The sequence below is a fragment of the Pollachius pollachius genome (assembly GCF_949987615.1).
Source record: "Pollachius pollachius genome assembly, chromosome: 3".
Taxonomy (NCBI): domain Eukaryota; kingdom Metazoa; phylum Chordata; class Actinopteri; order Gadiformes; family Gadidae; genus Pollachius; species Pollachius pollachius.
The window spans coordinates 32282128-32404627 of record NC_136936.1 but is presented as its reverse complement, the minus strand read 5'-3'; the positions used below and the strand labels follow the sequence as shown (position 1 = coordinate 32404627).

At 44.1% G+C, this 122500-nt stretch overlaps 7 protein-coding genes across 11 annotated transcripts in view; 3 read left to right on the top strand and 4 right to left on the bottom strand.

Annotated features, from left to right (window-relative positions):
- pde9aa (phosphodiesterase 9aa) overlaps window positions 1–3302 on the bottom strand; it is a gene marked incomplete at its 5' end in the record, with an annotated part of 26932 nt that extends 23630 nt beyond the window's left edge. The window contains one exon of the mRNA XM_079731736.1: window positions 3240–3302. Coding sequence (XP_079587862.1) covers window positions 3240–3302 — 63 coding nt within the window. The remainder of the gene's footprint in view (window positions 1–3239) is intronic.
- Window positions 3303–4769: 1467 nt separating this feature from the next.
- Window positions 4770–19676, bottom strand: slc37a1 (solute carrier family 37 member 1). Of its 4 annotated transcripts, none has more exons than XM_079731265.1 (21): window positions 19558–19676; window positions 18607–18762; window positions 16002–16083; window positions 15378–15501; window positions 14915–14993; window positions 14290–14425; window positions 13721–13797; window positions 13434–13600; window positions 13051–13103; window positions 11582–11659; window positions 11402–11440; window positions 10374–10505; window positions 10088–10178; window positions 9881–9943; window positions 9652–9737; window positions 9257–9305; window positions 8697–8770; window positions 8486–8564; window positions 7309–7406; window positions 6715–6779; window positions 4770–5924 (listed from the first exon to the last, which is right to left on the bottom strand). In XM_079731265.1, exons 2-21 carry the CDS (start codon window positions 18660–18662, stop codon window positions 5909–5911), a joined length of 1644 nt encoding a protein of 547 aa, XP_079587391.1. In that variant the 5' UTR covers window positions 18663–18762; window positions 19558–19676; the 3' UTR covers window positions 4770–5908. The 4 variants fall into 4 exon arrangements, with proteins under 4 accessions (XP_079587391.1, XP_079587392.1, XP_079587393.1 ...); XM_079731266.1 differs by having other exon boundaries at window positions 11582–11656; XM_079731267.1 differs by lacking the exon at window positions 11402–11440.
- An 808-nt stretch (window positions 19677–20484) lies between these two features.
- LOC307073535 (uncharacterized protein) lies at window positions 20485–25650 on the top strand (the record flags this gene model as incomplete). The annotated part of the gene is made up of 7 exons (XM_079733413.1): window positions 20485–20664; window positions 20785–20890; window positions 21098–21188; window positions 22824–22959; window positions 23385–23456; window positions 24647–24758; window positions 25610–25650. The coding sequence occupies 7 exons, from the start codon at window positions 20485–20487 to the stop codon at window positions 25648–25650; spliced, it is 738 nt and encodes a 245-aa protein (XP_079589539.1).
- A 5657-nt stretch (window positions 25651–31307) lies between these two features.
- Window positions 31308–48414, top strand: rrp1 (ribosomal RNA processing 1). 2 transcript variants are annotated; one of them, XM_079733887.1, is made up of 16 exons: window positions 31308–31470; window positions 32108–32190; window positions 32545–32602; window positions 33347–33432; window positions 33694–33755; window positions 34052–34181; window positions 38056–38120; window positions 38606–38835; window positions 39617–39726; window positions 44522–44619; window positions 44802–44821; window positions 45047–45208; window positions 45703–47057; window positions 47322–47483; window positions 47800–47866; window positions 48106–48414. In XM_079733887.1, exons 1-16 carry the CDS (start codon window positions 31344–31346, stop codon window positions 48300–48302), a joined length of 3012 nt encoding a protein of 1003 aa, XP_079590013.1. In that variant the 5' UTR covers window positions 31308–31343; the 3' UTR covers window positions 48303–48414. The 2 variants fall into 2 exon arrangements, with proteins under 2 accessions (XP_079590013.1, XP_079590012.1); XM_079733886.1 differs by having other exon boundaries at window positions 47797–47866.
- Window positions 48415–72189: 23775 nt separating this feature from the next.
- LOC307073325 (CD209 antigen-like protein C) lies at window positions 72190–77818 on the bottom strand. Its single transcript, XM_079733073.1, has 7 exons — window positions 77384–77818; window positions 75948–76095; window positions 75693–75809; window positions 75284–75442; window positions 74377–74519; window positions 74067–74167; window positions 72190–73887 (listed from the first exon to the last, which is right to left on the bottom strand). The coding sequence occupies exons 2-7, from the start codon at window positions 76009–76011 to the stop codon at window positions 73719–73721; spliced, it is 753 nt and encodes a 250-aa protein (XP_079589199.1). The 5' UTR covers window positions 76012–76095; window positions 77384–77818; the 3' UTR covers window positions 72190–73718.
- Window positions 77819–78548: 730 nt separating this feature from the next.
- On the bottom strand, window positions 78549–84261 carry LOC307073324 (CD209 antigen-like protein C). Its single transcript, XM_079733072.1, has 7 exons — window positions 83827–84261; window positions 82423–82570; window positions 82168–82284; window positions 81759–81917; window positions 80852–80994; window positions 80542–80642; window positions 78549–80362 (listed from the first exon to the last, which is right to left on the bottom strand). Exons 2-7 carry the CDS (start codon window positions 82484–82486, stop codon window positions 80194–80196), a joined length of 753 nt encoding a protein of 250 aa, XP_079589198.1. The 5' UTR covers window positions 82487–82570; window positions 83827–84261; the 3' UTR covers window positions 78549–80193.
- A 13241-nt stretch (window positions 84262–97502) lies between these two features.
- The window catches only part of cfap65 (cilia and flagella associated protein 65), a gene marked incomplete at both ends in the record, with an annotated part of 31022 nt that continues 6024 nt past the window's right edge, over window positions 97503–122500 (top strand). The window contains 26 exons of the mRNA XM_079733043.1: window positions 97503–97517; window positions 98109–98305; window positions 98691–98793; window positions 99140–99306; window positions 99748–99956; window positions 100493–100626; window positions 102583–102808; window positions 103472–103740; window positions 103951–104151; window positions 104586–104809; window positions 106388–106544; window positions 107905–108042; window positions 112301–112552; window positions 112838–112977; window positions 113746–113830; window positions 114074–114220; window positions 114605–114773; window positions 115224–115352; window positions 117653–117866; window positions 118079–118207; window positions 118436–118526; window positions 118818–118903; window positions 119088–119154; window positions 119254–119388; window positions 119685–119876; window positions 122190–122336. Of these exons, the coding sequence (XP_079589169.1) occupies window positions 97503–97517; window positions 98109–98305; window positions 98691–98793; window positions 99140–99306; window positions 99748–99956; window positions 100493–100626; window positions 102583–102808; window positions 103472–103740; window positions 103951–104151; window positions 104586–104809; window positions 106388–106544; window positions 107905–108042; window positions 112301–112552; window positions 112838–112977; window positions 113746–113830; window positions 114074–114220; window positions 114605–114773; window positions 115224–115352; window positions 117653–117866; window positions 118079–118207; window positions 118436–118526; window positions 118818–118903; window positions 119088–119154; window positions 119254–119388; window positions 119685–119876; window positions 122190–122336 (4023 nt within the window). The remainder of the gene's footprint in view (window positions 97518–98108; window positions 98306–98690; window positions 98794–99139; window positions 99307–99747; window positions 99957–100492; window positions 100627–102582; window positions 102809–103471; window positions 103741–103950; window positions 104152–104585; window positions 104810–106387; window positions 106545–107904; window positions 108043–112300; window positions 112553–112837; window positions 112978–113745; window positions 113831–114073; window positions 114221–114604; window positions 114774–115223; window positions 115353–117652; window positions 117867–118078; window positions 118208–118435; window positions 118527–118817; window positions 118904–119087; window positions 119155–119253; window positions 119389–119684; window positions 119877–122189; window positions 122337–122500) is intronic.

The window sequence follows — 122500 nt, the reverse complement described above, 5'->3', positions numbered from 1 at the left end:
TTAACACAGAGATTAAATTAGTTGTAACATTAGAAATGTAACATTAGACATGCACTATTAACATGAGTTAACCCCCCTCAAATTCAAATAAACTGGTAGACTGTGCTTGGTGGCAAGGGAGCTGTAATGTTCTCTTAACATATATATATTTAGAAGAAGAAAAATATTGATATAATCCAGTCTACTTTTGCAACTATATATCTATAACTGTAGCTACAACCCAAGCCACTAGAGGCTGCTCAAAGGAAATCTTTTTAGTGCAAGTTTTTTAACTTTTGCAGTTATTATAATAAGAATAATCATTATTTGCTATTACTACTCATCTATTTGCAATATAGAACGGCCTTGTGTTCTGTGTTCGATGTTCTGAAGAGGCCTTGTGTTCTGTGTTCTATGTTCTGCAGAGGCCTTGTGTTCGGTGTTCTATGTTCTGAAGAGGCCTTGTGTTCTGTGTTCTATGTTCTGAAGAGGCCTTGTGTTCTGTGCTCTTTGTTCTGAAGAGGCCTTGGGAGAAAACTGTTCTGAAGTGGTTCTGAAATGTGGGCATGTGGGTTAGTACCTACCAGTCACCATGACCAATACCAGTCACCATGAACACCTGCACATGATGCATGCTTCTGTGTGCTGGATTGTGTGACTCTTTCACTAATTGTAGCTCTCTATGACAACAAATATATGGATACTGTGTTTTAACTAATTAACTTGTTAAACTAAATAAATGTAATCCAATAAAATAAAACATTTCCATGAGTAATGACACATTCCATATAAATTCATCACAACTTTAGCTAGAATAAATAAATAACATAACTAGCTCTCTCATTCATATTCACAAAAATCACCTTAGCATCACAAGCACAAGTTAGGGGCATGGTTGACTCTAAAGTAAGGGGCCGTGTCCATGTAATTGGTTGAGCTGAATGAATGAATCATGCTTTCAGATGACATCAGAACTTTTAATACATAGGCTGTATCATATTCCTGCCCAAGACGATAACTAGTTCCTCCAAACTAGCCCTCACGTGACCAAGATATATCTCTCCATAGTAATGTTAATACTTATCGTAATAAGAAGGAATAATAGAATCATAATAATTTGTCATATAATAATAAAAACTATCCACCACAAACAAGCTTTTGTAGCCAGAGAGCTCAGATTTGTTGCTGGTAGAGCGCTGCATGCAATACGCATTACTTCCGATAAGAGACCATCGCTTCTGATGAGAGACCATCGCTTCTGATGAGAGACCAGAGTGGACGCATGACTCATATGAGAACACAGAGCAGTGTTGGGCTCCCTCCTCCTCCACACTCAGAACACATCAGGATAGGATATTAATGTGAGGTTGAATACATAAAAACGGCTCATCATTGAAGCTTGATTATGCATCAACGCATTCATGCACACACACACACACACACACACACACACACACAAACAGGATGACACACATACACATTGCACATACGTGGGAACAAATAAAAACAAACACACATTTACACACAACAAAGACCCTTAAATTAGACTCAACACAAAGCACTCTGCCCCCTAATATAGGTCCGTTGTCCACTACAGCTGCTGCTACTAGAGGGCATGAAGAAGAGACCTTTGGTTGGTTTGAATGTACTGTAGATATAACACTAAAGACAGAGAGAGAGAGAGAGAGAGAGAGAGAGAGAGAGAGAGAGAGAGAGAGAGAGAGAGAGAGAGAGAGAGACAGAGACAGAGACAGAGAGAGAGAGAGAGAGAGAGAGAGAGGGAGAGAGAGAAAGAGAGAGAGAGACACACACACAAACACACACACACACACACACACACATGCTAGGGGTGAGAGAAAGATAGAAAGACTCAGTGGAAAAGAGAAAGAGGTATAGTGCAAGAGAGCTAAAAGAGAGACAGGGAGAGAGGTGGAGAGAGACACTAAATACATACTGAGTGTTTTTTTGAGGGAGTGTGACAGAGAGCGAGAGTGAGAGAGAGAGAGGGTGTGTGAGAGAGAGAGAGAGAGAGAGAGAGAGAGAGAGAGAGGGAGAGAGAGAGAGAAAGGCAGACAGAGAGAGATAGGCATCAGAGAGAGAGAGAGAGAGAGAGAGAGAGAGAGATACAGATAAAATGATGAGAGAGATGACATGATGACATGTTTCCCTGGACTAGTGCATTCATAACGGCTGCCTAACGTCTTTTCAGACCAAACACACCAGAGGTTAACCTTTAAAGTCACTGAACGCTGCTGCTATATAATATTCTAGTGGTGAGGGGGAGAGACAGAGAGAGATAGAGTGAGAAACTATCAGCGCTTCCCGAAGTCTCAGAATAAAACACAGAATAAGGATATTGTATCTTTAACCACACCATCACCTACACAATTTATATCTAGATTTAATGAATATTTCCGACTAAACACTTGAAAACCCTTGAGCCTGTTGACTGAGAAAAGTTTATGTCGAACAATATCACACACTAAATCGCAAACGACAAACCAAATCATCCATTAAAATGATGGGGTAAGCTGTAAGTGACATAGAAAGAGTAGAAAGAAGAGTGTTAAATGTTTCCATAAAGCAAAGCTTCATAGCCAAATACCATCAAAAGATGTCTTTAACTATTAAATTATACATACAAAATAAATCGTATTTTCTCAATCAATAAAATAAAACAAACCAGAGATAGATGAATTAACAAAAGGACGATAAAGAAGTATATTGCATCAGCACCATCTATGATGGTGCTGATGGGAGGCGTGGTGGGAAAACCAACTCTGCGCACACACTCCTCATAGGACCTCGTGTCACAGGGATGGTTAGGGCTATGAGGAGTTCATCTTCATAACAGGGCTGGAGCCTGGGCCTGATGTAGCCTACATACACTAACCCACAGTGTGCTGGTTCCTCTTTCTATCCTCCCTCCCTCAATCTCTCCGTTCATTCCCTGAAAACAAGAAGGCACTGCCGTTTACTTTGAGGACGTAAACATGTTTAGCGAAAGGCTTCATTGGGTTAGTGATGATGTATCAGACAACACAGTCAACAAAGAAAACTCATGAATGAGATGATAATGAGATATTCGCTGGTGAGATGGGTCCAATAAATTCTAAATATAAAAAATAACGTTTAGTCCCTGGGCTGAACGGTCCACTAAGGGTCGAGCGAGAACACTGTCCACTGAGGAAACACAACATCGACGACAAATCATCACAAATAAAGAGGAGAAAGACCACTGAGCTGCACTGGTTGACTACCTTCTGGATCCTGCCGTCCACGTCCAGGTAGATGACCCGGTAGGAGGACGACGCGGAGCCCATGTCTCCTGCTCTCTGTCCTCTGCTCCGGGGTCCCCGTGTCGAGCTCAACCACCGCGCCGACACGGTTTTGTTCCAAAGGAGCGGTGGGTTGAAGTCAACGATCTGTCGACATCTCTCTCTCTCTCTCTCTCTCTCTCTCTCTCTCTCTCTCTCTCTCTCTCTCTCTCTCTCTCTCTCTCTCTCTCTCTCTCGCAACCTCTTTGACACTCTCACTCTGTCTCCCTCTCTATCTCTGAAAGTCTTTCTCTCTCTCCCCCTCCTCTCTCTCTTTCTCTCTCTCTCTCTCTCTCTCTCTCTCTCTCTCTCTCTCTCACTCACACACACACACACACACACACACACACACACACACACACACACACACACACACACACACACACACACACACACACACACACACACACACACACATCTCATAACCCTCGTGCGCTGCTTGGCGCGCCCCCTCCCTTCTCTCACACACGCTGCCCAAGCGCATGCAAACCATCCACCCCCACACACACACTGCATGGGGGTAGGTGGGGGGGGTCCTCAGGATGAGGATCAGGAGTTTCTCCTGTGGTGGTCTCTCGAGGCACCGTCGCCGTTCTTTAGTGACGAGGCGGACGCAGCGACCAGGACGTCGGTGTGAATAATTCACCAGAGCGGACAACCGAGGGAGGAGAGGGGAGACGAGGAAACGGGGACACAGAGCGGATCTGAACAGTAATGTAACAGAACTGAATTCCCAGTGGGCGAGAGACATGCTGCTGGATGGGTGACGTCACTTCAGATGACTCACCGACAACACCAAGAGAAATTTGGAGATGGGCAGGTGTACATATATGACTGGTGTACATACAGTACAGGTGTACATATATTACAGGTGTACATATATGACAGGTATACATATATTGCAGATGTACAATATATAAGAGGTGTACATATATTATAGGTGTTACTCCAGGTGGACAGGTTCGCCTCTGGCCCCTCACCTTGTCTCAATGTGTGCATGTGCCCCTTAAAAACCCAATTAATATAGATAAGTTACCAAGAGCAAAAAGATTATCTATCATTTATTGGTCCATCATATTAAACATGTTTGTTTAGTTAGAAGAGGAATGAGATGTAGGCCAGCTATTAAAGTGGTTTTAATATGATAAATAGTTGTATCGTTTGACAGTATCTAAGTATACATTTGTGTTTTGAGCAGTACAGAAAAAATTAAATGACTTCTTGCAACATCAATAAGATGATAACATACAGGGGATGGTTGATCCTGTTTGATAGTAAATGGGCTATTCCTGGACATAAGACTCCTTAAGTTCCATAAGTTCCTTGTGTCTGCCGGTGTCACTGAGTGGGGTTTGGTCTGTCACCAGATCACCAGTGAGCTGACAGCTGTCATCTCCAGCTGCGACACAAGGCCCCTCCACACCCCAAATTAGCACAATTCACCCACACACCCAAAGAGCTTCAAGTCAAACCAAGAGAGAAAATTGTTATTTATTTTACAGAGGCTGCGGTTTTAATTGGACATTATAACAGAACACTAATTTAACAACAATTAATAACACCCACAGGAATAGACAAACGATTAAAAAAGGCAGACATTTTTCAAGTACAGGGTCTCTACTACTGACACACACATGTCTACATATTAAATACACGACCACCAAAATTTGCTGTTTGCTGAAGGTATGGAATTGGTCATGTGCACCATGGGAGTCCACTAGAGCACAACTTTTATCAAGAGATCAATCAATGTGTACTGATTCTAGATCACAAAGTCAAAGAGCAAATTTGTCGGTATCCGTCAGTCTGTATGAACCATAAATCAATCTTCTGCCACCCTTCAAATGGTAGCAAATGTTTAAATATATATATATATTTTCAATCATCTGCTTCAACATTTGCTGCAACTAGGCATTTTGTATTTAAATATAAATATATATAATTATATAACATCACAGCATACCTTCTCATCCATTGCACTTGCACATTATAAAAACTTAACATTCAATACATCCGGGATAAACCGCCATCCACCACGGGCACAGGAACATGCTCAACATTCTCCAGAGTTGATATATAAAGATACATCGGCCCATTGTGACAAATATCATTGAGAAAACGTACACTAGAGAGCTGAGAGCAATCATTAAAGAGTCCACTTTCAAAAATGAAAACAAGTTCCTGATTGGGTGACATTGCAAGTGACATTGCAATTTGTATTATCTCTTTGGTTTAGTTCAGTAAGGCAACGATGGCGATTAAACTGCATTCATATAACTCAGAGCAGGTATATATATATATATATATATATATATATATATATATATATATATAAAAATAAATAAAGAGCGAGAGAGAGAGAGAGAGAGACTCAAACAACTTTATGAGAGGAAAAAGATTAACATGACGACGAAGGGAAAATGAATAGAAACAGTAAGAAACAAAGCTAAGATAGCTTACAAAAGGCACGAGATCTCATAAAATTGTGTGTGTACACGTGTGCACGTAGGCTATACATCCCATAATGCCGTAGATATGGAGGCGGGTCCATGGTCCCCAACAGGGATCGGCTCAGAGTGGTATCAATGCTCACACTGCGTGTGCCAAAGTGCTTAGTGCTCCTTCAACCTGCAAGAAAAGACATGTTGGACATCAGTTTACATCAGTACACAGCTGTCCCTGTCCCTGCTGCTCCTCCTTCTCCTGTGAACATGTCTGGTGATTCTTGTAACTCCACCACCACCACATAAGGAGTAGGAGTGGGATAGCGATTGACTTAGGCCGACCACTTGTCGTCAAGGAATGAAAAGAGCAGTGATCTTTCAGCTCTTCATGCTGGCTAGGCTGTTGGAATTGTTGGGAAGTTTGTTTGCTTTGCCACTCCAATAATGTTATAATTGTCCTAATTTTTGTCCTAATTATGTCTTTATTCTCAGAGTGGAGGCCTTCTGAATGTCGTTGTGAGTCTTGCGATGTGACTTATAGGAACCAAGAAGATCCTAGACTGCCATGTTGATTGTGTTTTGTACTCCTCAACCTCACAGGACTCGGAGTGGGTGTCCGTGTGTGTGGGAGGAGAGCAGTGCCCATCACTGTCTGATGTGGAAACATGTCCAAATGATTATGCAGAAGTACTACCAGAGAGAAGGTGTGTGGGTCGTGAGAGCATGGAGGTGTTTGCTCCATTTACATAATCATTGGTCAAAAGTAGAGATGTCATTTTCACCAAGTAATTTTGTACAATTCCTTCATTTCAAAGGATCAAAAAAAAAAAAAGGTATTGTACTAGTATAACAATGCTAATATGTTTCCCATGAGTTTGAATATTTAACAGACTTTGTTTTGGTTTGTGAACAATGGATAAAAAGAAATGCATCAATAGAATCAGATTGTGTGTACTGTTGTTAGCAGAACTTACTCTACAGTAGAAATCGGGCGAGACTTGCTCGAAGTCAGCTCCTTTTTGACCAATCGAAGCAAAAACTACACAGCAAACAGGAAGAGAGACAGACAGACCAAGTAATATATTAGATAATGTCATTCACTTTGTTGCAAATTATAGAATTGTTTATGACTTGATAAAGTAGTGAACCGTATCGATTCTCATGGCGCACGCGCACACACACACACACACACACACACACACACACACACACACACACACACACACACACACACACACACACACACACACACACACACACACACACACACACACACACACACACAGCATTCTAATAGCTTAATATGGACTTCAGAGGGAATTTCGACATTCTAAGTACAGAGAGCCTGGCAGGGAGTCCACATGATGAGCTAGAGTGCAGCACAGGTGCAGGCTCATGTTTGAGGACAGTGCGGGGGGGCATTCTAAATGAAGTACTGACTGCTGTGAGTCAACTGTGAGTCAAGTTCCCTTTAACTGACATCACATATGAGCCTTCATGTCATGACCATCTTGGTTGCCACAAGCCCATAAGGGATGGGACATGCAGGAGCAGGGGTTGTGGCTTACAAGCAGAGCCAGGAAGTCAGCGGTCATCAGCATGTAGAACACCTGATCCCAGCCGCCCGCAGACAACACTCCGGCCAGCAGGGGGCCCACCGCAGCGCCTGAGGACAGACAGACCACCATGAGAACTACAAGGGCTGCCACTCACAGCTGCAGCGGGAAGATACAAGAGAAGTATGAAGCATTTTATCTCTAAAGTAATATTAACAACAGTAATTAGTTAATAAAAGCAGATTTATTCATCCCAGGCAGTACATTCATGAGGAAAAAATAAATAATACAAAAGTACGAATAGTGCATTTTAGTAATAGTGATCTGTCGTTATAATAGTGATTTCTTCATCATAGTAATCTCTAATTAATCAAAGTCATCTCAGGTGTGTGTGTGTGTCTGTCTTGGTCTGTGTTTCTCTCTGAATGCCTGTGTGTAAATGTAATACAATTCTGAAACTTGGTGTACATGCCCTATTTTGCATGCTGAACATTTTTGCTTCTTGGATCCATAAGGTCTGTCTAGATAGATTTTTGCAGTACACAGATTTTTTTTTTTACAATGAAGTCAATGGGAGGATGGCAAAGTCTTCCGCCCATTGTCAGATACGTCAATTACTTCAGACTTCGTAACTTGCTCAATTTTTATTTAATTTCATGCTTTATTCGCTTTAACAGATCAGCTATACTATATTTTATCTCAAATGCATTCAAACTTTATCACTTCAGCAATTTTTTTAACAATGTTTACTCCATTTAGACCCTTCAAATCCTTCGACTTTATTTAAGCCATTTAACATTTCTTTATGTCTTAAACTCTGTGGCTTTTCTAAAACATTTTTTCAACCTCACTTTGCACTACAGCGCTCGCATTTTCTGCAGGAAATGCATTTTTCTAGTTTAAGTTCAATTCCATCATAGTGAACCAAGTGAGCACAATGCTCGTCATATCTCGATTATAAAAACACATCTTCATACCAACAGCCATGTGTGAATATGAGAGGCTGGATAACAGTGAACAGCCTGTGGCACAGCGTATCTCTGGTCTGAACACTGACCTACAGAGCCTGTGGCAGAGCGTATCTCTGGTCTGAACACCGACCTACGGAGCCTGTGGCAGAGCGTATCTCTGGTCTGAACACCGACCTACGGAGCCTGTGGCAGAGCGTATCTCTGGTCTGAACACTTACCTACGGAGCCGGTCCCGTCGATGATGGCCGTGACGGTGGACAGGGCCCGGGCGTTCCCCTTCAGGCTCTTGTGGGTCCCCTGGTGGTGGAAGGTCATCGGAGAGAAAGAGTTGGAGTGAGAATGAGCAGTGGAGGATCATGGAGTGCCAGTTGTCCACATAAACACGAACACACAAACCTCCATACACAAATGTCCATGACGAGCACATACCAGGTCAGCTGACACGGCCGTGGTGATAAGGGCATAGGGTCCGTTCACCAGCCCGCCGCACACCAACAACATGGCTAGAGAGAAAAATAGAAAACATGATTAATATCAGAGCAATTCAATAGAACCATATTCACCACAGGAACTTTAAGGGCATCAAGCTTTTTAGAGTAGGGCTTGGGGCCTCCGTTTCTCTCTACTCTACTATATTCATATTAGTTATAAGCTGTCAGATAGTTTAATGACTGGAGCTTTACGCCTCGTGCCCACTGCACTGTCCGTCAACGGACGTCGGAAGGCGTGGCTGACGGATTGGGGAGCTTTCCAGGGTCGTCAGAGCCTGAGTAGTGTCACAGTGCTTAAATTTGCATACGCGATCTGATTGGATGCCGGATCCGTCGCTGCCGAAAAAGTTGAACATTTTTCCACTTTTTGACGGCGCCAACGGATCCATCGGAACGGACGGATCCACAATGCGTTGTGCGTCCGTCCCCATTCAAAGTCAATGGGGATCCGTCAACGGACGGTGCAGTGGGCACGAGGCGTTAGAGTGTGGATCTTACCCACGGTGGGTCCCAGACCAAACTGGCTGATCATGGAGAAGCCGTAGAGCTGGAAGCACAAACAACGCCATTCATTATCTGTCACATACGTCATGTCTTTATCATTGAAACATCAAGTGAGTCATACATTTTTTAACAATCTCATGTGTTAAATTGAGTTAAGCAGTTATTAGCCAATGTCTATTGTCTCTGTATAAAATTTGGTACTAGCTATAGGAAACCAAAAAACTGTTCTCTTCATAAATCTTAACAACAAAAGTTAGGTAGAGATAAATGTACCCAATAGCCAACATGAGTTAAACGGAGTGTCATTAAGTTGTATCGTGATAGTATACAGTATGTATGGAAAATAACATAAAACAGTTAAATCATGAGTTGAAGTGGGTTTGGCTTACTGTCGGAGCAGCCAATAGAAGCATTACTGCACAGGTGGTGGCTCTCTTCCCCAACTTGTCAGAGATGACTCCTGCCAAGATACCACCTACACACAAACATGTGTATGTGAATGATGAAAACCTGCAGTACATGCACATGCGCATACACATACACAAACACACACACACACACACACACACACACGGAGGAAGAGGTAGGTATCCCTCTGGAGGAGGGGCAGACACCTACCTACGATTCCTCCCACATCAAACAGGGTGGAGAGATCCCCGGCTTTTTTAGCATCCAGGTGAGCTGAAAAGAGAGACACACATGCACACATTAACCTAGGTACTGCTGGTGAAGTTGACATGGTAACCTAGTGAACACCAGTGAATACTAGCGACACAGAGTGGTGTCCTAACCTAGGTAACAGCAGTGTTTATATAAGATGGATACCTGCTTTGGTGATGTAGAGGGGCAGCCAAAAGAGAAAGGTATAGCTGACCAGCTTAGCGAACAGCAGACTAAGTGAGAACTCAATCACTCCCTGAGGGGAGAAGGTAGAGAGAGACATAGACGACACAGAGGTCAATACACAGATTCAGATTTACTTACTACACATTCTGGCATTAGCAGTTTGTCATATCATTCTCTGTGCGTAGGTAGGTTTCAGATATGTGTGTTTTTCTCTGTATGGTCCCCTCCATGTGTGTGTGTGTATCTGTCTGTCTGTCTGTCTGACCGGTATGCGCAGGGCTCCCATGAAGCTGATGGCGGAGGGCTCTGATTCGCTCTTCACCACAACAACTTGCTGCAGAGGGACATGCCCAATGGCAGCGGTCTCTCTGCCCAGCAGGGGCTCCTCGTCGCCGCCCTGAGAGAGGAACAATCATCAGTGACTGGGACACAGGAGGTGGAGACAGAGGGCAGAGGTGTGATGTGGCTCTGAAGCGGGCAGCATACTTATTGAGGGAAATAACTTTGGCAACATCGCAAGAACACAACGAAGAGGAGAAACAAACACCTCACCAAACTGATTTTCCCGCGCTTCTTCTGGTGAGATGTATTTTGATTTATTTCCAGTTTCACTATCAAATTCATGATCCTGTTCCCTTAACTAACAGAATGTTAAGCGATCAAACCAAAACCGCCTTGAGTTTGAAACAAGTTTGTCCGCATTAGAAGAACTTTTTTGGTCTAGGTTAAAAAAAGAAGACTAATTTTAAAGTATGCTTCCCACTAAAACACAGCCACTAGACACATAGAGTAACATTTAGAATATTTCCAACGTTCCAGAATCCACTAGAAGCCCCCAAACCTTCCAAATCAGAAGAGGGTTGATTATTCAGAAACGTTGCAGTTCATCTGATCACCAATATCAATAGCGTTCATTGAATGAGAGAGCCTTGACAAGCCTCTCATTCAATGATCATATTTGACTTGAATCAACCCATTGCACATATCATCACCAGATCAGGTCTAGCTCAGGACAGGCTGGCCAGACACACAGTAGGTATGCAGTAGGAAGGAATTAGGTGTGGGAGAGTGTTGTATGTCAGACAACACTTTTGACAATACTTTTCTAGCTATAAATGTATGAAAAGACTCCATATTGTTTTTGCATGGCGCGTCCAGGGCCCACTATTGATTGGACTTGGAATACCATGGAAACCATTTGCAGATTGCTCTGAAGGACAACATGGAAACGGGTCAGGTCAAAGTACTGGAGGGGGTCTTTCCAGAGACCCTCCTGGGACCCAATAGACTCACCTTCCTGTACAGAATGCTATTCTGGTAATGGTCGTACGTCTAGATGAGTTACAATGACAGTAGAATGCAACTTAATATTCTGTTGTACTTTCAAAATAAGTACACCAAAATAAAAATATACATGCTGCACGAGCCCAAAGAGGAAAACACACACACACACACACACACACACACACACACCTTTGTACTGCCCTGTGTGTACTGAAGATACATATCCTTGTGTCCATTCACACCGCTCCATCCAGTGCATGCCGTCTGCTAGGGGGAAACAAGAGACAGACTTTACTTTTTTTTCAGACTCTACTTCTTTATCTGGTCTTTTCAAGTCAACAAGCAGACAAGCGCTTGACCGTTTCGGCCTGAAGTAATACAACACAATAAATGAGTCAGTGTGGGAGTTAAACTAGAGGTGAAATTCAACTAGATCTCAGCTTAAAAAGTTAAACACAGGCATTTAGTTAGGGAAGGCTATATGTTAAGGGTTATTATTAAATTGTTTGAATAAGGATGGTTAAGAGATGGTTTGGTTGTTTAATGGATCTGGGGGAAAGCAATGCATCATGGGAATATCCACTGGAGAGGTCGTTATGGTTACACACCCAGCATTTATTTCTGATTCCATTAATACCTCCCTAATCACCCCTTAAAATTTACATTACAGGAATGAGCAGTTAATCAATTGTTTTAATTGATAACATAATTCAAACTTCGTATCACACAAAAACGCTTGGGGATTGGGAGCAATTACTGGTGTTCTACAGAGACAATAACCATCTAGGGGTTGTAAACGCTACGGTCTGGCACTTATCCACATCTGTCACATCCTCATATGTCTACACCAGAGGGAAGTATCCAGTACACGACCCCCTGATGGCTAGCAGGCTTTAGGGTCTAGACCCTGTCCCTCCTTCGTCTTCTGTGGGATCCAATGTTAAGGGAAGGTGAAAGGGCAAAGGGTTTCAAGTGGGATTGGAAATCTTGGAGTTATCTGGGTGTGTGTGTGTGTGTGTGTGTGTGTGTGTGTGTGTGTGTGTGTGTGTGTGTGTGTGTGTGTGTGTGTTTGTGTGTGTGTGAGTGATCATTCAAGTGATTGTTGTTTCTAAGTCGTGACTTGGGAGGTGTGAGAGGATATAAACACACACACACAAACTTAAGATGTTGTCTGCTCTTGACAGCCACTTAGGGTCCTTAGGGGGTGCCTTGAGTGGGCCACGGTTGCCATAGTGACTAGTGTCAGGGTCCCTAGTAGTCATGGTGACCAGAGTAAAGCACCAGGAGGGTCCATTCTCTTCAAATGTCACACAAACACACACACACACACACACACACTACGATCTAAGGCACAGAAGTTCATTAGAACCAACACAGACAGGCGAGACATAAAAGATATTGAAGGTAGAGCAGTTGTCTTGTAACCGAAAGGTTGCTAGTTCGATCCCCAGCTCCTCCTAGCTGAGTGTTGATGTGTCCCTGAGCAAGACACTTAACCCTAACTGCTCCTGACGAGCTGGCTGTCGCCTTGCATGGTTGAGTCTGCAGTCGGTGTGTCAATGTGTGTATTAACCGATGTAAGTTGCTGTGGAAAAAAGCGTCTGCTAAATGCCCTTATTGTAATTGTAATATTGAGATGTTAACAGGTCTGTACTCACCCTGCTGACGGGCGAGGAACTCTGGGCATGCATAGTCTTCAAGTCGTTAGGATCTGCAGACACAAGATGTACAGGGTGAGATCTGCCCGTACACTCCCTCAGAACACACCTGCTGAAATAGCTTACCAACAACTTAGCATTTCCTGAGCCTCTGGATTCTTTCGCATCGAAAACATGTGGGTACTTGGATATGTGTGCAGTAATATCAGGAAACGTTAAGGCGTCATAGCATTACTACGACTCGCCTAATAATGCACTCTACTCTGCTGCCTTTGACTCTTCATTAACCACTTCCAAGAGGCTCCACAACACTCATCCACCACAGCAAGCCCCTCTCCTTGCTCGTCCCCCAACTCCAGGCAATAAGGCGTGGCGGTACGTACGCTCGATGAGGAAGAGGAAGCAGACCAAGCCCATTGCGGCGATGATGATGCCGGGCACGATGAAGGACATGCCCCAGTTGGAGGACACATAGGAGCCGGCGATCAGGGAGCCCAAGATGTTCCCCACCGAGGTGTGGGAGTTCCACACACCCATGATGAGCCCACGCCTAGGGGCAGGGCCAGAGAGAGATGGACAGAGAGAGACACCGTTGTACTAGCAGTACTGCTCCCATTATCTAAGGTTTGGGGATACTGAGGCTGCTGTCAGTGATAGCTTGCTAGCCTACCTTCCCTTGCCGAACCAGTTGCTGATGCACGTGACCACACTGGGCCAGCCAGTGGTCTGCACCAAGCCGTTAGCCACCTGACACACACACACACACACACACACACACACACACACACACAAACACACAAACACACGTTGATTCTGTTTCACATTCTTCAAGATTTGAATAGCCATTAACAGCGGTTAAATATACAGACATTTTCTTAAAAAATCGAAATATATTGAGGCATACCAAACACAATTTTAAATGCGCGTGTGTGAGTGTATGTGTGTGTCATCTGCTATATGTGTTGGTTAATTTCATAATGTACAGTGTTTCCTGGTTCTCTGACTGTTCCTTAGTGTGTGATATAATCATTGTGTTTCTGTTCCAATATGTTGTCAGAGACTACAACCACAAAGAATACAGAGCTAGAGCCATGTTTGAATGAGTGCAGTTATTTCGTAATTAAATAATATAAAGTATGGGATCCCTACCCCCATTCCTCTGCCTGATAATATAATAAATATATGTTTGAATACGATTTTTTACATTCACATCTCACGGAAGATGAGTTTGTGCTTCACCTGGACAGAGACGTAAAAGGCCAGGCTGTGGATGTTGTAGACGTAGCCCAGACCGAACAGGCAGGTGAACAGCCCGCTGCACAGCATGCCCACCGTCAGGTACAGCCGGATGGGCAGGCGCTCCCCGATGATGCCGCTGCAAGGGCAGCAGCATAGGCATTAGCAATAGCATGTTTCGAATCAACAGCCTCTCTTGGAGAGGTGCTGCAAGATGGTGCTGCACTTATGGTGGTCAGCATAAGGTTTATGACCAGCTGGTATCCCTGAGGTACAGGTCTACCTGCTGATCAGCCTACCTGAGGTACAGGTCTAGCTGGTGATCAGTCTACCTGAGGTACAGGTCTAGCTGGTGATCAGTCTACCTGAGGTACAGGTCTAGCTGGTGATCAGTCTACCTGAGGTACAGGTCTAGCTGGTGATCAGTCTACCTGAGGTACAGGTCTACCTGGTGATCAGCCTACCTGAGGTACAGGTCTACCTGGTGATCAGCCTGCCTGAGGTACAGGTCTAGCTGGTGATCAGTCTACCTGAGGTACAGGTCTACCTGAGGTTCAGGTCTACCTTGTATTGAGCCTACCTGAGGTACAGGTCTACCTGAGGTACAGGTCTACTGGTATGAGCATACCTTAGGTACATGCCGATGGCGTAGGCGAACAGAAAGGAGTAGTCCATGGCTCCCAGGAGCTGTTTGTAGTTATTTTTATCTGTAGAAGGGGAACAGACTTTCAATGAGTGGGAATGCACACACTTTATGTCATCCTCGTTTAGGGTTTACAGAACTACAAGATACTTGGAGACCAAACATGAATTTCTATTTAATTCATATTTATATCAGTAAAATGTGGCACACACTTATCCATTTGTCAAATGGCCATTGAGAGTTTTCCATGTCTTCTATTCTGTTTAGCCCTTTTATGGCAAGTAGTGCAGTCTATATGTGTAAATATGCATGGATAAATATTTGCATAGATTAAAAAAAGTGTGTTGCATATTTATGGATGTATTTATGAATTAAATAACAAAAACAAGCATGCGTACACACAACTAGGAAAAGAAACACACACACACACACACAAACACACACTAACCGAAGGGCTTCCAGCTGCAGTCGATGTCCGTGTGCAGAGAGATGAGTGCGGGCAGCTGGCTAGCGCCGCCACCACTAGCTGTGGCTAACTCACTTGCTATCGAGCAGTTCTTGTGCAGCTCGCTCTGTTATACACAAACAAACACTAAGGTTACTGCGGCTGAGATAACACGTGTGACCGGCACAACCTGGAAGAACAGCCGCTGTGTTACGCTACAAACGCAGAGGAGGAGAAGTGTGTGTGTGTGTGTGTGTGTGTGTGTGTGTGTGTGTGTGTGTGTGTGTGTGTGTGTGTGTGTGTGTGTGTGTGTGTGTGTGTGTGTGTGTGTGTGTGTGTGTGTGTGTGTGTGTGTGTGTGTGTGTGTGTGTGGACTTCCCTTCTGGGAATGATGGCCAGCATTGTTTTCATTTGTTTGCTTAAGCTTTATTGATTCAGGAAATGGCATATAGAGAGACAAAGAGTTATAGCCAAGAGGCTAACGAGCTAAAGGAATGTTAGTCAGAGATGGTACAATAGGAAATGTAATGTGAAACAATACAACTTTATATTAAAGAAAAGAAGATCAAACACAAATCATTTAAACAGGATGCATTGAAATATACATTCTTTGAGTGAGGGGGTTACCTTGACGATGCTGATTGGCTTCCTGGAGAGGTGGAAGCTGGTGTAGAGCAGGAAGGTGAGGATGAATGTGAAGGCTCTGTACCTGCACACAGGGGACCCCAGGGGGCGGAAGTGAGAACATAATCTCATTTACATTTACATTTAGGGCATTTAGCAGACGCTTTTATCCAAAGCGACTTACAATAAGTGCATTTGTTACAATAAGTACATTTGTCATAAGAAGTGAAACAATATATCGCTGTCGGTACAGTAAAGACGTTCATAGAACCAAGCGCAAGTATTACAATCGCTAAGCTAACCCATTCCCCGTGTAAAGCAGCGATAGCAGCTACTGTAGATGCTACACAATTAAGTACCTTGTACAAGTGCCAGGACCTACAACATTCAATGGTGGCTGTGCATTGGTTTCTATGCAGAGTCGAGATGAACTCTGAACAAGTGAGTTTTGAGTCTTTTGCGGAAGCTGGTGAGCGACTCTGCGGTCCTGACATCGGTAGGGAGCTCGTTCCACCACTGAGGTCCCAAAACAGAGAAAAGTTGTGACTTTGCTGATCGACCTTTGCTTGCTCTTAGCGATGGCGGTACCAGACGTCCAGCTGAGGTAGTTGAGCGGGGGGATCGAGCTGGGGTGTGTGGCTTTACTAATGCTTGGAGGTAGGCAGGGGCAGTTCCATCGACTGCCTTGTATGCCAGTACCATCATCTTGAATCTGATGCGAGCTATTACAGGGAGCCAGTGGAGGTCTCGGAAGAGGGGGGTTACATGTGAGAACTTTGGTAGGTTGAACACGAGGCGCGCTGCCGCATTTTGGATGCGCTGCAAGGGTTTAATCGCAGAGGCAGGGAGTCCAGCCAGGAGCGAGTTGCAGTAATCTCCTGAGGAAATGAGAGAGCTGGCAACACAGGGACAGGACAGGAGTGATGTAGGAGGTGTGAAGGATGGAGAAGTGAGGGAAGATGATGGTGAAGATGACCATGCAGACGTTTTAGACAGATTGGGACAGTGGGTACAATGGCCGGCAAAAACAACATCTAGAGCTTTCCCAAGCTTGGGCGAGTGGAATCTCTAATCTCTCTGTAGCCTGAAGCAGTACACGCATCCAACCAAAGAGCTTGTAAACATAGCAGTTAGCTTAGCTGCCTTTAAATTTCTGGTCAGCTGGACCAACAAAGAATAATGACATGGGGTGTGTGAGTATGTGTGCGTGTGTGTGATGTAGTCAGTTTAGGCTAGGGTTTAACCAGGGCTCTCTGAAAGCCAACATTTGTGCTTTTGCCATTTCCCATAAATAGTTTAAATAATTTGTCAACATGAGAATATTGGTCTCTCAGGGGAAAAACCTGTATGGCAGGCTAGTTAAGTGTTCAAACAAGAAAACAGAAAATTGCTGTGTGGTATAAAGTTGTTTTCAAAAGATCTTAATACGGCAAAATGTTAATAATGACAATAAAAGCACATTATGTTTTGCCTTGATGCATACATAACCATACTGAAGCCCCAGCAACTGCATGCACCCTGGGTTGGATTAAAAATGCTCTTTGATCTTTGTCTACAGAGCTGTAAAAGCCTGTTAGCCAATACTGGGAGGCCTGAAGTCTGCTGCCTGCTGTGAAACCCAAGGCTGATTCAGTGAAACAGCCTTGGGTGTCAGGCCCTGATATCCGTGGTGACCAACACTTGGTTATTATCCTGGCTGTGATAATGCAAGCCCCAAACCTCCAGCCCACTAGTTTAGAATGAGACAGGGGATCAATTCCTTGTCGCTTAAGTCACATTAGCAAGATAAGATAAGATCAAATGAGGACAAGGAAAAAAGAATAGCCATTGCATCCAATGAAAGCAAGGCAAAGGGATTGTAGCCCATGGCATAATACATTTAATACAACTAAAGTCCCTCCTTAACTAAAGGTATAATAGTGCATTAAGGCACATTGTTTTATCTCAGGTATAAGGAAATCAACTAAGCCTAGGCTGCATAACTGGGATGGGTTGGACGAAACTTACACCAATAAGGTATAATAAGAGTACACAACTGGTTTGGGGACTGTCTTAAGAATTTGAAAGCTTTGCCACTGGAGCAAAAGCGACAGCTTGCTTGTGGGGAACTGTATGTGTTTCATTAGCATGTGAGTGTTGAACCCGGGCCACGTCGATAAGCAGGACACAGAAAACCACTCCTTTAATACACAGGATCACAACTCACTAACAGACAGGAACAGATCCATACAGGTACTACGAATGGGCCGACTAAGTTCATACATTACATTTACGCACTTAGCAGACGCTTTTATCCAAAGCGACTTACTGCTGAATACAAGTCAGAAGAAGGAGAAAAATATATTGCTGTCGGAAGAACAGTAAGGATGTTCATAGAACCAAGTGGCAAGCACCAATAATTGCTTGGTCAACCCATTCCCTGTATACAACAAAGATAGCTAGGATGAGATGCTACACAACTAAGTACTATAATTTTGTTCCAGGACGTACAACATATAAGTGCGTAGGAGGGGTGGGAGGGGGTGGCTATGAAGAGTCTAGGTGAACTCTGAACACCCATGTATGAAACACACACACACACAAACACACACACACACACACGACTAACCATTGGTCCTTGTTGAAGGAGAACAGGAAGCGGACTCCTGGTGGAACGGGTGCCATTGTGAGGGAGTCAGGGTCAGAGGTCAGATGTGACCAGCCAGTGTAGAACGACGAAGCAGTGTCCCACTGCAGTGGCTCATCTCTGGAGGCGGGCCAGACACTGAGGGACAGAGAGAACCCAATAACATTTACAATTATTTATGCCGAACATATAAATCTCTCTGTCTGTCTGTCTGTCTGTGTGCGCAGGTGCAACATGTTGACTCTATGCGTTACTTTGTAGGTGGCTATCGTTTGCTCTGCATGTGTTGGAGTCCAGCATCGATTCAGAATGGTTCTGGTAGACATTAGGCTGTTAGGTGAAGTGGACAAACCCACACAACTGGATGAATGCTCTTCTGTGTGACGGAACCAAGGAGCATCGCATCCTCAAACCACAGACTCCCGTGAAAGACTGCTTTGAGATTAGTGTCACACTGTCTTGTTTATATGACTTGTCTTGCAGGTATACGAATTTACAAAAAAGCTTTTTAAAGTCACCGATGTGTATCCAAGCAAAGTTGCACACATGATGGATGTAACCTACGTAGAAGTGCCCCCCTATAACGTGCACAATTTGTTTCCTACACAGGCAATTTAACACGGAGAACTGGGGAAAGCGCATCTCTATATCATAAGTGGATTATTTTGTTTGAACGTAATGTGAACACAGCGAGGCATTTCAATGAAAGCATTGGATTTGCGAAATAGGACGTCACACACACACACACACACACACACACACACACACACACACACACACACACACACACACACACACACACACACACACACACACACACACACACACACACACACACACAAAGCTACGCTATCACGCGTTTCCAGATCGCCGACCGTGCTCATGCTACAGCTGCGGTAATGTTTCTGAGTAAACCACGACGACAGAACTTACCTTGTATAAAAGAGTCGTCCGATCGACTGAATCGTGGCGGAATCCCTCCTGAAATCAGCCCATATTCGGTCCACTTCCTTGTTCTCGCAGCGATCCACTGTCACCACACCAGGGGACGGACTGGCAGCACTGGTGTGACGTCGGCTCGGAGCTGACGTCACACCGACGCTCACTCTCGTCTCGCTTCTCTGATCTTGGTTGTTCAAAGGGTCCCCCCGACAGTAGGATACAGGGGGATACATCAGCGACAGGCTGAAGAATATGATCTCTTTAGTGATATTAAAACGTGTTGATTGAATTGTCAAATTTAATAATAATTTTAATTACACAATTAAATTAATTGTGAAAAATAAATGTAATTAATTTTATTTAATTTTACAAATAAATTAACATAATTTAATTGTTATATTAAATTATTATTATATTTAATTGTAAAATTAAATTATTGTCCGTTCAATTGAACTTACGGAAGGCGACGTAACCAGGGACAACGCCGTTACCATAGTAACTGAACACACAACGCGCTGGAGTACTTGCGGTGAACCAGATCCGTCACCGTTGTCATAGTTACTGTATACAACGCGCCTGAGCATCTCCCGTTGAACCAGATCCTTCTCCAACGTCCAAAGTACGACTTCACACCCCATTACCAGTATCAGTATGTCCGATGTGGGGTCTGAGGATCCGGAGGAGGATCAGAACTACCTCGGGGTGAGTCAATGAACACACACTCTTGTCTAAAACTGGTTAATCTTGTTCGTTAGTGGGATACATCGACATGTGTGTGTGTGTGTGTGTGTGTGTGTGTGTGTGTGTGTGTGTGTGTGTGTGTGTGTGTGTGTGTGTGTGCGTGTGTGTGTGTGTGGGGGGTGGTCAAAATAATCTTCTAGGAATATTCTGGAGACAGAAACGAAGTAGGAGAGAGGCATGGGTCGGGCAGAGCGGTGCTTCCTTGTGGAGACACGTACCAGGGACAGTATGACAGCGGCCGCAGATGCGGACAGGTGTACTGCAACCTTTCCCTTTAATTCTTTCAAAGTTTTTCTTTATCTCAAACAACAGAATGCAGTTGTTTTTTTAATCCAAGGTCGTCTTCTAAACATACACGCTTGCCATTATTTAGTCAAATGTTAAAAAAAAACTTCAACTTGGGCTCAAAGTTACATGTATTGTCAGAAGTATAGCTTCATAAATCGATTTACTTCATGACTGTTTTTCATCTGACAGGGAACATATCGCTTTAAGAGTGGCGCCTGCTTCATAGGAGATTACTACAATAACATCAAACAAGGACAAGGCACCTTCTACTACCCAGACGGATCCAAATATGAAGGTATCTTCAGACCCTTAAACATATTTTGTATGTGTGTGTATCAGTGTGTGCATGTTAGTGTGCGTGTGTGTGTGAGTGTGTGTGTGTGTGAGTGTGAGTGTGAGTGTGTGTGTGTGTGTGTGTGTGTGTGCAAGACTGTGTTTGATGAAAAGGAAAATACACTTCAGAGAATTCCCCCTCACTGTTCCCGCCCTATTCCCCGGCTAGGGTCCTGGGTGGAGGACTTGCGTCAGGGCCATGGCATCTACACCTACCCTAACGGAGACAAGTACGATGGAGCGTGGCTGCGCGACGTCAGGTAGGCCTGTGATCTGTGCCTCATCCTTAAAGCGCTCCCATACCAACAACATCACCTGGCCAACCAAGTTCACCTTTAAGCAGATTATTACTTTAATTGTGAGCAATTTACAGTTCATTGAGGTAGGGGTAATGCATCTTGTTACTAACAGGTTAGTTTGCGTTCATAGGGGAATCGAACCCAGAACCCTTTGGCTGGGAGTATAACACCTTGCAGCACTGACACTATCCTATCCTGTTCCGCACTCTTTCCCTCTACTCGGCACCACTGTCTCCTTTCATTTAGATAGTGGTTTAGCATTGCAGAATAAACAGACGCCTATGTTAGGGATATTGAGGTATGATGTATTTATCAGTTAGAGTTGGCGTCCGCTAGCAGAGATATTAGAGAAGAATCCACAGTTTATTCTTACTAGGAGTTTCTTTCACATACTGTTGATTAGAGGCAATAATAACATTGGCTTAAGTCCGTCCGGTCTTTAGGATATCCACTTCTCAGCTAGTTGCAAAAGGCAAAAAATTTCGGGTACATTTAAAGGTCCCATGGCATGAAAATCACTATATGAGGTTTTCTAACATTAATATGAGTTCCCCTAGCCTGCCTATGGTCCCCCAGTAGCTAGAAATGGCTTTAGGTGTAAACCGAGCATTAGGTATCCTGCTCCGCCTTTGAAAAATGAAAGCTCAGATGCTCCATTTTCGAATTTGGCCCCATATGTCGTCATAAGGGGCCAAGTTACCTCCCCTTTCTCTGCCTTGCCCGCCCAGAGAATTTGGCCTGCCAATGAGACGAGCTACGTCCGTGCGAGCGCCACATGTGTGTGTGTGTATGTGTGAATACACACACTGTTATGCAAGTGTTGTACACTTCTTCGTTATTTGGATAACCGTTCTGCTGTTAGTGTTATGGCGCATAACACGTTGGGTTCTCTGACGTCTCTGGTATTTTCACAACAAGACTCGTAGTGGGGGTTATCTCAGCCGTGGTTGAGAAGGAATTGGGGGAAAGGAACTTCGTCTTTGACTCCCTGAAGTACATGAACTGCGACATGGAAGAGAAAGGGATAGTTGCCCGCGAATGTCTCCCACCGGAGCCCCTCTGCCCACTGTCTCCGGCGGGAGACAATCGCGGGCAACCATCCCTTTCTCCTCCATGTCGCGGTTCAGTCTACTTCAGATTGATGTGGAAGTGGAAGAACCAGAGACGTCGGAAAACCCGACGCAGTCGTTTGATATTTATAATATCGTCTGGAGGCCCACATAGCTTTTGGCTGTGATAATATAAATTATATGATATAGATATCTATGTATAATATGATATTATTTAGATATAGAGCTCTAGGACTCCCGCCGGAGCACCCAGAGTGTCCTAGAATATTTGCATAACACGGCCAAAAGCTGTGTGCGCCCCGCCATTGCGATCCACTGTAAACACAAGCCCATGGAACCGTGGCCGCAAGCTGCTCAGGGCCACACCCCCACCCTCCACCTTGACCCGCCTCTAAAAAAAGTATTTTGTTTCACCGGCACATACATTGTATTTATTGATTGTTGAGTAGAATGCCTTTGGTTTCTAAGAAGAAGCCTCCTGTGATGGGAGTCAGTGATAACATCTCTGTTGTTGGGTCGCTCCAAGGCACGGCCAGGGGACGTATTGGTACAACGACACCGGCTCTTCGTACAGGGGCGCCTGGAACAACGGCAAGATAGACGCAGTCGGAGAGATTCTCCATTCCAACCACCACTACAAGGGGAGCTTCCTGAACAACAATGTAAGTCTATAAAAGTGAACCTGAAACACACCCGCGCCTTGGCAGTGTGGATCAATTACATTCCTGCCAGAAGAGCTTTCGTTCTTTTAAACATCTCATTTGACACCTATGTATTCGCCATCACTAGGGGTAAGCCTGTAACTAATAACTAAAAGGGCTTTCGTTATCAAATGTGCATTAAGACTGGTCATTCTGTAAAGGGAAATTAATATGATAAAGCAAGCATAAAGTGGGACGGTAAAATCCTTTGTCATAGGAACAATGAAGTGACTGGACTTTCAAAGCAGTGATGTACTGAAAAACTGTTATTGTGTTTTGGTTTGAAGGCTCACAGTGGTATTATTTTAGTAGGCTTACTAAATGTCTCAAGCTAGTTTTACCTGAGAGTGCTCACAGAACTGCCTCATCTGCATTTTTTGGTTCAGCCAACGGGACCGGGGAAGTACGTGTTTGACATCGGATGTGAGCAGCATGGCGATTACATTCTAACAGAACAGGTAAGCAAGATGTGACCAACGCGCGCGCACACACACACACACACACACACACACACACACACACACACACACAAACATTACTGATGACCAGCCATTCGAACAGTATAGGGTCAACAGCTATGGCAAACTGTCTGATCTGAATTGAGCATTGAGGCACGTAATGTTAATACAGTCTCTTGGCCTCTGGAGTCAGAGTAGAACAAGTTGCAAGACAGCATGCTCGCTCTTCATGGGTTTGACATGTCGTTGTGCTCGCTCTGCTCCTTAACCTGAGCCCTGGAGCTCAAGCTACTAGAGAGGCAATAGGAGGAGGCCCTGCTACAGTCATGAGAGCAGCATTCAAGAATATAAGAGCCACACAAACCGTCTTAGTTTCACTTGCACACCATAAATATGTATTTTTGATTAAGGCTCTTGTTCACAGTTTACTAGATGGGATTGGAATCACAAAACAATTGACCTTAGAACGCAGATGAGCCAATTGACATTCCAGCCTCAACTTTACTCGGACATCAGCTCGGACAACTCCATTGAAAACCACAGGGAGGAGGCATAATATAACAATTTAATGGTGGATTTATGTTGTTTGTGTAAAAAATGAATAAACATGTTCAAACGATGTGCTCAGGGTACATGTTAGACAGATAGTCGGTATCCCGAGAGACTGCAGAATGGGGTATATATTTCAATGTATGGCAACTGAATTTAAGCTTGTCCCCTTCTGTATGTATTTTAAAGTTTTGAATAAATCCCTCAGCGTAATGTAGTCCCTTTCGATTGCTTCTGGAAGAAATTAAATAATTTTTCGCCCAAAACTTCTCCCAAACCTGCTTTGATATACTGTCAGCTGACATTTTTCCATATGTTTTTGTTATCCAGTCTGGTTTTTTGTCTGAGTTTGTCATGGTAACGACGGGGGGCGTGACTTAGCGACAGGTCAATTATGGATGATATTGATATGACTGTATACTTTTAAAGTCATCATTGAAAGATAACATTTGATACATTTACACAATAGTTATAGTTGGGTATAGTTTGTGATAAAGACATGAGTAACAACATTGCTAAATATGAGCTTTGTTCGGCTCTCTATGCTCTGCTATTTAAACCAGGTCTGGTAATCCCTCCTGTGTTGATGGGAGGTTTATGTTTGTCCAGTCACTGTCATCTTGTTGTTTCTCATTCCTCAGACAGGGCCCCCTGAGGATGACGAAGGTGACTCTTCCTCTGCCCTCAAGTGGGTCCCGAGAGACATCACCGGTCCAACCACGGGGACCTCCGAGTCCACCAAGCCATCACCAGGTGGACCCTAGCTCAAATGTGATCAGTCAATATATATTCCCCCTACAGACAGGTAGACAGACACATGCCCTTTAACCTACAAAGACATATCTGCCCCATATAACTCCCAGAGGACATCCGTCGTTGCCCTTATTGACTCCTCTTGCACCCAGAGCAAGGGCGTAGGAACCGGGGGGGAACGAAGGGGACGTGTCCCCTCCAATATTGGAGACAGGCGCATTTGTCCCACCTAAAAATTATACCGGGGGGAGAGAAATATTTTATTTTATTTTGAAAGCGCAACACAGCGTCTTGTCACCGCTTCTTATTCTAAAAAACTGGATGATTGAGCGTGCAATTAAAGAATTGATTTGATATTTATCAGTTCATTACTGCCATTCAAAATGTGTTTTCCTTTACATTTACAAATGTATCTTTTTAGTAGAATAAAATATATTTGTGAATTTTTTCAGTGTAGTTAATTTATGACATATTTCTGTTCAAACCATTAACGGATCTGTCAGGTTTCCGATATGTGTCCGCCCCAATGTTAAACTCATTCCTACGCCCCTGACCCAGAGTGTAAAAAAGCCAATGCACTGTTTCTAGACAGTGAATCACATCATCAAACTTTTCCGCGCAACAGTTGGCCACTGCTTGGAATTCATGGACCTTAACGACTTCTATTCATTACACAAAAACTGAAACTGTGTTATGTCTATTTTATAAATAGCGATAGTCTGGGCACATGTATTTTATTATTACAATTGTTGATCAAAGTGTAAAAATAGTCATTCCAAAATACAAAAACAAAGCCATAACAAAAATGTAGTGTGTTTGTGTGCGTGTGTGTGTTTGTGTGTGCCTGACAGATTTGGAAAAGCAAGCAGCCTCTACAGAAGATGGGAACTGACTTTGGATCTTGATTTTTGTGCAATTGTTACATCATCATAACCACATAATTAGCTTATTTGTTTACCGTTTTACAGTTTTGTTCTTTATGCATTTTCATCACTTTTTGACTGAACGTTATACAATAAAAAAATCAATAAAAAAGGGTCAAAGTCTTCCACTGTCTTGATGTTGTTTGCAACATAGATATATATAGAACACTAGATGTCTCGTCCGCGCTGCAGGCCAATGGAGTCAAACGTCCGCACTGGTGGCCATCTAGCCACAGTCAGCTGCTCACCCATAACATTGTGTTGGTAGTGGTACATATACTTTTTAAATAACCATAACTTGCTCAATTTTCAACCGATTTTCAAACGGTTTGGTTTGTTATAAACATCAGCATCAGTTTTGACAGTGAATACTTATGAATAATTATGTTAGGTTCTAGAAAAAATAGGATAATGTTCTAAAATAGATACAAGATTATAACCATGTTAAAAACGTTTGTAAGAAACCAAACCGCTTGTAAACCGGTTGAAAATTGAGCAAGTTATAACAATAATAATAATAATTGATCCGTTTTTTATAGCGCTTTTCTAAATACTCAAAGACGCTTTACAAATAAGAAAGGAATACATACAGACAGTACAGACAATTAAACAAAAGGGAAAAAATAAACAACACCACAACAATAGGCAACACATTAAGAGAGCGGGAGAGAGTGGAAGATGGCGGAGGATGATCTGTGGTCCTGAAGAGATAGGTTTTAAGTTGACTTTTGAATGAACCGAGTTTGTCCGAGTTTCGGATGGCCAGAGGGAGGGCGAAGGCTCTGTCCCCCAGGGTGCGATACTTGGTCTTGGTGATGGAGGTAAGAAGGTTGGCATCAGCGGAGCGTAGAGAGCGGAGCGGAGAGTGGGGCAGTGGCGATGGAAGAGATCTGTTATGTACGAGGGTGCAAAGTTGTTTAGCGCTTTGTTGGTGGTGAGGATGATCTTGAAATTGATGCGTTGTTTTATTGGAAGCAAATGAAGTTGACGGAGCTAGGGAGTAATGTGTTCTCTGGAGGGGGAGTTAGTAAGAAGTCGGGCAGCAGAGTTTTGTACATATTGCAATTTTTGAAGAATAGTGGAGGGGAGGCAATACAGAATGCTATTGCAATAGTCGAGTCTGCAAGTGATGAAGGCGTGAATTAGTGTTTCGGCAGCTGAGGATGAAAGAGTGGGTCAAAGGCGTGCAATGTTGCGGAGGTGGAAGAAGGATGTTTTTCTGACGCTGTTTATGTATGACTTGAAGGAGAGCGTGGGGTCCATGATGATGCCGAAGTTTCTGACCAGGCGGGAGGGAGTGACAGAGTGACCATCGATGCAAAGTGAGAAGTTCTGGACGGTGGGGATGATGGTTTTTGGGCCGAAGATGATCATTTCAGTTTTATTGTCGTTGAGTTTGAGGAAGTTGTGGTCCATCCAGGTTTTGATGTCAGTGAGACAGTTGGTGAGAGTGGATAAGATGGCAGGAGTAATGGCTGTGGTGGTGATGGTTAGTTGGGTATCGTCGGCGTAACAGTGAAATTGAAGACCATGGCGGCGGATGATGTGACCTAGTGGGAGCATGTAGAGGATGAAGAGGATGGGGCCAAGCACTGAGCCTTGGTGGACTCCGTGTGAGACAGGGATGGTGTGGGATTTGTGGTTGTTGATGGAGATGTATTGGAATCTTTCAGACAGGTAGGAGGTGAACCAGGAGAGGGCGGAGTGAGTGATGCCAATGGATTGCAGACGGCTGAGGAGGATGGAGTGATTGACGGTGTCGAAGGCAACACTGAGGTTGAGGAGGAGGAGGAGAATGGTGAGGGAGCCGGAGTCAGGGGAGAGTAGGAGGTCGTTGGTGACTTTAAGTAGGGCTGTTTCAGTACTGTGGTGAGTTCGGAAGCCGGATTGGAATGTTTCGTACAGGTTATTAGAGAGGAGGCGTTGCTTGAGTTGTGTTGCGACGGCTCTTTCAAGTAGTTTTGAGAGGAATGTGAGGTTGGAGATGGGTCTGAAGTTGTTGGGGTCATCGGAGTCAAGGCCAGGTTATTTAAGGAGGGGGGTGATGGCAGCAAGCTTAAGAGGTGGGGGAACGGTGCCAGAGTTTAGGGAGGAGTTGATGGTGTCTGTGATGAGTGGGGCGAGAGTTGAAACAGGCTTTGACGAGTTCAGAAGGCATGGGGTCCAGGGGGGAGGTGGAAGATTTCATGGTGGAGAGTATTTTGGAGAGGTGTGCTGTGGTTATGGGTGAGAAGATGGAAAGCCAGTGGTCAGGGGTTGAAGGAAGTGGAGGTTCTGAGTCAAGGCTTGTGGCAGAGGAGGTGGCAAGCTGGTTGTGGATGATTTCTATCTTGGAGTGGAAAAATGATAGGAAGTTATTGCATTTCTCCGGGGTGAATGAGGATGAGATGTTATCCTGGGGTTTGAGGAGTTTATTTATGGTGGAGAAAAGAGTGCGTGGGTTGGAGGATGCAGAATGAATTATGCCAGAGTAGAAGACAGAACGGGCTTTGTTGAATGCTGATTTGTAGAGGTGCATGTGCTCTTTGTAGGCGAGGGCGTGTACTGTGAGACCGGTTTTCTTGTGTAGTCGTTCTCGTTGTCTAAGTTGTTTTTCTAAGTTATGGTTATTTAAAAAGTACATGTGTGTATGGGTGAGCAGCTGACTGTGGCAAGATGGCCGCCAGTGCGGCCGTTCTAGACGCCGCCGTAAGACATCTAGGGTGCATCTGAATACTAAGTATATACTATTTCTGTTCAGTGTCTACTTCTTGACCGTTAATGTAGTACGTTCTACAGCTATGCGTAGAACGCCTCCGAACACCACCGGATGTTTGGAGATCATGTATTTCCCCTCTGTGCGCTGCACATCAGATGCCGGCAAAATTAAAGCCACCTGCGATAATTTACAGATTTTCTATTTTTTTTTTCACCGCAGCGTTCTTCTTCTTCGGTTACCAGACTCCGGCTGAATTGTGGGATAGCGTAGTGACCTGCCATTGTATACTTTGGCGGTAGCACATTCTTAAACTTTTTGCCTACTACACAATGCGTACTGAGCATTCGGATGCGCTATATTTGTGACGTACTACAAAATGACTACTATATAGCAGTCAAGTATGAGTATTCGGATGCAGCCTACTGGTTTTCTATATATATAAATGATTTGCAACAGCAACTAAAGGTACGGCCACACTGAACTCATTACGCACGTAAGATTACGCGCATATCGCGCCTAACCTGACGCTTGATCATTGTGTCACAAAAATGGTTCAACGCGCCTAACGTGCCTACACAGCTAGATGAGCCCGCCCAAAACGTATTTTCCCCGCTAGTTTTCTTTTGCTCCACAAACATGACTGAGATCACGACCATTGCTGCGCTGTATATGTTGTGGGAGTGCGACGAGAGTAGAAAACCCAAACGCCGCCGTGTTTGGGTGCATGATAAGAGCTTAGATCTGGCCCGCGCACGTTCTGTCCGAGCCCGGCCCGACACATCAACTTTAATTATGAGCCCGAGGCCGATTTTAACCCAACATTTTTTTCAATACATGTGTAATTTTGTACACATTTGTTACTTAGGCCTACTCTGCTAAATATATATGTAAGGGATAATGTATAGAACGCCGGTCATTATCGGGAAAATAAGCCCAGACAGGGCGAACAGGACACCGATGCGCAGCGGAGGTGTCTTGCTTCGCCCTGAAGGGGCTTATTTTCGATAATGACTGGTGTGGGTACCAGATTGACTCGGCTGCCAGATCGACTCGGGGTCCTGCTCTTACAGATGACGTATCGACACTTGACGTATCGACACAAGCTAACGGACAAAACCCGGAAGGGTTGTTTATAAACGGGGCTCAATCATGGACATAAAAAGAAGGCTCAATCCATTTTGGTTTTGATTTCATTGAACGCAGCCCGTTCTTTCGCACAAACAAAGCCATTGGAAACACGTCTGAAAGCACTGATGAATGCATATGTAACCCAGTTCCTGTTAGGGACTCTTATTCTGAAGGAGGAGAACGGAAGTGTCTGCGTGTGGGTCGCTGCCGTTTTGACTCTGTGTTGGGAGCGCTGGAAATAAAGTGGATTGCTCCGTTCAGTGAATGGAGTTAACTGATTCTTCTTTTATATATTACCCAAGTATAGGCAACAATAAAACGCTCGGTTACACATATATTTTTGTTTTTTAAAAGTAATTATCGCCTACAAAACTAATCCTATATTGATGAACCCCCCCCCCCCCCAACGTTTGTTAGCTCACGTTAGCCATCAATCTAAAGCCACAAATATTATCTGATCAATCTTTGTACATTAGATTATTATTCATAGATTAGAAAACAAAAGGACATGTTAATACTTCCGAATAACATGGGAATGAATGAAACGCGCATTACAGGAAGTGCGTCATTATTGCGCATCTAGGACCCCGAGTCAATCTGGTACTCACATACCCATGCAAGTGAACGGAGCGTTCCACCACGGCATTGAGAAGACCCGTGTAATAAAGGCTTATAATATTTCTGTTTATGGCATAGATTTCTCCTCAGATTAGGCCAATAAACCAATGATTTAAAAAAAAAAAACACAAACGCTCGATCAAAGGCCCGGCCCGAGGATAGTGGTGGGAAATATCTGCCCGACCCGGCCCGCGGGTTTTGTCAGGCGAATTTGTCGCGCCACATCTTTTGCCCGGCTACGGTGCTTCATGCCAATTTATTCTCAACCATGGCCGAGATAACCACCATTGCATGTCTTTACCTTTTGTGGAAGAGGGAGAGACGTTGGAGAACCCTACGCAGTCTATTCATAATATTGTAATGACCACGGAAGAGGCAGTAAATGAAGTATTGATTAGACTGCGATTTATTAGATAGGCCTACCTAATAAACCGTTGGAACAAACAAGACCGTAACCATAGCAACGCCGGTAAACAAACCCCGCGAAGCCCAATCCCTACGAGAGCTCCTCGCGCAACGGCCATCCGGAGGCGCACAGAGCTTTTGGCCGTGATATTATCCATACAATTATATTATATAATATTATATATAGAGCTCCAGGAGTCGCAAACGGCAACAATCACTTTCTCCTCCATGCTGCGGTTCACCCCGGACTGCACTGCACGGAACGGTTCGCCGGTTGAACGCTGATTGGCTGTTACGTTACATATGTCACTCAGTGGCCACGCTGTTGAATGCTGATTGGCTGTCACCACGCGAATGTCGCAGCAAAGTTGAAATATTTCAACTCGAGCGTATTTGTCGCGCTACAAACCCTCGTGAACGCGCTCGCCTGTGCAGGGCGAAAGTGTGGCGCGACAAATCAAAACTTGTTGCAGGTTTTCTCTAGCGAATAATTCGCCCGATTCGCTTTGAATGAGATCTTGTCGCCCCTTCGCGTTTGGTGTGAACGAACCTTTGCGCACCGTGAGCGCATCTACGCGCCTAAACCAATGGTTCCCTTTGCAAAAATGCCGATTTTCTACGCGTTCAGTGTGGCCTTACCTTATCTATGGCCAATGTTGCCAGATTGGGACATATTTCCCGCCCAATCTGGCAACACTGTCTAAAAAACACGTGTATGTTTCGTCATCAATCTGCGCCGGGTGGAAAACGTGTGCGGTGGAGTAAAAAAAAAAAGAAAGCCTGGAGAGTGCTTCCACGGCAAGAAGTGGAGACATGGCGGCGCTACAAGAACCAGAAATCCAGTTCGCTCAAAGATTGGCTTCCAACGAGAAGCCGATTCGATCCAAGGCCATAAAGAAGCTGAGGAAATACATCATCGTCAGGTCCCATAAGAGTAAAGGTAGGTCACCTGCGTGGATCATAGTTAGCTCTGCCAAGCTAACCAGCGCTCACGCACGTCATAGACAATGTGTAACTGTATGGAACTAGGTTTTTTTTATGAAGGCTAATAGACAATAATAACGTAACTGACACGTAGCTAATATAGGCGAAGCACAACGCATGGTGGTGATTTATTGTGTGATTGTCAGATGCTAAGGTAGCAGCAACGTTGCTCGTCCACATGGGATTAAACGCATGTGGCGGCCTTGGCATTCTGAAAAAAAATGATTATATGAATAGTATGGTTCACTTCTCTGGACGTTCGTCATCTTCTGTATCCTATAAGGTACGACGCGCATCCGGATTGCGTTATGATGCTGTTAGCTCTGAACCGTTACCGTACCGTACCACGAAGTAATGTGTAGAGTCCTACTGTATAGAGATGTCATGCCATCTGTGCAAGTTGCTTGTATAGCTGTTTGATGTTGTCGTAATGCATTCAGATGCGCATACCTTCAAAAGCGCCTAGATCGTGATCACCAGGTGTTGTGATCACAGGGGATCAACAGTTTAACTGGTTGTTCTTTTAGTGCAGCAAGTCACTTGATACTAAGATGGATCCCAATGTTATGTCCTGTCGAATGTCCTGTCTGCAGGTGGGTTTAGCAGTGAGGAGCTACTGAAGCTATGGAAGGGGCTGTTCTACTGCCTGTGGATGCAGGACAAACCACTCCTACAGGTACAAGCGGAGCTATTACTGTCTGAACTAAGGAGCAGTGACAATTCAGATTTGTCCAAGTTAATCACCCCCTTTAAGATAATTTATAATTTGTGTCTTATAATGCATATTTTACAACGCCCACATTTATTTTTATATGGGACATGTATTGAGGCACTCTTGGGGTCACTGCTGTAGTACATGTAAAGTAAAATGAAATAAATAGGAACACAGAAAAATAAGTACTTGGAATGTCACTCAAGAGTTGGACATAATGAAAAGGGTCAGTTTCGTACTTCCACAAGTCCCACCTCATCTTTTAGAAACTTCTAAACTTAAATATTACTAATCTTTGCTTATTTGGTTGAACCCTAGGAGGAGCTTTCAAATCAGATCTCAAGTCTGTTTCACTGCTTCCAAAGCGCAGATGGACGTAAGTTGCATTCATTTCAATTCATAAGCCATTAAATGTCTGTTAAATCTGTAAAATAATTTAGGATATGTTGTAATAGTTTTGTGGTTGTATGATTGGACTGTCAGAGAAAGTCTTAAACGTTGTGAAAACGGGTTATAAGATGTTTTAAACCAGCCCCAGGCAAAACTTTCCCAGCATAGTAATGTGGCTTATTGTCATTACATGAACCAGTGCTGTGTTCCAATATCCATACTTCCATGAGTACACTTAAATGTAGTACACTATCCGCACTCACTAAGTGCGTTAATTTTCAAATGTCAGCGTTGTTCCGCCCTCTTCCGCTACGTAGCTAAGATGGCTGCCGTTGAGTGCGAAAAGTGTACATCGATCCACACTTCGCGATTTGACCATTTTGAGTGCACCATCCGGGTCCTTTCAGTACACTTATTTTCGCCCAATCTGAATTGGAACGCCCTACGTAGTCAAACTAAGGCTAGTAAGTACGGATAGTATGGAAATTGGAACACAGCACAGGTGTATTTAGGTTCTCAGTGGTGTAGCACCACATTATCATCCACTTTAGGTGTTAGCTTACCCTCTGTTACATCATGAATAAGTCTGTTTTTGGTCTGTTCGTGGACCTTATGTTAGGCATATTTAAGTGCCATTCATGCCTTGGAAAGTATTTACTTTATTGTTGTCAACATCTTCTGTAGTGGACAAGTTACTGAAATGGTTTAACTCCTCTTTAATTGTATGCAGAGTTTTTGTACCTGGAAGCCTTCCTGCAGACTGTCAAAAGAGAATGGACTGGCATCGACAGGTTACGAATGGACAAGTTCTACCAAGTAAGTATGGGCTCAATGCAACTGTTTCACTCCATTCCTTTTTGGATAATCTAAGCCGTCAAGGCCAAACATTGTTCAGGCGTGCTTTGAAATGTTCAGTTTCGAGTTGTGTTAAGTTAGGTTGATTGTGATGAATAGCTTGACATTCTCAAAATCATCTAACAATATCTACTCTTAAAAATACTGAGCAAAGGACATTGTTTACCAGGTGAAGTGAGTCGCTTGTTATTCTAACACCATCCTTCGTTTTGTCTTTGGCAGCTGGTGCGTTTTGTATTCAGGCAGACGTTTGAGATGCTGAAGAAGAGGGAGTGGGAGGCCAGGTATGTTTTTTATTTTTGTTATTTTTTTAAAGTCCCATCATTGGATGCACAATGAACAACTTTAAACCAAAATGTTAGGGCAGTCACGGCTAGATGTTCCATAGGATCATCCCGGCTCTGATAAATGCATGCAGCTCTGCGAGGATTAGTGTTGTAGACTGCATTTTGTTGTGGATGTTGGCAGATGTGCTTGGTGTTGAAGTGTAAATCCAGCTGATGGTTGAGAACTGTTATTTAAAGAACATGCACCACTGGTAGCCTGGCTAGTGACGGTGGTCTCCGCTACGGTTTCTCAGCTTGGTCAACAGATTCTTGGAGATGCTGACCTCCCAGGTGCTTCAGGGCAATGGCACAGCACCTTCTGGCCTGCAGTACCACATCCTCGATCTCTACCTGACGGAGCTGGCACGGGTTGGCTCAGACGAGGTAAACGCGCAAACACAATGAGAAAAGAAAGAGTAGCAACTAGGGTGTTGGATTCCAAAGCAAAGTATGCTACTTGCTGGGCATGTAACAGCATCAAATTTTGACACCAGTATAACTGCCTTTAAACACTGGTATTACTTGTATTCACCGCTTGGGGCTCATAAAACAAGGTAGGGATAATTGTGTAGGATAAAGCTTTGTGTGGATGTATGGAGATTGTGAAGTTGATGCCGCCTTTGAATTTCTTGTCTTATTTTCATTTCATTGCTGCCTTGAAAAGTAACTCAACCAAATCATTGATTAAGCAAGCTTGTTCAGAAGACGGGATTGGTTTAGTTATTTCAAAATAGAACAGGCATTGACGTTGGCCAACTGGTAACCAATCGTACGCCTGCCACAACACATCTCTGTCCACAAGCTCTGCAGGCTGTCATAGTTTTCATTTGCTTCAACTTTATGTGACTTAAAGGGGTCCTATTATGCTTTACCGTTTTTTCCTTCTCCTATTGCGCTTTACATATGTTTTTGGGTATATAAATGGTTGGCAAAGTTACAATACCACAAAATTTCCACAAGGGAGAGTAAATGACCGCAAATCACTTTTATCGAGCTGCCTAGAAACGGCTCGTTGGGATTCTCTCTGCGGCTTTCTTTTACTTTCGGTACATGGTGACGTAAGCATGTACTTTTGCTGGGAGTCAATGGGAGAGCATCATCAATCACCCTTTGCTGTGTTCTTGGGCACGCTGGGGTCGGGGGGAATGGATCAGATTGCAAAACAGAGTTTGAGTAGAGAAGTAGATGGACAGAAAGACATATACTATTTATATATTATCTGTATAAATTATTTAAAAAAAAATAGTTGGCTTCGTTGTGAGGTGGGGGTGCACGGTAAGGCCCCGTAGCTCGCAGTCTAATAGTTTTATTTTGTTTTTCTTATAATGGTAAATTGATTCAAATCGCATAATAATATAAATAGTATAATATTGCTTTGGTTTTGTTTAGTAGGAGCTTACAGCCAAAATTACTTACTATTCATCTGTTGTGTGCCTCACAGGTCCATAATCATACTTGTAAATATTGTAGATATTTTGTAGACTGTATGTGTTTAGACACACAGGCTCTAGGCCATGATGTTGTGTCATGCAGGTTATTGATTCTGGCACTTGGCTCATTCGTCTTACCTAATAAATACAATAAGACTCAATAAGTACTGTGTAAAGTGACCTTGACATCAGAGTACAACATGACTATATAGGACAATTCAGATTCAGGAAGCAACATCTGTTTTCCAGTCATACTTTTATTGACCATTTTTTTAAATCACTGATTAGTTCTACATAACAATGATTGTTATACAGTAAATAAATGGCTGAGACATCAGTGAACAGGTGAGATTTCTCGTAGCTGGTATTGCTGAAGCAACATCTATTCGAGTAGGATTGTTATTTACAAAAAATGGCATCACTAATGACTTCACATAACAAACATGGTACAGTTGGCTTGTACTACAGCAAATAGGTGAGGAGAAAGGTGAGATTACTCGTTTTCCATCACAAGTGGACTGGTATTACTGTTGCTATATGGTAGAGATGATCTAAACATGCAACACAGTTTACTAGAAGTTACTTATAAGGTTTTGTGGTGTCTGGTAGGCTACTCATCTTCTGTGGATGAGTGTGTGTGTGTATATATATATATCTCATCCTCCGAAGATGATTGATATATGACATGAGATCATTCTCAACAAACGGTGTAGCTTAGCCTAAAGCTCATCAGTTTTACCTTTGGGATATCTCTACAGCAGACGTTCTCCACTTCGTTGGGCATAGTGACACAATTCCCACAGGTGCACCTAGGTAGTAGAGATGTTATAAGTTATAACGGTGTATTTTGACGGACAAAAGTAGTCAGCAATATGCGATGTCGGGACATAAAAAGCTTGTTACGGACGCTTGAATAGTACGAGTAGTCTACTAGCCGCAAGCTAAGTCAGAAAAGCTGGGCTAAATACGTGATAAATCGCGTGTGTGTATAATAGCATTAACCAAAACTTACTACTGTGAAATGTCCTCGTCCATTCTACGACTAACATCGCGCTCGTCATTAGCGTCGTCCGCTCCATTATCGTTTTCGGGGTCCGACTCAGGCTCAAATTGGTACGGTAGCACTGAAGCCATAGTAGACAGAGTGACAGTGCCTGAAGAGACGTCAGCACCCTGTCAGCACCAAGATTCTAAATGCCTCAAAATTCTAAGCAACAGGGAGAAACCCCTATGAGATGTTTCTCATAGGGGTTGTAATACTCATAAAAGTAGGAGAAAAAATTATGTGCTAGACAACCCTTTATTGTTGTAAATCAATTCTATGAGGTCAAACAAATTAAATAAACAGTGAAAAGGGGCATAATAGGCCCCTTTAAGTGAAATGGCTATATTTAAAGTAAACAATATAGCTTATTTGATCCTACAGTGTGGTTACACTGCACTTGCGCTTTGATCATGACAAATAGTGCAAAATTATCATCTTAAAATAGAAAATATACTGTCTAGCATTGTACTTTATTATTATTTCTGTCTCGGTCCTGAACGTCCATTCGATTTTGTCTTGACTCAAACTTCTTTGGTCTCAAAAACAAATATACCCATTCTGACAGTGATGGCGATAAATTGTTTATTAGTAGTGTTTTACAGTCGCGCATGTTGCAGAAAATATGCAACAGCGAGCCCTGGTGTCACACTTTATGATGGTAACAGAATACAGTGTCACACCGGTCCGCCAAATATTGTCTGACATAGTACCGGTCCGTGGTGTAAAAAAGGTTTGGAACCGCTGACATATCATGCTGACACCAGATACCGGGACACACCGTGTGCTGGTTTCAATCCACCGATGGCGCAGCGTCCTTGAGCAAGATGTCTAACGCTCATAAATTATTTCCTTCTGTATTCGCAAAGTTACTTTGGATAAAATCATCTCCTTATATCTATATGGAGAGTCCAGTTCTCTCTGCTAATTAAATCCCTTATGGTGGAATTACTTGCCTTCATTTTCTTATCTCGTCTTCCCTCCCCAACCACTGCTCTCTTGTAAGTTGTCAAAGGAGAATCAAAAGAAGAGGTTGATTCGACCCAAACTGTGACCACAGCTCTCACCTACCTGCCGACTAACAGCCCCCCTCTAACGGCCCTCTTCTGTTTGCTCGCATGTCCTCGCTTCCCTCGGTGCCCTTCAGACCGGACACTCATTTCCCAAATAGATTTCATCCCCTTTCCTCTAGTCGTTGTACCTGTGAGTTGTACCCACGTTGCTGATAAACCGAAGTCAGTGTGGATGTGTGATATACCTAGATTACTGTACACAGAATCCATTTCCTTTGTCAAATAGCTCATTTGGTTTGGTATGTGGTCGGGCACCAAAGGACATTATATTTCAAAGATGTCTTTTTAATCCTTTATTATTTCCTTACTTTAATAATATTATTTATTTTTCACATATAAAATTACAAAACTTGGTACTTGGAATTGAATAAAGACAAGTAATTCCCAAATTATAATTATTCTTTGATCCAAATTCTGCACAAATGTTTATGATCTGTGATAGGGTAACTGACTAGTTCCATGTAACCATTGTCCCCTTGTATGGAGCTAATTGCACTGCTTTGATTCAAATGTTAGCCTTCATCGGCCACCGCCTACATATATCCACTACACTACGACCTTCATGTAGCACATCATCTTGTAAACTCGGCTTACTATTACTGTGGTGTAATAATTACTTTAACCGTAATAATGACTGGCTCAGGAGGGAATTCAACTTGAACTCAGGCGGAAATTAATAGCGTGGACCTCCTCCTGTTCTCTCCTCTCTGCAGCTCAATGCCGAGCAAAATCTCACCCTCATCATTCCCTACTGCAAAATTGTGGCCAAAACCAAGGAGTAAGTTTTTACCATTTATAAAATGTGCTAGAGTTACTGTTAACATCAAAATGTCTTATTCTTGTTTCTTCTTTCACTCTACTATTCTTTGATAATTGTAACTTCTGGTCAGTCATTGCTGGCTTTTCTTTAGAATAATTGGTTGCAAATTTCGTTTGACATGGCAAAAAAATTCAGGATTTTATGATCCTGAAATTAAAGGTGCGGTCGTATGAATGTAATCAATTGTTCTGGGGCTACCTTTCTTTCTTTTTTCTGTTGACCTTCTCAGTCTCTTTAGGTTTGCTAGTTGTACACTCAGTATCTGCCTTGTTCAATAAATATATAAATAGAATAGTAATAATTTTATTTTGAGTTGGTTTTATCAGTGCATCAAATAAGACTTACTGAAAACCATTGCATATTTGTATGGGTACTGAGCACTAAGGCCAGAGCTGTGAATGGAGACCAAGTTCTCTGTTGTAACGCCTGTGTTCCCTTCTCAGCAACACCCTGTTCAAGGCCATCTGCAACAGCATCTTCAGCACCATCATTGACCAGGCTCCCTTCGCCATCGAGGACCTGTTCAGGGAGATGAAGTCCGCTGAGCACTCAGACTCCGACTCTGGTCATGCCGAGCAAGATGATGATGATGATGATGAGGAGGAAGAGAAGATCAAGGGCCAACCTGTTGGAAAGAAATCCAAAGAGAAACCAAAGGGGAAACAGTTCAATGGTAAGCCCGGGAGATCAAGGGTTTCTCACCATTGTCGCAGATCTGTGGTAGTAGCAACTATTCAAACTGATCTCACCCTTCTCGCCTCGGCCTACCTGCATGTGAAATGCTTTTCTCACGTCAAGCCTGATGAATAATAAAGTCTACACGCCCATCAGCCGCGATGTGAATATGCATTATATTCATACTTTATTCATACCCAACCTATATTTCCCAGTCAAGACGAGCTTATGCACCATCCAATGTATTTAGAGGATTAAATTATACTGGAGTTTTACTTTTTAATGTAAGTGATGAATACAGTAGCGAATGGCTGTTCGCGGATGAGGGGGATTATAAGTGGGTGTGTTTTAGAGAAATAAGTTTCCCTGGTCAATGACATAAAATACGCTATCACCCTTTTCATAGAAAGTTGGTATCCAAAACTAAACTGTACAGCTGCACACCTTCATGTTATCAAAAGCAACCTATGTTCACGTACAGTAGTGCAATGCTTATCTTGAGTCAGTGCTCTCCATCAGCATGGAGGACGCAGCTTATGATATTAACGTCATCGAGAAGCGGCGTTAATATAATATCCCTTTGTGCCTGTTTACTTTGCAATAAAGAACTGTTGCTCGTGCCCAGTCTAGCAGGGGGGTGAGTTGTTTTTTTTATTCAGTTCAGCTGTTCGCTGGGTGGAACTGAAGGAAATAGTATACCGTTAGACAGTATATGTTAGACCCTTACGTGCATCAAGTTCTGACTTCCTGTGAGTTGATAACTGGTTTCTCCTCTGTAGGAACTAAATCAAAGGTAGACGAAGAGGAGGAGGAGGAGGATGATGGTCAGTCGTCGGAGGTCTCGGACACAGAGCTTCCCGACGATGAAGGATCAGAACCTGTGCTGCAGGTAAGGATGCTGACGCACGAATACACGCTCACCAACGTGAAGCACTCGGCACACTCACACCACCACCCTAAGCGCAAACACACCCTAGTGTACAAGTGCGCACTTGCACCCTATGGTCGACTGCCAAAACGTAAATCGAATAACATGAAATCCCATCATGAGAATAAATTCAAGTGCACATGTCCCAATAATGGCACTGACCAGGGAGGGTCAGAGTAGGACTAGGCGATATACTGGTAGTAAAATTTATACCGGTATATTTTTGAAGGAGATATGTAGTTGAGACAATATCGCCATACCGGTATATTACATATTATTTTGATGTTGCCTTGCGAGCGCTATTTTATAAGGCCGACCGCTGGTCTCTGAGCCTACCAGCCATGTTCAGCTGCTCAATCCCACCCCTTACATGTACGCAGTGTTCTCCCACCCACGTTACACATCACAACAAACTTTGAACAAAAACATGGTGGTAGAGAGTATGGGACCTGTAAAGGGACATGGGTTAAAAAAAATATTTTTAACGTTTCTCGTGAGCACGAGAAAGTATCGTACGCATATCACTGGCTGTGTGTGTGTGTGTGTGTGTGTGTGTGTGTGTGTGTGTGTGTGTGTGTGTGTGTGTGTGTGTGTGTGTGTGTGTGTGTGTGTGTGTGTGTGTGTGTGTGTGTGTGTGTGAAATCAGCAAGTGAGTGAACGAGCGAGGAGAGCGAGCGGTAGCGTGCGGGTCAGTTTAGTGAAGTAATGAACGAGTCCAGTCAAGAATCGGTTCATTCCGGCCATATTCCGACCTATTAGCAGAGCCACTGCCGGTCAAAGTGAAGGGTGTTGCCCCCGAGAGCATCGGCCCTGGAGGAAACGTCTCCCCCGGGTTCCCTAGGTTTCAAACAGGCAGGACTATTTCTCTGCTGATCAACACTGAATCATGGTTACAAATAAATTGTAAAAAAAAAAATAAGCCCCTTCAGGGCGAAGCAAGACACCTCCACTGCGCGTCGGTGTCCTGTTCGCCCTGTCGGGGCTTATTTTCCCGATAATGACCGGCGTTCTATACATTATCCCTTACATATCTGTTGTTAAAGCACAGCTGTGCTTCGTTGAGCAAAAAATCCTGACGAATAATCGCGTCATCACACAAGCTGTGTGTGCACTTAGTTTAGTAGAATATAGAGGTAGATGGATCTATCTCTCTATATAGAGATTTCTATCGAGAGAGATGGATATCCTTGCTGAACAATTCATCCACGGGTATCGTGATCGTTGATGGAGATTTGTTTTCTAAACCATTTTTAGCTCTTGTGTGGGTCTTCCCGGTCACTTTAACCTTTCATTAAAAGTTGACCTACAAAACGGCTTAAATAATAAATCAACTATATGTCCTCCTCACTAGCAGTTCTGTTACAGGCGGCGGCTGGCATCGTGAAGTAAACCAAATCACGCTCATAAGCTTATATCCAGTTTATTGGATTTGTTTCCCTCACAGCGGGCAGAACTTGTGATAAAGTTAGCGATGGCAAATCCCACCTATTTAGATTGGTAAACTTTAATGTCATTTGAAATTTCTCTCATTGAGAGAATTACCTCCTGTGAAATTATAGCGGCGCCACCAATAACAGGGCTCATGGCATTTTCCTTCCCAACAACTGCAGCAGTCTGATAGGCTGACAAAGGGCCTTCTTTCATTCAACCATTCACATTCCAACACTAAGGGTGCATCCGAGTACTAAGTATATACTATTTCTGTTCAGTGTCTACTACTTGACCGTTAATGTAGTACGTTCTACAGCTATGCGTAGAACGCCTCCGAACGCCACCGGATGTTTGGAGATCACGTATTTTCCCCTCTGTGCGCTGCACATCAGATGCCGGCAAAATTAAAGTCACCTGCGATAATTTACAGATTTTTCTTTTTTAAATTTATTTTTCACCGCGTCGTTCTTCTTCTTCGGTTACCAGCCTCCGGCTGAATTGTGGGATAGAGTAGTGACCTACCGTTGTATACTGTGGCGGTAGTACGCATTCGGAAACTTTTTGCCTACTACACAATGCGTACTGAGCATTCGGACGCGCTATATTTGTGACATACTACAAAATGCCTACTATATAGCAGTCAAGTATGAGTATTCGGATGCAGGCCGTTTTGAAGGGTTTATTTCCTCAGAAACCTTTTTTTTAAGATGTTGATTGTAAAATAATGAATTAATCCCTCTGGATTTAAGGTGTAAATGACCACCTTGGCATGCTTCACTGTATCATACATTGCTAAGCGTTACATTAAACTGAGTCAATACTGCCCATCGTGACGCTCGTTGGCTCGTCTGGTGTGACCAACATTACATTGATCGCTGCAATTTCTGAATCCGACTCGGATCATGAGCAGATCTGAAACCCTCTGACTTCCTCAAAACAGCACTCGGGTTTATTTAGGCTACCGGGTAGAGTGGGGTGCACTGTTGCCGATTATTTATATTATAATTGCCTTAAAGGTCCTATGGCATGTAAAACTCACTTTATGAGGTTTTCTAACATAAACATGAGTTCCCCTAGCCTGCCTATGGCCCCCCAGTGGCTAAAACTTGCGTTCGGTGTAAAACAAGCACTATGTGTTCTGCTCGCCTTCGGAAAAAACGGAGGCTCAAGCGCGCTGATTTGGAATGTGGTCCCATATGTCGTCATAAAGGATTGTGTGTGTGTGTGTGTGTGTGTGTGTGTGTGTTTACACACACTGTAACGCAAGTGTTTGCTGTTGGTGTTATGGCGCATAACACGTCGGTTCTTTGACATCTCTTGTATTTCCACAACAAGATTATCTGTTATCTCAGCCATGGTAGGAATTGGGGGAAAGGAACATTGGCGTTCGACTCCCTGAAGTACATGAACTGCGACATGCTGCCTGCCGCCGGTTGCCGCGTGGCACCACTGCCAGGCAGCAGGCACCGTGCGGTTCAGTCTACTACTTCAGATTGATGTGGATGAACCAGAGAACCCGAAGAAGTCGTTTGTGATTCATACACTTCCTTGTTATTTGGATAACCGTTCTGCTGTTGGTGTTATGGTTATGGCGCGTAACACGTCGGACTCTCGTCTCTGCTATTTCCACAACGAGACTTGTAGTGGGGATTATCTCAGCCATGGTTGAGAATGAATTGGGGGGAAAGGAACTTTTGCTTTGACTCCCTGAAGTACATGAACCACGACATGGAGGAGAAAGGGATTGTTGGCGCGAATGTCTCCCGCTTGAGCCACGCTTCCCGCTGCCGAGGGACCACCGCCTCGGCGCTGCAGGAGGCGGTGGTGCCTAAGCGCTGACCGCTGCCAAGGCGGTGGTCCCTCGGCAGCGAGGCTCCGGCGGGAGACAACCGCGGTCAACAATCGCGGGCAACAATCCCTTTCTCCTCCATGTCGTGGTTCAGTCTACTTCAGATTGATGTGGACGTGGAAGAACCAAAGACGTCGGAGGACCCGACGTGGTCGTTTGAGATTCAAAATATCATCTGGAGGCTCACACAGCTTTTGGCCGAGATAATATGTATATGATATAGATATCTATGTATAATATATTATTTAGATATAGAGCTCCAGGACTCCCGTGTGTTCTAGAATATTTACAGAACACGGCTAAAGGCTGTGTTCGCCTCGCCCTTGCGATACCTCCACTGTAAACAGAGCGCATGGTACCGTGGCTGCAAGCTGCTCAGGGCCACACCCCCACCCTCCTCCTTGACCCGCCTCTCTCCTCTTCATTTGCATTAAAGCTACATGTGCGACTGGCCCGTAGTGGCTGTAATTCTGCACCACGGCTGAATTTCGGAACGTCTTCAAATACTGTTTGGGGCCCACTAATATCTATATTAAAGTAGCATGCCATGGGACCTTTAAGTTGGAAAAAATCCTTTGTCGCCATCTGGTGGTCGACTGGTGCACGTGCGATGGTTTGGTTTGACGTCATTCAGTTCTATTGAGCTTCACCTAACGGAAGTAAATGTCATAATTCAACAATACTTTGTTGAGATATCAATCTGTTTGTGTCTCATCATGTTTGTTATTTTTGCAATGGATTTATTGTACTGAGTTTGAGAATCTGTGTAAACCTACATCTACTAAAATCTCTCTTTGCTCTATTTTACTTTATATGCGTCAAATAGGACTAGCACTATGTGGTATTCACTCTAAAACAAGAAATGTACTTCAGGAGGAAGGTTTTATTCACTCAGACTTGGTAGTATCCAAAGTGTTATCTTTCTTCTGGTACCAAGATTATATATTCTAGCCATTGTAGTTGGGGAGATAAACTATTTATGTTCAGAAAGAGGCCTTGTGTGAAGAGGTTCAATGCAAAGAAACCATTTAGTTGTATAATACGTTTTCTAAATCATGAGGTTTGAAACATCAGAGAGTTTTATCATACCTTTACTTAAACATGAGGTTTGAAACATCAGAAAGTTGTACTATAACTTTACTTAAACATCAGGTTTGAAACAACAGAAAGTTTCAATCCAAGGCCATATATTACATTTCCATATACTTGTCGTGATCCTGTTACTTGTGCCATTCTGAATTCATAAGCATGTCGTGATCTTAATCGATACGTTTAAGATTCTCCATAATTATTGTGATACTTTTTCCCTGTCGCCCAGATCCTACCGTCCATTATTCACTCATCGTGAGGACCTGCTCGAGAGCAGTTTCTCAGTGATGATTCTTGATCCAGGCTGATGTCTTTCGGGGGGATGTCTATCATCCTCGGTGTAGACAGATTTTTGTGCCTTATGCAATGTGTCTCTCTCTGTTTTAGTTTGACTACGCTGCCCTGGCAGACAAGCTGTTTGAGTTTGCCAGTCGAGGAAACTCCCCGAGCCACAACAGGCAAAGACTTTACAAAATTATCAAAATGTAAGTAGAAGAGCAAACTGCTTCCCATAACACACCAAGTGGTCAAATAAGACCAAACATCTATTTTAAAATGTAGATTCAAGTCAACGCCCGCAATTAACTTTGGAGTTGACCAATGTTCCACATAATCATTGATGACCTTATTATCCATTAATTCATCTCTTGTTTTTTGTTGATGCCAGACTGCGGGACCTGAGTGAAGGTGAGTTTCCCTGAGACTGGTGTGTGTGTGTGTGTGTGTGTGTGTGTGTGTGTGTGTGTGTGCAATTCATTCGTTTTTTTTGGTCCACTGACCCTCTGCTGCTGTCTTTTCCCCTCTTTCATCCCCTGGCACTCTCCCACCCCTCTCACATTCCCTCCCCCCTCCAATGTGTTAATCTCTCTTATACTGTTCTATCGCTCTCTTGCTGTCTCTCCCTCCCTCCAGGGGTCTTTCCTCAGGACGATTACCCGGAGGAGGTCTCCACAGATGAAGACGATGAAATGTTCGGCAGTAGGAAGAGGTTGAAGAGGAAGAGTCGTAGGCAGGCGGATGAAGAAGAGGAAGAGGAGAAGGAGGTCCCCGCAGCGAAAAAGAAAAAAAAGAGCGGTAATTATGTACTTGCATTTGGAACATCATTGAAAATAGCAAGGGGTTTGGTAAGCCCTGCACCCCAGAACACTTAAGGCTGGGTGGACAGGTGGCCTTCAGCTAGGACGGCCAGCAGCTGCTATGCTGGTGAAGGCATGAGAATACGGAGGATCCATATGCTCAGATGATTTATAACGAGCTTAGCCCTCTGGGGACGATCACAAGGTCTGTATAAATTGTAACTCCTATCCTATTGCCAGTAGGGAATTGAATATTGGTCTGAAATTGGGGTTGGGGAAGCCACCATTTTAGCTCTTGAACATGAGGCGGTATTTAACTTTACACTGTGATAACAGTATTTTTTAAATCTGTGAACGAAGCAGATGCAATGTTGTAGTAGAATAGTATAGCCATGTAAAGTGTCATATTGGCAGGAAATAACATTAGTAAAAATAAATGGGGTCAATGTTAGTTTCGCAGTTGCTATAAACTGACCACAGCTTTTATTCCAGGGAAGAAAACGGAGTCCATCAACGGAGAGAACAATCAGAACTCTGTGAAGGACGATGAGGAACCCACAAGGAAGAAGAAGAGGAAGAAGAGGAAAAAGAAGGCGGGCGGCGATGCAGCTGAGGCGGCCGGGGTTGAGGCGGAGGTGGCCACCGGGGTTGAGGCAGAGGTAGCCCAGGTGGAAACACAAGCCGTCAAAGAAGACCCATTAGAACAGTCCCAAGCTCCGGTAGAAGCAACTGACCAATTAGAGCCCCCGGCTACAGGGGACGGCGACAGCGAGTCGGTAAAAACCTCCTCCAAAAGAGGGAAGAAGAGGAAAAAGTCTATCACTACTGTGATATCGCTATCGCTACCACCAGCAGCAGCAGCTCCCCAGGAGGGAGAGGGCGGTGTGGGGACAGCCGAGCCAGGGTGCGCCCCTGCTGTTGAACCAGCCACCATGACCCACCAGAACGAGAAGGGTCTTGTTGTCGAGGCTGTTGCTGAGGAAACTGAGGCCACACCCACCCCGCTCGACGAGACGGCGGTAGACTTGACAGCCGACACAGTTGAAACTAAGCCGATGAAAAAGGTGAATAAACGCCGATCACGCAAATCCCTGACGACGCGAGCCCCGGCGGAGGAAGCCCAGACAGAAACCGCTGAAACCCTGATCCTGGAGGCTCCACCAGAGACGGGCACACCGGCCAAGAAGGCCGCGGAGACACCGGCCACACCGGCCAAGAAGGCCGCGGAGACACCGGCCACACCGGCCAAGAAGGCCGCGGAGACACCGGCCAAGAAGGCCGCGGAGACACCGGCCACACCGGCCAAGAAGGCCGCGGAGACACCGGCCAAGAAGGCTGCGGAGACACCGGCCACACCGGCCAAGAAGAAGCAGAAGGTATCAGCAGTAGTGGTCGATGGTCAGGGGGAGAGTGAGGCAGTCGGTGACCCAAATCAACCCACAAACGACTTGGTGACTCCAAAAAAGATCAAGAAAAACGCCAGCAAACAGGAAGCAGAATCTCCCTCCGATGACATCATTGATGTCATCACGCCAGTACCACAGAGGAAGAAGAAGGTTAAGGCCTCCGTGACGAAGGAGGCCTCTGAACCGACGGCAGCCGAACCAAGCCTGGACCAAATGGCACCACTGGTCGCAGCAGAAACGAAGGCCTCAAAGAAGAAACTGAAGAAGGAGAGTGCACCAGCCAAGGAAGTCGTAGAGGTCCAGGAGACTCCTGCGACCCCTCTGTCCCAGAAGAAGAAGAAGAGGAAGATCCCGGTGACATTTGAGTTTGAGGCGGACGAGGTGGAGGCGGCCGCGAGCCTCAACGGCCTTGCCAGCAAGAAGAAGAGCAAGCTGCAGAACGTAATTATAACTCGGTCGATATTGCTTTGGCCATAGTCACTAGAATATGAAGCATTGATTGTTTTGTTGTAATTATACTCTTTCTAATGGTCAAATGTGATGTAAGTTTACATTTGAAGGCCAGCAATCAAATGCGGTGTCCAACAAAAATGCTCTCTGCTGTCTGTAAGACAGTTTAATTGCAGTTTCGCACATCAAGGTTTTTCTAATGCATTTATATAGACAAGGATGAACTATGTGTTTATTGATGGTTGTTGTCTCCAGGGTGCTGTGGAGACTTCCTCAACTCCTCTGAGTTCCACCAAGTCCCCCGGGAAGAAGCCCAAGAGCCCGGGCAAGGCGCTCATCAGCTTTCAGAAGAAGACCATCATCCCCGTGCCCCTCTTCTTTAAGACCAAGGGGACCCCCGGCACGCCGCGCTCCAAGGTACGGCCTGCAGGAGACACAAAGGAAAGCTGCACACTTTAGGCTGCACACTCATTTCACACACTGATCATTGATCGCCCAGCGTTCCATGTGTGAAGACGGTCTAGTGTTAACACTTATTGCCTCTTAAAATCACCTACACCTTTTTGTAAACATTAGGATTTTTGGAATTGAAAAAGCTTTTTTTTCCAAAATTGATACTGCTTTTACACCAGCTACACGAGCATGCAAAGCTTCTAATGGGAATGTAGAATGCACCGATAATGTTTGGTCTTTTTTTTATAAATAACTATATCTCGTGCTTTCAATTCAGCAGAAGCCCCAGACTCCAAAATCAGAGGCCAAGAAGGTGACCTTTGGCCTCAAGAACAACAAGACAGCAGGTAGAACAGGAGGACCTGATGGAGGATTCTTGACACATTAGACTCAATAACGTTGGTTTCTTTAATGGGTTTTTAGACTTGGCTCAGTCATTTTGAGGCTGGATTAACTTCACACGCGCACGTCAACTATTCACATAGTGCTCACGTATGTAGGCAGGGAATGTGAAACGTATGTCACTGCTGGCATCCATGCCAATGTCACTGCTGATGTCAAGACCCCTCTTCTCTCCCCGCCGCAGAGTTCAGGAAGTCAGACCGCAGCCTGCTGCTGAGCCCGGAGGGGCCGTCGCGAGTGCCTTTCGACCCCACACAGAAACCCAAGTTTGGGGTGTTGAAGAGTACACCTCCAACGGTCTTCAGGAAGACCCCAAAACCCAGCGAGAAATCCCCTAACGGTACCCCCAAACGGAGACCCACGGCCGACGACTTTTTCTAGGGTGTCGTACGGATGTTTTGTTTTTCAATAGAAACCTATTGATCTGTTTCCGGTGTATACATCCTAAACGATAGAAAAATAATGTATTAAGAAGACCTTTTTGACGTTTATAATGTTCTATGCCTACATTTTAATAAAGCATTTATGTTCTGTTTTATTGAACCTTGTTCTGTGTCTGTCCTTTTTATTTTGTCATATAGAACTAAGTTAGCCATTAAAAAAAAAAGGGAACAAACACTGGATTAACTTTTCTCTCTGCAATCCCGTTTTTATTCCGGTTTTGCTGTTCTAGCCTGGGAGCTATATGAATCTGCTAACCCATTTTTATTGGCGCTGGCCCCCTATCCCATTCCGACAAATTCCAAGATAACAGGAATGTCACAGCTGTGGTTACTGCTCTGTTGCCCCCTTGATGCCCTTCTGAAAATCGTCTGCCCATCGGCCACTGTGGCCCTGGTGCTCTACACTCCGCCTGTTCCATTGTTTTCTCTCCCCCACCCTAACTCAGCTAAGGATAGGTACTGAACCCCGGCATTTATCTCAGGGTGTCCGCGCGGTAGTAAAAGGTAGTAAAAAATAAAATTTAAGGCCCTTGAAAGGTAGTAAAAGGTAACAAACGCAATTTGACTTGGTAGTAAATTCTTCATCACCACCTCAATATATAATGAGTTTCCATTTTTTTTCTTAATATTTGTGTTTACATGTTCTAACTTTGCTGGCGTTGCTGGTTGCTTAGTGACGCCGCCAACATTTTCCGCCTTTTCCCCTCCGAGTTCTGTACGGATGAGTTTCTAGCTCTGAGAAAATGGGTAAATGCAAAATTTCACATACGTGGGTTGACGACCCGACATTTAAAGACTGGCTGAAACCCTTGATGGGAAATGAACGAGCAAAAATGCCGAGCTTTTTGCTAGTTTTTTTTTTAGCGATTAAATCACCCAACGCTTCGAGCATTCACCAGCAGCGGCTTCGTGCGAGGGGGGAGCAGCTCTCTATGCCGTTGTTTTGCGGTGCTAGCAGCAGCAGCACTAGGACTACAGGGATCGCGGCAAAACAAGCAAATGCCACTAGCCCTGCTGGCACCTCGGCAGCGATTGACGGACAGACCTTACTACCATCACTATTTCAAATGTCTTCCCTCAGGGCTGAGGTTCTCTGGTGCCTGAACACTGCAGCCAAACACAACTCGTACAATTCGAACGAAGGTATAGGGGCAGTGTTCGCGAGCATGTTCACGGACTCCCAAATAGCCACAAGTTTTGCGTGTGGCAAAGATAAAACAGCCTATATGATCGGTTTTGGAATTGCTCCTCATTTTAAGAAACTTCTCACAGATAGCGTCAATGATTCTGGGCCATTTGTGCTGATGTTCGACGAGTCTCTTAACCAGTCGCTTAAGAGGAAACATCGATATTCACGTTCGGTGCTGGAAAGATGACCGCGTGGCGTCTTCATATTTTGGATCACAGTTCCTTGGGCATGCAAGGGCTGAAGACTTGCTGGAAAGCATTAAAGTAAGTAGATAATTTATTGTATGTTTAAGCAATCACACGAGAGGGAGTGCTGTTGTACTGAATATCAGCACGGCTGTGAATAATAATAATCGTTCTTATTGTCGTTATATCCCTATTTATACAACAGTTAGTTCCGACCAAGTAATTTGATTGGACAAGAGGCATTCCATGATTGCTGATATAGAGTATAACAGCGCCAGGACTTTTAACTACACATGTATCACTATACATGTACCGTTAATGTTATTAGCTAGCTAGTGTGTGTGCTTGGCAACAGTTCAGTCCCAGTCTTGCTGTGATTATCTTCGGCACTCGGCCTACGGCCTCGTACCTATGACCGAATCACAGCCGTGCTGATATTCAGTACAACAGCACTCCCTCTCGTGTGATATTGCTTAATTGAACATTTTATGTAGTGGTGCAACGGATCAACCCTCACGGTTCGGGACGCAAGTGATCCGCGGACACATGCAATTTTTCTAAGTATTTACTATGCTTAAATGAAGCAGGATTATTACCTAATATTTCACTTTATTTTGTTTTTACACATTTGAAGATTTTATTTAAAGTCACATTGGTCTTATCTTTTTTTGTTGTTGTTGATCCGAAAATGATCTGACCCGTGACTAAAAAACCGTGACATGATCCGAACCATGAGTTTTGTGATCCGTTGCACCAGTGGCGGATCTATAGATTTTTTTGAAGTCCTAAAAAGACATGGAACATTTAATCTGCAATGTCCACACCTGGGATGTGGTTGATGGCCTAATTAAATTTCGATCACGCAAAAATGATTGACAGATACTTAGCTACTGGGACTGTATTTACTGTCTAGCGGAGTTTTATGAATAACCAAAAACCAAAGAAATTATTTCTTTTTTTTGTGACAATTCATAGGAATGTGTTGCAAAACTCAACTTAAGACACCTGCTGTCTGTCAGTATGGATGGCCCAAATGTCAATCTCAAGATGATGAAGCTCCTTCAGAACGAACATTCAGAGCTTTATGGGGATGCACAACTCATTAGTGTTGGCAGTTGTGGCTTGCACATCCTCCACAATGCCATGAAGGCAGGATTCACAACATGGAAGGTAGACAAGCTGTTGCGAGCTATGCACTACATCTTCCACAATGTTCCTGCCCGTAGAGAAGATTACACCAGCACCACAGGATTTTCTACCTTTCCCCATCCTTTCTGTGGCCATAGATGGGTGGAAAATGTCCCTGTGGCTGAGAGAGCTGTCGACATTTGGCCCATGCTTTTAACATACATTGATGCAGTTCAGAAGAAAAAGTTGCCAAACCCCAACACAGCCTCATATGATAACATCTTGGCAGCGCGGGATGATGAGTTAATAATTCCAAAGCTCCAGTTCTTCTTGTCAGTTGCTCGAAGCTTCCACCCATTCCTGACCAAATATCAGACCAACGAGCCTGTGTTGCCTTTTTTGGTTAAAGATCTGAAAGAACTCCTGATGGTAAGAATTGTAATTACTGTAGAGTTACTGTCTTTATTTGAATGTGATTGAACTGTATCAGTTGACAGGTGTGGCTGGATTACTTACAGTTTTTCTTGTACTTTTGAGGGTTTACTGCGACGGTTTGTGAAAAGGGAACTTTTACAGGGCCAAAGCTCACTGCAAATGATCACAATTCAGGTGTCTGAGGAGAAGAACTGGGTCAATCTTAAAAATGTGGACATCGGCCTGGGTGCTGAATCTGCCATCAAGGTAATTACTGTGCAAATTATTTCAATATCATGTCGGCACAAATAAAGAGTTACCTCTAACTGTTAGGGTAGAAAATTTATGCGTAACAATGGGCATTATTTAACCACCTCTGTGGTAAGCAATATAGCTGTCGTAATTGTGTGGTTGGTAATGGTTACCTTCCAAACTTTAGTTGTCTTCACCACCAGGCCTTGGTACTGTGGCTTAAACTGAACCACAGCCATGAGGATATACCAAACCTCTTACTCCGGTTAAATTGTTAGAATTGTTTTAAAGGGGAGATATTATGAAAACAGCACTTTTCCTGGGATTTGGGGTGTTGTTGTGGGTACATGGTGCTCCCACACGCATACAAACAAAAAAGTCTGTACATGATTTTTTGAGTGAGATACACATTTCTGGAAGCAGCCTGCCTCCAGCTTCCAAACGAGCGAGTCAGTTTCGGCGCCCCCTCCTACGTAGGAAGGGGGCATTTGAATATTACCTCCCACTTCCCCACTCCCCTCCAATCAGAGCCTCGCTAAGATTTTGTGGACCAGTGGTCGAGCAGCTCCGGTGGGGGGGAACTCGGCGCTAGCCCTGCAGCTAGGCTCCGGGAGTACAATCCCTTTCTCTGGCGCCGAGCTCACCCCACCGGAGCTGCCGCCGAAGCTTCGGCGTAAGTCGGGAGGAGGAGACATGGAGTAGAAAGGGATTGTACTCCCGGAGCTGTGCTGCCGGACTGCTGCCGAGTTCCCCCAGCCGGAGCTGCTCGTCCGCCGGAGCTGCTAGTCCGCTGGAGCTGCCACCTAGCTTCGGCGCCAGTTCAGCTCCCGGAGTACACCGCCGGACTGCGGCCGGACGGACGGCTTCGACGGCGGCCGGACTGCAGTCCGTCAGCTCCGGCGTGGGGAGATCGGAGGCAGTCCGGCAGCTCAGCTGCCGGAGTACAATCCCTTTCTTCTCCATGTCGCGGTTCATGGACTTCAGAGAGTCAATGCCAAAGTTCCTTCCCCCCAATTCTTCTCAACCATGGCCGAGATATCCCCCACTACGAGTCTTTACTTGTGGAAGTACGAGAGGCGTCAGACACAGTCTTTATTATTCATAATATCATCCGAGGCGCACATAGCTTTTGGCCGTGATATTAGTTATATTATATCAATACCCGTATATAATATTATTATTATGTTATATTATATAGATATAGAGCTCCAGGAGTCAGCAAACGGCAACAATCCCTTCTCCTCCATGCTGTGGTTCAGTCTGACATTGGTCAATGGGCAGCAGCTCATTTGCATTAAAGCTACAGACACCAGAAACAGCGCATTCTGAAGGGACTGAAACAGAGGGGAATAGTGGTAGACGATACTTTTTTTCCTAAAAGGTATTTCCAGCAAACAGCTTCAAAAACATGTTTTCTGGAACTCAACTAGTTTACTTGTTGGGAAAACACCATAATATGTCTCCTTTAAATGTGTAACATTTATACCTTATAGTAAGCAGGGTCCAAAACTAACTTTTTCACTTACCAGCCAGGCTGGCTGGTAAGTGAAATTTTTTACCAGCCAGGCAGATATTTTACCAGCCAACCAAATAAAAATTGCTTTTAAGTGTTGTGAATTGCTAATATGCGATTCTCAATCAATATTTTAATAGTATATGCACTAATACTAGTAGCAATGTATGTTAAAATATGAATCACTGTTTCTGATTTTAGCTCAACCAGACTGCAACAGCCCTATATAAACATGAATATCTGACCAGTGGTGGACAAAGTATTCAAAGACATGACTTAAGTGAAAGTTCTTTTTTTTTAATTCATGTAAAAGTGGCTGCCGGGCAATACAGATAAATCAATTAAGAATAGTTTTGACCAAATACAGATATTTTGATAATATTGCAGGAATGACTGTCTGTGCTTCAACAAAATATTTACACAAATAACATACAAAAATAATAATCAATAATGCAATTATGACTAAGTGGATAAAATGCAAATAACAAACAGCTAGGAAATCAGGAAGGAACACCTATGCTGTATCACCATATAAACATATACACAATCTAAAATGATATCTATACAGAGTATAATATTGTTATATTGTCCAGCTATATTGCATACATGACAACATGTATCACTGACTTCAGTCTTCATCGGACAGTCCAGTCAAAACACAGCCATCTTGGTCCTCCTGGTCCTCTGGAACATAATCTGGTCTTCTGGAACGGACAGTGTCACTGTGCCACAGGTGAATGGCAGTAGAGGGATCAAAATCAATTGTCAATCAATCAAAATCAATCAATCAAAATCATTGACATCTGGTGAGCAAAGCTGGATTGTCATGAGATCTGACAGTGATGAGGATGTGAGATTGGACCTCCAGTCAGTCTTGACCTATATTGAGGAAAAAAAGCATAACACATTGAGTCAGTGAAAATGTACCTTGTTGGCACACAAAGGAAAGTCAATCCTGTGTTACATCAAATGAAAATAAAAAACATCAGTAGATAATAGAAAATACTGCTTGATTGTTTATCTTGATTGAGATAAACATGTCACATGAATACTCTTCGACACACTCGAAGGAGGGATTTTGATTGAGTCTTTACCTGCTTCATTGTACTGAATCCCCGTTCGCAGTCAGCAGTGGAGGCAGGGACCGCTAGCACCAAATCAATCAAGTCAAGCACATCAGGATACTGTTCTCTGTCACGTTGGTTGACTTTTGACCAGGACGTCGTCTGCACCGTCTGTGTTTGTGCATAGATCCTGCTCTTCAATATAGTCCACTGATCTGGTATTTTCTCAACACAGACACCAGCGGAGGTCAGCACTGGTCCAAAATGTTGGCATAGAGCCTCAATCTCTCTATCCCCAAAATCTGGAAATGGCAGAATACATACAGTATAAGAGCCAGATTTGAAAATGGCATTCTACCTATTTTGAAACTGAAACTGCTCTGCTGTTTAAAATTTGGTATTTCGGTATTATTATTGGAACCTGTTCTGACACAAAGAACCAACCTGTTTCTACAGATTCTCTATCAGTCCAGTTCTTGAAACTCGCCAACATGGTTGCACGCAGGACTCCCTCACTAACATCCTGAAACCTGTCATTCAAGCTGTCCCTGAGTCTTGAGAGTAGAGTCTGCCCTGCGGTCTTGACTGCTCTGTCGTCATTCTTTCCCACACTTAACTTGACTCCTTCAAATGTCAGACCACTGGTGGCCTTCATCATTGGCCCTGCCCTTAAGTTGAAAATTATACACATAACACATTACTACAATATTTTTTCTTTTCTTATATCCTTTATCAATTAATTAATTGAATAGTTTATAGTTGCTCACTGCATATTAATGATCATTTAAATAATCACACTGACAAACCTGGTTTCATATTTATCCAGCACAGCCTGGGTGGCAAGCAGGGAGGCGTGTGCCTCTGCCAGGGTGATAGTAGGCTTCTGCAGAGTGGCAGAGAGGCTGCTGAGGTGGCTCAGCACATCAAAAAGGAACCCACAGAACTGTAACAGAGCACTCTCCTTTGCCAAACTGTGGAACTTCTTTGCTTTAGCTTGAGGCACACTACGGACCCCCTGTGCGTCAGGGGATTGAATCTGGAATATACACAGACACAAAAAAAAGACAATGAAGCTGCTGTACTTTATATTACATATTACATTAAGTGTTTGTGTAGGCCAACTATTAATTAATGTGTCAATAACCTGTTCAAGATGCAGCACAATGGCTGGGTATCCCCTCAGGTAGTGGTCCAGCGCTCGAAGAAGGTGGCCCACCCAACGAGTTCCGCCGATTCTTGTTGGCATGAGGGGCTTTGCTTTGAGAGTCGCGTAGCTCTTGATTAGATTAGCCCTGTTTAGGGGACTTTTGTGGTAGAAAGAGTACAGTCCACCCAGTAGTTCATCCATTCTGCGGAACATGGCAGATTCCTTGATGGCATCAGAGAAGGAGAGCTCCAGACGGTGAGCCATGCAATGAACACCAATAACGTAAGTCTTGTCCCCTTTCAGTCTGGTCACAACCCCACTCTTCCCCCCTGACATGACAGCAGCCCCATCTGTGACACAGGCTACAAGTTTCCCCTCCCACCCTTTACAAGCTGCATCCATTTGATCTTTGATGGCTTGAGTAATGTTAGCAGAATCAGCTTTCTCCACAGCTTCAATGCCAATAAATTTCACATTCACATTCCCCTTTGTACAAAAACGTACATAGACTAACTCCTCCTCCTTCACGGCAGTATCTGTGGATCCATCTGATAAAATAGAGCAGAATTTGGTCTCCTCCAACTCCTCTCTGAGTTTGATTTGTTCCGCCTTTGCTATATATTTTGCGAATAACCTACACTCCACTTCATTTCTGTAGGTTTTCCCAACCTTCAGGCCTTTTTTCTCATCCAAGCTGTAAAGAAGGAAAGAGAAAAACATATTCAATTGCTATGAAATAATAAATGAAATTACATATAATAGTGCATCATACTTCATTCATGCTTATGCTGTGAAATATTAACATTCCCAAATCAATAAATTGCTGGAGGCAACAGCCAATAGTAACATTAGGCCACACACTTTACTTTTGATATAAATATCAACAACCATCATGTTCTATCTTGACCACGTTTGTTACATAGTGTGTGTGTGTGTGTCAGAGAGTGGCGCTTATTTAGCTTAGTTATTGATTAAGCTGTAAGCCGTTACATGTAGTTAACAAATAATATAATATTTGGTGGGTAACAAAAACACAAAACATTAACACGAGGTTAGATCAACTTACTTGCACATCCATTTAAAATCTGAAAACGGCCGAGCATTCTTGGCAATCGCATGGGAGGTGCGGAACAGTATTGCCATCTTCTCCTTAGTTGCCTCCGGTAATTTAACCAGAGAGATAACACAGGGTGCCTGTTGAAGAGGCTCTGACACTTTTTCCTCAGCAATCAGGCAGTCTTTGTGGGACTGAGAATTTTCGTGGAATACGATTGTTTCTAGCTTCATGGTGGTGCAGCCAACCACAAACGCATTTCCCCTCCGCTTTCCCTTTGCGTGAGCACTGCAGACATGACAAAACATTTTTTTTTCTTGGGCTGAATGCACTAGCCATGGCCTTGCGACCCGCCATCTCTCGAGGAAATGCCGGCTAACGTTAGCAGGTTTAGGCGGCTGAGACTGAGCGGAAGCGGGAGCAGGAACAACAGCAGCGGCAGCATTATCCTCCGTCTCTTGGTCGTGGCCGCGGGTCTTCGGAGTGTCTGCCTCGGAATCGGCATGCTCTTTTACTTTTCTTTTTGCTTTTTTTGCGGGAGGCTCCACTATATCCGGCCAGCATCTCCACATCCTTGCTTTCTTCTTCGTCTTCTTCTACTACTGAAATGCGTACGACCGTAATGACGGCGCGACGCACTTACGTGACCAAGATCGTCTCTGCCGATAACTCGAGAAGCATCTCGCTGCGGCCTGCGGGAAGGCGGGGCGTGCCCACATCACGGGCGAGTGCATTCTGGGATTGCGTCAAACAAACAAAACTGAGGACTTGAGACAGCGAAGGAGAGATTTATGGCTGGCTAGAATTAATAGGCGAGACTTCAGCCGACTACTCATAGCGAGGTCTGTTCCCAACATTTCTCCACAGGTAACGAGAGAGTTACCTGTGGTAGTAGTTAGAGTTAGATCGGGAGCGTAAACTATGTTCCCCGGTCGCGTTTTTTCGTAGGTGGAATCCGGAAAAAGTTCCGCCTCAAGCGCTAGGATTGGACAGACAGCCTGTCAGGCAAACTCACACGCTGACTCCTAACCCTAACCCTAACCATAACCGTAACCCTCACCCTAACCATAACCCTCATCCTAACCCTAACCATAACCGTAACCCTAATATTCATTCTTCCGGATTCCACCTACGAAAAACACCGGTCACATACAAAGCGGGGAACATAGGGATGACCCCGTTAGATCGGTCTAGCACACAGTCTATACATTATTTTATCACAGGGAGTAAGTTGTAACGTTACGATGGATGGTTTCCATTTGATAACGAGCGAACGAAGCCATAATATTGATAACTCAGAACGACAACTCACTTCACTCAGTTCAGACAACTATACGCTCAATATACAACAGTTAGGAACCAATCAGATCGCTTGATTTATGCCACCCGTTTTATATATATATATATATATATATATATATATATATATTTACGTAATTTACCGTTAAAATATTATTAATATATTCGGGCGCAAACAATCCCAGAATGCACTCGCCCGTGATGTGGGCGGGGCGTGATGTCACGCCCCGCCTTCCCGCAGGCCGCAGCGAGACGTACTTGGAGAACTCTGCTGGAAAGACACGTTACTCTGTCAGGAAACTAGCAGTTCTACTGGGCCTGCCAAACAACACCAATGGGTACGCTGAATGGTGGCATCACGCGCTTACGTGCCAAAAGATCGTCTCTGCTGAAAAGACACATTACTCTGTCAGGAAACTAGCAGATACCAGCGTCGTTCTCCTCCAGTAACGAAAAATTAAATTTTCGCCGGTAAAAAAAATAACTCGCCAGAGTGGCGAGTGGTCTTAAAAATTTACCAGCCAGAGACAAAATCTACTCGTAATTGGCGAGTGGCGAGTGTTAGTTTTGGACCCTGATAGTAAGCAGTAAGTGGTGCTTTGCATACCCCCCGCCCTGCTGCTTGATCTCGTGTTGGTAGTAAAAAATATTGTGGAGGTAGTAAAAAAGGTAGTAAAAGGTAGTAAATTCATCTCTGATTCCTGCATATACCCTATATCTACACATTCACAAACTTTGACAACCCTTAATTGTTTGCCTTCATTTAAATGAGCGTTTTGCCACCATTAACTTCCATTATAGAATGGAGACCCTGGGCAAGTACTGTATTAGCTCACAAAAACAAGTATACCGTTATGGCGAACACTGAGCTTTGGAGCAGGGATATTGTTTGGAGTAAAAGCCAGCTAAATCCTTTATCTTGGATTTTGTTAATGACTGTGGTTTGTGTAAATGACACTCATTAACCTGTACGTTTCTGAGTGTGCTTGCATTGTGTACATTAATGTTCCTCATCACAGCGTCCCTCTCCTGTCACAGGAACCTAGAGTCAATATGTTCAGGGTTTGTTCAGAATATTGACCATGAAATCGCGTGATACTGGGTTGAATGTGGACACGCATTTTGAGGCCTTTACAGATGGTGCTGCTTTGAATGGCCGAATGCAACACTACAGTTAAGTATGGAGAGTATAGTCGATCTTTAGTATCTAGCTACCAGCCGACACATCAGCTTCCTGAACACCAGCAGAAGCCCACTATCTACTAGCGGCAGTCTCCAGATACTTTCAAAACAATTTCAAAGCATTTCAGAAACTCTTTCAAATATATATTTTAATGTTTACAAATTCAGAGATATAAAAAGTTGTATTACTCTTCAAGTGGTCATAATATGGAGCACAAAATTCCAACTGAAGTACAAGAACATTCGATGTACAGGCCTACTGCTCCACCACTAGCAGCATCCTCCAACTCTAGCAGGAGGCTTGTAGACCTCTAGCTGGAGGCTTGTAGACCTCTAGCTGGAGGCTTCTAGACCTCTAGCTGGAGGCTTGTCCACCTCTAGCTGGAGGCTTGTCCACCTCTAGCTGGAGGCTTGTCCATCTCTAGCAGGAGGCTTCTAGAACACTAGCTGGAGGCTTCTAGACCTCTAGCAGGAGGCTTCTCCACCTCTAGCTTGAGGCTTCTAGAACACTAGCTGGAGGCTTCTAGACCTCTAGCAGGAGGCTTCTCCACCTCTAGCTGGAGGCTTCTCCACCTCTAGCTGGAGGCTTCTTCACCTCTAGCAGGAGGCTTTTATACATCTAAAAGGAGGCTTCTATACCTCTATTAGGGTCTGTAGACCTCTAATAGGAGGCTTCTCCACCTCTATCAGGAGGCTTGTAGACCTCTAGCTGGAGGCTTCTCCACCTCTAGCAGGAGACTTCTAGACCTCTAGCTGGGGGCTTAATAAGATTAGATATTTTTCTAATTAAAACACCCTCTATTTGACAGCCCGAACATTCAGACACCAGTCCGTGCAAAGGATTGCCTTCGCAATCAAGGATGAGGGGTGGACGGGCAGCCACCCCAGTCCTGAGGACATTGTTGTCAAGTGGAAGCCTACACAGAAGCAGTTGGTGGAGTCCGACCTGTGCCTCACGGCGAAGGGGACGAGGCAGAGGTGATCAGGCCTGGCCATTCAGGACGTGGTGGCAGCAAAGGACAAGGTGTGTACACATTTATTTTGATCAGGAAAATATTAATGTAGCAGTCAAAAACTGAGATCATTATATTCTTCATTCCACAGGAGTGGTTACCATGTAGTCTTCCCAAAGGGCTCCATCCTCTGATTACCTTGGAGGATTGACCAGTGTTGCCGAGGGCAGGAAAGCAATGAGTCCATGCAGGATGAGATGGGCTACCTGCTCTTCTTCCAGGCCACCGGGATCTGGGCATGGACGCACAGACCAGCCCTGACAAAGTGACCTCTGGCCGGCTTATTAACCACTCAGCCAAGAAAAGCAACATCAAGCGTTATGATGTTGCAACATCAAGCACTGCCGGATGAGCTTCCCGAAAGGGGTGAGGGATGTCATCCTTTTCAAGGCGACAAAGGACATTGTTGCTAGGGAAGAACTCCGATATGAATATGGGGTCAGTCTGCGTTCTCTCAGGGGGGATGACTTGACCTGGAGTGGGTGGATGACTGACCAACAGGGTCAGTCATTCTGTTTGTTTGTATTTTTTTAGATAGATTTATTTTTGACAATGTTTTTAATTTGCTATTCAAACTATCAACTATCAAACTTGGATTTGCCTTATTTATTATATTAAATAGTTGTGGGCTTGCCAGAATTTAGAATGACTATTATAGTATAAGTGGATATTTCTGATGGGTCATACTCTCATTCCTTTGTTTCATGCTAGCATGATCCTAAATACTTAGTTCACACAGCAAGTCAAAGCTCAGAGTCTGCCCTTTACAACAAGCCACAGTGTTCAACACCACCACAAACCGTCTTGTTAACAGAAGCTAGCTAATAAGTCCTCTCTTATCTTTGAAATGTCTAGCTAATCCTATCATGATTACATTTCTTGATAGAAAAGTACCTAACTGAATGGCCAAGCTGGTTTAAGTTTATTGTCCTGTAGCACATTTTCAATCTGTCAGATTTGTTATCATGTCGTGCCATCAGCGCTTTCACTAAGGACAGGAAGGAGGAGCTTTGGGCAGTGATGGGGGCAGCCATTGAGAAATTACATCACTTTTTTGTCATTTCATCACTATTTTGTAGTCTATCCACACACACACATGTGCACGCAACCCTGAAACCACCGAGCCCCTCCACATTACAAAACACAACTTAACCCTGGTTTCTACGGGACAAGATAAAATCACTACTGGTTTGACACTTCCAAAGTGGCTCAGATGCAAGTAGCTCAGGTGAAAGTGATGGTCTCCTCCTCTTGAGTTGAACTTCTGAAATGTATAACTGAAATTTATACAATCTGATTCTTTGATGTCTCTATGAATATTGCATCACATTTGGAAAACAAAGCCCCATCCTCATAACCTGGCTTTTTGACTGACAATGTCCTCAAAATTATTTTTGTGAAACAATAGTAGTTTACTCAGACTGCCACAGGGAGCAGCAGAGAGCTGCAACCAGAGATCTACAAGTTCTCCAGATTTGATTTCTAACGATACAGTGCATTATTGGAAGCTCAATGAAGGGTGTCAATTCTGTGTCCCATCTGCTTATTGTTAGATCTACTCATCACCACACTTTGGTCACTTTGCCACCCAACTATGTTGACTTAGCAGTACGTGCGATGGTGTGGGCGCACACGCACACACACACACACACACACACACACGCACACACATTATTATCACATATCACATGGTGAGGAACATCTAGAGACATGATGTCAACTGTTAAATTCATTAGCAGTCCTTAGCCCCGGTGTTAGGAACCGAACCATTCATGACAAGCATTTAATTTAAGTAATGTTGGATTAAAACCTTTATATTAGATGATATGCAACTGAATCTAATAATCAAGACCACCTGATTTTTCTTCAAAAACAGGTTAGATTCTACAATATATTTGTTTGGTGAACATAAAAGTAACCTGATGGCTAATTTACCTGGGCCTCGTTTCCCGATAACGATGGATCTTCGCTCGTACGATCATTCTCACGATGGATCTTGCGAACCATCGTGAATTTCTTTGGAAATTCACGACGTTCGTAGGATTGTAACTGTCCACTGACACGGTGCTGAAACGGGCTATGTAGGAGGGGGAGACGCAGGAATGTCGCAGGAAAATAGGGTTAAAGAAGGGTTAAAATATCTTCCCATCAAGGCCAACAGCAGAGTAGCCTACGAAAAGAATAGACTGCAATAATATGAATGCTAAAGATATTTAAACACAATTGATTAGGCCTATGCCGACATATGCATCAGTCGTAATCCTGAATGCACTGCGTACATTTTTTCACGGCATTTTCCCCACTGAAATAATTCCATATTACAAAAATCTAAAATAGCTTTTGTGACAACTACATTTATCTTAATTTGCTGGTTTCCAAACATGCTTTGCCCAGCAAAGAGAGCCGACCTTATCTGATTCCGCATAAGGTTTCATTGATTGGCGCGCACTCTCTTGTCTAAAATATTTGTAGACATTAAAAATGCAATGTCCCATTCATTCATTATCATTCAAACGCAGAGGCTAGGCATTGCCACACAGCTATTGGTGACCCGATTAGGAGAGCTTGTTCTAGATCCCATATTGTTGGGCAGGATGGTGTAGGCTATAGGTCTTTTTACACTGCCTAGCCGGTTCCGTCGCAGCTTGGCACGCCAGGCGATTTCACCTTCTTATCTCAAGTTTCCTGTGTAAAACCGAGGGGGTCAAATCCGCCGTTCGTCACGGCGCGGGCTTTCTTGGTTCTCTAGAGAAGGCGGGGCTGCGCGCGGAGTCTAGACCTCTTTAGAATAATTTGCATTAGCCTATTGCATACGCCCGAATGTTTACATTTTTTTATGAATGAAGACACCCGCATGCAAAAATCAGTTAACGTCTGAGTGTAGACTACAAACGTGATTAACTATGGTCAGGGATGTTCGTTACTGTCTGGACACGGTCCAATTAATAGTGAACTCCATCACAGCCTCACCGAAGCGCCCACAGTGCTTAATGCAGACATTTACAACAAAAAACGCCTGCAGAAATTCTATGACACCTGCTGGTCTCAGCATGATTCATGTCTACATTAGCCTTCTGTCATTGATCAATATGAGGACATTTTAACCATGATGGTTGAATTAAAATCAGAGGGAGACAGCAAGTGCAGCTCGAAAGCGACCTCCCACAGAAGAGCAATGGAATCATTTGATTTTAGTATATGCCTTGTGACGTGGCGTTTGATCGGTACATTTCGGCTGCGCATGTATTTTTGGAATTTTAAATTGCTACAATAAATTATGTTGTTGACTTCTAAAATGTCTATCTTTGCTGTTTAAATCTAACAGTAGTCTATGAATAATATATCAGCGGTAACCACTGCTTTTGGTTGCGAAATTGCTCACGCTGGTGACGCCACTGAGGCTATAGTAGGCTAACGATGCTCTTAGCATCCTACGAGTACCCCTGGAGTCCTCGTTAGCTACGAGCGTTTTCACGACGTTCGTTACCAACGATGCTTTCGGGAAACGGTGCGAAAACTGTACGATGCTCTTACGACGCACTTCACGATCCTCTTAGGCTAACGATGCTTTCGGGAAACGGGGCCCTGGTCTTTTTAAGAAATCAGGTTTGCCACTCCCCCTGAACATATTGGTTCAACATTAAACATTATTTAAGAGCATGCTGTTACCCTTAACCCACTAGCATCCACATTTAAGAATCCTTCCATAGCCAAAAGTTGAGCAAGGTGATTTCCATATAATTTGAAAAATTAAAACATTAAAAATTGAATACTGGTTTGTCAATTAATGTCCGACAGGTATGACAAACACCAGCCCTGCTATAGAGGAGACAAAACATGATGTATTTTCCCTGAACCAGATGATCTAAACCACGAGATACAATGTTTTCTTCCAAATGCATATTGTGGGAAAAAACCTAGACATACTGTACAAAGGGCAGGGACAAATGAATATAATATTTTCACAGTAAGTTTATTGTGAAAAAGTGTATCCGTGGAGTGTGTGGTTGATGGCTGGTTGAAGCTGCCTCACCTGGCCCGAGTCAGACTGATTGGACTCAGGGGCTTGGTGGGGCTGCACACCTGTTGCGCATCGAGAAATCAGTGTGCACATGTTTAACCAGCCATCACCAGACACACTCTCTGAGATCTCCTGCATGGCAGCACGGATCACCGTCTGCATGTACCATTGTCATCAAACCACAATAAAAAGGTTTCCAACACCATCGTCCTGGTTCGGTTCGGGAGCAGTTTTATTGGGTCCGATAAAGGTAAAGGAAGTTAACAACTACTTCAATGGCAAATGGGAGTCAGCGGATTTCATGGGTCTCGGGAAATTCTATTCTAACCAGGCCTTTCATCAACCTACTCCTGGCCAGGCCCATCTCATCTGCAGACGTCGGAAGCTGAGGAACCGCATTAAGAGCCTCTCCCCAGCAGGCCCAGACAGCGTTGACAAAGCGAGTTTGGTGAGGTGGGCAAGCTGTAAGCTGGCAAGACTGTTCAACGGCTTCCTACGAAACGGGAAGATTCCCAACTCATTGTGAATAAAGAAACGGGGTCGCCATTGGGAGTGGTATTCATCGACCTAGAGAAGGCTCTCCGTAAACCAAACATAGAAAGTGAGATCAAAGCCACGGGTATGAAGATCTCGGAGGCGCTCCTCAAACCAGAAGTAACTGTTCCTCAGGGGTGAGACACGGCTCTTCCTGACAGGGGTACTAGAGGTGGAGGCCCACCTTTCCCGTCTGAACCCCCCATCCACAATAGTGGCATTGAGAGAGTAGAGGCATCCAGCCAGTATTAAAATATGTACATTTTTTTTATCTGTCTTTAAATAATTGTTGCATAGAGAGAGCGAGCAGTAACCATAATGCTCTGTACTAAACGTCTGGTCATAAATCTGAGTAGTGTTGCATAGGACTAAACGTGCTTAATCAGAAGGTTGTTGTGGTTCATTAGGTCATCCCGTAGTAATCCCTGTAAAGCGCAGCAGTACTCCGTGGCTAGTGCAGCTTTGTTCAGTTTATTTTTGTATGCTCAGTTTGTCTCTCGTTTTGACTATATTTTCCATCTTCACTGTACTGTCTTTCCGTTTAGTTTTAGTTAAGTGCACTGACAAATCCGGGTCAGTGACTCTGTTTAAGTCAGGGACTTGGAGAGGCCTCTTGTAAATTTTTATGTCCAACATCTTTGGATTTTCGGCTTTTCTGAGTTTTGGTCGACGTAATGGATGTGGATAAGTGTTTGACGTCTGTTTTCTCTGAGTTTTTGTTTTAAGCATTCCTTATACTAGTCTACGGGTCAGGTTTTATTTCTAGTGTTTTACTGCCTCGCAAGAGGGTTTGCGCAGCAGTAGTTTTTAGTTCAGTGTTTTTCAGAGTATTTCTGAAAAAGTGGGGGTCAGAATTTTTCAATAGTTTTTATTCAGTGTTTTTCAGTTTTCCTGAGATACCGCCTTACAAGTGGGAGTCTGACATCTTTAATAGTTTTTATTCAGTAGCATTTTATTTCAAGTTTTCCTGAGACACCGTCTTGCGAAGGGGGGTCCGAATTCTTAATGTTTTATTCTGTGGTTTTGTATTTCGAGTTTTCCTGAGATACCGAATTGCATGTGGGGGTCGGCATTTTTAATAGTTTATTTTAGTGTTTCTGAAAGTATTTCTAGTTTCCTTGATATACTGCCTCACAAGTGGGGGTCGGCATTTTCAGTAGTTTTTATTTCAGTGTTTTCAGAAGCTTGTTTCCGTTTTGTTCCTGAGATGCAGCCTGCGTAGTCAGAAGTTTGTTTGTTGTTGTGAATAGTCCAAACATTTGATTGTTGTCACGCATAGTCTGAGGTTCGACAGAGCTAAGTAAAAAGGTAGGGCAGAGTAAATTAATAAAAAATTTATGTTTATTTGTAAATGCGAAATCAGCATGCGAAGGAAAGCAACCATGCCATCAACGGCAATAGAAATATTGGGTGGCCAACATTTGTTAAGGGCTGAGAAAAAGGAGGTCTCAAAAAAATGGGGGAAGAGAACAGCTAAAACGGTCACCAAATCGCCATGGGAGGGAGCCTTTGATGCAGTACTGAGTGGGGAGCGGAAAGAGAGAGGATAGTATTAGCATGTTAAGAAAGGTAGGAGATTAACACTGCATGAAATGCTCACGGGTCAACCATTTCCTTCCATTCAAGGGGCCCAAAAGGGGCCTCAATTGGACCTACTGCAATAAATTAATGCATCAAATCACCAACATGCATGCATGAGCTTGTGTTCATGAGTAGAAAAGCAAGATTCCAGGACTTGAAGAAGACCTAATAATGGGGCTGGGGCCTGGTGACCAGGTTCAATCAAAGTTGCCAGAACAACACCAACAGCTAACCAAGTGGAAGGGAGCCCCACACGGTACCATCTAAACCACTGCACGAGAACCACCACACCCTTGGAACCAGAGCTGACAAACGATACTCTGCTATCCTGGCCACTAACCAGCATTAAGTACCACACTAAAGCAGTATGGAGCAGTCCAGGAGCCTCTACGAATTCTCTTTTTTGCATAGGAAATTTCCTTTCTAAACAAGATGACCCGGAAGTGCTTGGAGGAAAGGTGGTTCAAATTCTAAAAGTGCTTAGGAAAGGAGCCTCGGTGCATTCTTTAACCCTCCTTTAGCATATGTTACTCCTGAGCTTCCTTTGTGAAAGGAAAGGAGAACGTGGTATCCCATAATCTTTTACGGCGGCTATTTTTAAAGCAACATGCCACCGGCAAAGTTTACAGACTCTACGAGGAGACGCATGAGAGAAGAAGGGAAGAGAAGAAATACAATTGATAATAATGGATACCAATTCCAGAAACATTATTTATAGCGTTTTGGTAGAATCGGCTCAAAACAGCCAACTTAAAAGGACAAATCCGGTGTAAAATGGATCTGGGATATGTTTAATATGATAACGAGTTGGGATGTTCGTTTGGGAGCACGACGGGTGAACTACTGATGGTATTGTGTGTCTAAAATGTCCTTTTTAATAAACAATCTGTACACTTACAAAGTGTCGGGCTACTTCTAGCCTTTTAAGTGGTTTATAATAACGATTTAGTTTTTATCATAACACATGCCCCCTAAAAACAGCCAACTTAAGAAAGCGTATACATGCGCCTTTTTGCTCCCAAACGAACATCCCAACTCGTTTTCATACTAAACATATCCCAGATCCATTTTACACCAGATTTGTCCTTTAAGAATGCGTCTATACGTGCTTTTTTTTACCCCAAAAACGAACATTCCAACTCGTTATCATACTAAACGTATCCCAGATCCATTTTACCCCGGATTTCTCCTTTAGCCATGTTGTAGAGGCTGTGGGGCCAGACACAGCCCTCTACTCCCTAACTATAAGTTTACTTCCCAACTTGAGAACTGTCTGAATCCAATCTACTATTGTGAATGATAAAGGGTAAGGGCAGAAGGGAATAGACTTCTGGTAGCATCTCCAACCTTCAGCATGTCTGACAATCCTGCTATATTCAGGTGGTGTCCAGTACAAGTCCAGTAAAATTATGATCACCATGATGATCTTGTTCTGAGTTCTCTTGACACGTCACCTTTAAGCCACCTTTGCAGGTCGTTTTAATGGTAAATGAGTATGATCTGGATATTTGAGTGGCAATGTTAAAGGAGACATATTATGTTTTCTTCCCAACAAGTAAACATAGTATTTGAGTTCCAGAAAACATGTTTTTGAAGGTGTTTGCTGGAAATAGCTTTTAGGAAAAAAAATCCTAGCACACCGCTATTCCCCTCTGTTTCAGTCCCTTCAGAATGTGCTGTTTCTGGTGTCTGTAGCTTTTATGCAAATAGGCTGCTGCCCATTGACCAATGAGCTGTCAGACTGAACCACAGCATGGAGGAGAAGGGATTGTTGCCGTTTGCGGACTCCTGGAGCTCTATATATCATATAATATAATAATATTATATATGGGTATTTATATAATATTATATCTAATATAACGACCAAAAGCTATGTGTGCCTCGGATGATATTATGAATCATAAAGACTGCGTCTGACGTCTCTGGCACTTCCACAACAAGTAAAGATTTGTAGTGGGTGACCTTGGCCTTGGTTGAGAGGAATTGGGTGAAAGGAACTTTGGCCAAGACTCTCTGAAGTCCATGAACCGTGACATGGAGGAGAAAGGGATTGTACTCCGGGAGCTAAGCTGCCGGACTTGCCGCCGAGCTCCCCGCGCCGGAGCTGCCGGTTTGCCGCCGAGACCTACCCCCGCCAGACCTGCCAGCTTCGGCGGCAGTTCAGCCCCCGGAGTACACCCACCGGAGCAGCCGGAAAAGCTTCGGCCGCAGATCAGCTCCCGGAGTACACCGCCGGAGCTATCGGACTGGCGGCCGGACGGCTATGACGGCGGCCAGGCGTGGGTAGCTCGGCAGAAGTCCGGCAGATCAGCTCCGGAAGTACAATCCCTTTCTCCTCCATGTCTCCCCAGGACTGCCACCGAAGCTTTGGCAGCAGTCCGGCAGAGAAAGGGTTTGTACTCCCGGAGCTTAGCTGCAGGGCTAGCGCCGAGTTCCCCCACACACTGCAACATCACTCAGTGAAGAAAATGCTTAACCCACCGCCAAAACTAGTCTGCCCGCAGACCGCAGCCCCAGCAACAGGCCTCACATCCCCTCCCCCACATCAGTCACGGCACGCCAAGCGTAGCGACACTACGCGCTATGCTAGAAGTTAGCAAGCAGCATTAGCTGTGGCCAGTTAGCGGCTTAGCACGTCATTTTTCATCCCAAAAACACAATTCTAATCCTAATCTTTTCCCATGGAGACTCACCAAGGGATTCAATTCACTGCACAGGCTTTTCGGGACTTTTAGCGGCGGGAGAATCTCTCTTCTGTAGCTTACTATTCAAAAACAGTTGCTAACGTTCAATCTCGTCTGTGGCTCGTCCCGAAAAGGATGAATCGCCGTAGCTGCCGTCTGCTGATGGTTAAAGGCGGTTCTAATTTCTGATTGGCTAACTAAGCCAAAACAGTTGCCATGCGACTTTGTTGGTTCACAGGTGATTTAACAAATCACACCATATCATTCAGATACAATAGATTAAATGCATGCATTAAATGATTAAATTTATTTGCAATATTTTCCCATTATATATCTTTATCTCATTCTGTGTCACTATTTAGAACGACAATACACAAGCCATGTATTTCTTATTGATTAGTAACAAATATTTTAATGGGTTGTGATTTAAATCTGATTAAATGAAAAATGTGTTATGTAAACCTGGGTTACATCTGCGCGCTTGTCTCTGTGTCAGTGTGTGAACGAGAATAGCTGCGTTTCCATCCCCCTGATTTTCTGCAAATTTTGAAGTATCGAATCAGTAAACGGTGATGGAAACACCAAAATTCGCATAAAAATCCTCTAATTTGCAAAAAAGTTTATCCGCTTGCTTGAGGTGTTTTTTGAGAAATGCGAAAGAGAGTAAATGCACAAAATGGGAGATGGAAACACACTTTTCGAAACAGCTGTGACGTAGCAAACATTGATCACATTACTGACAACGTCCTTCCGATTTCCGCAATGACCGGCCATAGCAACCCTGCCGACACCAACTTGTAGCGTATATATATATATATATATATATATATATGATGTCTATGTTTGCATATCCATTAATTATACCGTGTCCATTAATGCCTGATATATGGACACCTAATTAATTCCAGTCAAATTGTCTGTTCAGCCTTCAAAACGAGAGCTGGTACATTGTGGAAAATGCACTAAACTGTAATCAGACAACGCGGTTATATGCTATAGACCCTGGACTATCTGGTATAAAGGCTGCGACGAATTTCGAATTATAAATATCAGTGGTGTCAACAATAATTGATTCGGCGATGCATCGCAATGCGGGCATACACGATTCAGCATCGATGCGGCAACGTGCAGTAATCGATTATGTCGCTGTTTATTTTCGGGCCTCGAGTGGACAATAAAGTTGTGAAGTACATGCTAAGCGGCGGCGCTAGCTAGCACAACAACAACAACAACACTAAGGATGGCTGAGGCGGAGGGAGATGACCGTGAAAGACAGGTAATTAAAAACGCACCCAAAGCTTGGAAAGCGGACATCTGGGCACATTTCGGATTCGAAGTTAATGGGAAACTAGACAAGACTTACTCGGTGTGTAAAACCTGCCACTCTAAAATCAAGCACGTTGGCAATACAACTAACTTCAAGAACCATGTTGATCGTTGGCATCCTGAGTTGGCTTCAACAACATCAACAACGCAAAAAAAAGTTGACACATCCCAGCCAAGAATTGACGAGTCGCTAGTGTCAACGTTGCCACACAACTCTGAGAGAGCAAAGAGGATCACACGATAGGTGGCATGCTTCATAGCGAAGGATCTACGACCCTATTCTGTTGTAGAAAATGCGGGTTATCGCCACCTGCTTAAAACAATTGAGCCCCGGTATAAGCTACCGACAAGAGCTACCTTCACTGATTCTGCGCTTCCCGCATTGTACAAAGAAACCAAAGCAAAGGTAATGGGATCTGTGTGTAAAGCCAGTCGTGTAGCAGTTGCAACTGATGCCTGGACTTCATTCGCAACAGAGTCCTATGTAACCATTACGGCACATTACATTAGCGAGGATTGGCAGATTGTATCACATGTGCTGCAGACGAGAGCAGTATACGAGAGCCACACTGGTGCTCATATGGCGAGGCTACTCTCGGATGTTGTGGAGGAATGGCAGCTAACAGATATAAGTTCAGGAAGTGCCTTGTCTTAGAGCTGCTATTTTACTGTGTATAAAAAAAACACTCATGGTCTCTGCTGGAAAAAGTTGGCTGTTATTGCTCTATTTAAATTAAAATGGTTCTAAAGCAGAGAGAAGAAAAATATTTCTCATTCAAAGCCCTGAAAGCAGTGATTTATGTTCTTTTTCAGGTTTGAAAATGCCATATCCAATACCCTGTTCCATTTTATTTTATGACATTTATGTCAAAGATACAGGAGAGTGCATACAGGAGAGTGAATAAACACATAGCAGCCAATAATAGCTGTCGTTATATCTGACTGCTTGTATTGCCTCATGATTGATGAAAAATGTGCCTTATTGTGTGCAGTAGAATTTTGATGCATCGTAGAATCGAATTGAATCGAATCGCTACCTGGTGAATCGTAATCGTATCGAATCGTGAGGGCAGTGCCAATGCACACCACTAATAAATATGTACAATGTATCCTTTAAATACGTCCATGGAACAGATGGCCAATGTGAATAATAGATACGTGTGGACCGCTGAAAAGGTAAAAATTTTCCTTGCTGTCATCGAAGAAAAAACATTACAGCTATTTTAGATGGAAAACTACGCAATTCCAGTATATATCAGGACCTAAGAGAGGCTGTTATCAAAAGGATACGACAAGCCCTGGAATGTGTGTAGTTTTCCGCTCCAACCACTTGATGGAAGCGCCCTTAGTTCGAATTTCTTTTTTGCGAACTTTCTAAAGATTCGCTTCACCTTTTAGATGGAAACGTGACTAATGACAGGGAGAAAGAGTGCTATGCGGAGATGAATGAACGGAATGATATTTATATTTCAAAATCGCAAAAAAAAGAGCATTGGGAAGAGCCGCATAATACATAATGATAGTCACATTCATTATTCGATATTCTACGTGACTCAGACTATTCGACTATTCGACCATCGTTGCCCATCCCTAATAGAAATACATGGTTAAACTTAGATTTAAAAGCAATAATTGCATGACTTGATGAGTCTTGAAGCTCGAGTCCGAGTCAAGTCTGAAGTCTTTTGGGTGGAGTCGCAAGTCAAGTCTGAAGTCGCCATTTGTGCGACTCGAGTCCGAGTTTCAGACTCGAGTCCCCATCTGTTACATGGTGGTGAACCCACACACCTTTGGTGTGAGGGTTTGGTGATAGGGTTAGGGTTTCCTTTATGTTGTTAGGATTTTTCTTGGACCTCAGAATTGACATATCCCCAAATCAGGGTTGGACCGGAAACGCCGGTCTAGCTATAGCTACATCCTGCCTTGCGTCACGTAAAAAGCTCATTCAGGGCCAATCAGAATCAAATATTTTAGCAGAATACTGTATTTTATTGATCAAAGTTGCTTGATGATTTGATGTTAGCTTTATAATGAAGAAACAATGGCATCGTTCCTTGAAGCATTTATTTATTCAATTTACAATAGAAAATATCAAAAAAATATTGATTAAAATATGCCAAGCTAAAACTGTTCAGTACTGTTTCAACGTGAGCAAAGATGATCGAGACAAAACCAGGTGTTACATTTTATATTTGTCTTTAAGAAGGTTATTGCATGTTATCTTGCTGTTGGTGAGTCCGGAAACTAATACATTTGGTGTCTAGCATTGCAGTTGGTTGTGCTAACTTTACCTCTGTTGCTGTTGGTAAGAGGTCTTTCAAGCTAGTTTTGGTCACCAGGTGTGAACAACAGGCTTGATTGCTAGGCGGAGCTAAGGCTGCGTGAGCTTCGTTGTGCACTCATGGCGCGTTTCCACCGAGCGGTACGGATAGGTGCGGTTAGGTGCTGCTCGATTACGGCTCGCATTTCCAGCGCCGACATTACCCTTTATGGTAGGGTGGGTTTAAGCCGAATGGCGATAGCCACGGCAGCTATCGTGACATCATAGCAGCGCAACACAGTGTAGCCTGCTAATAAATTTGATAAAAAAGAAAAACGCAACACATTAAACAAAGAGCAACAATGGAGGACGTCCAAGAAGGACGGCAAACTTTTGTGCGACATTTTCTTCAATAAATGAAGCTTTCGCCGATATCGCAATCGCTGCTGTCAGTCCCATGTTTTCGAACTATACAGGCTTACTTGAACAACGTGACCACCCCGCCGGTGAGATCAAAGTGTCTCAACTCTTCTCTCTCTATGGCTCTGGGCAGGCCTAGGCTATAACTTGACACATACAAAAGAGAGATTTTTGCACAGAAATGGATTTATTTTAGTTAATGTGTGTTGCTTAGGCGACCGCCTCAGCTGTAAAGTGCTGTTGGAAACCCTGTTTTCAGCTGTCTCTATTATATGTTTAAACATTTATGACCCATTTATAACCTCACCTCTTTCCCATCATTCATGTCATTATGATTTATACAGAATGATTTAACCATTTTTTCACGTTCCTATGACATTCTTTTAATAAAGAATGTTTTTTCATAGACCATAAAATACAGGTCATTAGGTCAAAGGTCAACCCATAAATCAGGTCAAAGGACAAACCGTAAATCAGGTGAAAGATCCCAGATCTCACACAGCTGCCACCATCCATCATCTTGACAGCTACGTCGTAAATCATGGTCAATAAATCTTGACACTAGCTGAATACTTATTCTCTCAGCTGTTGTTTTTTTACAACCATCTGCAGTCTCATGATTAAGTTTTTTTCCTGATGATACATGAGTTATTACAAATGTAATTTACTATCTATCTTTCAAACCATATTCTTAAAATTGTCATTGTTTTCCTGAAATAAATGGTTTATTAAACATTTACAATTCAGCAGAATTATTTGCCAGAATATCATTTAATTTACATTTAGCTTACTCAATGACATGGAAGCAAGGCTTAAACATAATTCAATACCTTCATTGATGTACAATGAAAATGGTTCAACTAATCCCAATTCAACTCAAAAGTGCAACTCAACTTAACACACCTCAAAACTATTCAGAAAAAAATAAAAGTAATTTTCCCTCACAAAACTCAACAGGCACTAGGACAAGTGGACGACAAGTACTGTAGAGATGACTGCTGCACCATCAATAAGGTACATGAGTTTTTCAGCGTGCTGATATTAAAATACACTCATGCAAGCCAACAACGACAACCTATGAACACTGGTTATTGATCCATTGAGATCTGAGTGTCTCCTACTGATGCTTCACAGATCCATCGTAGGTTGGCATCACAGGAGAGGTCATTCCACATGGGCCATTTTTTATGGCCACAGTCTTCTTCCCCGTATACGGCTATGTTGTTACCGTTATCAGGCTGATGTTCATCCCAATAGCTTACAGATAAACAGATTGGGAAACATGTATTTTGTGTAATGAAACAATTCAAATGATTCAATAAATCAAATCTAACAATTTTAATTATTTCCATATTGAGCATTGATCACATTAGTTTGAGTTGGTTCATGACCAGCAGAGGTCTCTCTCTCTCTCTCTCTCTCTCTCTCTCTCTCACCTTAGAATCAGTGGTGCTCCATCAACCCATTTCCAGGTCCCTTCCTGCTCCAAGTCAGTCAGACCAATCCAAAATAATCCCTCATACTCTAAGAGGAACTTCTGTTGAACACATTAACCAAAACATTATATTTTCTTAATTCCTTTTTACTTTTTTGAAGCAGGAGAAGGCTAGATTTAGCACGATAAATGTAAGAATCAGTTTGATCATTCGGGGTAGAAAAAAACATTTCAAAGGGCAGCCTGACATGAATAACGTTGAGATCCACTGAAATAAATAGAGATGGTAAATGGCTTTACTATAGGCCTACCTGTTCCTGGGAGCTGTCTATAACCACCAAATCACCTCCTTTCTTAATGCAATCATTCCTGCTGTTTTTCCAGGATGCCACCTGGTCCGAGTGATGATAGCAGGCATTCTCAAACTTCCTCCATCCCTCTGGGCACGTTTGGTCTGCGAGGTAAAGTAGGGACTAAATTAGCCAATCCCAATCCCCTATTCCAGCAGTACAGCTGTTACATAAGCCCTACACGAGCCACATCTGCTACACTAGCCCTTTAAGACGCACCCGTACAGGGGGCAGAAAAAAACGTTTGACCAAATATCATGAAAAAATAAATGTATAGAGCTAGGGGTCTATACAGGTTCATGAGATCACAGAGGGTCACAGATGCTGGAATATGCCTGAAAGTATCCGTTATCCAGAGAATTTAGTTTGTTTTCTGAGCTTTGATACTGCTCAATGCAATAATGAAGTCAAGATTAATTAATCTTGACTTTAATGATTAATTAATTATTTACATATTGCGCATTGATCACATTAGTTTGAGTTGAGTGACCAGAAGTGGTGTCTCTCTCTCTCTCTCTCTCTCTCTCAAAGAAGAATGCAAGACATTTCATGTCCTCTTAGAATGTCTCATCTGTGGTGAGTCAAACCAGAAAAACTCTGTGGTTGAATGTCATTTTTGCCCAAAACATGTTGCAATTTCCAGAACATAACATGGTGGGGATGCTAGGGGAAAACCACTGCAGAACTACACAGAAAGACACAGCAGAGCAAGGCTTCAGCATATGCAAAGAATACACATGAACATTTTGAAAAGGTTTATCTAGGTCAGAGGAAAACCTTTTCAAGGTTCTGCTTCTCAAGGCTCTTTCTGCTCTAGGTCGACCAACACATGAAGCCAGCGTAGCCACAGTTACAGGCGAACGCTCACTCCTTTGGATGTTCTCCTTCAGCTGTTCATCAAACCTCTGCTTCAGGGAGAAGAGACTTGAATTCAGCTGGCTTCTCTCCTCCACCAGAGTAGAGCGTTCCTTCTGTCGCTGCATCAATTTGGACTGGGTCACAGAGAGATCCTTTACTGTGAAGTAATCTAAAATGATGAGAAGACATTCATATCTCTATAAATAATCATTTTAAACCACATAAACTAGCCTACCACATCACCACTACAAGCATACACATACACACACACACACACACAAACAAACACCAACTGAAAGATCAAAGATCTTCGAATAGGTATATCAAAAACACCCATCTAAATCGTTTGGGAATTTAAACAGGGTTTAAAGATGATGATGATTCAGACCTTGGTGTTTATTCATAAGAACCAAACTCACGTCGTACACCAAGGACCAGGAGTCCAACCAGAAGACCAACCCACAGAAGCCCCAGACCAAGTACCGCAGGTCCCCAGCGGCTCCTCCCTGTTCCCTTGGCTCTGGGTCCCAGGTGCCCTGGGGCCAGAAACCAACAGAGAGAGGAAGACGCCATACCTTTCCGCTCGTGTCTCACGCTAATAAACACAAACATCTCATTCCATCGTCTGTTAATGTTGTGGATGTTGTCATCATCATGAACTGTACTACTTTTACCTGGCTGGTTTGGTGAAGCTGCTGATGGTTTAAGAGCGTCAACGTTGACGTAGATGTCCTCCATTGTCCGATTATCTTAAATGGGCCCCTGGCCCCTGGTTCAGCCGGAGACAGAGAGCGGAGTGGTGTGGTGTGATGGCGCTTCTTTCTTAGTTGGTTTAGGAGGAAGTGGGTTTGGGTTGGGATTATTCACACAAACTTCTGCATTCTCACATTTACTCAGAATGTTTTCTGTTTATCCATTTAAAAAAAAAGAAAAAAAAAACTCATGTTGGTGTCATGATTATCATATGATGATACATGATGATGCATATCATATATCATATCATTATAATTTAGTAGGCCTACTGCGTGTTCTTTCTGAATGAATAAAAAAGTTAATTAAGTTTAAGTTTGTTAACTAAACTTTGAAAAGCCCCTGGACCCTGGTTCAACCCGAGAGCTGCTGGGGCTTCAGGAGGAAGTTGTTTGTTCTCTTTTCAGTACAATCAACTTTAGATTCAAGGCCTCTTTTCTTAATGTTGGGTGGACAGGAGTGCAGGGCCCTGTAGTGTCGGGGTGGAGAGGAGTGCAGGGCCCTGTAGTGTCGGGGTGGACAGGAGTGGAGGGCCCTGTAGTGTCGGGGTGGAGAGGAGTGGAGGGCCCTGTAGTGTCGGGGTGGACAGTAGTGGAGGGCCCTGTAGTGTCGGGGTGGACAGTAGTGGAGGGCCCTGTAGTGTCGGGGTGGACAGTAGTGGAGGGCCCTGTAGTGTCGGGGTGGACAGTAGTGGAGGGCCCTGCAGTGTCGGGCTGGACAGCAGTGGAGGGCCCTGTAGTGTCGGGGTGGACAGCAGTGGAGGGCCCTGTAGTGTCGGGGTGGACAGCAGTGGAGGGCCCTGTAGTGTCGGGGTGGACAGCAGTGGAGGGCCCTGTAGTGTCGGGGTGGACAGTAGTGGAGGGCCCTGTAGTGTCGGGGTGGACAGCAGTGGAGGGCCCTGTAGTGTCGGGGTGGACAGCAGTGGAGGGCCCTGTAGTGTCGGGTGGACAGCAGTGGAGGGCCCTGTAGTGTCGGGGTGGACAGCAGTGGAGGGCCCTGTAGTGTCGGGGTGGAGAGGAGTGGAGGGCCCTGTAGTGTCGGGGTGGAGAGTAGTGGAGGGCCCTGTAGTGTCGGGGTGGAGAGGAGTGGAGGGCCCTGTAGTGTCGGGGTGGACAGTAGTGGAGGGCCCTGTAGTGTCGGGGTGGACAGTAGTGCAGGGCCCTGTAGTGTCGGGGTGGAGAGGAGTGGAGGGCCCTGTAGTGTCGGGGTGGACAGTAGTGGAGGGCCCTGTAGTGTCGGGGTGGACAGTAGTGGAGGGCCCTGTAGTGTCGGGGTGGACAGGAGTGCAGGGCCCTGTAGTGTTGGGGTGGACAGTAGTGGAGGGCCCTGTAGTGTCGGGGTGCTCGGTGAGGGCAGAGACCTGGTCTCCGGGGGCGTGTCCAGGCTGAACAGGCTCATCAGCAGCCGCCTCTCAGCCACACCCTCCAGACGCATCAACTGCAGCACCAGAAGGGACGCCAGCAGCCTACAGACACGCACACACACACAAGTGCACATACAAACACACCCACACACACGCTCGCAAACACACACATGCCTGCACACACTCCTGCTATACTGGGTCCAGAAAGAAACGCTTCCCATTTTTGCTTGTGTTTCACACAAATAAACACGTATAAAATATCACACCAGAGGAAAAACATAATCATATTGTCATTGTTATTTTTATGGATGTTGTCATCGTCATGAACTGTAAAACTTTGACCTGGGTGGTTTGGGGAAGCTGTTGAAGGTGTCTTAAGGATTCTTGATGATACATGAGGATACATGAGGATTGATGACTCTACACAAGGATTCATGACGATACATGTATCATCGTGATTTGGGGCCTACTGCGTGTTCTCTCTCAGTTTGTTAATTCAACTTGCAAATTATGTTAACGTTAACTAAACGTTGATTTGGCCCCTGAACAGTTTCAAGCCGAGAGACTTGACTTACTGTCAGTACGTTTACATGCACAGCTCAATCCGTTAAAGCCATAGTTCGACTATGCTCCTCAATCGGACAACTGCAATTGTCCGAGTATACACGGCGGTGAGAAAATCGATTAATCTGCCATGTTCTTTTTTTTTTATGTTCTTTTTTGTATTCTTGTTTCTGAAACAAGAATCAAATGACCAAATATATACACAGAACCATCAGCTGGTGTACCCAGGGAACTCACCGATTCAGTCAAGATGTAAGGAAGCGAAGGAGTCTGAAATGACCCACATGGTACCATGGACCTATTATAAGCCATGGAATCAGCAAGCAACACTTTTTAAATCAACTAACATGAATCTAAAACTAATAATCATGGATTAATGCAAGTGCAGAAGAAGTTTATGTGTGTGATTTAAAACTCTCAGGATGAGAGTTTTACAGTATTCTGTAACCCAGAATACTGTATTTTATTGATCAAAGTTGCTTGATGATTTGATGTTAGCTTTATAATGAAGAAACAATGGCATCGTTCCTTGAAGCATTTATTTATTCAATTTACAATAGAAAATATCAAAAAAATATTGATTAAAATATGCCAAGCTAAAACTGTTCAGTACTGTTTCAACGTGAGCAAAGATGATCGAGACAAAACCAGGTGTTACATTTTATATTTGTCTTTAAGAAGGTTATTGCATGTTATCTTGCTGTTGGTGAGTCCAGAAACTAATACATTTGGTGTCTAGCATTGCAGTTGGTTGTGCTAACTTTACCTCTGTTGCTGTTGGTAAGAGGTCTTTCAAGCTAGTTTTGGTCACCAGGTGTGAACAACAGGCTTGATTGCTAGGCGGAGCTAAGGCTGCGTGAGCTTCGTTGTGCACTCATGGCGCGTTTCCACCGAGCGGTACGGATAGGTGCGGTTAGGTGCTGCTCGATTACGGCTCGCATTTCCAGCGCCGACATTACCCTTTATGGTAGGGTGGGTTTAAGCCGAATGGCGATAGCCACGGCAGCTATCGTGACATCATAGCAGCGCAACACAGTGTAGCCTGCTAATAAATTTGATAAAAAAGAAAAACGCAACACATTAAACAAAGAGCAACAATGGAGGACGTCCAAGAAGGACGGCAAACTTTTGTGCGACATTTTCTTCAATAAATGAAGCTTTCGCCGATATCGCAATCGCTGCTGTCAGTCCCATGTTTTCGAACTATACAGGCTTACTTGAACAACGTGACCACCCCGCCGGTGAGATCAAAGTGTCTCAACTCTTCTCTCTCTATGGCTCTGGGCAGGCCTAGGCTATAACTTGACACATACAAAAGAGAGATTTTTGCACAGAAATGGATTTATTTTAGTTAATGTGTGTTGCTTAGGCGACCGCCTCAGCTGTAAAGTGCTGTTGGAAACCCTGTTTTCAGCTGTCTCTATTATATGTTTAAACATTTATGACCCATTTATAACCTCACCTCTTTCCCATCATTCATGTCATTATGATTTATACAGAATGATTTAACCATTTTTTCACGTTCCTATGACATTCTTTTAATAAAGAATGTTTTTTCATAGACCATAAAATACAGGTCATTAGGTCAAAGGTCAACCCATAAATCAGGTCAAAGGACAAACCGTAAATCAGGTGAAAGATCCCAGATCTCACACAGCTGCCACCATCCATCATCTTGACAGCTACGTCGTAAATCATGGTCAATAAATCTTGACACTAGCTGAATACTTATTCTCTCAGCTGTTGTTTTTTTACAACCATCTGCAGTCTCATGATTAAGTTTTTTTCCTGATGATACATGAGTTATTACAAATGTAATTTACTATCTATCTTTCAAACCATATTCTTAAAATTGTCATTGTTTTCCTGAAATAAATGGTTTATTAAACATTTACAATTCAGCAGAATTATTTGCCAGAATATCATTTAATTTACATTTAGCTTACTCAATGACATGGAAGCAAGGCTTAAACATAATTCAATACCTTCATTGATGTACAATGAAAATGGTTCAACTAATCCCAATTCAACTCAAAAGTGCAACTCAACTTAACACACCTCAAAACTATTCAGAAAAAAATAAAAGTAATTTTCCCTCACAAAACTCAACAGGCACTAGGACAAGTGGACGACAAGTACTGTAGAGATGACTGCTGCACCATCAATAAGGTACATGAGTTTTTCAGCGTGCTGATATTAAAATACACTCATGCAAGCCAACAACGACAACCTATGAACACTGGTTATTGATCCATTGAGATCTGAGTGTCTCCTACTGATGCTTCACAGATCCATCGTAGGTTGGCATCACAGGAGAGGTCATTCCACATGGGCCATTTTTTATGGCCACAGTCTTCTTCCCCGTATACGGCTATGTTGTTACCGTTATCAGGCTGATGTTCATCCCAATAGCTTACAGATAAACAGATTGGGAAACATGTATTTTGTGTAATGAAACAATTCAAATGATTCAATAAATCAAATCTAACAATTTTAATTATTTCCATATTGAGCATTGATCACATTAGTTTGAGTTGGTTCATGACCAGCAGAGGTCTCTCTCTCTCTCTCTCTCTCTCTCTCTCTCTCACCTTAGAATCAGTGGTGCTCCATCAACCCATTTCCAGGTCCCTTCCTGCTCCAAGTCAGTCAGACCAATCCAAAATAATCCCTCATACTCTAAGAGGAACTTCTGTTGAACACATTAACCAAAACATTATATTTTCTTAATTCCTTTTTACTTTTTTGAAGCAGGAGAAGGCTAGATTTAGCACGATAAATGTAAGAATCAGTTTGATCATTCGGGGTAGAAAAAAACATTTCAAAGGGCAGCCTGACATGAATAACGTTGAGATCCACTGAAATAAATAGAGATGGTAAATGGCTTTACTATAGGCCTACCTGTTCCTGGGAGCTGTCTATAACCACCAAATCACCTCCTTTCTTAATGCAATCATTCCTGCTGTTTTTCCAGGATGCCACCTGGTCCGAGTGATGATAGCAGGCATTCTCAAACTTCCTCCATCCCTCTGGGCACGTTTGGTCTGCGAGGTAAAGTAGGGACTAAATTAGCCAATCCCAATCCCCTATTCCAGCAGTACAGCTGTTACATAAGCCCTACACGAGCCACATCTGCTACACTAGCCCTTTAAGACGCACCCGTACAGGGGGCAGAAAAAAACGTTTGACCAAATATCATGAAAAAATAAATGTATAGAGCTAGGGGTCTATACAGGTTCATGAGATCACAGAGGGTCACAGATGCTGGAATATGCCTGAAAGTATCCGTTATCCAGAGAATTTAGTTTGTTTTCTGAGCTTTGATACTGCTCAATGCAATAATGAAGTCAAGATTAATTAATCTTGACTTTAATGATTAATTAATTATTTACATATTGCGCATTGATCACATTAGTTTGAGTTGAGTGACCAGAAGTGGTGTCTCTCTCTCTCTCTCTCTCTCTCTCAAAGAAGAATGCAAGACATTTCATGTCCTCTTAGAATGTCTCATCTGTGGTGAGTCAAACCAGAAAAACTCTGTGGTTGAATGTCATTTTTGCCCAAAACATGTTGCAATTTCCAGAACATAACATGGTGGGGATGCTAGGGGAAAACCACTGCAGAACTACACAGAAAGACACAGCAGAGCAAGGCTTCAGCATATGCAAAGAATACACATGAACATTTTGAAAAGGTTTATCTAGGTCAGAGGAAAACCTTTTCAAGGTTCTGCTTCTCAAGGCTCTTTCTGCTCTAGGTCGACCAACACATGAAGCCAGCGTAGCCACAGTTACAGGCGAACGCTCACTCCTTTGGATGTTCTCCTTCAGCTGTTCATCAAACCTCTGCTTCAGGGAGAAGAGACTTGAATTCAGCTGGCTTCTCTCCTCCACCAGAGTAGAGCGTTCCTTCTGTCGCTGCATCAATTTGGACTGGGTCACAGAGAGATCCTTTACTGTGAAGTAATCTAAAATGATGAGAAGACATTCATATCTCTATAAATAATCATTTTAAACCACATAAACTAGCCTACCACATCACCACTACAAGCATACACATACACACACACACACACACAAACAAACACCAACTGAAAGATCAAAGATCTTCGAATAGGTATATCAAAAACACCCATCTAAATCGTTTGGGAATTTAAACAGGGTTTAAAGATGATGATGATTCAGACCTTGGTGTTTATTCATAAGAACCAAACTCACGTCGTACACCAAGGACCAGGAGTCCAACCAGAAGACCAACCCACAGAAGCCCCAGACCAAGTACCGCAGGTCCCCAGCGGCTCCTCCCTGTTCCCTTGGCTCTGGGTCCCAGGTGCCCTGGGGCCAGAAACCAACAGAGAGAGGAAGACGCCATACCTTTCCGCTCGTGTCTCACGCTAATAAACACAAACATCTCATTCCATCGTCTGTTAATGTTGTGGATGTTGTCATCATCATGAACTGTACTACTTTTACCTGGCTGGTTTGGTGAAGCTGCTGATGGTTTAAGAGCGTCAACGTTGACGTAGATGTCCTCCATTGTCCGATTATCTTAAATGGGCCCCTGGCCCCTGGTTCAGCCGGAGACAGAGAGCGGAGTGGTGTGGTGTGATGGCGCTTCTTTCTTAGTTGGTTTAGGAGGAAGTGGGTTTGGGTTGGGATTATTCACACAAACTTCTGCATTCTCACATTTACTCAGAATGTTTTCTGTTTATCCATTTAAAAAAAAAGAAAAAAAAAACTCATGTTGGTGTCATGATTATCATATGATGATACATGATGATGCATATCATATATCATATCATTATAATTTAGTAGGCCTACTGCGTGTTCTTTCTGAATGAATAAAAAAGTTAATTAAGTTTAAGTTTGTTAACTAAACTTTGAAAAGCCCCTGGACCCTGGTTCAACCCGAGAGCTGCTGGGGCTTCAGGAGGAAGTTGTTTGTTCTCTTTTCAGTACAATCAACTTTAGATTCAAGGCCTCTTTTCTTAATGTTGGGTGGACAGGAGTGCAGGGCCCTGTAGTGTCGGGGTGGAGAGGAGTGCAGGGCCCTGTAGTGTCGGGGTGGACAGGAGTGGAGGGCCCTGTAGTGTCGGGGTGGACAGTAGTGGAGGGCCCTGTAGTGTCGGGGTGGACAGTAGTGCAGGGCCCTGTAGTGTCGGGGTGGAGAGGAGTGGAGGGCCCTGTAGTGTCGGGGTGGACAGTAGTGGAGGGCCCTGTAGTGTCGGGGTGGACAGTAGTGGAGGGCCCTGTAGTGTCGGGGTGGACAGTAGTGGAGGGCCCTGCAGTGTCGGGCTGGACAGCAGTGGAGGGCCCTGTAGTGTCGGGGTGGACAGCAGTGGAGGGCCCTGTAGTGTCGGGGTGGACAGCAGTGGAGGGCCCTGTAGTGTCGGGGTGGACAGCAGTGGAGGGCCCTGTAGTGTCGGGGTGGACAGCAGTGGAGGGCCCTGTAGTGTCGGGGTGGACAGCAGTGGAGGGCCCTGTAGTGTCGGGGTGGACAGTAGTGGAGGGCCCTGTAGTGTCGGGGTGGAGAGGAGTGGAGGGCCCTGTAGTGTCGGGGTGGAGAGTAGTGGAGGGCCCTGTAGTGTCGGGGTGGAGAGGAGTGGAGGGCCCTGTAGTGTCGGGGTGGACAGTAGTGGAGGGCCCTGTAGTGTCGGGGTGGACAGTAGTGCAGGGCCCTGTAGTGTCGGGGTGGAGAGGAGTGGAGGGCCCTGTAGTGTCGGGGTGGACAGTAGTGGAGGGCCCTGTAGTGTCGGGGTGGACAGTAGTGGAGGGCCCTGTAGTGTCGGGGTGGACAGGAGTGCAGGGCCCTGTAGTGTTGGGGTGGACAGTAGTGGAGGGCCCTGTAGTGTCGGGGTGCTCGGTGAGGGCAGAGACCTGGTCTCCGGGGGCGTGTCCAGGCTGAACAGGCTCATCAGCAGCCGCCTCTCAGCCACACCCTCCAGACGCATCAACTGCAGCACCAGAAGGGACGCCAGCAGCCTACAGACACGCACACACACACAAGTGCACATACAAACACACCCACACACACGCTCGCAAACACACACATGCCTGCACACACTCCTGCTATACTGGGTCCAGAAAGAAACGCTTCCCATTTTTGCTTGTGTTTCACACAAATAAACACGTATAAAATATCACACCAGAGGAAAAACATAATCATATTGTCATTGTTATTTTTATGGATGTTGTCATCGTCATGAACTGTAAAACTTTGACCTGGGTGGTTTGGGGAAGCTGTTGAAGGTGTCTTAAGGATTCTTGATGATACATGAGGATACATGAGGATTGATGACTCTACACAAGGATTCATGACGATACATGTATCATCGTGATTTGGGGCCTACTGCGTGTTCTCTCTCAGTTTGTTAATTCAACTTGCAAATTATGTTAACGTTAACTAAACGTTGATTTGGCCCCTGAACAGTTTCAAGCCGAGAGACTTGACTTACTGTCAGTACGTTTACATGCACAGCTCAATCCGTTAAAGCCATAGTTCGACTATGCTCCTCAATCGGACAACTGCAATTGTCCGAGTATACACGGCGGTGAGAAAATCGATTAATCTGCCATGTTCTTTTTTTTTTATGTTCTTTTTTGTATTCTTGTTTCTGAAACAAGAATCAAATGACCAAATATATACACAGAACCATCAGCTGGTGTACCCAGGGAACTCACCGATTCAGTCAAGATGTAAGGAAGCGAAGGAGTCTGAAATGACCCACATGGTACCATGGACCTATTATAAGCCATGGAATCAGCAAGCAACACTTTTTAAATCAACTAACATGAATCTAAAACTAATAATCATGGATTAATGCAAGTGCAGAAGAAGTTTATGTGTGTGATTTAAAACTCTCAGGATGAGCAGTTCCAAAATAAAAGTGGAAAAAGGTTGGTGCAGCCGCTGTAGAGCAGTAAAACGCAGCCACTGGTTTGTTGACCTCATTCTTCTGATTGGAACTTGAGGGTGCAATAAATCAGACAGATATGATGGTGCCAGTCCCACGTCAGGTTTCAAAAACAAGGAATACTGAAACTGAATCTCAAACTGGATCCTGAAATGTATTTAGCATGAAATATTGTACAGGGAGATGGCTGTGGAAGCAATTGATGGAGGAGGCAGTGAGGTGTGCAGGAAAACAACTGGAGTATGATGGACAGGGATCTGAATGATAGAAATGCAATTGTGAGAATTTTTTTATTTCAACATTCAGAGGAAATCAGGCCTACTGTATGTAAATAAGATTAAAGATGTCTAGGTAGTATTGCTGTTAACTGTAAATGGCAGGTGTACATTGCTTTTGATGGAGCCACAATGTTATATTAATAATAATAATAAAATGCATTTTATTTATGGGCACCTTTCAGGCCACTTAAGGACACCTTACATGTATAATTAATAAAAGATTTAAAACACTTGCACAACATCAAAACAGAGCAAAGATAAATACAAAGCAATAAAAACAACAACAGAATAAAATACTTAGAATTACGGTTGTGAGGCTGGATGAGCAAACAGTTTTCGGCCATGATACCGTTATGCACCTGTTCTTTGTCTTTGGATCTTTTGAATAAATGGATCAATAAATGGTGAATCGCAATGATCGCAAGCATAGGAACAGCTGAACCAGTCTAAAAATCCCTCGGCGACTTTAAGGGCCCTATTTTAATGGTCTGAAACGCAAGTGAGAAGCGCCAAGCGCAAGTAGCTTTGTGGGCTGTTCTATGGCGATGTCGCTAGTTTACCAGCGCAAAACTGACACTTGCGCCCGGCGCAAATCTAAAAAGGGTTGGTCTGAAGTAGCCTAATTACACATGCACATGAATTTCAAACTTCAAATGGCTCAGTTTATGGCCAAATAATATGGCCTGATTCATACATGGAATAAGGTTTTCTTCCACAACTTCAGAAATACTGAGTCCTCAAATAGATTTCGGCAAAGAAAACTTGAAATATGATATAACATTTGATATGCGGTAACTGTGGTTCTATTTAATGATATACGCAATACATTACAAACATAGTTACGTATCAGTATTGTATGCATTATTGTTATCGACTTGTGTTCCTACTATGCCTAATTATTTTACACATACACACACGCGTGCCCGCATTCATTCATTCTTTTTAACACTCACTGGCGGTAAAACAATGTTTTCTCATGATCAAATGCTCATCAATCCTAAAAGATATGGGGATGTACACGATGTCTGTGTCAAGAAAATATGTGTTTGCTGTACGGTGTTTGCAGATGCATTGATTTAAAAGTACAACTTATTACCGCTGTATCAGCTGTTCTTTCCCAAATAATTCACCAAGAATGTGTGGCTAGGTAGATGAGAGAAGCAAAGTGTATGCGCGAGGTGCAAAAGCAACATTATGCATGCGCCCTTAAAATAGCATCTGAACAACGCGCCACTGACTTTAAACCAGGTATTTCCTGGTTTGTGGCGCAAGTGGTTTCTGAAACAAAAAAAACAACAAAATAGCACCAGGGAACGTTTGCGCCAGAACACGCCTCCTCCTTTCGCCGAAACGCCCCTTGGGGCGCAAGATCATTCCCTAATTTACCGACGCGTGACGCAGGAGGGAAAAGAACGCTCTGCGCCAGTAGCAAAGTGATTAAGTCAATTGCGCCAGTGATTAAGTCAATTGCGCCGGATGCAAGATAGGGCCCTAAGTGTTAAAAAGGCACCACAGTGCCTAAAAACCATCAACGTCATTAATGTTAATGTGGGGGGACGTGCAACGTCTGGCCTGCAGGGGGAGTATGGGCAGGTTGGGAGCGCACGGGATTGGCTGGGGGGATTGGACCTGATTGCGAGCAGGTGTCTGCACTCAGGCCAATCAGGGAGTGTGTACTTATGAGCCTGCTTTGTGTTGTAGTGAAAAGGGGGAAAAACCCAGGAGGGGACGGACCACGGAGATCCGGAGCAAGTGGAACCTACCCGAATCCACCAAGAGACGGCTCTGAACGGATCTTTTCGTTATAGTTTGAGTATTTGTCTTTTCCGTTTAAAGCAAATAAACCGATCTCCCGCTGAGAGAACGACAACTCTGCCTGCTCGTATTCCTTCGAACCCGTTACAGTTAAGTAAAAGGAAAAACCTCGGACACGAGAAGTTAACGGAGTCGTGCACTCTGCCCTCTCGGATGCTGGGCCGAAACAACATTTGTTTCACAACGACTCCTTTCAGTTGCCCACCCCTCCTTCCCCTGCAAAAAATAATAAAATACAACGGCTAAAAAAACGCTTGAGGTGGCGTTTTGAAAAGAGAAAACTTACATTTTATTAGTACATGGTATAAAGATAATTATGAGCCTATGATTGATATCGAGGAGCTGGCACGTGGACGACTCCCAGCTCCGTCCAAACTCCAGCTGGCTGTAGATGCATGGGTACTGGTGATAGGCAGATTTTTTTACCTGTAAATGTGTCAAGTCGATCCACCATTGGCTGATGGTAGGTGTTCATTTTGATCCTGAAGATTAAAGGAGAATGAGGGGATTGCAGGCTGGAGATGTAAGGTGAGGGAAAACGTCTCGGGACATCTGGAGGACAAGGGAGAACAAACACAACAGAACATGAAAGTACCGGGGGCTGGACCGGGAAGGACGGCCTGGATACTGGACACTGGACCGGGAAGGAGCAGGAGATCCCAGGCGGACGAAATGGATGGCTGAAGCGAAAGACCACCCGACATGCAAGGCCACTCTGGAGGATGAATTGGGTGCGGCAGTCGGAACCACTCCCCACATTACAAACATTACAAACGTAGGCCAACTGCCTGTGTTGGTAATGTTTGAGTGAAACTAAAGAGGGCTGTAACAGTACATGATGACTGAAATGATAAAGTGTGGAGGAGTACTTCCTCACTTTCATGATCATCTCCTCAATCTGACCCCTAACTGTGCTGCCCATGAGGAGGGGCATCCCAGCGGCCATGAATGCGATGGTGCATCCAAGGGCCCACACATCAACAGGTCTACAAGAAGAAGCAGAACAAACCACGCTGTAGTAGCAGTGCTAAACACAGCTCATACCAGAGAGGGCCATCCAGCTGTAGTCAGCGCCCTCCGGGTGAAGATGCTCACGTGCTGTAGCTGGGGTCCCTGACGAAGACCTCTGGAGCCATGTAACACAGCGTGCCTTCAGTTAGTCCACAGCAGGGAAGCACTGCACCACAATCGAGCACAGCCAAAGTCTGCCAGGTTCACCACTCCTAAATGCGACACCAGCACGTTGTCAGGCTTGATGTCTCGGTGGATTATCTGGTTGAAACACAAACAGAACGTTTAGAAGTCGAGGTTCCAAAAAGTTGATTGCATTTTGGGCCTCTTGCTTTAAGTTGATTAGAAATCCATATTAATGTGGTGACTGAACAAACTCCAGGGCCCTCAGCATCTGGAAAGTAAACTTCCTGTCTAACCAAGCTGTCTAGGGCATGGTCCTCCTGGTCCAGCCCATCCATGATGGTGCGCTCCAGCAACTCGAAGATGGCCAGCAGACACATACACCGAGAGAGAGAGAAAATAATGTATAAGATCAATGAATCCATTACAACATAAATCAAAAATGAACTGCTATATGTTTTATGTGAAATATATTTTAGGGTTGCTTTCTAAAGTCTAACCCACCCCTTTGGCGATCTGTAGTTGAGGCCCCTAACACTAGGTGGGCCCCCCTCTACGATCTGTAGTTGAGGCCCCTAACACTAGGTGGGGCCCCCTCTACGAACTGTAGTTGAGGACCCTGGGGCTAGAGATCCTTACGGACCGCGGCGTGAGTTCCCTCTGAAAGATGTACTGCATGTCATCCATTGGCTTGAATCTGTTCATGGCGCAAATGTGTCCAGAAGGAATGCGTTTGCATTTGACGACTTTGCCTATGCCCCCGGCGCCAAGAAGTCCCAACACTGCCTAGTTCTCCATCGTGGTATTTGAATTGGAAGTCAATTCAAATATTCTAGCCTTTAGAAAAGAGAGGGCAAAACATTAGTAATTATGGTTAGAAACAAAATGACAACGCTGAAGAAACTAAGGCTGTCCAACTTTTGTACAACTTTCGTTGAACACATTTCAACGAAAGACAATTTTTTATGTTTTGCATCTTTTGAACCTAAGCCCAGTTCAGACCAGAAAGAACGAGATCTACGCGTGTTTACTGTTGAAACGACGGAAAAAACAGTGCGTTCGCTCCGTCTTTACTGAATGCCATAAAAAGATACGAAACAGTTTTACTCTCCCTCAATGCTACGGCATAACAGCGCGCTCTATAGCAACCAATGTCCTATGCATCTCTAATAAGTATAAGCAATGAAAACAAGTACACTAAACAGTTACTAAACTAAAAAGCAAAACTATGCAAAACAATTAGTTAATCAATATAATAAACAATCACTAAATATTAATCTAAATATATACATAATATCTAAATCCTAATAACATCTAAGTCTAAATTACAACATGGCAAAATGGCACTAACATTTCCGGCCCCTAATTGCTCATCATGGGGATGACAATTACCTATCTAAAACTAAAGAATAATTTTGCATATTCTAATTCCTTCTGTCCTCTTTCATAGGTCTAAAACAACATAAACAACCTTGACCAATCTAGGTGAGGCCCACAAGATGGGCAACTATGGAAAATAATAAAGTTCTAAATAATAATGTCCTTTATTGTCCATGAGATTCTTCCATCTCGAGCAGGAGACACAACTTATCTATGGGTCTCTCTAAGGTGCTGGTCTTTGTTTTGACAAGGACCCGACGGACAAACCCTTTGGCATCGGGGATTGTCTTCTCCACTTTTCCCATTAACCAGGGCCCTCTTGGAGCCCTCTCATCTATGATTAGTACGATATCTCCCTCTTTCACATTTCTCCTCTTCTCCAGCCACTTCTGCCTTTCTTGCAGTAGGGGCAAGTATTCTCTGGACCAGCGCTTACAGAAGATGTCAGAGATACACTGCACCTGCCTCCATCTTCGTTTTGAATATAGATTCTCCTTCTGAAACACACCTGGAGGGAGTGCTGGTTTTCCCTTGAGCAGGAGAAGATGATTCGGCGTCAGTGGCTCGAGGTCGTCCACATCATCAGATGACTTGGTAAGGGGTCTGCTGTTGATCACTGCTTCTACTTCACACATCACAGTTTGCAGACATTCATCATCCAGTGACTGGAGCTTCAGAAGGTTGGTAAGTATCTTCCGCACTGTTCTTATCTGTCGCTCCCAGATACCACTGTGATGCGACCCGGCAGGCGGGTTGAAGATCCAAGTGACTCCTCTTTGCAGTAGAGCCTCAGAGATCTGGGAGTGGTTCCATTCTTTCATCGCCCGGCGGATCTCATGTTCTGTAGCTACCAGGTTCGTTCCATTATCGGATCTCATAACCTCCACTTGTCCTCTTCTGGCTATGAAACGTCTCACTGCGTTTATACACGAGTCGGTGTCAAGAGAGTGCGAGATTTCTATGTGGACTGCTCTGACTGTAAGGCAAGTAAACAAGACTCCATAACGCTTGACTTGCACGCATCCTCGCTTTGCTTCAAAGGGGCCGAAATAGTCTACACCGACGTTAGTGAACGGTGGTTGGTCAGGCAGTAGACGATCAGGTGGTAGATTCGCCATCTTCTGTTCACTCACTGCAGCTTGACACTTCCGGCATTTCACACACTTTGAAAGCACACTTCTCACCGCTGCATTTCCTTTGCATATCCAGACTCTTTGTCTCAGCTGAGCAAGGGTATGGTTTCTCCCTCCATGTCCAATTTCCTCATGAGCGTTCCTGATGATCAGGGTAGTGATGTGGTGATCCTTGGCCAGGATAGCTGGATGCTTTGTGTGTTCTGGCAAGGCTGCCCGGTGCAATCTTCCACCAACCCGGAGAACCCCATCTTGGAGGAAGGGATCCAGTTTCATGATAGAACTACTTCTCTTGATCTTTTCACCTTTCTGCAGAGCGCGAAGCTCCTCACGGAAGGTGTGACTTTGGCTGAACTGAATGATCACAGTTTCTGCTCTTCTGATGTCCTTGACAGTCAAACGGGTTCCTTTCAGGATGGATCTCCATTTCTGCATGTGGTTCTCAACTGTCTTGATTTTCACAACTTGACTTTCTGAAGACTGGGCTTGCGACTCGAACGTCTTCCTTGTTACGCACAGACATTGAAGCAGCTCCTTCAGCCTCAACATCCAGGTGACCGCCTTCTTCAGACTGTGCCAGTCGGAGTAGTGATGAGTCAGCTTGAAGAGAGGGTCTGTGCTTGAGTCGACAGTCTTGATGATGTTCACACTGGTCGTACGCTTCACATCAGCATCGTCTTCACTTATCTCTCTTGAGAACTCTGATAGGACAGGCCAGTGAGACTCACTCTTGGCTAGGAAGTCAGGACCTTCAATCCAGTTCTGACACTTTATGAATTGCTCTGCATTCAATCCTCTTGATGCGTGATCAGCTGGGGTGGAAGTCGTGTTGACATACTTCCATTGTGCTGGCCTTGTGTTCTCTCTGATTGTCGACACTCTGTTCGCAACAAATGTTTTAAAACGAGCGCTGTCGTTGTCGATGTATCGAAGGACGGTGGTGCAATCTGTCCATAGCACAGACTCTTTGAGGTCCATCCGAAGCTCTCGCTTCATGATCTTATCCATTTTCACCGCAATGGTAGCCGCGGTGAGCTCGAGGCGTGGGACTGTGACTGGTTTAAGCGACTTCACTCTGGCTTTTCCTAGAAGAAACGAGCAATGAACTCGACCGTGGCTGTTCTCAATGCGGAGGTATATGACGCCTGTGACGTCTGAGAAATGATGCAGTTGTGCTGACGTTACTGGATCAAATCCCTCTGGCTTGATGCACCTCCTGACAGAAAAGCTAGCGAACTGGCTCAGATCAGACAGCCAGGCGAACCATTTGTTTGCCACATCTTCTGGAATCTCTTCATCCCAGGTAAGTTTCATTCGACAGAGGCTCTGGACTATGGTCTTTGCGAGAAGAATGAACGGAGACAGGAATCCAAGGGGGTCGTATACTGAGCTTACGACAGAGAGGATACCTCGTCTGGTGATCGGCATGCTTTTCACGTGAATACGGAACTTGAAAGAATCTGATTCTATGCACCAGTCCACTCCAAGGGCCCTTTCCATGGGTAGTTCATCCCTGTCCAGGTCTAGATTTTTGATCTCCTTTGCTCTCTCTTGTTCGGGAAGTGATGACAGCACTTTGCGGCTGTGCCTTGACCACTTGGTCAAGCGGAATCCTCCACTCTCACACAGTGCAATGAGGTCCTTGGTTAAGGTAATAGCTTTCTTCTCGTCGGACGTTGAGACCATGCAGTCATCGACGTAGAAGTGCTCTAGGACTGTAGTTACTGCTTCAGGTGATGACCTGTCTTTTCCATCCTCTGCAGTCCGTCTTAAAGCGTAGTTGGCGCAGCTTGGGCTCGACTTGGCCCCAAACAAGTGGACCACCATCTTGTACTCGCGCGGAGGCTGACTTAGATCTCCCTGTGGCCACCAGAGGAATCGTAGAAGATCGGTGTCCTCATCGGGGACTCTTGCTTGATGGTACATCGCTTCAATGTCGGAGATGAGTGTGATGTGTTTGTGTTGAAACCTCGTCAGGACTCCTACCAGACCATTAGTGAGGTCCGGACCCTGTAACAGTTCCTCATTCAGTGACTTCCCTTGAAACGAAGCAGCACAATCGAAAACAACCCGCAGCTTTCCCTTTTGTGGATGGGTCACGCCGTGATGGGGGATGTACCATACTCTGCCGTCGTTGCGGTTGCGCTCGTCTTCAGGAACTTCCACTGCGTAGCCTTTGTTCAGCAGGTCTGACATGAAGGTCTTGTAGTCATTGTGGAAACTAGAGTTCTTGGCGAGTTTCCCTTTCAGGTTTGACGCCCGTTGCTGGGCAACACATTTGTTGTTTGGCATCACCACATTTTTGTTCCTGAGAGGCATCCCAATGCTGTAGTGCCCGTTGACTTTCTTGGTTGTCTCAGTCACAGACTTCATGAACTGAATGTCCTCTCGTGACATTTCTGACTTCTCTTCGCAGGCTTGCTCCGGAAAGTCGTAATTGTATTGCTGCAGCAGCATGCTGTCCATGCCGCTGACTGAGAGTCTGTTGACTGAAGCCCTTTGACTGAGGCTTGACTTGTGGTGATCGTCACCTTTCTTGAGAGGGCCATTAACTACCCAACCGAGGGTCGTCTTTACCGCATAAGGCCCGTCGTCTTGGCTGTGGATTATCTTCCACGGCTCCATTGCAGAGTGAGCGTTCACTCCGATCAGTATCTCAACATCTGCGTCGATCTGTGGTAGCCGTACTTCTTTCCATAGATATTGCCATCTTTCCAAGTCCTTCTCAACAGGAACATTGTCTTTTGTTACAGGTATGTCTGTGTGGGTGTAGACATCTGGCAGGCTTATGTACTTGTTCTCTGTCAGACCGCACACTTCTAGATCTGAGAGCACGTGGCAGGACACGGGCTTTTCCTGGCCCATAGTACGGAGTAGCACTTGAGTCTTCTTACCATGGACACCAAGCCATCTCATCAACCTTTCATAGGAAAACGTAGCGGAACTTCCTGAGTCCATGAACGCGTACGTCTCTATTGTCGTGTTGCTCCTCTTGGATTTGATGCGCACAGGCACGATAGACAGGATACAGTCATTGCCTCCGGCCCCGGTGACTGCCGTGACTTCACTCTTGGCTGAGCATCTTCTTGTGGAGTTGAGTGTCCGCTGGTGGAGCCTTGACTTTTCTCAGGCCTGGCGTTCTCTTGGTCGGTGTTCTCGTCCCTTTTGCTGTGAAGCAGGCTTGGGTGGTTCTTGCTGCAGATTTCACATGTGGCTCTCTTTTTACAGTCTTTTACCATGTGCCCTTGGGTCAGACACCCGAAACAAAGTCCTTTACCTTTAAGGAACTCGATTTTCTCTTTGTTTGGCAGACTTCTTATTTTGTTACATGTGCTCAGGTTGTGTCTTTTGTTGCAGTACAGGCATGGCTCTTGAAACGCGTTGCTTGTCTGCTTGTTCTTTCCAAGTTCTGAGGCAACCCCTTCATCTGGCCTAACACTTGTGGCACAGCCAGTAGTTCTTCTCGGTCCGCCTCCCTTGGCAAATCTAAATCACCGTTCATCTTAGCTTGTCTGTTGATGTACGTCACGAGATCAGAGAACTTTGCTCTTCTTCCTTCTCTTTCTTGCATGTCGAAAGCTATAACTCTCCATCTTTCACGAAGTCTGAAGGGCAACTTTGACACGACGATCCGAAGGTTGCTCGGGCTGTTCATCTCCTCGAGGTACACCATGTCCTCCATGACATTGTTACATCCGGTGAGATAGATGGAGAAGCTGTGAAGTGACTTGGCATCTTCTGCTTTAATTTGAGGCCATTTGACAGCCTTATCCACGTAGGCTGCAGCTATTTTCTGCTCATTGCCATAGTGATAGGTCAAGAGCTTTCTTGCTTCATTGTAGCCTCGTCGTGCGCTCATGTGTTGGCAACTTCTCACAAGTTCTCTTGGTTCACCGCTGGTGAATTGCTCTAGATAGTATAAGCGGTCTTCATCGTTGTCTGTACGACTGTGGATGATGTGCTCAAAGGCCTTCAGGAATGGCAGGAACACGAAAGGATCACCACTGAATTCAGGGACTTCTCGTTGAGGTAGGTTGGCTAGTCTCTGTTGTGTGACTAACATCTCTGTGATATCCCTCTGGTTCAGTATCACTTCACCGAGTTCAACTTGCTTCCCATTGGAACTTGTACTTGTGTTATTGTTGTTTTCCTTCTTTGCTTGCACATAAGACGTGTGTCTAGTTGGCCTTTGAGAAGCACTGTTGTCTTGGATAACTCTAAAACTGCTTGTCAATTTTGGTTTGATATCTGGAGTATGATGTTCAATGGTTGCTGCTGTCGGCATTTTCTTGTCGAGGTAGGAATTCATCCCGTCGTCGTCCATGTTATCTGTATTATCGTATTCTTCCAGAATTAGTAGCTTTGCTGTGGACTCTGCGATCGCAGTTTCAAAGTCTAGCTTCTCTTTTGAGCCTTCATCTGAATCTTCTTGACTTTCAGCTGTGCTTTCAGTTGAGCCTCTTCCAACTGCAGTGCCTGTTTCTTATTAAGCGCGGCTGCGCGTGCGAGTAGGGCTGCACGGTTAACCTCCTATTTTCTACGCAGAGACGATGCATGAGATGACGCTTTGGATACATTTGAGTGTCTGCTGCGTACACTTTGTGCTGTGAATGACCTACATTCTTCTAGTACTGCGGATGCACTGTCGTCTGGATCCACATCTTCGGTGGCGGACTCACCTTGCTGTGTCTTCGTGCCATCCTTTGGAGTCACCTGTTCAGTAGCAGCCTGTTCGTTAGCGACCATAGCGTGTCGTCTTGCTTCTATTATCCACTGCTCCAGTTTGGTCAAAAAGTTCTCATACAATGTAAGATTTGGCTCACTCCGATACTGCTGGTCAGCTTCCCTTTCAACGTCTGATAACAGCATACTAACTCCATAGTTCACTTCAGTAAAATCATTCATCATTCAGAGTAATCAATAAGATGTTCCTTTTCTACTAGATGTGCATTGGAATCATTTTTCATGAGGTTTTCTATTTCCTCTTTTTTGGATACAAGGCGTGCTAATACACGTTTCCTGAGTTTCATCTTGTCATCAAGTTTCTTTTCTTGTGCCTTTGTGGTCAACTTGATCTTTCTTTTAATGTCTAGCTCGACATTGCCTTCCATTTTTGTTTCATCCAAATCCGACATTTCAATTGGCTGTTAATGTTAGCTAAGTCTCTTGTTATAGCAAACTCTTGCAAACTTCTGAAATCCAGATCAACAGTCCTTTAATCTCAAAACATGTAGATGTCTTCAAAAGAAAGATTCCAGGGCTGTCTTTATTTCCAGAGTCAAACTCGAGCTTCTTATGGGTTAAAATGACTATAACTAGCAATAGCAGTTTTCTCAAAAATGTCCTTTGTGACTACTGGCTATACGCACATCTTGGCTATGTTGAGCACAATGACAGAATTATCCTTATTTCGTCATGGACATCAAATATGCAGCTATAGCTTATCCAGTAATTAATCTTTGTTCTTTGTGTACTCATCAATCATTGAAAAGTCGTTTGGAATTCCAGTCGGGTGTACTGCGTGGTCCCCACAGCTAGCTACTTCATTAGCTGGCTGGCTAGCTTAATCCAGTCTCGTCCAGCGCGGCACATCTTCCCTCGGCTTCCAACGATGTTCTCTCGCCCTCGGCGAACTGTTTTTTCTACTTAATGTAGTGGCTAAAACTCCCTTCTTGTGCATTTGTAAATTGCTCTAAACATATTCAGTCGATTAACCACTCTTTGACAAAAAGAACGAGATCTACGCGTGTTTACTGTTGAAACGACGGAAAAAACAGTGCGTTCGCTCCGTCTTTACTGAATGCCATAAAAAGATACCAAACAGTTTTACTCTCCCTCAATGCTACGGCATAACAGCGCCCTCTATAGCAACCAATGTCCTATGCATCTCTAATAAGTATAAGCAATGAAAACAAGTACACTAAACAGCTTTAAACTAAAAAGCAAAACTATGCAAAACAATTAGTTAATCAATATAATAAACAATCACTAAATATTAATCTAAATATATAATATCTAAATCCTAATAATATCTAAGTCTAAATTACAATATGGCAAAATGGCACTAACACATACATTTGGGCAAAAAAGATGAAAACATCAACAGGTATTTTTCATGCATTTTCCTGCGTGGAAGCGGTGCTTGTCAAATATGGGCACTGAGCGGAAGCGGAACTTGCCAAATATGGGCATCGCAGCCATCGTTGCCATGGAGACGATCAGGCGTCTCTCTCCGCTGCCGTTGGAGACGTCGAGTCAAGAAAAAGAAGCGTCTATTCAGTTCACCGTGGTGGGGTTTTATTCAATTACATTTTCATTTTTCAAACTTTCATTATTTGACGGGAAGCGAGTACACCGTTTGAGGATCATAACTTTGCATTTCAACTAGTTTTAAGGGAGTTTGGAGGTCTTTTTCGACGTACATGACTGAACCTGTAGACAGTGTTGCCAGATTGGGCCAGATTTCCAGCACAATCTGGCAACACTGCCTGTAGCAGCCTGTTTTACATGGAGGACACTGAGCTGAATGCTGAAGGCTGAACTCAGTCCATGTGGTACACAGGCCTACACTTCAAACGTCTTTTATTTTAGAACTAATCTGTCATTTATTCTGTATGCATATTCTAGTTAAAAAGGTAATAGAAACAACAGTTTCCAAGAACAATCCGTTTTGAGGTAAACGTTGTGGATGAGAAGCCAGATGACAGGGATGCAGACCGCAGACATCAAGGTTCAAAACCATAACCTTTTGGTAGGGGGTCACACCAGAATATCTTGCCCCGTTTGACTGATCTGACCTTTGAACCCCGGGAACCACTTCCTCTTCTCTTCAGTCGTTCTGACCCCCTCAGAATCCCCTCCACCTGGAGTCATCATCAGGGTGGACCCCCAAAAGCAACATGGATGATGTTAGAGTAAGTAAAATAGCCACCCCACACACACAGACACACAGACACACACACACACACACACACACACACACACACACACACACACACACACACACACACACACTCTCTATAATTGTTACAGCATAAGCATAATTTGATGCTTTACTACAGAGGTGTTTGTATGGGCTGGTCTTTTCTACATCTTTCACAACCATCTCTGTTTTCTCATGGTTGGTCTGTTTAAAGAATAGCGAACACTTCATCTGAATAAAAGGGAAAATTTGCAGTGGTGGTATATTATAACCTAATCATATAATAATAATTATTATTATAATCATCTGAATACCATTCATATTACTTTAATGTATAATGCAACTAAACTGCTGAATCTACTCGATCTCAACCTTTCCTTCTTTGCCTCTTTCGTCCTGTGAACATCATTAAGCAATAGAAAACTACGTATTTAACCCTGACCAAAGGTCAATGGTACCAGGCTTTGTGGAAGTTCTGGAGTGTCCCCTTCCTAGTGACATTGTGGTGCAATATACTAGTTGTCTTCCCAATGCTTTGACCTTGTGTATCCTTCCTTGAGCTGTTTGCTTCACGTGTTAACAGTGCCGTAGCTCGCAGCCATCAGGGGAGCCCCAACGACCAAGGGAGCCCCATCCACGGCCATCCAGCCAAAGGTGCTGCTTTCTGGGTGTGGAGACCTCCCCAGAGCTGCTGTGGGAAGACTGGGAGTTGGGGAAGAACTTCACCAAGACCTTAGTATTAAAAAATGTCCACAGCAAGCTGCAGAAACTACGGCTCAGGTTGTGAAATAATGGGGATACACTTACATGAGCGCATGCACATGCATTGACACACTCAAACACACATACACTCACACACGCACATACACAGACACATACACACACCCAGGCGGACACACACACACACACACACCCAAACACACACACGCACACCCATGTGGGCACAAAGACACACACACACACACACACACATACACAAACATGCTCACACATGCACATATACACACAGACACACACACACACAGGCGGGCACACCGACACAAACACACACACACAAGCACACACACACACACACACACACACACAAATCAAATGCTGAATTCAAAGCATACTTCTCTCTTAAGCCATAAGAAAGTCAGTTAACCCGTTGTGTGTGTCCTCCCAGGGCTCCAGTGTCCAAGTACTTCAGGAGTGCGCTGACCCAGCAGATCCTCATCAGCCCAGGAACCTCCTACCCTCTCCCGCTCACCTTCAGCCCACACGAGAGGGTAATTTAAGTCATGCATGCCATAAATACCATAGCTAAACTACGTACCTAGACTAGATCACATTGATCACAATGGTGAGAAATGTAAAACATGTTGCTACAACAAATTGTTGTTAAAGATTAAATGTTGGTCATTCATTGCAAATTGTCTTTGTATTATTTGCATTGCACAAAAGTCCAACCATAATTATTAGGAGAATAATAAGTTCAATAAGTTTAAAATGGGATTTGTCATGATGGTGCGATGTCAGTGCCCTCCCATGTCTTTGTAATATAACATGGGCCTTATAATACTAACATTCATGGACAGTAGTTTGGGAGTGTAAGTCTCTGTTCCTCCTGTTCAGTGTGAGTACGAGGACACCGTAGCTTTTGAAGGGAGGGACGGCAGCTTTGTGGTGTCTCTTCGGGCCACACTCCCCCGCCACGCCCTGGTGGCTCCAGACTCTGTCCTGCTGCCAATCTGTGCCCTGAAGCACTGCACACAAACCACGCTGGTGTTAAAGAACCAAAGGTACGCCTGGATAAGTAACGTGTGTCTGAGTTTGCATGTATGTTTGAACGGCTGCAGAATCTTTACGTGGTTTGTGAATCTCAGTTTTTCCTTTTGTTTTTGAGTCTTGTTGTGTCACTTTACGTCTGGATATACAACATAATAAACAAACAAAAGCAAGGCTGTCTTTCCCTCCTCTCACTCTTTCCCTATCTTTCTCTCAAAAATGTCACTTTCAATCTTTTCCTCTCTCACTCTTTCATGTCTCTCTTTCTCACTCTTTTACTGTCTCTTTTTATTAATCCCCTCTCTCTCTCCCACCTTTTAAGTCTCTCTCCCTCTCTCTCTCTCTCTCTCTCTCTCTCTCTCTATCTCCCTGTCTCTCTCTCTCTCTCTCTCTGCCTCTCTAACCCCCTCCACTGCTGTGGCACTCTCAACCCCCTGCTGTGTGCTCCCTCCCAGTAAACTCCATACATGGTTCCAGTGGGAGTGTCCTCCACCGTTCTATGTGAGCCCAGACCAAGGCCTGCTGGAGCCCAGCCAGGAAGGTCTCATCACTGTGGTCTTCCAGCCACACGAGGCGCTGGTGCACCAGCGGGAGGCTTTCTGCAGGTTTGGCGACACAGGAGAAGAGCTGCTAGGCCGATGCACTGTGCTCCTTCGAGGACAAGGTGAGGGGTCTGGCCCGATGAAGGTCCATGTAGAATTTCACAGCTGCAGAAGCACTTGGAGTTGGGTTGGGTTTATGTCTGAATGTCAAAAACATCTTGTCCTCTGAGAAGATGGCATCTGAGAACTACCTTCTCCTCCTCCCACTCTGCCTTACTTTCTACTGATCTTTTAGCATCGTTATTCGGTCCATTTTGGAAAAATGGACCGATTGGACCTTGCACTGATTGGACCTTTCAGTTTAACTTTTATGGGAGAGGCTTTCCACATTCTCGAGACTAGACTGATCTGCAGACTGAAACAGAACGTGATCTCCGACATCAGGGTGGTCCCCTGAACCTAAGGAAATACTAGCGTTCTAACGGCTTTCAGCAAGAGCCTATACGTATGGATCACCAATGAATAACCCTTTCATGTGAATTTGAGAAAAACCAAAAATCAGGAAGAAAATACATTGGGGAATAACATGAACATGTATTGAATGAATGAACTTTATGATTTGGGATTTGACACATAATGCCCTCACTTTCCCGTTCAGCCAAGTACCCCTCTCTCCAGCTGAGGTGCACAGAGGGAGAGGAGGATCCTGAAGCCGCTCCAGAGTTGCTCTTTGGCTCAGTAGCAATAGGCTGCCGCCGCAAGAAACCTTTTACCATCTGTAACATGTCACCTGTGAGTACTAGATCCTGGTTTGCATTGCACATCGATGGTGCCATGCATTATAACAGAAACATGTGAACGTGAAGTTACTAAATCCCTTCAATCTCATTGTATTCCATACTCACTGGGCCTGAATGGTGTCTAGATACACACTTACTTTATACCTCATTCATTTAAACTTAAGTACAGCTATTGCTCCTGGCTGACGTTCCTCACACTGTCTTGTTCAGTGGTGTACCGCCAAATTTTTATCAAGACCTTTCGTGAACCACCTCATATGCAAATGGTAAACCATAGATAAATACATGCAGTGGCTCAGCAAAATGTGCCAGCGCCCTCTTTATACACAAGTAGTACTGCAAAAAGTTCAAGGCCAGTGGAAAGCAAGACCAAAGAATAGGTCTGAGGCGCTGCATAAGTGTGTTTATTCAGTCAAGTCAACTTTATTTATATAGCAAATTTCATACACAAGACAAAATCCATGTGCTGCACATACAAACTATATTCTTCTATATTCTTTGTCATTTATCAAAGAATATAGATTTTCAATAAATACATATGAGACAATTGAATAAAATAATACCTTGATTTAAATGTAGTCAGGATTGGAGCAAGTCTCAGATCTTTAGGAAGTTATTCCAGCTATGTGCTGCATAGTAGCTGAATGCAGCTTTCCAAGGTCTAGAGGTTCATTTAGCTGAACGATTCAGTGAAATACTTTGGCCCTAAACCGTTAAGTGAGTTATGGCTGAGCAGCAGGATTTGGAAATCAACACTGCCATACTGGGAGCCAATGCAGGCATTGGAGGATTGGTGTAATGTGTTCATGTCTTTTGGTCTTTGTTAGAACTCTAGCTGCTGCATTCAACAGCTGTGGCTGCTAAGAGCTTGTTTTGAAGGCCTGCCAAGAGGCCATTACAATAATCTGAAAGCATGGACAACTTTTTCTAAATCTGGACATGAGTCCTCTTGGTCTTATTCGGTTTTCAGGCGATAGTCGGCCGATTTTATCAGACACACTCACACCATAATGAAAACCATAATCTTGTTTTGTCGTTATTTAGTTTAGTTTAGTCAATGCTAATGCTCTGGCACAGCAGATCTGCAGGACAATAGTGAGCTGGTGATAGGGCTATATAGAAGTGTGTTTTCCGCATAACAACGGTAATAACAAAGTTGTTATTTTGCATGATCAGACGGAGTGGGAGCATGTGGAGCATTTTTGGAATTATAACATGCCATAATACTACATTCACTAAACAATATTTATAATATATTTATTTTCAATTATCGATATTATTTCTTTGTAAATGGGTCTAGAATAAAATCCCATGTACCACTTGCAGTATTCTCTGTAGCACAGGGGGCTCTGGTCTAATTCATCCATCAACCTTTTAGAGCGTCAAGACATAGATTATTCAAGTCTCTGTAATCTTCAGGGTGGCGCCCAGAGCCTGAGCCCGAAACCAGGACTGCAGTAACAAGGAGTAACACTTTATTTCCTGATTTGCTACTTAGATATTCTACACTTTATTACAGTTTACAACTGCTGGCTCAGTTTGTGTTTTCCAATGACGCAGTTACAGTTTCCCACTTTCGGCCACAGTATTGCTCGAAACAAATATGAAAAGTGACACGCCCTGTTCACCCTGATTTGAGCTGGTCCTCGAAAATCTACTTTGGGCTACTTAAGATATAATCTAAAGTCAGAGTTGTAAGCCTAGGGAATTTAAAATAGCAAGAAAATGGTGGTCTAATAGTGGTTAGGGTTTTGACTCCCAGCCAAAGGTTTGATCCCCAATATCCACACCCTCACACCTAACTGCTGCTTATGACCTGTATCTATTGGCCTGTTGTGTATGCTAGTTTGTTTGGATGAAGGCTTCTGATTAGTGTGTCAATAGTAATACATAATTTTATTTGCCGTTTCTATACTCCATCTGAGTTCTCCTCTCGTCTTTCCTCCAGGTGACTGCATCGTTTGCCTTCTCTCGCCTGCAAGGGGGGACGCCCCAGCTGGGGTCCGAGTTTAGCTGTGATGTCAGCTCTGGGGAGGTTGCGCCTGGGGCATCGCTCAGAGCTACAGTCCGCTACAGCCCAATCGTTGTGGACACTGTTGCAGTCGACTACTTGACTCTTGTGTGTCCAGGGGCGTTAAACAAAACCCAGCTCAAACTCACCGGGACCTGTATAGGTATGTGGATGAAGGCCATTTGTACATGTAAGCTGTTGGCAGCCAATCGTAGCCTTCCTGAATTAATTATTCTTAACCATCCTAGGGACATCCATTTAGTTTGGGCTCTCTCAATGAGAAGAGCTCAGTTTTTGCAGGAAGAGGTTGAAACGTGAGTGAGAGCTGGAGAGAGGAGAGTTTGTTGTGTTGGACTAGTGAAAGTGTAGCTTTGTGTTATCTAAAATATTTGGGTGAAGGAGAATTAAGATTTTAATGACAACAGTAATGCCTCCTGCAATAAGGCAACAACGAGATTTCAGAGTGAGACTTCTCTTTGAGCAAGACTCGGTTATACAAAAAAACAACCAGGCCGGATAAAGCCAAAGGTAAAGAGAATACTAGTGTTTCTCTGCAGGATCCTTCCCATAATGTTAGAATATAATCTGAGTCGTTGGAAAAAACATCACTTTGGGGGACACATATTGACGGGGTGCTATTGCCGCAAAGGATTCCCCTGAAGCCTGTTTTCGTGGATTACGGCTGCAGTGTTCTTGCTCAATACTGGACCAACTTCACACAAGTCGTTTGCATAAATCCCTTGGACCTAAAATGATTAGAAAATAGAGTTCAGGATGAAAGCTCCCAAGGTTTTCCTTTAGCCTAAGGACTCATGTTGTCGTTCAGGCCCCAGCGTGACCTTATCCTGCTCCGTGCTGGACTTTGGCCACCTTGACCAAGGACAGGCGGCCATGAGAAACGTGGATCTGGTGAACTCCTCCCCCTGTGAGGCTGTCTACCAATGGGATTTGGACGGCTGTGGTCACAGCGTTTTCAGCGTCCAGCCAACAGGGGGCACTCTGCAGCCAAACAGCCATATCACACTAAAGGTGGCGTACAGGCCCCGATCCCCCATGATACACCACCGGAGGATTGCTTGTCTTATACTGCATAGGGTAGGTTGGCCTTAACACAGGATTTAAAATGTGTACATTCAGACCTCTTTATACAATCTGTATTTCAGACCCAATAACCTGACTCTGCAATTATTGCAATCAGTGATGCAGTGATGACCTGAGACCTGCAGGGGGAAGGGGGAAAGGTGAAGAGTGCAGTATTCAATTTGACCTACAACGAGTGTTTGTATTTTTTTGGATTGGCTCTAGATCCCCGTGCTTCTTGATGTCATCGGTACCTGCCACTCTGAGCTCCAGAAGCCAGCCATCCTCCGACCCAAACACCTGACCACGTACCAGCTCCATCGGCGCCGCGGGCTCACGCTGTACCCTCCGGACGAGCTCAGTGCCATGCTGCAGAACCGCAGCCTGCGCCTGGACCACCAGGGGGCGCTGTGTCTGCTAGACGAGGTACCACAGGGATGGGGGGGGTTACATGAGGAGCTTAATGTGGCTAATCTTTTAATTTCTTGAGGCTGGAAATAATGGACATGAATAAATCAAAAACAGTGCTTTGAGAGAGGAATGACTCACATGCGTAAGATTGACAAGGTTGTCTACTGCTGTTGCCGTCATAGCTGCGGAATGCCACACATTCTCAGCCTCATTTATGGATTCAAATGTGCAGCTCTCGTGATGTTTTTTTGGAGTGGTGGATCTTCCAGGTTCAGAGAAAAATAGGCCTCCCAGTATTTTGAGTCCAGAATGTGTTATCACCAATCCCCTAGGTGCATGATGAACGAAACTAGCTGTTGTTTGTTTAGAGGAAGAGTTCTGGGTTTGTGTGTTTGCGTGTTTGTTGAGAGGTTCCCATTCTGACATTGGGGCTGCTCTGTTCTCTCCAGGAGTCGAGCGAACGGAGTGCGGAGAGCCTCCTCTCTGAGAACTCCCTCACGGAGGAGTATTACCAAGCCTCTTCAGGAGGCCTTTCCCCCCTCTCTTCCTCATCATCTTCCTCCCACATCACCGTGGAGCCCGCCGAGCTGGTCTTCCACTGTGCTCCATCCGCTCCCTCGCCCTTTTCCTCGCAGTCTGTCTGTGTCACAAACCGTACAAAGGGGAAAGTCAGGTGCCTACTAACACATCCAGGGCTTTTTGTGTACCTATTGTTTAACAAGTCATCCTTCCATTCAAGAGGGGTACAAGACAACATTCCTGAGTAGGCTTGGTGCAGGATATGCTAGTCTAGACTCTAGAGCAGGGGTCAGCAACTAAGTTTTGCCTCGGGCCAATTTTTTTTCCAGCCAGTAGGTATCGGGCCAGAACATTATCAAAGGCTAGTTCAAGAATTGATTAATGAAAGTGCATCTGGAACTGCAACGCAAGCCCGTTAGCTGGCTAGTCATATGCCTACCAAGCACTAGATGACACTTAAAAGACGTACATATAAACAAGTGTATGCCCTAAATGTCATGCCTGACCACGTTATAAACAGCAAACGTGATTGTGATTATTGCATTAAAAAAGAAAAAGAAGTTATTTCATAATGTAGCCGAGCGGGGGACATCCCGTTGGTATTTGAATGACTTTATTGCTGATCTTGTAATTTAACCCTAAATATGAAGATAAAGTGAAAAACTTGTGCATTTGTCAGCCTGGTTCTCCAGCGGAGTCTGCCAGGTAAATGTGTCCGTAGAAAGGGTCTCATTGTATGCAAAGGCCACACGTAAAGACGCTCCTCCTTTGCTGCATATTTGGCAGTGTATATGCCGTCTTATGCATGCCTTTTTCGCTGCACGGTCCGCGTGTTTACACTGCCCGAGGTAAATTGCCTGCTTGAGTTAGCACCCCTATTTACCCTCCCGGACCCTACACACATTGGCGGTTTATTGGGTTACATTCTGATGTAAATACACGCACACGCACATATACACACACCATGGCGGGTGCTGACTGACTGCGCACACACCCAAACCTCCGTTCCTAGCCTAGCCTACTCACCGTTAGAAAAGCTGTAGGCGAAGTAGCCTCATCAGAGACTCTACTTGCGTTAAACAGCAAAGTCTCAGAGCTTGGCATCTTAAATCTTTTGTGGACCTTTTTCAAAAGCTCCTTCCTTTCTCTGCGTGCAGTGTCGCACAAAAATACGTAATGTTGGGTTGCCATGGTTGTTGTATATAGGCCTTTAGAGGGGGGTTCTGTTTCATTTAATATTGCATAGTTTCCAATATCTCCCGCTCCGCCCCTCGCAGCTTACGCGTGACCGTGACGAGTGTGTCTATAACCTTCCGGGATTAGTAGCAGGATTTGATACATTTAAATTCAAAAACTGTTGCGAAAGAAAAAAAGTTCAATGTATCCGACCCTTTACATTTCAGATAACAGATATAGATATTCGATATTCTAAAAAATATATAATGTAACTAATCTGGCGGGCCAGATATTATGTCTTGCGGGCTGGCCCGTGGGCCACCAGTTGCCGACTCCTGCTCTAGAGGGTTAGGATGTTGGACTCCCAACTGAAAATTCCTAGGTTTGAATCCTTATCTCCGCTGTGCATCTAAAGACATCCTGCAACAGATCTATTTAAAATAGGTGGCTATGGACAAAAGTGTCCTATATAGAAATACACAGTTTGTTCCATCTTCCTTCTGCACTGTAAGAATGGAGTGATTATTATGTTCTTGTCTTTGATTCTGTGCTGTAGTCTGGTTTGGACCACTGCCCCCGACTCCCCATTCACTGTATCTCCTGTGTCATGTGACCTGAGTCCACTAAAGTCCACTTCGTTTGGTGTGAGCTACGACCCCAAACAGCTCAATGCACTGCATGGAGCACAGCTGGAGTGTTTTGCCATTTATAAAGTAAGAATGTGTCAGACCGTCTGTATTCAAAGCAAATACTGGGAACACTTTATATTAAGAATCACATATTCGCCATTAACTAGGTGCTTATTAATATGCCTATTGGTAAAATATTGGCCCTTTATTAGTAATTATTACACATATTAACACATAATTCTGTATAACCTTATTTTACCCTTACTACTCCATTTATTAAGTTTATTTCAACCAATATAACCTCCTAATTATTGTTTAATTACTGTAAATAAAGCCGTTATATTGATATGATATGCTGCTAATAACCAAGGCATCATTGGGACCCTGTAAAGGGGCAATAGCACAAGAATAGTCATTCCCTTTTTATTACTCTGTATTAGTATAGTCAATTCTTATGGAACACAACGCAAAACTACAAGTGGTGATATTACCTGTATTAACTATTATTTAAGTCTCATTAAATCAAAATATGTTCCCTATTCTAAAGTAGGGTCTTGTTCATATTTAACTCATAAGCACTTTGACCCTTATTAACCCAAACATGTTCCCTATTCTAAAGTTGCAGCATTTTCACATTTATTTAAGTCATTACAGCATAAATAGTAGTTAGAATAAAACCAAGTTATCACAAATGCAGGTTTATTTATTTTGAATAGCAAACAGTCAAGCCATACACAAAAGACTCAAAATGGCATTCAGGTTACTGCACTGAACCAAAACAAAGTACAAAGACAAAACCAGGTCCCCAGGTCAATTATTTCATTTTAAGCATTACATAACTATAGTCTTGTGCATCAATGCCAGTTCCAACACAGAGGTGCTTACAATGCATTAAATCAGCAAACAAAAAAAGATAAACATTTAACAGATACATTTATCTCTGAATTAATCAAATTATTTAACCGAGACTTCGTTAATCTCCATTAATTAATGGAGTAGTAAGGGTAAAATAAGGATATACAGAATAAGGTATTAATATGTGCCTAATAATTACTAATAAAGTGCCAGTATGTTACTAATAGGCATATCAATAAGCACCTAGTTAATGGCAAATATGTGTACCTTAATACAAAGTGTTACCCAAATACTAAGTCATCATCCCTGTTCCCGTTCAAACTTTTTGTTTTTGTTAAAAGGGTTCCATACAGTATATATTCCCAAATTCCCCGTCTAGGAAGAATCGTATATTATCTTATACAATATTCTTTTAAGAAATCACAATAAAACCAGTTTCTCACAGCTTTATAAGTGTAGCTATAGGAAACCTAAACATTGGTTCAGAGGTTGTTTAGTGAAAGGAAAGAAAACTTGATTCTCCTGATCCTTTGAACTATGTCACACATATTTGATGCTAAACTCCTATCAATATTCACTACCCCACCAGGTGCTGCGAGAGCCGGGCCAGGTGGAGGAGGGGCTCCTGTTCCCGTCCTGGTGTGTGACCGTCCGGGTCATAGGTCACTCCTTTCAGCTGGGCCGGGAGCACTTTGTGCCACGCTGCACTCTGCAGCCCCCCACTGTGGTGAGATACTAGCCAAGGATAAAGCCTATATTAATACCATTCAATACCGTACTAGCAAATACTAGTCAATACAAACCACAACTGGCCTTTCTAGACAGTATTAGCCAAAATAAGTAAATATTAGCCGACTTGTCAATAAGACTCAATAGAGGGATTATCAGTCTACGTCACTCTACGTCTCTCCCCGCTCTACGCGCATGTCGTTGGCAGAAAGAGACGAGACCGACAAGAGCCGCAATCATGTCTCGTTGTGCGGTTTGTTGCACAAACCCTTTTAATAAGACTGATTATCCCATTTATTCTACTTCTTGCTTGCCACCATAATAAAACAATTCAAATACTTTAATAATTATACTTTTTCTTATTCGTATTGCATGCTTAATAAATGTATACTCTGTTTGAGTTCATCTCCCTCAAATAGTAGTCCCCTTTAATTGCGATCGATCAAACATGTTTTTGACACCTCAAAGGGCATTATCCCGCTTATACCATGGTCACTTACCAAAGAAAAGAAATCAAGATCATTCATTTATATTTTCATGCCTTTTACAATCCAATACAAAGTTTTTCACATAAATAGGACGGACCGTAGCTACGACTTGGCAATGGGAGGTATTCTAGTCCGCTGAGCTATGAGCCAGAAATTTGTAATTTGAAATTCATCCCAGCCCGTCCCAGAAATTTGAAATTCGTCCCAGCCTTTATACCACAGATACTCTAGGGTCTATAGCATATAACCGCGTTGTCTGACTACAGTTTAATTAATTTTTCACAATTTACCAGCTCTCGATTTGAAGAATAATCACCACACCATTCGATTCAATGGGAATCGCGACAGTATATACTTTCAACATAAAGGGCCCTATCTTGCATCCGGCGCAATTGACTTAATCACTGTTGCATGTGTTGTTGCTAGTTTGCAACTGGCGCACAGCGTTGTTTTCCGTCCTGCGCCACGCGTCTGTAAATTAGGGAATGATCTTGCGCCCAAAGGGGCGGTTCGGCGAAAGGAGGAGGCGTGTTCTGGCGCAAACGTTCCCTGGTGCTATTTTGAAGTTTCAGAAACCACTTGCGCCACAAACCAGGAAATACCTGGTTTAAAGTCAGTGGCGCGTTGTTCAGATGCCATTTTAAGGGCGCATGCATAATGTTGCTTGTGAACCTCGCGCATACACTTTGCTTCTCTCATCTACCTAGCCACACATTCTTGGTAAATTATTTGGGAAATCAATTTTAAATCAATGCATCTGCAAACACCGTACAGCAAACACATATTTTCTTGACACAGACATCGTGTACATGCCCATAACTTTTAGGATTGATGACAATTTGATCGTGAGAAAACATTGTTTTACTGCGAGTGAGATAAAGTGAGTGAGTTAAAAAGAATGAATAAATGCGGGCGCGCGTGTGTGTATGTGTAAAATAATTAATGAATGCGGGCGCGCATGTGTGCGTCCATCTGTTTAAACACATGCAAACCTAACACGTAACGCATAATACAGTCCATGGCAATGTATATTAACGGGGGACACATGCATATTAGGAACACAAGTCGATAACATTAATGCATACAATACTGATAAGAAACGATGTTTATAATGTATTGCGTCTATCATTAAATAGAACCACAGTTACCGCATATCATATGTGTGTTAAGTTTTCTTTGCAGAAATTTATTTGAGGACTCTGTATTTCTGAAGTTGTGGAAGAAAACCTTATTCCATCTGTGAATTAGGCCATATTATTTGGCCATAAACTGAGCCATTTGAAGTTTGAAATTCATGTGCATCTGTCTCATCGGAGACTGCAGACACGCTGTCAAAATATCAGCTCGTTAGATTCAAATGCGCTCATGGCTCTTAAAGGGGATGGGAGCTGGCACTCTCATTGGTTTATTGCACGTTACGCCCAAACCACACCTACGGGTAATTAGGCTACTTCAGACCAGCCCTTTTTAGATTTGCGCCGGGCTCAAGAGTCAGTTTTGCGCTGGTAAACTAGCAACATCGCCATAGAACTGCCCACAAAGCTACTTGCGCTTGGCGCTTCTCACTTGCGTTTCAGACCGTTAAAATACGGCCCAAATTTACATATTTATAATTCGAAATTCGTCCCAGCCTTTATACCACAGATACTCTAGGGTCTATATCATATAACCGCGTTGTCTGATTACAGTTTAATGTAACAGTAAGCTGACAAAATCGCTAAATAACACCGCAACTGCAAATTAATCACACGGAGATAACCATGGCAACCGGTCAAACAAATCTTCTATTTGCCATCTTTCTGCACGCGCATCCGCCGTGTTGATAAACAAATAATCTCCCTATAACACATAATTATTACATTTCTTTGGTGGTTGTCTTACCATTTTTCATTCTCTAAGAAAGTCATTATATAACCACCTAGGTTTAAAGATTATATCCAAATTTTATTTTTGTTTGAATGTATATATATATATATATATATATATATATATATATATATATATATATATATATATATATATATATATATATATATATACAGTGGGGCAAAAAAGTATTTAGTCAGCCACCAATTGTGCAAGTTCTCCCACTTAAAAAGATGAGAGAGGCCTGTAATTTTCATCATAGGTATACCTCAGCTATGAGAGACAAAATGAAAAAAAAAATCCAGAAAATCACATTGTCTGATTTTTCAAGAATTTATTTGCAAATTATGGTGGAAAATAAGTATTTGGTCACCTACAAACCAGCAAGATTTCTGGCTGTCACAGACCTGTAACTTCTTCTTTAAGAGGCTCCTCTGTCCTCCACTTGTTACCTGTATTAATGGCACCTGTTTGAACTCCTTATCAGTATAAAAGACACCTGTCCACAACCTCAAACAGTCACACTCCAAACTCCACTATGGCCAAGACCAAAGAGCTGTCAAAGGACACCAGAAACACAATTGTAGACCTGCACCAGGCTGGGAAGTCTGAATCTGCAATAGGTTAGCAGCTTGGTGTGAAGAAATCAACTGTGGGAGCAATTATTAGGAAATGGAATACATACAAGACCACTGATAATCTCCCTCGATCTGGGGCTCCACGCAAGATCTCACCCTGTGGGGTCAAAATCCCAAAAACAAAACAAAAACAAAAATCCCAGAACCATACGGGGGGACCTAGTGAATGACCTCCAGAGAGCTGGGACCAAAGTAACAAAGGCTACCATAACTAACACACTACGCCGCCAGGGACTTGAACCCTGCAGTGCCAGACATGTCCCCCTGCTAAAGCCAGTGCATGTCCTGGCCCGTTTGAAGTTTGCTAGAGAGCATTTGGATGATCCAGAACAGGATTGGGAGAATGTCATATGGTCAGATGAAACCAAAATATAACTTTTTGGTAAAAACTCAACTCGTCGTGTTTGGAGGAGAAAGAATGCTGAGTTGCATCCAAAGAACACCATACCTACAGTGAAGCATGGGGGTGGAAACATCATGCTTTGGGGCTGTTTTTCTGCCAAGGGACTAGGACGTCTGATCCGTATGACGGAAAGAATGAATGGGGCCATGTATCGTGAGATTTTGAGTGAAAACCTCCTTCCATCAGCAAGGGCACTGAAGATGAATCGTGGCTGGGTCTTTCAGCATGACAATGACCCCAAACACACCGCCCGGGCAACGAAGGAGTGGCTTCGTAAGAAGCATTTCAAGGTCCTGGAGTGGCCTAGCCAGTCTCCAGGTCTCAACCCCATAGAAAATCTTTGGAGGGAGTTGAAAGTCCGTGTGGCCCAAAAACATGACTGCTCTAGAGGAGATCTGCATGGAGGAATGGGCCAAAATACCAGCAGCAGTGTGTGAAAACCTTGTGAAGACTTACAGAAAACGTTTGACCTCTGTCATTGCCAACAAAGGGCATGTAACAAAGTATTGAGATGACCTTTTGTTATTGACCAAATACTTATTTTCCACCATAATTTGCAAATAAATTCTTTAAAAATCAGACAATGTGATTTTCTAGATTTTTTTTTTTCATTTTGTCTCTCATAGCTGAGGTATACCTATGAGGAAAATTACAGGCCTCTCTCATCTTTTTAAGTGGGAGAACTTGCACAATTGGTGGCTGACTAAATACTTTTTTGCCCCACTGTATATATATATATATATATAATATATATCGTATTTTTACTAGACCTTCTGAAAATGTATTTCCCTGACCAGAGCGCTCCTCTCATATCATTCGTTGGGATTGACCAATGGGCCGTCGACTATTTCCTCTCCTCAGGTCTTCCCAGCACTGAGCCTCCTCTCCTACCGGACGGTTCTTCTCCAGAACTCCGGAGACCTGCCCCTCTCCTTCAACCTCCACCCCGACCAGTCCTCCCCCTTAGCGGGCTCGGTGTCTGTGGTGCCGGGCTGTGGCCTGGTTCTGCCCAGGCACCACCAGATCCTCCACCTCAGAACCACCCCCACCGAGGACTGTCCCCGACACGGCTTCAGCCTCAACCTGCAGCTCAACGGTGCCATGAACACACAGGTACCAACGATGAGCCCACCCACAGGGGCCTCATACTAACCCTGTTCTAGTCATATGATGCTCACACATCGAACACCGAGCAGCAGTCGCTGATGGAGATGAAATGTTGAGTCCATGCTTTCCCAACACATGCAAACACTTGAAAATGTAATAAAAGATCAAAGGTATAATGCAAAATAAAGAAAACTGAAATATCTTAATAGTGATCATTATATATTATATAATTTGGCTGGTGTTTGCTTGTGTGTATATATGTTTGTGTGTGTGTGTGTGGATGTCTTCCAGGAAATTACAGTGTTCAGCTGGGTGGAAGAGCCGAGCGTTGCCATGGAAGCGGAGGGATGCCTCCACCTCCAGCCTACGGCGGTGGGGTCCAGCTCGCAGCGCGCCCACTTCATCAGGAACACCAGCCGCGTGCCCCTGGGGTGGGTTCACTGCATACCCCAGGGGCCCACTGCTACCCCCAGGGGCCCACTGCATCCCCCAGGGGCCCGCTGTCCACCGCATACCCCAGGGGCCCGCTGTTCATACATTACGCTTCATACTGTCAACCGCAACACCATCCTGTACTGTTCTTTCAAATAATACAGAACATAAATACATGCATTTCCCCCCCCCAAAAAAATTTAAAGTAAGAAACTAAGCGACGAAACATTAAGACCAAATGAAAGATACCAGGAACTGAACGATGACACGGGGAGCAGGGGAAGGCTGGGATGATAATTCAACATTACAGACAAACCAACGGGCACAGCTAATAGAAAAGGGAAAACACACTCAAATGAATATATACATCCAAAAGTGAGGGTAAAACATCTCAATGGTTTCATCTCAAATGAACAAACAAAATAAGTTTTGCATGCATGTTGAAGTGCCTTTTTACTTTTTAAGGTTTCTTAAAATGGATCTATGTGTAAGGGGCTAGGGTTGTTTGAGTCCCAATCCTAGCCCAAAGCTACTGGGTTCAATCCCCATTGTCCGCAAAAACAGTAGACGTCATTAATAATGTTATGGCACCTTTATCAAATGTATCTGAAAGTCGCATTGGATAAACCCTTCTCCTAAATTACTCAATGGTAAATAGCTAAAGGTAGGTAAAGGAACTCTTTAAATGTATCTTTAAATAAAGTATTGATCCATAAAGGCCCTAAAGTCCATTTCCTCGGTTGTTATTTGTTGTTGAAACATGCCAGTTACCAGTGGAGGATTCCTGGAGAGGACAGGAGAGTCATCTGTGTGGACCCAGAATCAGGAGAACTGCAGCCCAACGACAGTGTGGTGAATAACGCACGCACACACACAGACACACACACACACAAGCGCACGCGCTAGACACACACACGCATACATCTCCCATACAGACACACACACACACACACACACACACACACACTCGTGTAGACATACGCACGAAATTACCTCTCCATACAATACACTGAACCACAGATAAACCATGAGGCTTTCTAGTGAAGAAGGTGCTGAGAATGTAGCATCCTTAGTCTATCTGTTGAAATACCACAGGTCCAGACCTGGATGTTCAGCCCATTGGAGGAGACAACGTACAACCTGACACCCTTCCTCAGCTTCTGGCCAATCCAGAATCCTGGAGGTCAAACATCACGACTTGGCCTTGAAGTGACGGCCATGGGCTGTCAAGGGACCGTACGGGTAATACAACCATATATGTGTGTGGCTGCGTGTGTGTGTGTGTGTGTGTGTGTGTGTGTGTGTGTGTGTGTGTGTGTGTGTGTGTGTTAATATGGTGAAAGTTGAATCATACTAACCATTCACAAACATAAGTCATAAAATGCAAAATACTTTTGAATCAACAATTGAAATACTTAGGACATCCTTGTGGTGTATACGAACGTGCCTTCTTGTGTGTGTGCGTGTGCGTGTGCGTGTGTGTGTGTGTGTGTGTGTGTGTGTGTGTTCAATGCATGTATGCGTGTGCGTGTACGTGTGTGTGTCTTGTGTGCTTGTATGCATGTGTGCGTGTATGTGCGCTTGTGTGTGCGTGTCTGCGTGTGTGTATGTGTGCGTGCGCTGCAGGCTGAGAGCCCGGTGGTGGAGCTGGGAGAAATGCTGGTTGGGGGTAGCAGGGCAGTGGAGGTTTCTCTGGTGAACAGCAGCCTCTGTCCCCTCTCCGTGGGCCTGGAGGTGCAGCAGACCCTGCTGGACCAGGAGCTGACCTCCGACCCCGGCTGCACTGAGCCCCTAGGTACTGCATGGCTCTGTGTGTGAATGTGGATGTGGATGTCATCTGGGAACCAGGCCTACTGTGTTGGAGCGAGCTTCCGGAGGGAGGAAGTGAAGAAAAATGTATTTGTGCTAGTGAATGAAGCTTTCAGAAGGTTATTAGTTATTGTCATGCTGGCCAATTTCCACAGCGTTGATTTTAATCTTTTACAGATTTTTTTTTCTAAGAACGTTGGTGTTCGGGGCAGATGTCTTTCCACTGAAAAAGTTATTAGCGCTGTCTGATTTTGAAAGTCAAAGAAAGTGATTTGTTCCCAGATTTGTTCTCGTCTGCTATCAGACTTTAAATTAGACACATAACTGGACTCATTCAACAAGAACCAACCGTCAGCTAACGCTAGTTTTCTAGTGTGTGTCCTGGGCTGATGGTGAGGGCTGCTGTGTTCCAACCTGTACCTCCTCGGCCCCCCAGCCCTCCATCTGGAGTCCAGCAGGAGAACCGTCCCCTCATGCTCCAGGCTGCTGCTCACCGTTACCGTCACACCCCACAGACGGGCCCGCTACCAGTGGACCCTTAGCTACCAGCCACTGTCTGCTACTGGTACACACCACACACACACACACACACACACACACACACACACACACACACACACACACACACACACACACACACACACACAGGCCCGCTACCAGTGGACCCTCAGCTACCAGCCACTGTCTGCTACTGGTACAAAACAAACACACACACACACACACACACACACACACACACACACACGCATATGCAAATGCGCACATAAAAGTACACATACGCGGAGGTGGATGCACATGCATATGTAAAAAGACAAATTATTATCTAGATTCAGCGGAATATAAACCTTGTTGTGTAAATCCGTTCCCTCGGATTTGGTTTATTCTACACAGCCGGGAGTCCCCATCAAGCATTGGGACGTTGAACGCATATCCGATTAAGACCGACAATTACCTGTCCTACACAGGCAATATAAGCCATATTCAAGATGAGGCATGGTTTACAAATCTGTGCGCATGGATTTACAAGTTTTATTTTTTATCATGTGACCCCAGAGGGGCAACGTAGGATTCTGCAAACATTTTTGATTTCAATTGTATGCATAATCAGAAAACAATCTTTTTATTTGAAGGGCATAATGCACTGACAGCTGTCTCAGCCTGTTTACATGTATATAGTAAGGGCGTTTGACACAGGTTTCATGGTGGTACGACATCCATGGTTTTCCCAATCTGACAATGGTTGGAGACACAGTGACCGTGGTGTATACCTGTTTGCATGGCTTTGGAGAATGCCACTCATCATGTTGAATAATAGAAATGCAAGGTCTAGGACTAGTAGAATTGTAAGAAAAGCAGCCACAGCACGGAAATGTTTCAAATACATTTGCAACGCAATGCCTTCCTGCCTTCACTTGGTTGACTGAAGACGGATGAGCACGTGACTAACCAACAGAAGAGATCCAAGCTAGATTCAATGTGGTGTATGCTATATCCGGTCTACATTAGATGAAGCATCTCTTGTTCATCTCTTGTACAACCGTTCAGAGCTGTTCAGAGAGACACAAAACCCCTCTGCATTATGGGGTCAGAAAGACTCATTAATAATGAATGCATAGAGAAGGATTCACAAATGTATTTTGTGATTTATATATAAATTACTCTCTTCTCACAAATCCATTTCAATGCACGCACAAATGGATATCGGTATGTACAAATGTAAAATAAATCCATAAACAAAAATAAGCTTCACAAACTCATTTCTGATCCACACACAAATGTGTCTTTTTTTAAAATAAATGTAATATAAATCGATAAATATATGAATTAAAAAAATATTTGCAATTTTCATCAAAAATATATTTGGATGTTGTTACATTTATATACAAATTGTTAAACTTGATTTTACAAGGCGCTTTTCATTTGTGAACTTGTTTGCATTTGTGTGTGAACTCCTATTTATATGTGGATTTTTGAGACTCCTGACGTGGCTGGATTCACAAATGCATTTTTTTCAACAAGGAACTCTCTGTAGCCAATCAGATGCCTTCCTCGTTTTCAGCCAATCACATGACTGCAGTGACTGGATTTTGAGATTCTCGGCACCGTTAATTCAAAAACCCCATGTTATTTCCCATAGACATTTGACCGAGGGAACCGGGCGGCTCGGAGGCTGGACTTATTCTTCAGAGGACTTATTCTTCGGGACTGCAGTCATGTGATTGGCTGAAAACGAGGGAGGCATCTGATTGGCTACAGAGAGTTCCTTGTTGAAAAAAATGCATTTGTGAATCCAGCCACGTCAGGAGTCTCAAAAATCCACATGTAAATAAAGACCAGTTCACACACAAATGCAAACAAGTTCACTAATGAAAAGCGTCTTGTTAATTCAAGTTGAACAGTTTGTATATAAATGTATCAACATCCAAATACATTTTTGATGAAAATTGCAAATATTTTTTTAATTCATATATTTATGGATTTATATTACATTTATTTAAAACAAGACACATTTGTGTGGATCAGAAATGTGTTTGTGAAACTTATTTTTGTTTATGGATTTATTTTACATTTATACATACCGTTATCCATTTGTGTGTGCATTGAAATGTATTTGTGAGAAGAGAGTAATTTATATATAAATCACAGAATACAATTGTGAATCCTTCTCTGTGCATTCATTATTAATGAGACTGTTCTGACCCCATACTGAATCGCCTCTCCATATAAATGAGATTCAAAACATCTGGGTAAACAAGGGCGTAAAGACAGATTGACATGCTACACAGCCATATGGACACACCAACACACGCACACAAAAGCAAATCAGCTAAGCGGTGTAAATGGTGGATGTGTCCCCACATGCAGGCTGTGAGCTGGGGGCCTCCGTGCTGCTGTGTGAGCTCAGGGCGGAGGGTGTGTTCCCCACCCTGCGGGTGGCCGACGCCCGCTGCGGAGGCAGTGTGGGCGGGCTCAGCAAAAGGCAGCTCTGGAGCCTCTTCTCATTGGACAGCTTGAACTTACACCTGCTGTCATGCCCCTCCCCTCAGGAGCTGACCTATAGGAAGACCACACGGCACAGGTGACATATCTGCCTCATCATGTGATTTACTAGATAATATTATGTTCTACTATGTATTCATATTGTACTGTGTACTATAGGCTATATATACATTTGTATTATACATCAATATAATTACATTTCAGTAATAAAGGAATAATGTGTAATCTGATCAACTTTATATATTATTATAATCAAGTTCATGCTCTCATCATCTCTCTACCCTTGTTCAGTCTGCATCGCTGCCCTAGCATCTTCAGGGCGGCCATATTGGATTTCAACTTCTGCTCAGCTCCAGTGGCTTCAGAGCCCTCTACTGTTCTACTGCTGCTGGACAACATAGGTCCCATCCCTGCAGAATGGTACGACCTGTACATAGAGAAGGGAATATGATATATTTCAACGCAAAGCAATGTTTTATTGAATAATTGTTACTGTTGTCTCTCTCCTCTCCTCCCCCCTCTCCTCTCCTCTCCTCACTCTTCTCTCCTCTCTCCTCTTCTCTCCTCTCTCCCCTCTTCTCTGCTTCTCTCCTCTCCTCTCCTCTCCTCTCCTCTCGCATCTCCTCTCCTCTCTCCTCTCCTTTCTAGGGCCTTGCTGTTCCCAGAGGACCAGAGGATGGAGGTGAATCACTGGGCAGAGTCTGGAGAGTTCAGTAGCACTGAGCTCCACCAGATGAAGGTACCAGCTCCCTGATGCCACTCTTGCCAGCCTTCACATCCCTCCCCCTCTAAACCCTATCTCTCCCACTCTGTCTCCCTATGTTCTCCCCCTCCCTGTCTCTGTATATGCCTCTCCCTCATTCTCTCCCCCTCTCTCTCCCCATGTTCTGTCCCTCCTCCTCCCTGTCTCTGTATATGCCTCTCACTCTCCCTCTCTCCCTACGTTTTCTCCCTACGTTCTCTCCCTCGTTTCTGTATTTGCCTCTCCTTCTGTCTCTCTTGGTTCAGTTTTTTCTTCTTCCATGGGCAGGTCCAGGATAAACGCCTCTTCAGCGTCTCTCCCCGCTCTGGAACGCTGCCTCCTGGCCAGCAGAGGGCGCTGCAGCTCACCTACAGGTGTTGGCCTGACTTTTAGAGCTTCTTTCAGAGTGCAACTCACCTACAGGTGTTGGCCTGACTTTTTAGAGCATCATTCACAGTGCAACTCTATTATCTTGAAACCCTACTCGTCCTCATAACGTCATGCTTACCATGTCACAATAAACTAACGTGAACCGATGGTAACCTTTGTCCGTCTCAGACACGACTTTGCCGGAGCCCACCGGCTGCCCGTGGTCTTCAAACTCTCACACGGCCGAGAGATCCTGGTAGGCCTCACTCGAACCTGCACACTGAGCTTAACGTCATCACAAATACATTGGCATCATTTATTATCAGCAAACTGTAGGCTGAAGGGTAATCAAGAGGTCCATGGCCATATTTGGGCGCAGCTTAACTTCCAGGGTGTGACAGTGGAGAGAGACAGACCGTATCTTCACTTCAGCCGTCCTCAACATGTCTTCTCCCCCGTGGCTGTTGGGGTCTTGATACCTCCCAGACAGGTGGGTTGGGTCACATCTTCATGCCGTACTCCATGACATAGACCTGTTCAGGGGGAAGTCCCAGCGGTAGCGGCTTCAGTAGCACAGGAACACTCTCATACTACTTCTAACTGGCTTTCAGATCCCCGCTCTCTCTGTCTCTCTCTCCATCCTTCACGTCTCTCTCTCACTATCTATCACTCCCTCCCTCCATCTCGTTCTCTCTGTATCCATCCCTCCCCCTCTCTCTCTCTCTATCCCTACCTCTCCCCTCCCTCTCTTTTTCTCCCCTTCTCACCCCTCCCTCCCCCTCCCAGGTGTATGACTTGTATAACAGCAGTGCGGTGGTGGTGCACTATGAGGTGGATGCATATCCTCTGCAGCAGCTTCAGGAGCAGAACTTCCACCATCCGGTGCTGTGCTGTCTCACCCCCCGGGGAGAGGTCCAACCTGGGAGGACGGCCCAGCTGGAGTGGCTCTTTTCACCTCTGGAGGCTAAAGTGTACAATGTAAGCTCCTTAGGTTTACAATATAAATGTTATATAATTTACATTTAAGGCATTTAGCAGACGTTTTCTTCCAAAGCGACTTACATAACATTCATTCACACATTCACCTACCGATGGCAGAGTCAAACCCACAGGGTGACAGCCAGCTTGTCGAGGATCCGGGGATTGAACTAGCAACCTTCTGGTTACAAGTCAACCCTCTCTACCTGAGCTAACCCGAACCGTTCGACCCCTCACAAATAACTATTCTTTATTCTGGTACACATTCCTCCAATACAAAGAGCACCATGATAATGCGGTTTAAAATATTATAAATGAAATAAATAAAATAATAATTTGTTAAAAACTAACTGCCCAGAGTAATCGTCAACGATAGGCTTGGCACGAAGGAACATTCCTCTGCGTCTTTCTCGTAGATCGCACCATCTTTCAACATCTTTTTTAAATGCGACTGCATCACCTTCTCTCCCATGATGGTCAGCAGCTCGCGAATTTCACCGTCTCTCCAGTTAAAACTGCTCATGTTGATATCGCTGCATTATTGTCTCTGTTGTAGAGACAGACAACGCAGCAACACCTCTACCCAAGCCCCCCCCCCCCCCCCCCCCCCCCCCAGCGTCTAATCGCATTTACATCAAAAAGAAACCGCCAGTGTGTGTAGGGTCCGGGAGTGTAAAAACGTCTCTTGGTTCTGACCAAAGAAGAGCGCTTTGGAATCTCTACCATTACGCACCATTTCTGGCTGTGCTTTAGCGCGTCACTCTGTAGACCTAAGGCCTATAGACTGGTAAAGTGGTCAGGAATCAAATGTTTCCCACATAGTTTAGTTATGCTCGTATAACATGAAGCCGACTATTTCAGAATTCTGTTGAATTGTTTTAAGTTTTCAACAATATTTCAATATCATTAGCAACAGACTGAGTTTGGCTTATTATACAAATAAGAAGCATTTAATTGTAGCCTAGGCTACTGCGAGATAATAACTAATACAATAGCCTACTGCCTATTCAAGGTCATCTACGAAGATAACAGCCCTTTAACGCAAATCGGATCAAGCATCAATATCAACAAAGTTTGCTGCATTGCAAAGATAAAGCATTTCAGAAGAAATTTTTTTTTTCAAGAAAAGTTTTGGGTTGGCCTGTTGAACAGTGGGTGGTCCTAGGTCCGTCAGGCCCACCCATAACGCCGTGCCTGATATACATTGAGGGCATTCAGCAGACGCTTTTATCCAAATCGACTTACAATAAGTACATTTGTCATAAGAAGTGAAACAATATATCATTGTCGGTACAGTAAAGATGTTCATAGAACCAAGTGCCAAGAACTAACGATCTCTAGGTTAACCCATTCCCCGTATACAGCGGTGAAAGCTAGCTAATGCAGATGCTACACAATTAAGTACTATGAATAAATACAACATACATTAAGTGCTTACATTAAGTGCCAGGACGTACAACATACAATAGTGGGCGGGGGGGACTGGATGTCTATGCAGAGTCTAGGTGAACTCTGAACAGGTGAGCTTTCAGTTTGAATTTTTGCGGAAGCTAGCACCTGCATATAGCCAGCAATGCTGGCTAGCTGCATAGCAATACTGGCTACCTGCATAGCAGTACTGCCTACCTGCATAGTTATACTGGCTACCTGCATAGCAGTACTGCCTACCTGCATAGCAATACTGGCTACCTGCATATCAATCCTCTCTAGAGGCCAATCAGGGTTGGTCCTGGAGATCAGTTGGTGCTGGTGGAGGGTTTGGAGGGCCAGTAGGGGGAGCTCATCCCCTTGGCCTGTAATATACCCAATGCCCCAGGACAGAGACTCTGTCCTTTCAGCGATCACCATCTCTGGGATGAGACGTTAAGCCAAGGTCCTGACTCCCTGTGGTCACTTAAGTTCCCAGTTCCCAAGCCACTCATCACTAACCCCGATGTCCGGGCACAATACCCACCCGGCTCTTGTACCAACATGGCCCCCTAATCGTCCCCCGGTCGCTAATTGGATAGTTTCATCATTCCCCCTCTGCCTCTGAAGGCCAGTGTGTGCTGAGCTTTCTGGTGCATACAGGCAGCCGTGCAACATTCAAGTGGTGCTTCACACTGCCCCCCCCCCCAACACACACACAAACACACCTACCTGACACACATACCTAGAAAAGCGCTATGTAAATGCAGAATGTGTTGTGCGCTCAATTCATTCATACCTTCTACCAGAGGTAACAGAGCCTTGAACTGCCCTAGAGTGCAGTATTTGTTGTGGTCCCCTCTCCGGAAATTCAGGCTCAAGGGATGTTGTGCATCGTGTCTCCAGGTGGACATCGTGATACACACACGAGGGGGCGACTCCACCGTGGTGAGCTTTGAGGGTCGGGGGTTCGATCCCAGGGCGCTGGGCCCCTCGGATCACGTCTGCCTGCCGTCCGTGCCCTGTGTGCAGAAAGCAGCCCTACCTGAACAGGTGAGATGGTCCTCAGCTATAGTCCTACCTGAACAGGTGAGAGGGACCTCAGCTATAGCCCTACCTGAACAGGTGAGAGGGTCCTCAGCTATAGTCTTACCTGAACAGGTGAGAGGGTCCTCAGCTATAGCCCTACCTGAACAGGTGAGATGGTCCTCAGCTAT

Bases quoted from the DNA above. Each gene is read 5' to 3' on its own strand.
- LOC307073324 (XM_079733072.1), bottom strand. From the start codon at position 82,486: ATGGAGGACATCTACGTCAACGTTGACGCTCTTAAACCATCAGCAGCT. The intron at 82,285-82,422 runs GTAAAAGTAGTA...TTCTGGCCCCAG, and splicing joins AGCTTCACCAAACCAGCCAG to GGCACCTGGGACCCAGAGCC. The intron at 80,363-80,541 runs GTGAGAGAGAGA...TTTATCTGTAAG, and splicing joins GGAGCACCACTGATTCTAAG to CTATTGGGATGAACATCAGC.
- rrp1 (XM_079733886.1), top strand. From the start codon at position 31,344: ATGGCGGCGCTACAAGAACCAGAAATCCAGTTCGCTCAAAGATTGGCT. The intron at 33,756-34,051 runs GTATGTTTTTTA...ACGGTTTCTCAG, and splicing joins AAGAGGGAGTGGGAGGCCAG to CTTGGTCAACAGATTCTTGG. The intron at 47,058-47,321 runs GTAATTATAACT...TGTTGTCTCCAG, and splicing joins AGAAGAGCAAGCTGCAGAAC to GGTGCTGTGGAGACTTCCTC.
- slc37a1 (XM_079731265.1), bottom strand. From the start codon at position 18,662: ATGGCACCCGTTCCACCAGGAGTCCGCTTCCTGTTCTCCTTCAACAAG. The intron at 10,506-11,401 runs GTGAGTCTATTG...TTCCTCTCTCAG, and splicing joins ATAGCATTCTGTACAGGAAG to GGCGGCGACGAGGAGCCCCT. The intron at 9,944-10,087 runs GTATCCATCTTA...CTCTCTTTTCAG, and splicing joins CCTCTACATCACCAAAGCAG to CTCACCTGGATGCTAAAAAA.
- LOC307073325 (XM_079733073.1), bottom strand. From the start codon at position 76,011: ATGGAGGACATCTACGTCAACGTTGACGCTCTTAAACCATCAGCAGCT. The intron at 74,520-75,283 runs GTGAGCGTTCGC...TTTACCTCGCAG, and splicing joins GAAGGAGAACATCCAAAGGA to ACCAAACGTGCCCAGAGGGA. The intron at 73,888-74,066 runs GTGAGAGAGAGA...TTTATCTGTAAG, and splicing joins GGAGCACCACTGATTCTAAG to CTATTGGGATGAACATCAGC.